The sequence below is a fragment of the Falco rusticolus genome, chromosome 6 (assembly GCF_015220075.1).
Source record: "Falco rusticolus isolate bFalRus1 chromosome 6, bFalRus1.pri, whole genome shotgun sequence".
In the NCBI taxonomy this organism is placed as follows: Eukaryota; Metazoa; Chordata; class Aves; order Falconiformes; family Falconidae; genus Falco; species Falco rusticolus.
In genome coordinates, this window is record NC_051192.1 from 56,759,328 (window position 1) to 56,902,821 (window position 143,494).

At 43.1% G+C, this 143,494-nt stretch overlaps 2 protein-coding genes and 1 long non-coding RNA gene across 15 annotated transcripts; 2 read left to right on the forward strand and 1 right to left on the reverse strand.

Moving 5' to 3' along the window:
• The first annotated feature begins 7,551 nt into the window (after nt 1-7,551).
• PUM2 (pumilio RNA binding family member 2) lies at nt 7,552-81,182 on the forward strand. Of its 13 annotated transcripts, XM_037392804.1 has the most exons (22): nt 7,552-7,744; nt 12,480-12,591; nt 34,836-34,904; nt 40,482-40,587; nt 40,883-41,070; nt 41,711-41,883; nt 45,183-45,453; nt 45,748-45,841; nt 47,772-47,897; nt 49,073-49,212; nt 50,819-50,957; nt 57,744-57,887; nt 58,935-59,216; nt 63,960-64,196; nt 70,695-70,962; nt 71,520-71,649; nt 73,646-73,780; nt 74,043-74,180; nt 75,850-75,975; nt 76,900-77,021; nt 78,303-78,495; nt 79,193-81,182. In XM_037392804.1, exons 3-22 carry the CDS (start codon nt 34,854-34,856, stop codon nt 79,322-79,324), a joined length of 3,195 nt encoding a protein of 1,064 aa, XP_037248701.1. In that variant the 5' UTR covers nt 7,552-7,744; nt 12,480-12,591; nt 34,836-34,853; the 3' UTR covers nt 79,325-81,182. The 13 variants fall into 13 exon arrangements, with proteins under 13 accessions (XP_037248701.1, XP_037248702.1, XP_037248713.1 ...); XM_037392805.1 differs by lacking the exon at nt 12,480-12,591; XM_037392808.1 differs by lacking the exons at nt 7,552-7,744; nt 12,480-12,591 and adding an exon at nt 13,380-13,668 and having other exon boundaries at nt 47,775-47,897.
• Nucleotides 81,183-96,438: 15,256 nt separating this feature from the next.
• Nucleotides 96,439-121,700, forward strand: SDC1 (syndecan 1). Its single transcript, XM_037391375.1, has 5 exons — nt 96,439-96,740; nt 116,896-116,977; nt 118,052-118,545; nt 118,768-118,897; nt 119,441-121,700. The coding sequence occupies exons 1-5, from the start codon at nt 96,684-96,686 to the stop codon at nt 119,605-119,607; spliced, it is 930 nt and encodes a 309-aa protein (XP_037247272.1). The 5' UTR covers nt 96,439-96,683; the 3' UTR covers nt 119,608-121,700.
• On the reverse strand, nt 105,725-127,550 carry LOC119149737. The gene is made up of 2 exons (XR_005104851.1): nt 126,892-127,550; nt 105,725-108,118 (listed from the first exon to the last, which is right to left on the reverse strand). It is a non-coding gene; the product is annotated as an uncharacterized LOC119149737 (long non-coding RNA).
• Between the last annotated feature and the right edge of the window lie 15,944 nt (nt 127,551-143,494).

A 143,494-nucleotide genomic window follows, 5' to 3' on the forward strand; every position in this document is an offset into this window, starting at 1 on the left:
CTTTCTTTACCTCAGTCTTCAATCGCAAGACCAGCTTCCCTCTGGGTACTCAGCCCCCTGAGCTGGAAGACAAGGATGAGGAGGAGCAGAATAAAGTCCCCACAGTCCAGGAGGAAATGGTCAGTGCCCTGCTGCTCCACTTAGATGTGCACAAGTCTATGGGGCTGGATGGCATCCACCCAAGGGTGCTGAGGGAGCTGGGGGAGAAGTTCACCAAAGTGCTCTCCATTATTTATCAACAGTCCTGGCAAAGTGGGAAGGTCCCAGCAGACTGGAGGTTAGCCAGTGTGATGCCCACCTACAAGAAGGGCAGGATGGAGGATCCAGGGAACTACAGGCCTGTCAGCCTGACCTTAGTGCTGGTGAAGGTTATGGAGCAGCTCATCCTGAGCACCATCAATGCAGCATGTGCAGGACAGCTAGGTGATCAGGCCCAGCCAGCCTGGGTTTGTGAGAGACAGGTCCTGCCTGATGAACCTGATCTCCTTCTATGACAAGATGACCCACTTAGTGGATGAGGGAAAGGCTGTGGATGTTGTCTTCCTGGACCTTAGTAAAGCCTTTGACACCATTTCCCACAGCATTCTCCTGGAGAAACTGGCTGCTCATGGCTTGGACAGGTGCACTTTACGCTGGGTTTAAAGCTGGCTGGACAGCTGAGCCCAAAGAACGGTGGGGAATGGAGCTATGTCTCGCTGGTGGCTGATCACACAAGGTGTTCCCCAGGGCTCAGTGTTGGGGCCAGTTCTGTCTAATATCTTTATTGACAATCTAGACAAAGGGATTGAGTGCCCCCTCAGTGAGTTTGCAGATGACACCAAGCTGCGGGGGGAATGTTGATCTGCTTGAGGGCAGGAAGGCTCTGCAGAGGGATCTGGACAGGGTGGGCTGATGGGCTGAGGCCAATGGTATGAAGTTCATCCAGGCTCAGTGCCGGGTCCTGCACTTGGATGACAGGACGCCCACGCTACAGGGCTGGGGAAGACTGGCTGGAAAGCTGCCTGGTGGAAAAGGACCTGGGGGTGCTGGTCAACAGCTGGCTGAGCATGATCCAGCAGTGTGCCCAGGTGGCCAAGAAGGCCAACAGCTTCCTGGCTTATATCAGAAACAGTGTGGCCAGCAGGACTAGGGAGGTGATCATTCCCCTGTACTTGGCACTGGTGAGGCCGCACCTTGAATCCTGTGTTCAGTTTTGGGCCCCTCACTGCAAGAGGGACACAGAGGTGCTGGAGCGTGTCCAGAGATGGGCAATGGGGCTGGAGAAGGGTATGGAGCACAAGTCTGATGAGGACCAGCTGAGGGAACTGGGGTTGTATAGTCTGGAGAAGAGAAGACTCAGGGGGGACCTTATTGCTCTCTACAACTACTTGAAAGGAGGTTGTAGGCAGGTGGGTGTAGGTCTCTTCTCCCAGGTAACTAGCAATAGGACAAGAGGAAATGGCCTCAAGTTACACTGGGGAGGTTTAGATTGGATATTAGGAAAAAAATATTGTGGTCAGGCATTGGAACAGGCTGCCCAGGGAGGTGGTGGAATGACCATCCCTGGAGGTGTTTAAAAAAAGCGCAGATGCAGTGCTTAAGGACAGTGTTTAGTGATGAACTTGGCAGTCCTTGGTTAATGGTTGGACTTCATGATCTCAAAGGTCTTTTCTAACTGAAATGGTTCTATGATACTATGATTCTATGAAAAGCAAAAGGTTACTTTATTTGCATCAAGTATTTTTCTAAGTCTTCCTAGCAAAGATGTGAGTTTGAGAGTAAACATATTCACCTTTCTACTGCAAGACTGCAAATTAATGCATTTCAAGTTAATGGTTTGTGAAGTACTTGAGAACTTGTATGGAGACATCCCAGTAATGCAGAGTACTTTGTTTTACTTCTACTAAATGACAGCGCTCTTCCTGTTAGCTGGTTTAGCTATTTGTAGCGTATTTCTTGTAAAATTGCTAATCACAGTGTTAAGCGATGCTGGAAACCTTCAGAGGTCTTAAGGTCTGGGGTTTTCTGCGGTATGGACACTCTACTTCTGTGTGCATCCATGCATGTATTATGTATACTGATCCTAATTGAAAATGTATTCACAAAATATGGTTTAATTAATGCTAAATTAAAACTTAATATGACTACAGGTAGTTAAGTATCCTTCTAGTAAGGTTACTGATGTATTTCTGTAACTGTTTTCCTGTTTTAATGATGGAGATTCTTTTCTGAAGGGTAAACGCAAGGTTCTTGGAGGGCTGAGAGGATCTTTTCAAACCTTTACAGTGCTTGCTTTTAAAAATTAAGAACTTTTAATCTTATGTTGTAGAAAGAATCAGAATTTCTTCAAACTTGACCATGTCAATTTGATATTTTCTGTAAGACCACTCAGATAGCCAGGAGAGATTAACTGCTATGTCAATAACCTCTGTCAGTTTCTAAAAGGAGGTCTATTTCCAATCCCAGGATCATAGTTATTCAGTTGTAACTGCTTCTTTTCTACCTATAATGAATCTAGTTAATCATGGTAAGAATTGAGGCTATTGCTGTGGAAGCTAGGACAGTCTGATTGCTTTGGATCTGTTTTTTGCCATTGACTTGTTCTTTTTTTGACTGATATTAGCAGTAAGGAGCAGCCATAAGATACTGCAGTTAAATGAATTTTCACAATTATAATTTCTCAAAACTGGATATGTAAAAGGGCATCTCACTTCTCTCCTTCAAAAGGCATGTATAAGGAGGAGTAAAAATAAAACTGATGCTTTCTCTTTATGTGGAGTAGCAGAGCTTTGTTGCTCAAGCTGTCACATAATAAATGCACTACCCAAACAGCTCACTTTTCATTTACCTTTGACATTGCAATGGGTGGTTGCCATCTACTGGTCTCTAAACAATAAGGCAATTTTGTCCAGTGAAACAGCTCAGTCTACATTTGGTTTTGATAGTTTGCATTAGTGATTAAATAGAAACCCTAAAACGTGTACTAGTTCTTCAATACTAAGGTAACTTGTATAGTTAACTTGTTATAGTAACTTGTATATATAAGCTTGAGTCATGAATGAAAATTCTCTTTGAATGTCCTTAGAGCTATTTTTATCTCCATAATAGGTATAAGGACTAGAGAAAGCTAATTTAAGGTAAAGGCCAATGTCAGTGGTAAGAACTAGACAAAACATGTGGGCAAATATTTTGCAATACTTAATGTTAGGTCCCAGGAGTAGTATTTGGAACAGAGTTACCGTTGACTTCCCTGTTCCGTGCTTATGAAAGAGTTACAAATCTCAGAATGGGGATTCAAAACAACCCACAGTCTGAGGATTAAGTGGCCAAAGCCATTGCCCATAATTTTCTTTGGAGGTAGGCACCAATATTAGAATTGTGCAGGGATCAAGACTCTTTTTTTTTTAATTTGAAAAAACCCCACCACTTTATATGAGAGGTACTAAAGGTTAGAAAACTCATCCAGGACATAAGATGTGGGTTTGATGGCTTCCTCTACTTGAAAACACAGAAACCCACAAATCTAAGTTGAGTACCCTCACCTCCAAAATGCAGGCTTTGAACTGCAATTGCAGGCAGACCTTGGTGGCTGCACTTGCAGTATAAGTAGAGATGGCTGCTTCAAAAGGGAGGAAATAAAGGCTAGGGAAGCAGAGCTCTGAAATTGGTCTTGAGCCCAGAAGAAATACTGGGGCAGAGAGAAAACAGCCCAGGTGCCCTGTGTGAAAACATGAGAAGGAAAGAGGACTCATTTAGAGGTATCTGCCTGGGGAAGGGGTGCCCTATAGTGTTTGGCTCCAAGACTACCTCCACAGTGCATCCTGGTTCTTCTCACATCTAAGCCCTGAAACAGAACAGCTTTGGGCCTCCACCCCACTGGAGGCAGCCTGGACCCACCAGCTCCATTTGTGGTTCTGGTGCTGTCAGCCTCTGCGCTCTGGGAGCCAGCAACGCTTGGTTGTCCCCAGGGGACCAGGGCTCCTGGTATGCCTTGCAGCAAAGAAGCTCTAGGTGGGATTGTAAAAATGCCAACACAGGCTACAGCTAGCAAGATACCCAGCTTGGGCTACTGGGAGTAGGATGTGGAGGAAAAAAGGCATTTCTGAGGGCACATGACAGTCCTAGGCTTTGCACCAAGAATAATCACTAAAACAGAGCTTGTTTAAGTTTGGACAGTAACTACCTTTCCCTCTCATGTTACAATAGCAGATCTGAGCCCAGGGGATTAAGAGAGGATCTAAAAAACCAGAATTTACCATAGGCTGAGTTAGTGCTTCCTGCCTGGGTCTGCAGGCAGCCTGCAGCGGGGCCGCAGGAAGGTGAGCCCCAGGCTCCCCGTGCTTGCTCACTGGGGGCTCAGCATATTCTAGTTCTGGAGCTATTAAAACTCTGAAAGACTTACTTTTGTTTTACAGATATTCTGCATGAAGATGCATTTGGTATCCTAAATGTTGCCAGATACCGGATATTTTGTTTAGCTATCTTACTGTATTCAGGAGGAAGCTATTCGTGTCATATTGCATGTTCTCTGGGCTGCTTTATTGAGCTGGGCATAGGGCAATTAACAGTGCCACTCTTATGTGTTGCATGAGTGTACTCTTAAATAAAAGAACTGTTTTAAAAGGCAGTGATGGAATAATACAAAATAAGAACCACAGATGAAAAGAAAATAATTACAATTTTTGTGAGTACTGACCCCACCACTGCTTAGAAAGTCAGGAGTTGTGACTTAAAGTTTGGTTCACAAATATTTTATGTTTATTGGAAATAACATTTTTAGAAAGGTTTATAATAAAACTAGAAAAGATAATGCTGCTTGTAATATTATTAGAATAGCATTCCAAAGCTAAACAAGCAAATAAGGATTAGATTTTTACCACCAGACACTGCAAACATAAGAAACCAATACAACCAGGGAAAATCCTAAGTGACCAGAGCAACAGAAGAGTATCTGTGTAAGGGTTCATTTCCCAGGCTGCTGGAGCAGTGACTTCATTTAAAAAAAAACAACCAACCAACCAACCTACAAAAACTCAATGGTCTTAGACTGATGCTGGCTCTAGGATTCCACGTTTTGGCACTGCAGGCAGTTACTGTATAAAGTGCCAGTGGCACATTTTCTTTCACCCACTGAGAGAATATTATACAAATGTGTTCCTTCATTCCTCTTCATATCTATATTTCCTGATTTTATAACTATATAAATACACAGTGTACATATACAGTGTTCCAAGCCTGTTCTGTTTTCATTTTCTTTTTCTAGCAGTACTTCAAATTAGCGTCAATTGTTTCTTTGCATTTGTTTGTACTCTTGAGAACTCCTTTCAAGTTTGGAAATTTGTTTTTCATTTATTTATTAAGTTGAATTCAAGATTAGATTATCTTGTCCTATATGAAGTCTGTTTTGCAGAATCATTATCAAATGAATGCTGTAATTTTAAATACCAGAATAAAAATAAACACTTTCATTAAAACTCTCTAGCAAGCAAGATTAAAAAAAGAATTAAAATATGGCTATATTTTCAACTCCAAAATTGTTAATTTAATTAGTTAAATGCATTCCTACATTTATGAGTAGGTGTATAGTAATGCTTTCACTAACACTAAACGTTATTTTTAAAATGAATTTTTACAACACAAGCTTAGAGCTTAGCCTATAACTTTACATTCACTGTGTTAGGTATCATTCTATAATAAAGTAGCATCCTCTGTACAATTTTTGTCAAAACCATCATAATAATATTGGCCAAAATCATTCCAGTTTTTCTCAGGTGAAAAGGGGACATAGTAGCTGAAGGTACTAAACTCAATGCCTTAAACATTTCACCAAAACTGATACCTGTTTTTTAATGAAACTCTGGACGAGAGTGACATTTAAGGCCCCCAGAAGCAGCTCCCTTCCCCAGCCTGCCTCACTGCTGCCACAGCAGCATCTTCCTCCCAATAATCCAAAAGACTAAAGAGCTGTTGGCCCACCTGCCTCTTTCATTCTTCTTAATTGCAAAAGCAGGGAGGATCCAGCTTTGGGAGCAGAGCACCTGCTCTACTACTAGGGGACTAGGAAAAGCACTCAGAGGACAACAGCCAGAAAGAAAAATAGGGTAACGCTGCTTGCAACAACTCATGAATGTTTTGTGGGCTGCCTCTGCCTGTTTTGCTTTCCCTGGGACACAGCATGAAGTGCAGGGTGGGGCTGGGTAGGCTTATCCCGGCATTGCGCAGACTGCTGTCAGCACATGTGGGGCAGATCACTCTTCCACTGCTGTTCCCCCACGCAGGGGTGCAATGTGCCTCAGTACACAGCCAGGGCCAGCATGAGGTCAGGCTTTGCCCCTGCGTGCCCAAAACATTTTGTTTGTGGAGGAGGTATGAGCTGTACGATAGGCTCTGGGCCATCCTTGGAGCACTGCGAAGTTGGTCTCCTGGGGTAAGCTAAGTCAGGGACAAGGGGGCTCAGCCTGTCGCCATGCCACTGCCCAGCTTCTCAAAAAGCTAGGGCAAGGGGTTAATTTTAACACTCTTTAATTATAATGTTGCTTTGGCTCTGCCAAACATCAAGGAAAAAGAACTTTTGCCTAGAAAAGTCACATAGGTTATGACATTTTATACCTTTAGCTGGTGCTTTATGAAGTTGTAACAAAGTATTCTGCAGCTAATGCTTCATTCTGTACAATTTTACCAATAGAAAAACTAAAGATGTTGCAAAGAGTGAAGTGTTGAGATTGAAACTACTTCCATCTGTATGCTTTGGTTAAAGTTACAAACCGGTATGAATAAAAGGAAGGATGAAATGGATTGCACATCTTTTCCTGGCCTTCCAGGGGAAGTATGTATGGGAGATGGGGAGCAGGTTTTAATTCCATTTGGTAAATTTTCATTTCAGTTTGTATGAAGAGAAGAACTGTGTTTAAAGGCTTGGAGGACTCTTCCTGGTCCCAGATCATAGCTTCCTAATTACCCTTGTCAGTGATGCAGTCCGCTGATAAATTCATGACATAATAAGGATGTCCAAGAATCACTCTGAAGTAGTACTGTTCTCTTGAATGCAAATTGGATGAATCTACAGCTGTTGTCTTCCAGTTCTTAGCCCTTAGCCAAAATGAGTGGAAAGGCACTCTTATTTACACATACAAACTTCCTGTTTTGCGGTCCACTAACAGGATGTATTACGAGGGAAGAAGTTTTCCAGCTGAACTGGATTTCTGCCTGGAGCCAGCTCAAGCCAGTAGGCAAAGCAAGCTGCAGGCTGCAGGGTGTGGTGTGGTGCCTACTTTTCCTGTGCCAGGGACATGGGAATCGATTACTCCCATTAGGACAGCTATTTTCAGCTTCCCACTTGCAAAGCTCCTTGCTCCCAGTGTTACAGGAACAGCAAAGGTATAGGTGGGTGGCTGGGTGGTGGGTTCCTGCCCCAGCAGCTCCCGCAGGAAAACAAAGTGCTGCTCTTCCTGCTCGCCCTGCCTTTTCCATTTTCTGCTATGGATGCAGACTTACCCCTGGGCCCGCACCCCAGCACTGGTGGGTGCAGATGCACAAATGGCTGTTGGGACCTGATAGGAGATTAGCTGAAGACAGGGGTCCTTTACTGTAAGAGCGGGAGAGCTGACTGAAAAAGAACTTGAATTTTCCAGTATTAAAAATACATTATTTCAGCTTGATGGATTTTTTTGTTTTATTCTGCTTGACTAACTGCCTAGGAAGAGGAATGCACTGGAAACAGAAAAGGTACTTTAGAAGTCTGTGAAGCCTACAGGTATAATTAAAGGTAAGCCCACATATGTATGAATACACTGTCGCTATTTATGTAATACTTTATGCAATACATGCATAACATTGACACCTACTTTTCAGTATTACAGTGCTCAACCATTTTGTTTATGCTCAGGAAGCAAGCTAGGATTTCCCTTCCTGACTGTATCTCCGGTGTTGTACATTTACTGCACTATGCCTTGTTGTTCTGAAGGCATGGTTGGCATAGAGTAAGGTTTGCATTCTCTTTGTGGAAATGGGGGCCAGTGCATATGTCTTCATGCCATAACGGTGAGTCAGAATGTGGGTCTTAACTAGCTCTGAGTAAATATGTCTGTGCTGCATTTTTGTATTCAAATGATGCGTCCAGTCATGTAGACGTATGTTATTGCTTGCGGTCAGCCCCCTTGCCACTGTGTAAGAAGAGAAAATTCTGGTGAGCTTCACGTATGGTTAAAATAGATGAAAAAATACATAGTCTAGTGGTTACACCACAAGAGCAAAGATGACCACAGATGTCCAGTATTACCCTAAGCAAAGTCCACTTGGTGTTGGGCTGCTCGTTCAGAACCTTATTAGAATAACCTACTGCAGCTAGGAGCACCAATATATGATACGGCAATAGGCAGAAGGTGTTGATGAACCTAAGATGAGATAAATTATATAAACCAAAGTACTGTTGCAGATGTTTATTCTAGCTTATCCTCTGTACTATGGCTTGTCATTTTTGAAGATACAGAGAATTTCTAGTTCACGCAAGTTAAGTTGGTGAGACTTTATGCCACAAAATTAAAACTTACGGATATGCTTTTAGGATTCTTAGAATGTTTTTCCTTAGGAGAGGGGGAAAAAACCCACATTCTGCCCACTCTTTGTGGTTCTGACCTGGCTGAACTATCTTATTCTAAGTGCACAAAAAACCCCCACTGTCTCCTAGTCAGAGCTCTTGTGATTGCCTCCATTGCCTGGGATATTTCTTTGAACTTTTTTTCCCCTTTTTAGAAACTGGAGCATTTACTATTTTCTGCTTAATATATAAAATAAGCAAGAGTCAATTTGATGCTCTTCTTTGAGGTTTCATTCTTTGTACTGAGTGAAATATGCAATCTCCAGTTCTAAGAGGCACAGTCTGCATTCAGCATGAAGTTCCTGGAACTTAATTCTCCACTGGAAAGAAAAATATACTTGTATTGAGACACCCAGGTTTTTTCTTAAGATAAACGTTGATAGCCACTCTGTTGTCAACCAAGTGAATGGGAATGTAAAAAAACAGCTGGCGTTATCTCTGCCTTTGCCACTCCAAAGCTATTCACATTCATGTACACGAAGTGATGCCATTAGTTACTCTTGTTGTGTAACAATGTCTGTCTGGCGGTTGTGACTCTGAGGTATGTTTATGAAGTTTGTTTATACCTCAGCCAATTATGAGGGGGTGAATGACCTGGGGACAAAAGCTGTCTTGCCGGTGAAACAAGTCTTCAGCTGACACCTTCTTGGCCATTCTAGCATAGACTTACTTAGCAAAGCACTCCCACAAGACACACTTCTTTCTCAAAGATCTGTGCTGCAGGGCTGCGCGCTCTGTTCGCTGACACCTCCCCTCATGCATTCCCTTTAAACCTCTTGCAGAACAGCTTCTTTAGAAAAGCTGATCATGTCTACAGGTATGATGACCATGTAACTGAATGTCAAGTCAGCATCTCTGCATTTTAGAACAGTAATATAGTAATGAGCACATTCAAAAAATGGGATTAGTGGCTAAATTATAATTCAGCTGTGAATTTTCTCCTAGTGCTAAACTGAAGTGTTCTAATTTACACTAGCTCAGTATGTTATGCCAGTTGCTAGCTAGTCTGAACACTCCTCCATGCCCCACCCCCACCCCCCGATGGTCTTCCTTGAAGAAACACAGTTGCACAGACAAATGGGGGAAACAAATGGAAATACTAGCACAAATTTGAGCAATGGAACTGACTGGGCTTTTAATTGCACTGAGATCCTGGCGGTTGTCAAATGGGTTTACAGGAATCGTACTGAAGGAAGGCCTTTTTGGGCCAGCTTTTGTGTTAAATGGGATATTTTTGTGTCAGAAGAGAGAGGGTTGAAACAGGAATAGGCCGTGAAGTTTGTAGGAATTAAGGCAACAGTATCAGTACAATGAGATGCAGCAGGAGCTGAGTTAATGAACAGGTTACATGGTAGCAATAGCAATAACACAGAAAAGTCAACCCTGAGTTAGCATGGTGGATGGTTATGGCAGGGGAAGGCTGGGGTTTTGAAGCAATGGTGGGGCAAAAGGATGCGTGGATTGGAAAGCCACTCAGTAAGAGTCGGTGGCTTGTAAGCACATTCCCCTGAGGCCCTGGGCAGGGGCTAGCTAAAGGGGATGCTTGGCCCACTGGGCCAGTTCTTATCTCGGTAAACTCTCCTACATATTGTGGTCACTGCCTAAAACATGAAATATTGACGGTTTCCTATAGTGATGCATTTAGCAGCAAGTCTTGTGAATGTAGTACTTCAGACTCATGGATCTTTTAATTAATTAATTGTGTGGCTGTTGACAAAGTGGAATCCAGGGTTGTGCACTGAGTGACTAGATTTGTGACACAGTATGTGGGAAAATTAGTAACTTCAGAACAGGATCTGCTTCTCCAAATGCTCAAAACATACATCCAGATCAGTGTGTCTTACCGAGATGTAGCTAACAAGGGACACACTAAGGATATAAACCACCATTCCAGGGCCCTACTCTGAAACATGGACAGACAGCTCTAACTGCTTCCGATTGGAGTGCTGTCCTTCTGTGAAGGTGGCAGGTAGTTAACAGCAGCTGTTATTTCAGAGAACTGAGAGAGGCTCACCCATTTATGACTGCTCCTCTTAAGCAGTAGGATAGTAGTTAGACTGGGGATTAGACTGGAGATAGACTTGGTGTTTGGACTAGAGGATCATTAAAGGTCCCTTCCAACCCAGATCATTCTATGATTCTATGACTGCAAGGCCAGCAAGGCCATTAAGTAGAAGATAGGAGACTAAGATCCTGAATTCTTCCCTGCAGAACAGCCCAGCTGCAGCAGAGGGCAGCCAAAGTAGCCTGCTGGTTTTGGGGACTCGCTCTAAGGAAGTCAGAGCTGTGAATCTTGAGCAGAGGAATAAAATCTGGGTGCTCCCCAGTCCTGCGCATGAAGGGTGTTGTACACTTTGTTTTAAAAGAGTGCAAGCTTTTGTAGGGACCCATGTATTTTCTGGACGTGCTCTGAGGTGTGCCACATCTAGTTGTTTCATTTTCACAGAGGAGTACCTTGGTTTTAATTAATATAGGTTAATTATTTGCTACTCTGCTAGATCTAACAGCACTGCCTGTCAAGACTGCTGGGAGACGTGGATGTCGTGGCACAACAGAACAAATTTTTGTTCATGTACAGAGTTTTAGGTCCTGAAGTTTGTGGCTTTAGAGAATGTAGACACCTTCAGGATTAGACACTAGCTGAGGTGGGAGTGGTTAGGACTGCAGCTTTCAGTTTCTGTGAGTGCTCTTCAGTTAAGTACCTTGCCCAAGGTCTCACAGGAAGACTGTGGAGGAAGGCAACAGCATCCAGGCTTTCCTTATCCTTGGCTACCATTCTAAACTGTAGACTGTACCATTTGTTTAGTATTTTTCACTGAGGATGCTTATTCATAGAAAAAAACAAAGCATAACTGTGTTAATGGAGTTTATCTGAAACATTTGGAGTGTAAGCAGAGCCCAGTCAGCTGTTAACACCTCCTTAAAAATAGGAATAGCTAGGAAAAGCATTTTGTAATGGAGTGATACTGAGTTAAACTATCTAAAGTATTAAGTACTTTTAAAGTTTCCACTCAGAACAAAGTTAAGAGAGACTTTTTTTGAACTGTTTTAGCATGAGACAAAAAAACTTCAGTGCCATCATTAAATTGGCGGTGGTGGTGGTGGAATATTTTTTGTCTTTCTTTTTTTAGAATATAACCAAGCCATTGCATTTCTCAGATCAAATCCCAAAGTGACTGCACTTAAACATTTTTGTTTTGTGATCAGGTTGGATTTTCCAGTACTGAAAAGCAAACCAATGTAGAGTTGTTCAAGCTTATGCTAATCAAATGCATGCTGTGTTCTTCCTGGACATTTAATGCTTTATACAAACACTGATCAGAATTATCCAGGACAAATATGGTCCCCAAAAGGGTCTGAGCAAGAGAGCTGGTGTAATGTAGACCAGCTGCTCCAAGTGTTCAGGATGCCAAGAGTGTAACAGGGTTTTCTCCAGTCCCAGCCAGTCTGCCTGAAGTGAAGGGCTAAGTTGGAGCCTGTGACTTGGAGGCCTTGTCTCCTCAAGTAAGCAAAGGAATTGGCTTTCCAGCCCTGCAGCCTCCCTGGAGACAGTCCAAAGGTGGCAGTGGGACAGGACACAGGATCACAGGGATTAGCCACACAAGCAGAGGCAGACTACAGACATCTGGGTACTTAGCTGACTAGTATTAAGCCAAAGAAATCATTTTCATTTCTTGGGAAAATGTTTCTATCTTTATCAGGAGCTGGGAACTTTCATGTTTTTAACCATGTCTATAAATACTGAAAACCGTGAGGGTTTTTTCCTTCGAGACATCTCTATTTTTAAGAACGCAGTTGGTAGTCCCAGACATCTCATCACCACAACTGCTGCTGCCAGCGGTAGCACCAGTACACGTGGTATTCCTGCACCCTAACTTGCCTGCTCTTCCCCTTCCATACCCAGAACAAGTCACCGGGACTGGCGGCGCCTGCCTCCCTTCTGCCTACGGAAAATACAGCCGGTAGCAGCATTCTGAACAGCTGCTGCAGGACAGACAACCGGGTTTCGTCTGAAGGTTTGATCTGTGGATAGCACCTGCGTGCTGCTTCCTGAAATGGAGCGCTCTCTAACCAGGCTCCTTTCAGAACGGTTAAAAAGGCAAACCTGTGCATTCACTTGTGAAATCCGCATTTCGAAATGTCACCGACAGGCAGAGCTCCCTCTCGTTTATCAGGGGCAACTAAATAGGTAGAATTTATGCTCGTATTGAGTGAGACGGCTTAAAACCATCACTAGCAAGGTTTTACTAGCATCCAGCACTGTATTTACCAAGAGCAACCACCCAGCTGTTATCACAGAGACAGCATTTAACTCTCTCGAGGGAAGGAAATAACTAGCTCTTTTCCCAAAATCATCTCGCAGCAACCACCGGCACAATAGTTAATTAATAACCAGGGTGATGCGTTTCTGTTTATTGTAAAACCACGGTAACCTCCCCCGCGGGCGGCGCTGAGCCTAAGGTCTCAGCCGCTACCGGGCGCCCCTGAAAACGGGCCTCGCCCTCCCCTTTGTCTCCTAACCCCGGGCCTCCGGCCGGGCACCGCCTCCACCGCCACTCCTCCCCGAAGGCGAAAAACGAAGGAAAAACCCCAGCGCAGAGCCCCCGCAGGAGCCCCGTCTGAGCGGCCCGTGCGGCGGGAGGGAACAGGGCTCGGAGCGGCCGCGCGGAGGGGCGGGGGCCCGGAGGCCGCGCTCGGGCTGGCCGGCGGCGCATGCGCGGCGCGCGGCGGAAGGGGCCGGGGGCCGCCACCTCCTTCTCCCTCGCCGCCTCCCTCCCGGGCTCGGGCGCGCATGCGCTGTGGCGGCGGCAGGGGCGAGCGGCGGCGGCGGCGGCGGCGGCGGCGGGGGGAGGTTTGCCGCGCTCTCGCTGTCCCTCTCCCTCTGTGCGCGCCGGGCTCGCCCTCCCGCCATGTTGTTGTGAGCCCCTCGCGGCTGAAGGGGGGGAGGGGAGGCAGGAAGGAGAGGCGCTGAGAGGGAGGAGGAGGAGGAGGAGGAGGAGGGCGGCGGTGGCGGCGGGGCGGCGGCGAGCGGGCAGGGGTGTCCCAGGGCCCGCTCCGGCTCCATCGCAGCGAGCAGCGCCGCCAGCCAGCCCGTGAGTACCCTCGGGGGCCGGGGCCGCGCCGGCTAGGCCGCGGGCGGGCGGAGCGGGCGGGCGGGCCCCCCCTTTTTCCAGCCCCCTTTTGTCTTCGGCCTCGGCTGCGCGCCGAGGGAGGGGAGGGGAGAGGGAGGGGAGGAGGAGAGCGGGAGGGGGCCATGTTGTGGCAGGTCACCGGGCGGCGCGGGGCCTGCTCGGCGGCCGCCCGCGCCTCGCCGCCTTTGTGTCCTCCCGGCTCGCCGGGGAGCGGCGCCGAGGTGGGGAGGGAGCGCCGTGAGGGGAGGCGGCGGCGGCGCCGTCGGTGTGAGGGGGGCGGGCGGAGGCGCCTCTGGCGGGGGCGGGAGCGGCATTGTGCTCAGGGCGAGCCGAGGGGAGCGGGAACCCAGCGCGCTGGAGGGGCGAGGTTGTGGCCGGGGGGAAGCGCGGGGGCCGGGCCCTCGGCGGCGGTGGGGGTCCAGGTGGGAGCGGTACCGGGGCGGGTGACGGGAGCTCGGGCAGGCCGGGGGGCGGACACGCGCCGCCGGGTGTTACAATGGGCTGCGGTGCGGAGCGCCGTGCGGCGCCGGGGGCACGGGGGCGGCGTTTCGGCGGCCCCGCGGACAATTGCGTGCGTGCAGGATTTGGGTAATATGGGCTTTGTTTAAACCTACCGAAAGCGTGAAAACTTGTGTTCTTTCTTTTTAGTGCTGTTAAGGATAATGACTGCTTTCTGAGGGTGGAGCGAGCAGACCAAATGCTTTCGGTAGTTGGTATCACACAATGAAGTGTTAGGTTTTAATTTTCCTTCAAACGTGTCTGTGCAGACTACAATAACAAAAAGTTGAGAAAAATGCCAGCTGCCCTGAGTGGATCTTGCTTACAACTAACAGTTCGGGTTTTAATCTCCTTGGCAGTCATTGTGCAAAGATTTTTTTTTTTTTTGGCATTGTTCTCTTTCGCGTATTTCATAACCTTACCCTCCTAATTCCTTGAGAGAAATTAATACACTCGGGATGCCTTATATTCTTCTGAGTTACTGTTCGAAGCAAGATGGCTTAACACCAAAATGTGTAGCGTGCTTTATATGTGATGTGATAAAGAGGTTATATCAGCTGATATTGGGATGCTTTTTTCTGGGTAATGGAGGCATGTATTAGCTATGTAGGTTGTTGCAAATGAGAATCGGTAAAACTATTGCCTAATTGTCATTTTGGTGCTACGTGTTAAGAAAATACTTTGAGATTTATTTTAGTTTCTCTTTTGCTGAAGTCTTTGCTGCATCTTGACTGAGAGATCAGGCCTTCTTAGTTACCACGAGTTGATGGTATAGCTGTTCGGGTATGTGGGATATGAATGCATTTGAAATATAATCACTATCCCATGCTTTTTTACATGAAAAACGTAGTATTTTGTTGTATTTAGTCACGTCTAGGTTTAAAACTGAATGTTGACAACAGTCGCAGTTTTGTTGAGAAGCTGAGAGAATTATTGTCTACCTTTCTCTAGTCTACAACTCAGTTTTGTGTCAGTGTGAATATAAATGTCTTTGGCAGGTGGGAGAAGGAAACTTAAAAAAGGGAAATGGTAATTTAGTGGCGCTATAGTTTGGGTTGTGTATGTAGAAATGGCACTAAATCACCTGACAGTTTTCTGAAGTGTTCAGAGAGTTGAAAATTTGGAATTTGTCCCAGTAGAATGGTTAGTAGGCAAATGCATGTGAGAAACTGCTTGATAATGCAGATTCTACAGTTTATTATGTGGATATTGCACGTAGGAAAGTCCATGTTATTTGAATAGTATTTTCTTGTGCATTAATAGGGAACGGTACTCCCCGCTCCCCCCCCCCGTATCACTCTGTAGAACTTAATATATTTTTCTTCTATGTTAGGGATATTGGCACGGTGCTAGGCAATTATAATTGTATCTGGTATCATGATTGAGATAATAGTGCAAGAAACAGTTGGCTGAAAAAGTTGGACTCGCCTGTCTTGAGAAGATTCTTCTTATTATGACAGTATATGTTAAATCTTACATAGGATTGTAGTGCACATTGAAAGCTTTATGTATGTGTTTTCCTCAAGATTTTCTCAAGTGTTTCTTTACTGTGTTCTCATTGGGCCAGATATTGCAGATGTATGGGGCAAGTATGCTAACAGGACATCATCTTGTTGAATACTGTGAACTAGATCAGATTTTCAGCAGTGCTTTCTAGTTCACTTTTAGATATTGCCCCCCACCTTGATTTAATGATATGTGAGTGTGCATTGAATAATCAGCATTATGGAGAGCTTTCTAAAAGCATTCTCCTTGAAAACTTAATCGTTTTTTCTTTGTACAGTGGTTTCTAAAAGCCCACAATTATTAGCCAAGTTTTTATACACAGAGGCGAGTAATCCAGTAGATGGTTTGAATTCCTGCCTGTATGTCTTCATGCTCCTTTTTGAATGGTGAATTACATAAAAATTTACTGTCTATTGCAGTAAAATTCTCTTGGATGTTAAATGCTTTCTGTGTTGGGCATCTCCTGTGAAATAATCATTAATACATTGTATTTTCTTTTTTAAAAGTTTCTAATAGAAACTCTGCAAAGGAAAGGACAAGCTGTAGAGTAGACATGCTTTATAAATACTTCTTATTGTTTGTATTATCTGCATTATATTGAAGAGTTACCATTTTTTTCTCCTCTCTTCAGTAAATTTAATTGAAAATACTTATTTAATGTGTATTTTCCCCACCCATAACATAACTGTTGTCTTGATTATTCCACACAATGCAACCCTTCCAATGTTGTCACAAAGCCAGTGCCTGGGCTCTTGTCTCAGAAGTGGGACAAGAAGTCTTTCGTTTAAAAGCTTGTTTTTCTCCTCCTTTAACAACAAATACCAGTTATGTAGTGCTTTTAATAATGAAGTTGGAGGCACTTCATAGTTACATAGTGGAAGAGAGTTTTAAATGACATCAGAACATGTAAACATATTCAGTTCTAGCTGCTTGGGTGTAATTTCAAACAAGTTGTATAAAATTTATTTTATAGTAACAGCTTGCATACCAAAAGTTTATAACAAGATTTAGTTTGAATCCCACCCGGAATACCTGCTGTGGCTTTTAGAATTGTAGGCAAGAGCTTTTCGGGCTGGTATGTGAAATGTTTAGCTTACAAATAAAGACCAGATGTCATCTCTAGCGGTATCTTTAAAGATTCTATTTCATTATTGGCTAATGGATTTTTTTTCTAAACATGGCTATTTAAGAACAGTTGTAGACATAGAAGAAATATTTCTGAAGACGTTATGACGACTGTCTTACAAGTTGAGAAAGAAATGTGGGACTCTGAAATGTAGCAAAACTATCTCTAATAATCTACATTTGACTTTTTTGCGAACTGTTTTGTATGTACATCTATTTCTAATAAACTTGAGAGTGGTGATATGGTCCTCTGTCCTCTACTGAGTGTGCTAAATATCACATCTGCAGACTTTCTAACAGGCAGATTTTTACAACATATATTTGTGTACATTGGACTGAGTAATCTGGTGTACATTTTGAAATTCTGATTATTTTCAGTTTTAATTTTTCACACTATTCTGGGATAGGTTACCCCTTGCTTCATCAGTGCTACTGAGGCATTGGCAAAGCCTAGTTATGGGTAATAGGTCTGGCTGTCTTTCTTGCCAGTAACAAGCTCTAGGCATGTAAATCCTAATGGAAATCAGGGTTGTGTCAGACCTATGTTCGTAACTTTGTTGTTAGATTTTGTACATGGTATTTTGAGGAAGAATTTGCAGTGATGTATTGAGCTAGTTGTATGCAGTTTTTCTTTGTGTGGCTGGTCTGAAGTTATGTACAGAATTTGTTCACAAATCTCTTCAAAGGGGAAGTGAATTTTTAAAAGCTGGGTCAGTGTGTTTAGCTCCTTAAGTCTTTACATGTATGTATTGATTAAATACGAAGTTAGATTCACTGGAGAAGATTTTGTGTAGTTGGGCTAAAAATGAGTCTATTTTGACTCATTTTTCAAGTATCTTGCTGTTTATCTCCATTATGATGTATTGCTGAAACTTTGGTTCCTGGCATACCAGTGCCCAGAATATATCAATGGTAGATAGTCACATAGTCTGAAGAAGTTGCAGAACTGATGTTAGTCAGGTATTTTGACAATAAGCAAATACCTACTGTACCTACTAATAAGACAGGTCACAATACCATCAAATCATTAGGTTTTAATTTATGCAAAATAATTCATTTAGTTTGAAAAGAGACTAGCTTCTGCTAGGCTTTGTGGGAAGTAATACAGATTTAGCACACAATCTTGTTATGTTTGCAAGTAAAAAAAAAATTCAGGTAAAGTAGTAGAATTAAAAGTGTAGATCAAAACAACTTTGTCCTTTTGCAGGTAGTAATCTAGAAGAAAAAAATCCAGTTCTAAGGTTTTACTCCAAATGTTTAACTGATACAGCTTCCTAATTTTTCTTTAAAAACTTCATTCTGAATTTCAGGTAAGAATGGGTTTCTTTCCCCAGGAATCTTGCAATGTGCCACACTTTTGTGCTTTCCTAAGCCCAAGGATTTATGGGATGTGTTCAAAAATGTAGTAAATATAGGTGCAAATGTGAATACACAAAATTTGCTGTCTTTAAAAGCAGGAATATCTGTTGTATCTGTGTTTTGCTTCATCTGTGTTTTTTTCTCATTCTTTAGTGGTTTTTTTGGTATTTTTTTCCTGATTTTACTCTCTTACTTTTTCCCCCCTTCCTCTTATATTGCAAAATAAAAAAAAAACCCTTGACATCCTGCTTCATGCTGTATCACAATCTGTATTACACTTATAAGGAAACTGTAAAGCAGTTCTGTAAATATAAAATTCTACAACATTCTGTTTGTCCACTTGGACACAGTTCCTGAGCATGAAAATACTGGGATTTTCCTTGGTGGTGTTCAGTCTGTTACACAGGTTAAGGGGCCAACTTTTGCTAGCCTTACCTGTGGCTGGTAGGTTACATAGATAAAATTGTTCACAGATAAGTAAATGCTGAGTAACAGTTGCATCTCTCTTCTGCCACCTGCTTTCTACTCCCAGTGGGATTCAGAGCCATGTCTTAATCAGCAGCTTTATTTAATTCAGTTAGGTCCATCAAAATATTTCTTCATTCCTTCAGCAGGTCAGTGTCATGAACCTCGTGTGTTTTCTGGTAACTTGAATGATGAATGCAGGGGAACTACTCTTGTCTTTTTTTAAAGTGCTTCAGTGGTTTTACATGTTACAGAAATTTAGTGAAGGGGAAGCCACTCTATGCATTGTTACCCATGTGAAAACAGTGCTTTCCGACTTAATACTGCCTTTACGTTGTGCCATTTTTCACTGCTCCCATTCTGCCTGAGCAATCTGAACTAACAGAAAGAAATGAAGTACAGATCAGCAAGTGTCTCCATTTCAGTTCTTTGTGTTCTCTGTGTACCAGTGTTTTGGGGGGATTTTGTTAAGACAGAAGTTACTGTTTAGTTTTTTAAAGAACAGACAACTCTTTGAGTTAGGAGTACTTAAGAAGGTTTTCTAAAATTAAATTTATGCAAACTGTATAAGGAGTTTAGTTGTGATTGTGTTCTGTGAGTATTGTGTAAACAGAATCTCTGTGTAGATTAATATATGAAAGATATTTTTTTATCTATTTGGAGAAAAAAATGGAAAGAAAATTAATAGAAGCAAGTATAGTAGATAAATAACACAGAATGGATGAGGTTGGAAGGGTCCTCTGGAGGTCATCTGGTGCAACCCCTCTGCTCAAGCAGGGCAACCTAAAGCCAGTTGCCAAGATTGTCTTATTTATACATATATATATGAGAAGTAGAAAAGATATAATACTGAAATTCTTGATTCAACATGTGTTACCTAAGCATATCTTAAACCTGTGGATTTTACATAAATTTGAGCATGTCATAGTGCAGTCAAAGAATGTAAGATAATGCCAAAGTAATAAAAAAGTATTTTAGATAAATACAGCAAGACTGCACCGTTTATTCTGTGAATACAGGAGCTGTAGCCCCACTGGTTCAGTAGGAACTCAGAATGCATGGAAAGTGAAATACAAAAATAGAAAATTTTAAATTCAGCAGGGATTGTTCAAGCAAAAATAATTACAAAAAGTAAGAAATTTTCATATATTGAAAGTAAGGATTACTTAAAGTATCTTGAGAAATTCTACTGGTCTTCTGGCAAGAAACTGTCATAAGTCTGAGGCCTTAACAGGTGAATTCAAGTAAATGCAGAATGTGGAAGAACCTTGTATTCACTCCCATCCCAGAAGGTACCTAATACTTTTGACTGAGTGGTATGTAGAAGTGAGTTGAAAGAGGAGTTGTGAGCAATTTGGTTTCTTAAGAGAAATCAGCTCAACTTGGCTGGAATTGGTGTTGGATTTTGAAGAATCTTCAAATTACTTGAAGTGCTAAAGAAAGACGTTAGTAAACATACCTGACTAATTCAAAGAAACTAATTCCTGGGAAGACTAGGGAAACATCTTGGTCTTTTGAAAGCCATCTGAAGTGTCTTGAAAAGAACTGAGCATCATCAAGTATAAGGCAAGACAACATCTTTAGTGAAGGTAATTATTTGCCCAGTAGGGTGCTTCATCTTTACTCTGGTTAAAAACCTGAAGAATGGCTTGTCAGTGTGCCTCATAAGGGATTATTGAGAAATCAACTATGGGAATTGCAAGTGAAGTGTCAATAGTTGGAAGGCAGTTCATGCCGTTAATAACATGCTTTAACTTTTGGTCAGACAGTTGGACTAGAAGGTCCTTCTAACTGAAATATTCTGTATTAATACACAGTAGTGTTAGAGGCTATTGATAGCACAGGGAAAGATCAATAAGGTTATCCTGGAGTTCCATGGTAGGACTGAGGCTTAATTATGCTAATTTGGAAACTACCAGGACTGTGATGGAAAAATTTCAGGTGCCACACATTTAAGAGCAGAGCAGGACATAGAAACACACCACAGTTGTTTGGAATTCAACACTTAGTTGAGATGGAAGAAATCTTTTTGATAAGTGTATGCTAGACACATTGCTGTCTAAATTAACTAGCCACTCTGACTCAAAACTATTATTGTTGGCTCGTAGAACATTTTGGAATAAGAGGCACAGAAATGTGTGACATTGTTAACATTCACATTCTGTGTTCTTCTATGGTTGCTTCAGCTGTAGCAACAGAAAATTGAAATGATGGACAACAGTTATCCAAATGGCAGAAACTTTGGAATGTTGAACTACTTTGCTGGCAGAGGGAGAGGCTGTACAGAATAATTGGCAGCATAAGGGAGGGCAGAGGCTAGAGGAACACTCATTTGCATGAGGGGGTGATATCCAAAGATCTTTGGACACTCAGCTGAAAGGTAATGCATACACAACTCCTTAATGCAAGATGTCAAAGCCACAAGTGTTGATTTGAGTCAAGAAACTGCCTTTGCCACCTTTCATATTAAAACAGCAGTGAGCTTCTAGTTACTGACTAACAGGATTAAGTATAAATTTCTTAATCTAGAAATAACAATCCCTGGCTCTCATTCATTTTCCTTTAAAATAGTTTTTTGTTTAGTTCATTATCCTTTATAACTTTTTGGTATAGACTACTCCTTTGGTTTTTTGACAGTTTCTTTCCCTTAAGACCAGAAAAGCACTTCAAGCTCTTAGATAGCACAGCATTTGAGGAAGACAGCCGTCCACTGTGGCATCATCCTCTTGCTAACATCCCTATGGGGCTGCAGATAGATTAGTGATCTGTTTGTTATTAATTCATATCACTTCTGTAATGAAGAATTGCCTAGGATACAAAGAGTTGGTGATCAGCAGTCACTGCAATATTTGGAGTTAAAGAGATGAGGTTTTTGAGAAGCTCTGGATTTTCTTAGATGTCAGAGTACTTGCAAATGTTCTTCCCATGTGCTGAAGTGAAGAGCTAAGAGTGTGGTACTGCCCAAGCTGTTTGTCCTGTTTTTTCCCTAGTACTTAAGCACTTCAGCAGTTTAAATACATCAGGTTATAAATTTTAACATGTTTGCTGCTTCTGCTCTCTCTGCCTCCAGCAGAGGAAAAAGTGGGAACTCATGGTGAAAACATTAGAGTCCTGCAGCTGGGTCTACTGAAGCCTTTGTCAGTTCCTGATGAAGAGTTGAAGAGAAGTAAGAATGTCAGAGAAATACTCTTGATTGTAGCAGCCTTTTCAAAGCGTTGGAAGGATAGTGGTGCTATAAACAAAAAATATGAAGTATGTCTTTGCACAGAGGTTTGGTTGAACTGCAGTTGCTGTAACTCATTTGTGTTAAAATTTACAAACTTCTCCAGAAGCTTTGTTAATAGCTGCTGTAAAAAAAACCAAACAACTTTTTCGTTGGAGGGATGGAGAGAAAAAAGGAGAGAGTTTGACTGAGCTCAGGAGCTTTTTGACACTTCCGTGATATGGAGGAGAAGCTCTGTGTGTTGGTTTTTGCAAGTATTTGGCATGGCTTTGATGGTGATCTATTAGAATTAATATAGCCATGAGAAAAATGTGTGGATGTTATTAAACTAATAAAACGTGCAAATGTTTAACATGCTTCCTCCAGGATAAAACGGATAACTTCTAGCAAAAATTTTTGCCTTGATTTTAAACAATAAGATTTTGTTTGTTGTTCAAATAAGATAAGTTAATATGTTTGTGCAATTGAAATGGGGAAATAATTTTCCCATATGAGACCTCACAGTCAGCCATCCCTTGGAACAGTGAACATAATCTCATCATTCAAACTGGGAACAACAAAATGTGTTTCCGACTTTACAGTGGGAGTTGCATTTCCTGAATCATTAGTTCTTCCTTTCATAGATTCTACTTAAAACTGTCTGTAGAAATCGAAGTGAGCTTGCAGTCCATATTTTATTTCCTAACTTTGTTTGGAACTTTTACTTAAGTTTAAAAATAAAGTATAATTGTGAATTTTAACTATGTTAAAGTGCTTTCAAAATAACTTTCTTAAACAGATACTTCTAAGACTTTTTCAAGTGCTAAGCAGCTATGTAGTAAATACTTCCCTTTTATTGTTAGTCTGTCTTAGCAAAAGCTTGATGGCTTCTTCTCCGTGTGAAGTTAACATCTGTCTGAAGCTGTTCTGAAGATCATTTATTTCTGTTTCTGCAATCAACAGGATCTGTAACAACTTTTTTAGTGTTGTCTTCCTGTGTTTTCAATGGTTTTAATTTTTTTTATTTTGCTATTTTCTTCAATTAATTATGGTAGTGTTTAGCTCCACTTAACTAGAAACCCAGATTATGAATTTGACATTCATTAAATCATGTATGATTTAAGCAGCTTCTCAAACTTGCAGTTTAGTAAAACTTTTCAAGGCTCGCAATCTAGGAAAAGAAATCTTAGGATTGGAAGGATTTTCCATTGTGGGTAGGGGAGAGCGTGTCGGGGGGGAGGGCATTTGATTCCTGTTTTGGAAAATGTTGTATGCCCTGTTAAAACAACCTTGTTTGATAAGTTCTTGGTGAGATTTTTTTATCATACTAGTGCTGTATAATTTGAAGCAAGTGTCAGAAGTTTTTCAGGTAAATTTAAGGTTGTGGCTTTGTGTGTGTTTTTAAAAAAATCTGAATGTCTTGCAGCCTGCATACCTGAGACACCCCCTTATTACCTGCTTGTGACTCTCATAGTTCTTTCTGACAGCCGACATAACTAGAAAGAGGTAACTTGTCTGTCTTTGCCCTCTGATTTGAAACAGCTACAAAGGAGTCTTTTATGACATACTGCAAGGTGTTTTCTTGTAATTCAGCTGAAAGAAAAACATTGAGAAATTTTCTGTGATATACTGTAAATCACTTCCCTAGCTAAAGAGAAGAAAATTACAGCACTGAATTTTGCAGATACTTGATTTGTATTTGTAGTACTTTCAAGCACATAGTGCATGGGATAGAGATCTTAATGTTAACTGTCATCAGGACAAGGAGAGTAATTGCAGTCACCTGATTTGTGCAAGTAAGTTTTTTTTCATGTAACTTCTGTTCTTCAGAGCCTTTTCCTTAATTACCCCTTCCAATCCCATTTCCTGTTTTGATGCATCTGCATAGTTTCTGACTTTTTCACCAGCATTTCAAACTGCAGCTGATAGTTTTAGCTCGTGAGATACTTGACCAGTTCCCACCCACTGCATATTGTACATTATCAAACTGTGAACTGCTACCCGCTCTTTGTGGATTGCACTAGTAGTTGTGTCTTTATTAAGTACATTCACAAGTGTGCTTGTGCTTCCTTCAGATTTTTCATGCCAATTTATTTATTGAGTTAATCTTCGCATTTTCACCTGCCTTGATGTCTCCATGTTTGGCACTCATGCATTCCTGAGTATCTTAATGTAAACGGCTACTTTATACTTACTTTACCAATTCAGTTTCTCATTGTATCAGTCTGTGTTATGCTTAGACTGAGAGCTCTCTTGAAGCAGTCTTTTGGACTTGTGCTTACTCAATAATTAGCATAGGGAGACTCTGCTGTGGTACTACAGCAAAACAAATACCATGTGGTCAACTGTGCATTCTTTGATTTACATAAAGATAAATTATCCTGTTTACTTGTGTAGCAGTAGCTCTGTGCAGGATTGGTTCAGGTCTGTGAGGAATTTTTGACAGTAGTGTAAATCTGAATGGTAGCACTGCTTCTGGAGGTAATGTGGGCTGGAAGCAGCCAACGCATTTATGCACCTTGGAGCTTGACATAATGGGAACCAAAGACCCGAGCTCACTGCTTATGGAGCCAGTGGAAGTTTCTTTGCGTTTTATTCCCATATGATCTGGATTCTAGGTGGGATTGTGAGGGAGGCCTTGTTTTAAATGTGATCATTACGTGGTTGTGGAGTTTTGTCCCAAAGCTAAAACTTGGTTTAGGCATTCTAGGAGAGTTTAGCATAGACATCCAGGATAAGGTGGTGGGAGCTAGTAAGCTTGGGAAAAAATGGCTGCATATAGTCATTCAGGCATTTTGCATTCGCAGTATATTTCTCCATATTTTCTTACTCCCTTCTGTTATGAAAGGTGGCAAGAAAATAAAAACATTTAAAATTTGGGTCAGTGTTACTTACTTTGCTTAATCTAAGTTCTTACCTGCAGGTTTAGAATGTAGTTTGCTATTTTTTTTCTCATGTGACTAAAATTGGGTCATGTGAAAGTGTATGACTGCTTTATTGCATGGAGGAGCTACATTTAGTTTTCTGAACCACCTCGGTTTGGTGCAGTTTACATTTCAAGTCAGGGTGGTTTAGAGCCCTTGTGTATCTTTGTGAAGGTAACAGAAGAGTTATATGAAAGCTTTTTTTCCTTTATTGAAGACAATGGAAGTTGGAATTCACAGGGAGCGAAGCAGTGGTAGGGAAATACGTGAAGGGAAGCAGGGGGCCAGCACATAGTCAGGTAAATGATTTAAGGGAATACTTTATTTTTATTAGTATTCCCTTAAATTTTAGAATTTAAGAGTTATTAGAATTAGAATCTAAAAATATTAGAATGAATAACCTGGAATTTAGAAATGTAATAAGAAATTTTGCCTGTAAGATCACCTCTTTGTATCAAAATATGGAAATGGCAATTACCATATTTTTTAGCTGGTAATTCAAACATGGGAATTTTTTGTCAAGTCACTGCTTCTGCCTTCCCGAAGTTCTGCTGTTTATGTGCTGGTAGCTGCTTTAAAATTTTTGTATTTTGTAAATTTTGTATTTCTGTAAGTGCTCTTAAATTTTTGGCTGCTTAAGTGAAAAGGTTGAAAAACTTGACTTTAAATCCATTGTAACACAGATGTTTTAATGCCAATCCTTGAACCAGGTTTTGTTGCAAAGCTTTTATCATTTCAATTTGAATTATAAATACCCTCCTTTGTTTCTAGTTGCTTAATTGTCATCAGTACAAATTCTTTGGTATTATTTTAGACTTCTGTTGAAGGACTATGCTGGCCAACATTTAATGAGATATTAATGTCCAAGGCTAAGCTGCTGCTTTTACTGAATTAGAAATGAGACTTATTGAATTAGAAGTAGTCTCTTTAGGTTTTTTACAGTTGGCTGGTTTTTTTCCCAGCTTTTAGGCAATTGTAGAAATCTGTGGTTAGTTTGAATACATACATTGTCCAAAGAGAACATACTTAGAAAACAGCTGAAAAAAGTGATAACAGCAATTTGTTTAAGTGTCCATTCCCCTGCTGTAGACAGATAAAGAAAAAAACACATATGCTTCCTTATTCTTTAAAATACATTAAAAGAAATATGCTTTGCTGCTCTCTGACTGTCCTTAAAATTATTCGGAGTTAAAAGGATGGAAGAGTCAAGGTAGATTTTGAAGGAGACTTTGATGTATTTGAAACCTGTGGGGTTTTTTCACTGGCATTTTACGCTGGTGTTACAGAGAAGTTGTGTGTTTTATCAGCAGCTTTCTTTAGAACAACTAGTTATTCATAGTGAATTGAAAAGTCTAAAAATTTTGGATTGTTTTTGTACAACCTGTGATACAATTAATTGTCTAAAGCAGGGGTCCTCAAACTTTTTAACCAGGGGGCCGGCGCGCAGATGAAGTGGCAGGCAGTCATCTGTGGCTGCTTGGTTTCCCCCCCAACCCCCGGCGGGGGAGGAGGGGGGGGCAGGGGGGTTCTGTAAATACTGGGGGCCAGATTGAGGACCCTGGGGGGCTGTATCTGGCCCGCAGGCTGTAGTTTGAGGACCCCTGGTCTAAAGACTACGTAGTTCCATTTCTTCAGCTCTGGCTTTAGTGCCCAGTTGGAGAAGATTAGACTGTATTGGTATTCCCGCATGTCCTCTTGCCAGCTGGAGGAGAAAAAAACCCAACCAAACATCAGAGCTTGTTGAAAGGTTACTGGGGCTTTGAGGGAGAAGTCATGATGCTAGAAATTTCTGGGCAGGAGAATTACTGGTGGAACTTCAGTTTTTCAATCTAGTGTTCTTGAAAACTGTATCCTTGAAAAATGAATGGTATGGGAAATATATCTGCCATACTCAGGAGTGAAGAAAATGAAAGTAAATGCTCCAAAGAAGGGGATTGCTGTATATCGACAATTGCTGGGGGTGGGAGAACTTTTCTGGTATCAGTGCTACAATAACATGAAAGAAAAGAGTTTCCTGGAAATTCTGTCAGTGACTTGTAATTTCCTCAGCCCTACTGTTAATGAGGGGGAGGTTTGTGTATATGTACAAAATCTTTTTCTTGGTATAAATTACATTGTTTATAAATCAGTTACATTCCATGTGATTCCTTAAAATCACATTCTTCTTAAGGTGGTTCTGAAAAAATAAGTAATTTTTGAAACAAAAATTAAAAGCTGTTTTTTTATTTCTCAGGGTGTGTGTGTGAAATGTTCTGCTTTGGATTCTCTGGCAGCAAATAGAGAAGTGGAAATAATTTACATATCTAAAGAAAACATATTAGCAAAGAAAGTCTTGATTGCAGTGTATAATGTTAACTTACAGAAATTTTTACTTGATTCTAGGCCTGTACGTTGTAATTGTTTTGATTCTTGTTAACATGTTTAAGAAAAGCCTGTTGACTTTCTGTTAGAATGGAAGTCATATCTCATTAATCATTACAACACACATAAATGGAGATAAATTGTCCGTAGTTCTTGGTTGTGTATAGGTAAGTATTGGGTTTGTACAGTTTTAATCTTCAGAAAAGGCAGTTTTAAGCCTTTTTTTATAACATATTGCCTACAGAGCCTCAAGTTTTTCATGGTTTTTTAACTTACTAAGTAAAGTTTTTGAATAAGAGCTAACTATGAACTAAGGAAGGCTGATGTCTTGAAACAGCGATGCAGCAAGTTAGTGTCAGGTTTCCTTACAGAAGTAGCCGTGAGTGTTGCTACTCAACTGATAAAGCCTGTTGGTGTAGAATGGAAAAATAATAGTTAGAAATTTGTCTGAATTCCTCTAAACTTTTGTTACATGACCAGTAGCACTTATTACTCTGTTATAGGAAGGTGATGCTGACTGACTAGCTTAACAAGAAAAGTAATTTTCTAAATTGGAAAAAAAGAAATTTGTCATGTACCTATATTAAGGAATTGGCACCAATTAAATAATAAGTTTAGACAAGAACTGAAATTCACCTTACATTTCACAGCGTTGTTTTCAAACTTCTGAGTTTATGTAATGTCTTCCTTTTTTTGTTTGTGGTATATTTATGCAGGAACATTGGTGTAAGAGATGCAGAATAATACACACATGTTGAAGTGCAGTAGTGGGTAGGTTAAGAGTCTCACCAAACTAAGTGGGATCACACCTAAACTTTCACACTGAAGATTAAACCTGTATACAGTTTCTTGTATGAAAGAGTTCTTCAGTTTGATTTACAAGCTGTAAAGGACCAGTGGACCCCCTTTAAGAATTACCTTTGTTTGTAGCTCATTTAAATAAAAAGTTTAAAAAACTGATAAACGTTATTTCAATCAGTTGTTTTAATTTGGTTTTTTTGTTTTTTTTTTTTTTTTAAATAATTTCCTGTTTATATAAACTAATTGGACAAGTTTTTCTGGGATTCTTTTCTTTAGTAAAATTATAGATAACTTTTAATCAACTCTCTCTTCTCTAGACTTTAATTTTACAATCTTCTGCAACATCTGTCACCCTGACTCCCTGTTCTGTACATTCTTAAACTCTTTTGAGTCGATAATTTCTTATACAATTAAGACTCTGGTGAGAAACCTGCTAAGTTTTTTAGTATAAACTATATTCCCTACTTGTGTTGGAATATATCACTTTAGCTCCTCAAATGGAGCAAACAGTGTAAATAGTTACAAAATCTGGTTTCAGCACAGACACATTGTTATTGATTTATGTGAGGCTGATAGTTCTGCCACTCTTTGACTGTAGGGTTTAAAATCCTGAGCTTGAGGACACCTGACAGTAGTTTAGAAAAACTTTTTTACCACTCTTGAGGCGAAACTTGGAACTTGTCATATGGGAAGACAGGCATGAAAGCCTGTGCAAGGAAGAGAGAAGTTTCTTATGTGATGGAAGAGTTCATGTTCAGGGGAAACAAGTGTGCTATTACCTACTTCTTGGAGCATGTTTTGTTCCACAGCTGGGAACAGAACCCAAGATTCCTGAATCTTGTTAGGCCAATAAACCATCACGTGGTTGTGAAGCAGGTGGCAAGATGTCCATCACTTTCCTCTGCTTCATGCTTGCTCTGTGTAGTCTGTCGGCAAGGGGACTATACAAGCAGATTTGTAATTTTCAGATCTGGCAGTGACTTTTGAGATGCTATCCAGCATAATTTTATATAAATTTTTATATATGTGCACTTGATAAAAACCTAGGAAATTACTTTCTCCTGTGTGCATGCATCCAGATTACTGATACAATTGAAAAGAAAGCAAGTAAAACATTGGTCAGTGTTGTGTATGCAAGTGTCAGGTCTTATGATCACCTTGCCCCTTTGACTTAGATTTTTTAGCAGACTGGGCAATGCTTTTGCCGAGTGTATTTTTTTTTCCCCTCCTCTTGCTATGTGCTGCAGAAACCTTCCCTTGAAATCCAGTAGTTACTTTTTTTTTTTTTCATTGTTGGGTGGCCTCAGCACTGGGAGGATGGCTTCTCAAACTACAATACGAAGTCACAAGGCAAAAAACCCAGGAGAACATTAAGATCCAGAGTGATTGCTGAGCCAAGCCAACTAAATTGACAAACTAAATTTGCTGTTGTTAAAGTGTTTCAGTGTATCAAGGGTCATATAGTGGAAAAGTATAGTTCAATCTGAGAATATGTTAAGAAGCTTAAAATACAGGGATTGAAGAATTACTGACTTACCTGCAAAAAGTTCAAGTTGGGTTTCAGAATACTGTATTTTAATGCAATGATAATTGTTAAATACTTAATGAGGGAAGATGTTCTGCTTTTGAGATTATAACCATGGAAATATGTGTCAGAATTTAAAATTGGTTGCCTAAACAATTTGTCAGAAATGCCTAACATCTTGTTTCTTTGGACTGCTTAAGGAGCTTGAACATTTTGGAGTATTTGGTTAAGTCTGCAGTTGTGTTGTTCCTTGTGGTCCTCAGAAAATGTTACCTCTTTTCAGAACATAGCATACCTGTAGAATTTGAATTACTTGGGAGCAGCAACTTTTATTAACCATTTTTGGTAGTAATCAAACCTTTGGTTCCTTGAGGCTTCAAAGAGGCATGAGAAGATGCATCTAGCCAAAGCCAGCCTTAATCAAACAAATGCCTTGTTTTCTTAAAACGTTACACAAAATATTTAGTATTATGTAACCATCTTGTGTACAAAACAGTTCAGTTGTGATTCTGGTAGCTGCCTGTTCAGCTGCTCAACAGCTTTTATCTGGATGCACTGTTGGCTGCCCTCTAAACCAAAATAATGACGGTTTAGGTAACTTGGCAAAATAGATTCTGGAGTAGAAATCTCTGTATACAGCCCTGAACTGCAGTATCTCATGATAGAAGTTTGGGCATTTGCAGTTTAGGCGTTTTGTCCTTTGTTATAAATACCTAATAGATTTCTGTCTCATGTTTAATCTGTATTAAATACTGGTTTTATTTCCTAATTTCAAGCTGGCTACCCATCTGAAATATTTTTGTTATGTTTTTTAATACCTAATCAAGTGTCTGACATGGCTTTACAAGTCAGTGTTTAATTTAATGGAGGGCTGGCAGAGTTTCTATGTATCATGTTTTAAAAATACCCATTTTTGTGTTCTTAAATTAGTTTAAATTGCTAATAATGCTAAGTCTCTGCTATAAACATATATCATATATAAGATAAATGCTGCAGAAGACCCGCCCCTGTAGAAACTATTAGGAAGATATTTTGCATTAGTCATACAGCAAAATAAAGAAAAAAAAGAGAAAAAAAAGTTGAAGCTTTTGCAATGTGAACAGCAGCTTCCCTTTCTTTCCAGCCAGTACTGTAATTATTGGGTGTTTTGTGTTGAATTTCTGGCCTAGTACTACAGCTTCAACAGCAAAATGTGTCTTCCTTTTCCTTGTCACAGTGGTTAGGGTAATCACCTGCAGGGAAGGGGTGAGATTTGGAATTTCTTAATGCAGAAAAAATAGTTTTCCTACTTTCTGGTCAGATGGTTTAACAGTTTTTGATATATAAGATTAATTCATATCTTTCTCTTTTATATTTTTGTTTTGCTATTATTTTTCTCCAACTCTTCCCCTCCCCCCAGAAGTGGCTGAGATTTGCTTTTGCAAGAAAATGGTTAGAAGCTTATTTCTGGCAGGATTCAGGGTTATTGGAGAGAGTACTTGTCCTTAGATCTGGATCTGGCTGTCTGGATTCCAGAAACTGGAATTATTTTAAGCAGTGTTTCTTGTCGTAATCCTAGATGACTATCCAGTCTGCCTCCTGAATTCTGTCCTATGTGAGGACACAGTTTCATGTTACTGGTTTATCATGTAGCTGCCGGTCAGCAGGTATTCCTACTTTACCTTGCTCCAGACCAGTTTCTTCTTGTTGCTTTCCCCGTGTGAAATATAGTGGTCTCATCGCTGTGGTGTTTTAGCCACTTCATCTGGCTCGTCTGGTGAAATTCTCATGCGTGGAAGAAGTAGTAGGAAAAAAACTTCTGAATCAAACATTTTACTTGATCACCAAGTTCATTGCAAGGGGGACGGTAAAAGCTGTTGGGGAAAGATGGAAGGACTGCCTCCATCAGTAGCTGGCTAGATGTGCTTAGCTGTGTCCTGAACTAGATCTATTGGTTAAATGTTGCAGCACTCAGGATTGAGGATTGTCCTGTGAACATAGTATGAGGTAGTAGCAAAATACAGGAGAAATGAGATAGCTACTCTTACTAGGATCTTTGCCAGAGTAAAGGAAGGTTTTTGCATAGGCCTTGAGAATTAAAATAAATTATTTTGTAAAATTCAGGGGGAGAGAAAAAGTGTAAACTTTAGGAAGAAAGTCTACCAAAAAATGTAATTTTTTTTTTTTACTATGTGTTAGAATTTCATTCCTAATGCTGTGATGAAAAATTGACTAATACGTGCTAGTATGTTGTATCCAGTTTGAGTGAAAGTGGAAAAAGATCAGAATTTGCTATTGATATGTCAGGGTAAAAGTTCATGGATATGCTTAAGCTGTTCTATCTGTTTAACAGCAGTATGTGAGAAATTGTTACACCTGAAAACTGTTTTGGTGTGTAGTACCCATTTATGCATAATTTGAGGGCCCTGTGGAATGATCTGATGTGATCCGAAGTTTGAAACCATTGCCAGCTTCTCATAGTTGGAAAGGCTTTTTGGTGTTCAATTCCTGAAAACTAAGATTAGATATAGCAACTAATCCTAAAAGCAGGTAGGTGGTGAATGGAGGGTGTGTGTGTCTTCAGAGTGATTGTGGGGGAGAAAAAAACAAGGGAAAAGATGTAATCGACCAAAAGCAGGAAAAAATTGTAGATGTTGAATAGTATGTTTCATAGGCCTTTATTTTTTTTAATTTAGGAGTTATTCTAGGTGACAGGGAATTAATAAAAGTAGAGGGTGTTTTTTTAATGATCTGAATTTGAGATTAAAAATGTATATTTACAATGTTTCTTTCTGGAGCATATGAATCAGGTGAATGTTGACATTGAAATAGAGAAAATAAAAATTCCTGGTAATACAGATGATCCAAACCAAAGTTTCTCCTCTGGATAAAGGGCATGCCTTTATATGTAGTAGATCTAGCTTGGCTGTCATGCTGTATGTTTTCTTTTGTTGTAGTGATAGGGCTAGCATTGAAGACAATAGAGCTTCTGAAGATGGTAGTGCTGCCTGTATTTTCTCCAGTCTGTAAACTGATCTGTGACACATGTATTCATGATACGGGACAGGATTTTGTAGGCTGCTAGTTTTGATGGAAACGGAAATGGAGACCCTCTTTGCTACAGTAAAAGGACCATATTATTTGTCTTGCTGCTGATAGCAATAGGTAACACTAACTTAAATTTCATGATTGTAAGAAAAGAGCCAGTAAGCAAAGTCACTGTTCAGTGTACGAAAACTTTGTTTCACAGACTTGACTCAGCAGTTCAGGGAAAAGGTGGTTAGCTGTGTTATTACCCTCATGCTTAGATTGTCTTATCTTAGAGACTTTGGAAGTATGTGTGGCCGTGTTACTGAACTTTGCTGTGTTGTGAAAAATAAGCGTTTGGTATTAAGCCTTGCACCACAAAAAAACCCCCACAAACAAAACCACCAGAAATTTAAAAAAAAAACCCAAACACCCAACAATGGAAAAAAAAAATCCTAAACCAAAAGAAACAAACAAATTAAAAAACCCCATGACACAAAACCCAACCAAACCCAGAAAAACCTCAGCTGAAAAACTTAAGCATCTTTCAAGCTTGGTTGTTTTCTGTCTAACAGTGGTTTGGGTAGTGTTTATGCTAAGTATAGTTTGGCAAGCTTTAGCTACAAATTTTGTTTATAGAGATATCATTAGACCAGAACCACCTTTTGAGACAGTAACAGTTAATTTACTATTTGATTGTAATTGAAACTGAAGTCCATGACTTGAGCATGTGCAGTGGCTTATGGTAAGATAATCAACTCTCTCAGCCATTTATAGAAGAAATGATGTTTTCAGAAACTGTAATATCCAAATTCAGAAGTCTTCGAAATTTTATTTTCTGATTTTTCTTTCTAAATAATTCCTCTTTTACAGTTATTTTTTTGTGTGCATGCACAAAGATTTGGTTATCCCTTGGAGCTAATAAAAAATAGTTTATTTGTAATTTATGTGGAAAAAACCTTAATTTGAAAAAAATGCCTTTAGCTTTTCTAAGGATACATGAAAATTTCCTTTCAGTTTCTATAAGAATAAAGTCAACTTCATTGACTCAAATGTTCGCATCACTGGAAAACCGGTCAAGGTGCTGATTTACGCGCACCCCCCCCCGTAATTCACTGTGAAACTAAATTTACTCTTCAGTAGATCACTGGAATTGTTGGGAATTAGTTTCAGAATGAGTTTCAGAATCCATCTTAACTAAAAATGTTCTTTCTGAGGGAATATTTCTTTAAGCTGTGAAATTTCTTCCTCAAAAACAGATAGACACTCAGCCTCAGAAGTTAATGGCTTATAATGATTATGGAGCAATAACAGTATTTTGAGACTAGACCATCTATTGACAGATAATGGACACTTTTTCAGTGCTAAGAACTGGAAAAGTTGTTTGCACCAGAATGTTAAAATTGTGTCTTTGCCTAGTATTTGAGTGTTTTTTGAAAAGTGATCTTAATGTGTTATCAGCTGTATGGAATAACTTAATTTTGTTTTATTTTTAAATGTTAATAGATGGGTTTACTAGGTGAAATTAACTCCTCAAGAGAATGGAATTGGGAGGGAAACTTTACTTTTATTCTGAATAAGCTTATCATTTTACCCTGCTGCTTCTTACTGTTGAGAAAGAAGGGAAGAGAAGAAACAAATCTGAATTTCCCTTTTTTAATTTATTTTTTAAGCTTGTCATGGCTTTAAAAATTCCTTGTGGAAACCATTTTCTAAGGAAAGAATGTACCGACTGCGTTGTGTCTGCATGCTGTGGAAAAGGAGGTGGTTTGTAGCAGTAGCGACTCTTGTTCTGGTGTAGTATACCTTTCATATTTACAACAAACGAAAAAGACAACACAGAGAAGGATGAATGCTGTTTTGTGGAAGAAGGCATGAGAAAGTGTGATAATGCAGTCAGTTACTAGATTTGAAAAGCAACATATTGACGTGTCTTGGAAGTTTTTCTTTGTTTGCTACTAAGTGTACTCAGTAACATTTTGTGCAATGGCTCATCTTCTTTCCCAAAGATACTGTATGTCCAATTCTTTAATTTCTTTTTGGTTGGTTGGTTTTGGTTTTTTTTACATTTATTGCAATTTGGTCATTGTTTCCATATTCAGTGATATCTATCCGTTTATGTGAAGATTAAAATTTTTAAATATCTGAATTTCTTAACGTGGTGTTATATTAGCGTGGTTCATTAAAGTGGTCACTAACTGTATCTGTTCATGAAATCTAAACTGATGTTTAGCCTAGATTGAGTAGCAAACTTTGTGTGTGCTTTTAATTATGAAAAATCTTGTGGAGTATTACAAGCTCAACTTTTCAAAAGACACTTGATGAATGGATCATTCTTTTGTTTTTCCCCCTACAGGTTCGATCTGTGGATGAAATGAATCATGAGTTTCAAGCTCTTGCCCTAGAATCTCGGGGAATGGGAGAGGTAATGATTGAGGGTTGAAAATCCAGTTGATAGTTTGGAAATGTTGATACAACTTAAGAAGTCTTAAATAAGGTAACATGAAGCAAAGAGCCTCTTTTAAGACAGAATTGTTTTTTCAGGCAACTGAAGATTTTTGTTCTGAGATGAAGGTAAACTTGAGTACTTTTCAAGAACACTGGGATGGTTGTTGAATGCATCTGCAGTGTTACTGTGTCAGTATTAACTAGATGCCTAATGCTCTTGGGACAGTGACAGGGTACTTTGAAAGTTTGTGCAGCTCTATGAAATGAGGTATGTTTTCAGTGTCACCACATACAAGCTAGTGAAACAATTGCTTACTGCTCTTTAAGAAGCCAAGGAGACTGAGATCTGAAAAAGGGTTGGCTCCAGAAAAAGTGAAACTGGCATATATCCTAGCAGAAATGTGTGGCAATTAACTATATTTTGACTGGTAATTACTCCTTAAAAGAAGATTTTAACAAGGGTGAAGACTGCATTTATATAATTTAGCTAGAGGGAAGAAGGAATTTGATTGGTCTGTTTTGTTTTTTTTTTAAGTTGATGTACTTTTGAGGGGCTGGGGTAGAATTTAAGATCATGGAGGATGAGTGAGCTCCTTCAAAAGCAGTTCCCTAAACTGTTTTGAAAGTAATCAACATGCATTAGGGTTACTTGCCCTGACAGGACATGGTAATAAGATAAGTTCACATTGAATTAAGATTTCAAATATTGATCCTTTTGTCTTGCTGGATATTTATGTAAATCAGTTGATAATCAAACCAGTGACAATATTTCAGCTTAACTTTCTTAAAATGATGATACAACTGTGATCTCTATGGAAACCATAACATTGATGAAAAACAAATACTGTGTTCTAGTTGCTGAATGCTTCTGGACTGAACACATGGCTGTTTTACCAATCAGTTGGGTTTTCAGCAATTTTTGCTTCATCCAGGTTTCCATGTTGACTTTGTTAAACCATCTCCCCTTTGAAAAATCAATAATAAATTAAGGCCTGTTCTTTAGAAAGTTAAGTAGCCACATCAGATATGCTTGCTTCCCCCTGCCCCCCAGCTCTTAAATCCTTTGAAAGGTAAAGGTGTTAGTAAGATACCTGTGATAGTACCAACAGCGGTAGAGTGGATAGGTAACATTCATATTGATGATTATTCTTGTGCCACCCACAAAGTACTCTGAAAGATTGAAAGCAGTGAAAATCAAGGATGGCATAAATGCCTGGGTATTAAAACCGAGGTATATATGACTGCTCATGCAGATCTTCATTTTAGGGTATCTCAGATTGAGGGAGGTATTTCTGCATGATTATGGTTTTGTTTACATGGCATTCTGTGGATCTGTGAAGATGTTTTAAACAAACAAAACCACATCAGAAAAACCCAGACACACAGAAAGCCAAAGTAGTTCTGGAATAGATTCCAAGGCTGGTTTAATCTTCTTTTTGATTATAACCATCTAAACTATTAAAGAAAATGTTCTCAAATACCCTTGTAAGCTAGAGTTGGTAGTTATATGTTCCTCCCTGCTGCCCTCTGTCTGCTTTGAAAATTGTGAAAGGGAGGTGATGTCAAGCATTTGCTTCTAGCTATTGGGAAGTTGTTCTCTTCCTTATCTTCTCTGCCTGGATAGATTTTTCTCTGAACTGAAATTACTTCGTTTATAATTCTAATCCTTCTTGGTCTTTTTTTCCCCTGACGGGGAATCAGTACTTGGCATTAGAGGGCTGTTAAGTCTTACTTTTCACATCATTACTAAAATCAAGACTGTCTGTGAGTCCTCAAGCAAGTATCTTTTCCATGTGCTGAAGTAAAGGAATATGGTATGAAATCTGTTCTCATTGTACCATAACACATTTTGGAAACAATAGGTGCTGGAAATCCTTCTGTTAAGCTGTCTGAGCTGCATTTGGATGGAGCCTGGTATCAATCAGTATCAGGAATAGGACAGTATAACATGAGCCAGATGTATGCTTTCCTTGATCTGTTTGTCTTGCAATGCTTTGTTAATTTACTCTGTAAAGGAACAAACTAATATTTCAATAACAGATCTGCTGTATTGCAGGCTTCTTTCTCTGAATGTCTCCTAAAATTTCAGCTCTTAGATTGGTTATACACAGATGATGCTTCTGGCTCCAGCTTCTAAAAGCTATTGTGACCCTTAAGGTTGTGATAATATTCTGAAGAAATAATAACACATGGTGCTGTTTCTCTTCTCTAGGCATCTGTTGTTTGCTGTTTCAGAGCCAGCATAGTAGATTTCAGGACTTCTAGTGTGACCTGATACAGGCATATATACAATTTATTCCCAAACAGAATATAAAACTAAACTTTTTTATATATATAAAAATCTCTGTTGTTATAGTAACTTACTACAGGGTCAAAGCACACACAAATTTTGTTTTAGGGACAATATATCCATTTCTGGTGTCAAAATTTCATTCAGAGAAATTGTGGAAGCCCTGTAAGAATGATGCCTGAAACTTAATAAATAAATAAATAAATTTTTAAAGAATCCTTAATTCAAGAGCCACTAATGGAGACTGCGTAGTTACTTACCAGAGAGCTGGTTAAGAGGCAGCTTTAGCATAATTGGTTATTATCAATGTGTAGAAAAGGGCTTTGTTCATCTGGCAGAGACATAACAGGGATCAGTGCTGATACTGGAAAAGGATTCTTAGCATACTGTTGGAAAGAAATACAACAATCTTTAACATTATTTAGAATTAGGATTGGATGTATCTTTGTAACATTTTTTTCAAATTTGATTAAATGCAGGAAATAATGAGCAAGATACATGTTCTCAAACGGTAAAGCATGATGATTTTAGCTCCTTGTATTAATTTATGATGACTTCTTGATTAAGTCTTTTTCAGTAGGGCTAATTAAATAAGGTGTTTTGTCTGTTAGAGGAACATTTTGCTTTTCTGAAAAATACTTTTTTAAAAATATTTTTTTAAGTTCCACAATTGAATAGTTGCTAGCTGCTAGGGCTGCTCATTTATGTGGCAATGCAATAAATAAAACATCCCTTTTTTAGAAGTAGTATAATGTATGTCATGTCCATCATCTGTCAAAAGTAATAAATCTAAATCACTGGCCCTCAGGGACGCGCAAACTTGTTAACTTCAAAAAATTCCATTTGTTTAAATATTTGGGGTAGTTTTGTTGTGTAGAAATTTTAATGGTAATATTTTCTGTAAATGTTTAACCTTCAATAAGATACAGTTTAAAATTAATGTTCTGAGGTATAGATGATACATTATGTTTTGTGCTAAAGATAATCTATATTCTCTGTGTACTGGAGTACATGAAGGCTGCAAGCAGTTGAGTATATCCATTTGGAATTGAGAATATGTAGTTAAAAAAAACCCAAAACCCAAACAAACACAAAACCCAAAAAACTAAAGTAAACCTAAAAAAAAACCCACAAACACCAAAATCCCCCAAAACAACCTGTACTTTTGCAGTGAGGATTATTGCTGCTCTTTACCAGCGGATAGGGTTTTTTTGCTCTGATGGAAATTCTGTGAATGAATTTTGAAATCAAAAGTGGTATTGCAGTGTGTTCTGCTAAAAATTTGTATATTCATAATGTTGTGTTGTCTGAACATGTGTCTGATAGTAGAATTTGGTAATTTCAGGGTAAGCATATTTTAAATTGTTTTAGTTCACCCAAGATATTACTTGATCTGTTTTATTCTGATGAAGTTGTGTTAGGTTGTGACACCTTCACTTCTGTATTACTCATATCTCTGATCTCAGCTGGACACGAACTTGTCTTAGACCACATGTAAAATAAGATGATCTTTCTCAAAACCAAGGTTGCATAGAAAGCATGATACCTGTTCTACCACTGTCCTGCAAAATGAAAAATTAGTACTGCAAATCAATTACAATATAAAGCTGAAAAGGATGCATAGATTGCATAGTCTGATCTGAAATTGATAATCTTTTGATTTGAGTTGAATCACAGTTGCAAGATTCCATTCATCTATTTTTTTTGTCCTCTAATGGTTAACTTCAACCCTTAAAATTGGGGTAGGCTTAATCCTGGTGCTCCCAAAGCCTGTTGATGACTCTCCCATGCACTGAGAAAGCGGGCATCTTTGTCAGGGTCCTAACTGTAACACTCTTGCAAATACAATACAGTATTTTCGTTGAGCTTTAGCTGTTTATCATCCTCCACTTTAAGTCCTTCTCAGTTAATTTATGTGAGGAACCCATGAATTTCAGTAGGTTAGCTAGTCAAAATACTTTGCTTCTGGTAAGAGTTCCAGGCAGCACAAAAAACCAGCTATCGGCAATCCTTAAGTTACTCCAGAGGAATCTTTCATCTCTGTTTCAGTGTTAATATTGTGGCCTGTTCATGGAATCTTACCCTTTCCTTTAAGCTGTTTCCACAAGCTCTTCCAAAGCTGTACTAAGAAATACCTGAAAAAATACTTCTGTTAGTTTCATCAAGGGTCATACTAAGCTGTGAAGTTCAGAAGGGTGTTTCAGTTGCTTAAGTAACAGGAGAATGAAAGCTTCAGGACATACTTGTTTATTGTAAACAAAGCTCTATCAGATTACATCTGTTTGGGTTTTTTTTTTCAAAATTGACAAAATCTTAAATTTTAAATTGAACATTACATTTTGCTGAATTTGACAGATTAGGATGCTGTCTTCAGAGCTCTTCCCTACTTTTTTTGCAATCTGTTTTCATTGTAGTTTCAGGTGATCAGCCTTGTAAGGCATGTAAGATATAGTCAGAATACAGGCTTTTAATTACATATGAAAGAGAAAATGTGATATGCAGTGTTTGGCAGTTGTACTGCTACCAATGCAAAAAGTCAGAGGAATAAAGTAAAAGTAGTAAAACAAAAGTAAAAACAAGGTATTTTTGTTTGTGCATTGATTCTGTTGTGTGTACTGTCTTTTGTCCTCAAAGTCAGGACAAGATGTCATACTGATCTAACTTGAAACTTTCTCATTTAGAAGTAGTAATGAAAAAAAAATACCATACAGCTGAATGAAATCATTGGTGTGTGGAACTTTGAATTTGAATGTGTCATTTGTAACGGGCAGATCCCTGTGGTCTAAAGGAGCTGGTTTGCCACCATATATATGTTAGTAGCTTTCCGGAATTTGGAACATGATGCATTTGTAGTGAACAGAATGTTACAATGAACTGCTGTTGTTTCTGTACATCATGATAGTTACAGGCCAAGCTTTTGAGCCAGCACAGAAAGAAGGCAGCGTTAGTTTCTGAGGGGATTGACTTGGTTTAACACTGGGTTTAATTTGACTGTCTTTTCACATTTGCTTCTATATTCTGTTATCTCTCCCTCATAACTTCAGAATCTCAGCCTTTTTGGGGTCATTTGAGTGATTTCTTTATACAGTGTCAGCTTCAGTAACAGCACAACTTTTGAGTGTTGTTATTCCTTGGCAATGCATGCTTCCTTCTGTGAAGTTGACTTTGGTTTCTAAAATTAATTTCTTGCATATCCTCTTAATAATACTGCTGGTTTTGCCCGTAAGCATATCTTAAATAAAACCATTTTCTCTTTTGGAACAGCTTTTACCTGCCAAAAAGTTTTGGGAACCTGATGATTCAGCAAAAGATGGACAAAAAGGGATATTCCTTGGTGATGAGTGGAGAGAGACTGCATGGGGAACTCCTCGTAAGTGATTGATGTATATGTGTTGAAAAATAGTCATGTTTACTAAATAGTATTTCAAAGTAAATTAATATTATAAATTGTGTATTAAATTTTATTTTCCTTTGATTTTAGTTGTGAAAAAGTATAGCACACTGGTGGTTTTGTGCCAGTAACACTTTTTGAAACAGATTTGGAATTTTTTATATAACTTAATTTGGATCTTGTTTAATATTGCCTCTGAAATGCAAAACCATTATAAGTTGTATTTTTTTTTTTTTACATACAATAGATTCATTTATTTATTTGTTTTTAACAGACCATTCTATGTCCCAGCCTATTATGGTACAGAGAAAGCCTGGACAGGGTTTTCATGGAAACAGTGAAGTAAATGCTGTATTGTCTCCACGATCAGAAAGTGGTGGCCTTGGAGTGAGCATGGTAGAATATGTGTTAAGTTCCTCTCCAGCTGATAAATTGGATTCCCGGTTTAGGAAAGGAGCTTTTGTAAGTAATGCAGTGTGTTAAGCTTGCCTAGTTACCTGCTGTGGTCTTACTGTCTTACATGGTTATATTTTCTACTCTATTTGTCCATTTTTCTTTTTTAACTCTTCTCTTTAGAAGGAAGTGTATAGTGCTATCTGTCTGTCTTTCTTGCTTGGAGGGGGGCAGAAGAGGGAAGTGGCTTGGGAATCATGACTGAATAGCTGTCCAAAAAAAAAGTAGTTTCCTAACACCTTTAAATGAAGGTAGGAAAAATTGCAAATAGCTTAATATAAGATGTGTGATGGGCTTTATTCTAGATCTTCCTATTCTATGTTTCTGTGTGGGTTTGTTTTGTACTAGGATGTTTTAACTGTATAAAATAAATGATCAAATATGAAGTGTTCCTGCTTTAACAGCACCGCTATAGTTAAGGTTGAGTTAGCTCTTCCATTATAAATCTTGGCATTCCTTTTCACATTTTGGCAGTTATTAATTGCATGTGGTTGAAACTTGATGACCAAGTTGCCCACCAAATGCAATTTCATTGAAAACAAACTGTTTGTATTGTTTACGTGCACTGTAGTGTAGAATTAGGTCACCTTGTGGTGCTCCTATTGTGTTCTGTTCAATATTCAGAATCAAACAGATTCTTTTTCCTCAGGGCACTAGAGATGCTGAAACAGATGGACCTGAGAAAGGAGATCAGAAAGGCAAGGCTTCTCCATTTGAGGAGGACAAAAACAGAGATCTTAAACAAGGAGATGATGAGGATGTTACTAAAATAAATGGCAGAGGTTTGCCAAATGGAATGGATGCCGATTGCAAAGATTTTAAGTAAGCTTTTAACTGTTTCTTGAGAAGACAAGCATGTCTCTTAAGGGCATTATTATAGTTCTGGTTTGTGTGTCAGCTTTAAACATTACCCAGCTGCAGAATGATTCTTCCTACCTCACGTCCTCCCTTTCCCACTGTGCCACATGTTTCTTAGGATGTCATTAATGTGTGTGTCACTTCTCATGAGACAAATTCATCTTAATGTAGTAATTATTCAAAGTAAATGGGTACCTTCAAAATGTGGTGAATTAGAGGGATGAAAACTTTAATCCTTTTAATTTCAAACTAAATTCCTTTCTCTGCTTCTTCATAATATTCTAACTTTTGCATCTGATTGTTGTAGAGAATAAGTCCTACAGAATTTTAGTTTTCCTTCTAATTCCTAACAATTATTTCCCCATAAAATTGTTTATAGAAGCCATTTATTTGACTAAGGAGAAACAATGTATTTGCCTATTCTCACAGTTAAATGTCACCTATACACAATATAGAATGGTGTTGTGGTTTGGTTGTTTTCTTAGAGGAAGAAAAAACTGGACCAGGCTCAAGCTTCTGAAATGTGAACTCCTATATGACAGCACAGCCAGACTGTTCTTTCCTAATCTAAACTGCATTTTAAATTTGGTATTTTTAAAGGCCTGATCTTTGTTTTTAAATGACTGTGGTGCATTTGTAACTGTCATACAGAAGCATTAACAAGATCAGAAAAATAGACTGCTGCTCATAAATTTGTATTAATGTGATGAATGTGACCAAATAGTTGTGGTTTCATTAGTTCGTATTTGAACAAGTATATTAAAATGCATGTTTGAATCCCATACGTAAGTATTCCTACCCTTTCTACCTGAGGCTAAGGAGGGATTCTTCAAGTCTATTTTTCAAGAAGTATTATTGAAAAGAATAATACCAAGCATATTGGAGAGCTCAAATTAGCTCCTTTCGGATGCGTGCTGCAATACACACAATAAAGTTACCTTCAATAATATTTACAGAAAACGCAGAATGAATTTTGTCCTGCTTTTCTTTACCAGTATCTATTTCAATTTTGAAATAGTTGCAAAGGACCTTGTATTTTTAAATAATTTCTTTTAAATAATATAAATTAGTGCAAAAAAGCATCCAAAGCCAGTAAACCTCTCAAAAAAACCCCAAAAAAGGCCATCTAATTTAAATGGGCCGTATAAAGTGGTGGTATAAAGCCCTCCAAACAGAGGTTTATAATTGAAGTATTGACACAACTTTAACTATAGCAACAGAACGCACCAATGTAAGGAGCAACCTATATTAGGTAAACTTCAGTATTAACAAAGAAACTTTGTCCTTTCCTCCTCCTCGTATTTTTATTGTACTTACAGCTTTTTAAAACTAAAATATGTACTGAAATAACTGCCTTTTTTCCTTTTGGTCTTCATTTTGTTGATGCTATGTGTCACTTGGGAAGAATAAGGAATATTGAATGGCCTCACACTCAAGCTTTGTATATTGAGGAAGACATGGTTGCTAGCTAGGGTACTTAGAAGGTAGCCGGTATGTTACAGATGATCATCATGAAGCTGGTTGTTACATTAACAAATACTCTAGTGTAACTGTGTTACCTTTGAAGTATTTTGTCCAATGTAATAGATCAGACAGTATTGTTGAATAAACTCACTAAAAGACTGCTTTCTAGCTATACAGTCTTTGCGGTTGGTGTTAGCAAATACTTAAGTACTGGCAGATTTCTTTGCTTTAATCTTGTGCTTCACTGAGGAACAGATATTTCAACTTTGGAGCCCTGAAGAGGGAGGAGAACAGGTAGTATTAAGGCTGTGTCTCCATCCTAGAATTAAGAGTGTACCATACTGGTCTGGCAGTGTACTGCTGGAATAAATGTCATTTCATCGTGCAAGATGGTGTTTTGTATTTGAGCCTAGTTTTCACAAATCAAGCAAACTTAACTGGAAGTTGTTTCTTGAGAAAATAATTAGTGAGTTCTGCCAACACAATAATGCTATTAAGGGATCATAGATTCTCTCTCGTAATTCCTTCCTAGTAGTTGAGTTAAATTTTTGCCAGTAAAAATTGGTAGTCTAAACAATGTGCCCTGACACCAACGGTCGGGTACCACTCCAAATCAAAGTACCCTAAATCTAACCAAATATAGAGTTGGGAATCTGTTGACATCTCACTTCACATGTTTGCCTGTATGTGTTTATAGGTGCACAGAAATTCCCCTGTAGTCAGTGGGAATGTAGTCAATACAGCCAGTGGGAGATGAGAGAGCAATTCATCTTTTATCCTAAAATAAACACCTGATGACTGGTCAGTTGAGTTGCTGTTTAGGCTCTGTCAATGGTATTAACTAGATTTTCATCTCCTCTGATGAGAGTTTCAACGCTGGTGCACCTAGAGATGTGTAAGTGTAGCTATTTAGATCTCAGTTGCTGCCAGCCCTTCGTATTTGGAAACTGAACCTTCAGGTGTTTGGCACAGTAAACAGTTTCCAGCTCTGTATCTCTGTCTTACTGTCAGCAGAAATCAAACATCTGTGTTTTGGTCCATTCTAAAGATTTTCTTTTGGAACAACAGACTATATTTATTCTTAGGGAAACTGAGATGGAAACAGTGGGATTCTATTATGAACACGTTTTTTCCCCATACCAGTCATCAGTGTAGTGTAGTCAATTTTAAGTGAGTTGTGTAGGAAATGAAATGGTTTAGTCAGATGCTAAATGAGGTGGTTGTTGATCTGTTTTTCTTAAGGTAAAAAAAATTAAATATATATTGCTTGCTTTTGAGATGTGAAAGATACTTGCTATATCATATGTTTGTCTTCTCCATTTGAGTTTTATGGTGTCTTGCTCTCCTTTGGTGTGAGATGCACTTAGACATTTGCTCTTTTTCTTCTTTTTTTTTTTTTTTTTTTTTTTTTTAATTTTCTCTTCAATGTATTTTCTAACAATTCCTGTCACTCCCAAAATGCAATAAAGAGCTATCCCAAAAGTTACTGGTGACCACAGTTCACTCCATTTCACTCAAAATAGCCTCAAAGATTAGTTTATTTTTCTCACAGTGATTTGAACAGCTGTATAGTCTTTTAAGTTTTTTTTAAAGAATAAATAATATTATGTTTTGAAATTAAATGTGTCCTTTATCTTGAGCCATTAGTGCATGCTGGTTAAAGTTGTTAAAATCAGTCTGTTACTTCCCTTTGTAAAGTCTCTGAGTTCAGACATCCTTTTGAAATAAAATGATGTACTCTGTCCATGGACAGATTTATTTAAGGCTGAAGAGTCTTATCTTGAATTTCTTCTTAACAGTCGTACCCCTGGAAGTCGACAAGCCTCCCCAACAGAAGTAGCTGAACGCTTGGGCCCCAATCCCAGCACCACAGAAGGATTGGGTCCACTTCCCAATCCTACAGCCCACAAGCCTCTGGTAGAAGAATTTTCAAATCCGGAAAATCAGAACCTAGATGCCATGGAACAAGTTGGTCTTGATTCTCTACAGTTTGACTATCCTGGCAATCAGGTACAAATGGACTCTTCAGGAGCTACTGTAGGACTTTTTGACTACAGTTCTCAGCAACAGGTTAGTACTGGACTTGAAAACATGCTGGATTGGTCCTTTAAGTTGTGCATGATCCTGTTTGGTAGTCATTTAAGCGTATAATGCATTTAATTCAGTTTTGTCTGTGGCTTAGTCAAAGGCAAATAAATATATACTTAATCTAAAAGAATAGTGGTGCATAATTTTCTAGTTTAGTAACTTACTAGGATAGAAGCTTGGCTTAAAATACTTTTTGTAAGTAAATCCAAGTATATTATGGCCCTGACTTCTGAAAACTGAAATGCATATTTTTCTTTTTTTTTTCTTTTCCAATAGCTTTTCCAGAGGACTAATGCTCTGACTGTTCAACAGTTAACTGCAGCCCAGCAGCAGCAATACGCACTGGCTGCAGCTCAGCAGCCACACATAGGTGAGGTTTTTGTGAAGTACAGCAGGCATTCCTTGCAAAAGTGGGTGTGTTGCCTTGGTATAATCTTTTCAGCTTACCCACAGTATTCTGATTCAAATAGATACTGATCAGTTGGCCCATTTTAGTGTTCTTCTGAAAACAGCTCAGAATGACTGCTAAGACTATCCTGTCCTTAGAGAAAGTTTTGTTGTGTAAATTTGTCTACTTTGAACAGTTGTATAAAAAGAAAAATAATTTTTACTTGTATATCACAATAGTTAAACTTCGGAAGAAAAATTCAGAAAGCTTTCCTGCTATAAGTAGTGATAGAAACACACTAGCTTTATTTACTAAAATAAAAAATAATGCAGTTATTGCAGTTTAGTATTTTTGATAATCCAGTTAAAAACCCTTGTACAGTAGGATTTTGAAATCAAACTTCCGTGGTGCTTAATTCATTCTTCCTTATTATGGCACCTTTTAAACAGGTAACTCTTTATTCTTGTGGGTACCTTTATTTGTGATGGAATTAGTTCTTTAGGAAGTGTTTTTCTTCTGTCCTTTAAAAGTAATTCAGTGAATTAAATGCATGAAGTTCTTAGTGAGCTGGCAACTTGGCAAGGAGGCTGTATTTCAGTGACAACAGTTTTGTCTGTCTCTCTGGGGATGCTCTGTGTTTAGGGTGAGAGAGACTGGAACGCACATGAAGCAGTTCCTTATTAAAGAAAGGGAGCTCCTAAAATTCTGACACTGTAGAGCAAGTTAAAGGTCCTGCCCTTCCCGTTCTCTGCCACTGGGCTGCTGAGGTGTGTGCACCCATCTCCCTTTTCTGCGAGGGGAAAAAGGTTCTGAGGGTCAGAAGGCCAGATGGAAATACGAAGTAGCATCTCCAAAGGGATGTGTCCCATGTTCTCCTGCAATATGGTGACAGTTTTTTTTTCTCACCGGCTTGTTTAGCTAGCTTGTGAGGCCTGTTCAGACTGGAATCAGCAGTCTGTAGCTGGGGTTTATGTGGCAGCTCTTTAGTGTTAGTTGCTGACTAATGCAGTCTTAGAGCTGGGAACATGGCAGATTGAGATGTTTGTGTGACTCCAGGTCCTGTCTTCTGCCCGTCTTTGACTTCTAAACTGCAGAGGAGCCCCTACTTAGTATAGTGCTGTCTGACCGTCAGTTGTATCTTGCCCCTTTGAAACGCAGCCTCTTCTGATATGCATGTTAGTAGAAATTTAGTAAGAAGCCTCCTGTTTGGAAGGAGGAACATAGTTTGCGCTGTGCTTGCTGCACTGGTTGCTGCCCCAGTGTTGGAGAAAGTACAGGAACCTGACTGAGAGGGGAAAACTCTTGAGTCGTGATGCTTTGTTTGAGTTTCTTCAGTTGTCTCCTTCCATTACAATCCTTATATCAAATTTGGATTCTTGAAATAAGATTAGCATCTCATACCTGGCTGTTTAAAAGCCAGGTATCTGATCTAAACTACCTGGTTAGATATTCTTCCCCCCCCCCCCCCCCCCCCCCCTGTCAGTGAAGAGAGATCTGTATCTCTCCTAGGTGATTCATTCTATCTGGCTTATTCACTTAAGACACTAGATAATTTGTCTGATAAGGATTTAGTTGTAAGACTAGTGAAATTTTTAGATAATTAAAGTTGGGCAAGGTAAATTCCACTTTGAATAATCCCATCTATATAAGAGTAGGTAAATATGTATGAGATAAATCTCCTTGGAGTCTGTAGATCCAGCAAAACAAAGCTGTTAGGCTGTGGGATTAGTAAGAAAGGACTGGTGAGAAGACATAGAAGTGTTGATTTCAGTAACGGTGTACCTGCTCTTAGAAACTTCCAAAGTACAAGCAGTTCTGATTTTAACAGATATGCTTTGTGATTTGGTTGGTTTGATTATGATGATGCTTGCTAAGTATGTTAGCTATAATTAAACTCTGTTTATTACTGTAGCAGGCGTATTCTCAGCAGGCTTGGCTCCAGCTGCTTTTGTGCCAAACCCATACATTATCAGTGCTGCTCCTCCAGGTACTGACCCATACACTGCAGCTGGATTAGCTGCAGCAGCTACCCTAGCAGGTAACTGAACACTTTCTAGTGTCTATCTTGATAATTTTACTGAATGAAGTCAGAAAAAAACCTGAAATCCGTCCTGTTTATTCTCTTTAAATGTATTTCTAGGAAGGAGGGACTTGAAGGAAAATGAATACTGCAGTATTGAAAAATTTCACTAAAATGTAAAGGGATTAGGTTTCTGTTATATATCGATTCTCATTATTTCTTTCCACTGGACTTACATACACAACAATTTGGTGTTTTCTGTTCTAAAAACATATATCCTTAGTAAGGTTTCATCTGACATTAGTAGTTTATATTTTCAAAAGATGAATCAGCTAGCCTTTCCTTGTATGTTTTTACTTGGCACATTAATTTTCTCATTCCAGGTTTTCTCATTCCCATTGGGCATGAGAATAAAGATGGTCTCCAGCGTTTTAAGAGGCCCAGACAACAGATAAACCCCAAGCCCAGGAAAATATCTTAAAAAGTTAATAGATATTGCTGTGAAACAACACTATTGAGTATTCAAGGTCCAGCTAGTGCCCAGATCTGAGCATAACGCTTTGAAAAAAACCCCGGTATCTCCAGTTGATGGTTTCACAGGAAAGGCAGTAGAAAGAACTAAATACATGTATACATAATGCATTATGTGTACAATACAATGATACAGAGAGATTGTTCTTCTGCAGGTTCTTTATCAATAGACTGGAAGAGGTAAGTGTGCCCACTCTGAAGTGTGATGTAGTAGGCAGGGGAGGCAGAGGCAGGAGTTGTGTTTATAAGCAAAGGAAGCATATTGGAAAGAGGCATAGTAGATGATCAAAGTCTCAGTGTATCACTATGGAGGATGGATTTGGTTCGTTCTGTGATGCTCTGAAATATTTTTTTTTTTCAGCCATGGAAACTGATTTTAAAAGTTCTTTGCTATACAAGCTTTGATTACTCATAAGGTTTTTTTATTGTCACTTGACTCTCACAAGTGTATTTGTTTCTTTGTGGAGAAGGTATGGTTTGATGTAAATCCTTTAAATGAACCCACTTGTGTTCATGTATCCTTTTGGCTAATAGGGGAATTCGTTTCTTTTTAATACTAATTTCTGGTTTGACATTTAGATCAATGAGGGATGCTACAAACAATATAAACAGTTGTTTTAACTAGCTGCAATAGATGGAATAATGATGTTTTCTGGTTTTAGGTCCTGCTGTGGTTCCACCTCAGTATTATGGTGTTCCATGGGGGGTGTATCCAGCCAATTTATTTCAGCAGCAAGCTGCAGCAGCAAATACCACAGCAAATCAGCAAGCAGCTTCACAGGCACAACAGGGACAGCAACCGGTATGTCCTTCATAAAGATGTGCATTTAAAGCCTTTCCTTAACCTTGTATTTTCAGTATATAAGGATCAGGGTGTAGAAAACTGTACGTAATTCAGATGTTGTGTTGTATCAAATAACAAATGAATATTAAAAATTCTCAATTCCCTTACGTTACTGATTATCATTCCCTTACTGCATACTAAACAGCTTATTTTGAAGTCCTGGTTTTTTAAATAAAACCCATTAAAAACAGTTCCTTTTTTCCAGGGTAATATGTTGTTATGTTTATGTCTAGATAATGCTGCCTGTACTGTTGTTAAAAATTTAATGTAAACTTAAAAACTAATCTAGAAACCTAATATAAGGAGATTAAAAGAGATGTTTCAGTGATTTTAGGAGGATATTTTGTCTTTGAAGCTTGATGAAGAAAAATCTGCATTTTTATTAATTAGCTGGAAAAGAACGGTACACTTTTTTTGTCACTTTAAAAAGCAGGGGCATAAAGGTGCTGCAAATCTGTTGCCTTGTGTATTTTTATGTGACAGAGTAATTGTATTACAACATCTCCATGTGCTATGTTATTTTTGCCTCGGTAAATCAAGAGTAAGCAATTGTTACAAGAACTTGTTGAAATTTTAATTTCTTTAACTTTTTCTATTCCACAAAGGAAAAACTCAAATCTTACTTAGATCTTGTGGTTGAATTAATGTAAAAAATAGTTTTTTATGAGCTAGCAATATGGTTAATTTCAACGCCATTCTTACAAACTTAATATGAAAAGGGAATTTGAGTTACTGTAAAGTTCCAGAGTAGCTTCATCACTGTTTTAATATTCATGTGGATCTTTCCTCCTACTGCTTATTGTTATCAGTGAACTGCACTGAAAACTGAATGTGTGTCATCTCTCCAGTGTTTCTTGCTTCATCTATAAAATTAATATCCAATTTCTGCCAATCGCATCCAAGATACTTTATGGGGATATATTGTAAATTGTGTTTCCTTCTTATTTTGGACCTGAAAAAGGTTATTTTAACCAAGAGGAATAGAGTAGTGGCAAAACTTGAGATTGCTTTTCAATCAGATTTCGGGAGGTACACTGTCAGAACATCATAGTAAGCCTGTGCTGCACCATGATGGGAGTGTTGTGAATAAGTGAATTCTTAAAATTAGTGGATGCATTTTTTACAGCACTGTTGGTGGTAATTAATTAGACAAGTTACTACAAGCCCTGAAGTATTCAGACTTAAAAAATTCAGTTGTTTGAAAATAATGTAAACAAGTGTGTTTATCAGGGAAGGTGTTCAGTAATAAATAATGCCGGTCATAAATGTGCCACTCTTACAATTTTTTCTTCCTTTATACTCATAACTATTGATGGAACATACATGAGTTCTGCTGTCCAGAGCAGAGCAGGTATTTTATTGTCACATTTGTCAGCAAAATAGTTTATGCCTTTTGTTCTTTGTACGTGTATACCCTTGAAACCAATAACATGGAGTATTCCTGAAATGAAATTCAGAGCTAAGTGACATCAAATGGACAAAGCAACTGTTCTAGACCTTTTAGCACATAACAGGCTTGCTTTCTTACCTTTTAAGGAAAGGGTGTCATACTGGTCTCTTCCAGGTTCTGCGCACTGGAGCAACTCAGCGCCCACTTACTCCCAACCAGGGTCAGCAAGGGCAGCAGGCAGAGTCACTTGCAGCAGCTGCAGCAGCAAATCCAGCTTTGGCTTTTGGTCAGGGTCTTGCTACAGGCATGCCAGGTATGTATGTTCTCAGTGGATTAAAGAGAATCACTAAAAGTTAAAATACTTGTGTTATCTAAGAACAGATTAACTATCAAAGTCCTGTTACATTTATGCTAAGCTGCTTAGAATTGAGTTTATATAGTTTTATATTGTTCAGTTGGATTAAAATACTGGCACAGGATTCTCAGACCGTAAGAAATTCCTCTAGCACTTTTTATTTGGAGCATTTTCTCTGTCCTTACTACGAATGTATGCACAAGGAGTATTGTAGATTTTTGCAGGACAATTTCATACATAATGAAGCAACTACATGCTGTCCTAAAAGGTCATGAGCATCTGGTTACTCTGATGCAACAGGAAGTATTAATTTGTCTTTCTGCAGTAATTTTTTGCTTGTGTCATATAATAAAAAGAACAGTCTAAAATTGAATTCATAATTAGGAAATTTAAAACAAAAATACCGCTTAATCATCTCTGAAGACTGCAACATGCTTGAAGTGGAAGTACTCCAAAGCTTGAAGCCTCAGATTCTTTTAGTGTGCATGGCTTCCGATTTATCTGGGGAATGGTTGGTTGGAGTCTCACTGCACATGTCATAAATGCATAATGTTAGCTTTAAGTATCACATTTAGGTGTTTGATACAATTACTGAGCAAGAACAATTTAAGTATACTTAGCTGTTCTTCAATGTGAAGATTAAGATTTTACATAGTTAAGCTAGATAACGTCGATGATAGCTGCAGATGCATTTGACTTGTATGGGTTCTCTTCTGTCACCACTACTGTGAAATGCCTCACAACCTATAGAAGTCAGTTAGTTGCTGGATGCTTGGGGACTGCATTGTGCGCTTTACCTCACACAGTCATATTTTACACGTTTAGCTGTGGAACAGACTGGCTCCTGTGATTTCTTTTGTCTGTTGTGTTTTATAACTGCCATTTTTATTTATTTTCGTGCAGTAGTATCTTCAGCTTTTAGCATCTTTCTCTCACCTAAAATGAGGAGTCAACAAAGTGTGCTGTTACAGCACTTGTCAGGTATCTCGGTGCCTCACCAAAACGGTGGAGAAGGCCTGCAAACAGGAGTATCAAAGATGCTGTAAGCATCTTTGCAAAAGCCTCAAAGGTTTTGCTATACCTTTTTTTCTGTGTTTTGGGATGTGTGTGTGTGTTGATAGTTACTTATTAGTTCCTGTTTTGGACATGGAGCTGTAAAACCGTGGAGTGGTCCGTGCCTTGTAAAAAGGCTGTGAGATTTGACTTGAGTCAGATCAACATTTGAAACCTTGACCCAGCCCAAATTTGTGACTCCATTATAGGAAGATGTAAAAAGAGGTTATTTTCAAAAAGAAATAAATAAATAATTCAAGGGCTGTTCTTAAACCCACAGAAAGGCCCCTCTCCAAGTGGATGATTGGGAGTAATACCGTGTGGTAAACTACATAAACTCAGTAATGCAAGAGCCTGTCCTGCGAAGACTGGGCTGGGACTTGAAGATTTTTTTTCCTCTTCCACAAGCCCCAAGAGGTTTTGTGTGAGGGCAAGAGCCTTTTTGTTCAGTTTCCATTGTAGGTTGCTTCTTTGTCCCATCTGCCGCATGCTTGGATGGTCAGAGAAAAACTTTATTCACGTGATTGTATTTCAGACTGTTCTATAATAGGAATTGTTTGCAACTGGCTTTCAGCCTTACTGACCATGCTCTTAGAGGAAATAGGGCTCAAAATATAAACAAAAAGGACATTTATTTTCTCAGTCAGCACAAGATGGTTTCATAGTGAGTCATAGGGAGTGCTTGGTGATTCCTTTTTTTAGGTGGAGAAGGCTGAAGGATGATGAAATGAATACAAGCCATTTTAGTTTGGAATCATGATACTCTTTTAGATGTCTGTATTTGAGCTAGATACTTAAGGCTCCTTTTTTAGCTAGCGAAGAGAAATAGGAACTTTTAGTCTTGATTCATCTGCCTCTATTTTAGTTGCCTGATTTAGGATAAAGTAGGCATGGCTCCACGTGTGCCTCTTTCTAACCACATACTTTAAAATTGGGTCAAGATGACTAAATTACATCTATATACCAAAATGTGATTAAGTGGATCCCAGGTAGTAACCACGAACAACACATATAATGTAATAAACAAGCAGAAAATATGTGAAAATCTTATTTCAATGGACTTAGATGTTTAACAAGAAAGTGTAGGTCCAAACAGTTTTTCAAGTGTTTGAATATTCTTTACAGGGAGAATATTTGTACTTTGGTTTCACTGTGAGCTAATAGATGAGAGTATATTCTTCAGCTTGTCCATACTGCTGTTTTTAAATTTTCAGCTGCTTTCTCCGTGTCACAGCCTTCATGTTGCATAAAATTAATGAGCTATCCCAACTATAGGATTGTTTTATTTTTCAAATTTGATATTTCGGGTATTTCTGCATTAATTTAGGGAGGTATATTCAAGTAGCACTTCAGGCACATATCCTAAGTGCAAAGAGAGAGTGTCTGAAATCCAGGTTACTTTTCATGTAATATTTTTAAGTCTCTTTCCAGAAGAATTCAGGTTCTTTTTTAAAACTATCAAAAATTAAATGCATTTTGCACTGGAGTTGTACAATTACATTTTAAATTCTAGTCCTAATTTAACAAGTCTTTCAGTAACAAGGATTTTTTAAAAAACAAAAGTTTCTGATTGAATAAATACGCAAGACAGAGCGTGCTCCCAGTTTCATCATAATATGATCAGTATGTTCTTTTCTACGAATAAAACCAGTCCTCATCACAGGCAGTGGCTGGGCTCGGCTTAGTCATCCAAATTCAGGAATCTACATGTGACCTCAGTTGTCTAAGGAGTCATTGTGCTCAGTGAAGATCTTCCTAGTGCAGTTTCTGTACAGAGGCTGCAGAGCTGCTCAGCGTACCCTAAAAGAGATGTCTAGTGGCAGGTCAGCTTAATCCCTCTAGAGGCTTCATTGATTGCATTGGCTAGATCATATGCAACTTAAAATTTTATTGAATTCATGCAAGAGAAGCTGTTAGTGTTGCCTGTAGTGGTGCATCTAGCATACAGGTGGGCATGTAAATTGATTTGTCTGAATGTGCTGGTTTTGTATAAAGCATTAAAACTCAACAATTTCTATTGGCATTGCATTTTTTTATTACCCAGAGGAATTTGGAGTGTGACATTACGATGGGTCATGCATTCTCTGCTTCCAGATGAACCAGAAGTCAGATTTAGTTGTGGTGGGCATACAGGGAATTACAGTATTGGCAAAGTTATAGAAAGTATAAATCACTGGTAAGATAGTAAGTTAGGAATTTGATTTGCGAGAGGGCAAGTGCGGGAATAAGGCATTGCATGCCTGTCAGAACAAATGAAAGGTTACAGTGGTTCGGGTTTTGGTAAGCTTGGGAGACTGAAGACTGCAGCACTTAAGGAAAGATGGAAGACTAAGAGCTGAATAAATCTTCAAATCCATATGTGGAGGAAAATAACTGGATCTTGGGAATGTTGAGAAGGGAGAAGCTGTAAATTTTCTACACAGGGGGAGATGACTACAGTGAATTGCAGGTTATGCTTCTGAGGGGAGAAAGGGAAAGGTGTCAGGATGGTAGTGTTAAAAGGGGCAGATAATGGAGTTGGCAGTAAGAAGTGTCACATCTGTTAACTTAAATGGAGTAGAGAGAAGTGACAAAGTTTGACATACGTTTGGGTGTCATCAGCAAGGAAAGTTGCATAGAGGGAAGGGAGTAGGAGATCTGGGCAGAGCTTTGTGGTATTACATGCAAAAATGTGAGAACAGAGTGTGAAGTATCCAGAAAGACACTAAAGAAATTGCTGGATGGATAAAAACAATGCTAAGAATGGGCTGCAGGAGCCAAGAGAACAGACTTCCGTGCGTTCTTTAAGAACATTTAAGGTTTGTGTGAAAAGAATCCAAAAAGTTTTCGGTCTGTTTTTGAAGACATTTAGAAATCATTTCAAGAAAGCACACTACTGGTAAATCAGATTGTTTACTTTTATATTCCCTGCTGATCAGGAGGCAGTAAGTGTAGATAGAGAGTTGAATTTTAAAATAAAAGGTGCGATTAGGAAATCGATTAGGAAGCAAAGAGTATGTTTAAGGTTTTTGGTTGAAGTGGAAGACCATGGTAAGCTTGAATGTGAATGCACTGAATGAGTTTTATAGTTAATTTGGAGGGGGAATTGCACAGCTGCAGGGAGATGAGGATGTGATGGAGAGGTAATAAAAACTGAAAGGGGAAGAGAAAAGGAAATTAGAGGATCTGGGAAGTTGTCATTTGATCTTTGGTAAGAGTGAAGGCTGGGAAATAGTTTTATCTTTGTGCAAAGTTTGTAGAACACTGAAGGAGGGAAAAGCAGAAGACTTAAGTTTTGCTATGGAAGCTGTTCAGTTATTTAATCTGAGATGGTCTCTCTGAAATCATTTTTGATGTCAAAGCTAATAATTTTATACCTTTGAGGCTGGAAATGCACTTGGCAAGGTCTCAGCAATTTCATAAATAGTTTTACGTTGCTTTGTTTTAGTAGATTAGAAAGCGGAGAGGCCTTGTATTCTAGGTCAGAATGCATTCATTTCAGAGATTAGGAACATAGATGCACCCATCAGTTCTCGTACACAGCTTGAACTTTCTGTGGTGGATGTTATCTTGATGCTAATGACCTAGCTTATTACTAATTTTAAATGACCTGTTTGTGGGTGGCATTACAGATAAGATAGTGGTAAGGAAGTATCGAGAGAAACTGGGCATTTTGTAATGCAAAGAGCAAGTGCAAGTTGTTTCCATTTAATTCGGCAGTCATACTAGTCAATTGCTTTAGAAGATCTAAAATGAATGTATTAAACTGCATTAGTGTTAATCCCAGTAGTTTTAATTTATGCAATACTGTGTAAGTGACCTTCTTGGGTTTTTCTTTTCCCCAAGTATTTTGTATTGGAAAATAGACTGCTTTACGTTGTGGACCTAAAGTCATTTAAAATGCTGTGTATTAGTTTCAGATGAGCACAAGGGTGTAAATATATGATTAGTCCTTTTTGTATACAGCTATAGCATTATCTGTGGGTTTGAACATTAGAAGAGGGTAGGTGGACATGACAGAGTAAATACCTGTAAGCATTAGCTAATTGTGAGTTCTGAAAAAGCAGGTTTTTATGATACAGCAGTAACAAATGGCGGGACCAACATGGTATTATAAATTGAATGTGCTATCAGTAAAAGTAGAAACGATGTAGGTACTAGTAATTAAATATTGCAAATATATGCAGGAACGTATGTGGTATTATAAAGACCTTTCCTGCTGTGTCACTAATCTGATATTCTATGCTGTATTCTGTACAGAAATACAGTAAAACAAACAGCGGCCACTGTCGCCTTTCCATACCCTGGGAATGTAGCAGCCTTTCATAGTGGGGAAGGTGGTAGAGCAGTACAGCACAATTTTGTAGGTGGAAGAGGGGTGGCACCTAGAATTTGGACCTGCGTCTCCAGCTTCCCTGCCGAGGACCATAACCGCTAGGCCAGTAGGCAGGTGGTGGTTATACCTCTGTTTTTGAAGCAAGTCATCTAGGTAGAAGAGATAACACAGTTGTTTTAGAAATTGAGGAGCAGAAAATACGACATGGAAGCCTGGTGATGGAAGTACTGTCCTGGAATTAGAGGCCCAGGTCTTTATGTTCAGATCCATATATATTTCAGAGAACTCTGCCAGACCTATTTCTGAACATACATGGAAACTGACTGAAAAGAATATGCAAAGTCTTGGTTCTTACATGTACAAAAATAGATGTGTGATTTTTGCAATCTTGACTTTTTTCTTAATAGCATTAGTATATATTTGAACATGGGAGGAATATCAAAATTCTCTTGGGTCTTGTTTTATTGCTTTATAAGACTAGTCAACCTAAAAATTACATGGTGTTATCTTTGTCAGCACCCTTTCTTAGATTATCCTAGCTCTTGTCCTCCATTTTTTTAAGGGATCTTATTCCAGTTCTTCTAGTTGATTATAAAGTGTCAGACCTATAAAATTAATTCTTCTCTTGCTCTTGTCCTAAATAAAGGGGGGGGTGGGGGGGGTGTGTTCGCTCCTTTTTGTCTCTTGCCTTCATTCATAGCTTGTATCCTGTTTTCCTTCCTACTACTTGCTTTTTTCCTTTTTCTCTCCTAGTTCCAACTCTTAACTGTCAACTGAATGAACTTAAACTTGGATTACAGTCTTTTTTTCTGTAAAATTGACTGATCCAAGGTATTCCTGCACTTACTAGCATTCTTTTCCTACTGTTTTTGTAGATACAGTTTTAAGTGTGGCTAAGTCATGTATGGAATTGCCAAAGCTGCATTTAGTTCAGCCCTTCAATTGTACAGATTTCTGTACCTTTTCCACGTACAAAGGAGTACAAGAGAAATGTAGACTATCTTAAAATACTGAAAGAAACTGATTCAGTTACGATCCAAATATGACCAATTGTGTTGTTCCTCTACCTTTTCCCTGTGGCATTAGAAACTTCCTTTGTTAACCTTGAAAATAAAATTCAGATTTAGACTACTAAATTTAGCTGTTACTCTGTTTTTTTAAAAGCTATGTAGAGCATTCCTAAATAAGATTTTTGTCACACTGTTTTACAATATTCACTGCTTTTTCTTCTGATGTCCAGTTGACGTTCTAAGGTAATACGGCAGAAATGCTGTTTTCCCCCTTGTAGTTTGTTTTCAGAATATTTCAAGGTGAGAAGAAACACAGACTATATGAGACTATCTGTACTACTAATTCTTGTATTCTATGTTGTGTAGGCTATCAAGTACTAGCTCCCACTGCCTATTACGATCAGACTGGTGCCTTAGTAGTAGGCCCTGGAGCAAGGACTGGCCTTGGAGCACCAGTCAGATTGGTGGCCTCAGCTCCTGTTATAATCAGCTCTGCAGCAGCACAAGCAGGTGAGTACTTAATCCTGCATGGAGGCTTCTTCCACTTTTATACTGAATCTTAACAGTAATGTTGCTTGATTAGTATTTGATATTGTTGATGTGTTTTGTATGCATCCGTGAAATTTTCTAGTTGTGAAGGATATACCATACATACTCTTTTTCTTATTCTGTCACGTCCCGTTCTCTGAGACTGCTGTTTCTCAGAGATGTAGTTTTCCTTTTTTTAAATTCAAATTTACAGTCCTCTCCCCATACATATACAGGCATGTTTCTGCAAATGTTGTTGCTTGTCAGATGTGAACGTTTTTCAGTTTCCTCTCCCCACACATATAACGCGCACTTCTCATCAATCTCCTAAGTAGTGTCCTCTGGGCAGCATCACTTCATTGCTTCAGCCTGGCAGAAGATGATGGAGTGCTGTGGGGCCTTGCTATGCTTTTCTCTTGAAAGTATTTTCTCCTGAAAAGTGTGGCAACAAAGAAATAACTAGAGGGGACAGCAGAAGAGAATTAGTTATATCAAAAGTACCTGGTTTTCTTCTTCTCTTTTTATCAGTGATGAGGTCTGGTACTACTTTACTGAACCATGTATTTATTGTATTTGTTAAATTAAAATCCAAAATGCTAACACCAGATGAATTAATCTGTTCAGAAAATTAGGTTTTAAGTTTATCTATAAGCTTCTTTATGGAGAACTCACTTCTGACATAAATAGCTGAAGATGTCTTTCAGTGACTCTTAGCTGCAATTCTGCTATTGCAACCTTGGGTGTAAAAGTACGGTTCAGTAAACAGTAATGTCTTACATGTTTACACTGAAAATTCCCTAAATTACATTAACAATTCTACAGCCTTGATTAGCCTACAACATACACTGTCTGTTTTTTTCCTTGGGGTAATTAAGACTGGGTAATACTATAGAGTCTTTTTTAGTTCTTCAGTATGTGGATTTCTGCTTGTTTAAGGGGGCTTCAAGAAAATGTGATTTAGATCTCAATATTCCATTTCCAGTCAGAAATGTCTGAGAGAGTAATCATGATTGAAAACATGTTTTACAGCTGCAGCTGCTTCAGCTGGAGGAACAGGAAACAATCTCACTGGAGCCACGAATGGTCTATTTCGGCCACTTGGTGCCCAGCCACAGCAACAGCAACAGCAAACAAACAGTAGCCTACAATCCAATTCATTTTATGGCAGTAACTCTTTGACCGGTAACTCCCAGAGCAGTTCCCTTTTTTCACATGGTCCTGGCCAACCAGGAAGCACATCTCTTGGCTTTGGAAGTAGCAGCTCTTTAGGAGCAGCTATCGGCTCTGCACTTGGTGGATTTGGCTCATCAGGTAAGTTGTTTAATATAGTGAGGAAATTCTGTGAGACTTTCGTGTTAATAAAAAAAACCTGTATCTATATCCAGGCATATTAGATACACGTACATTTCTATAAAGAATGTGCAAAAATAGGTTATTCAAGTTTAAAGCAAATTATAGAGGTAGAAAAAGGGGGTTTTAAATTCACTTGGGCTCTGTATACAAGATGCATTTTTGAAGAATATTCTGTAGTCATAGGTATGTCCAAAATATTTTCCATTTTGAGCACTGTACTCTGCTGCAGAAGATTGTTGCTGTTTTTACTGAGCTGCTTTTTATTTTCAAGGAAATCTTCATTCTGCGCTTAAAATAACAATTGATGATGTTTGAGAGATGCATTCTTTTGTTCTAGTTTTCATTGCAGGAAAATTCCAATTTTTTTACAAAATTAAAGAGCATATGACTTTCTGAATTTGAAAAGTGTTTGTTTCCATAAGATTCTTAATAGGATATATAGAATGGAAAGACTTAATACTGAAGAACAGTCATTGTTAACTCTAGTAGGTTTAATCTTAGACATAGTTAAGCCTAAATAGTTCTTTGCAAGTTGAGGCCTTAAATTATTCAACAGATGCTCCTAAATGTTGTCGACCTGTTTGTATTAAAAAGAAAAAAAAAAAAAAGTTGCCTTCATGTTTCTGTTCTTATAGCAGAAATTTCTTACACAGTTTTTAAAACATGCAAGGTAGGTTTTCTTATATTTCAGATGCAGTATTAGTAAGGCAAGCGAAGTATCTTTTCTAAAGAATATTTCCTTTGGCTATTACTGTCTAAGTTACAGCACCGAATTGTTTATTATTTAGAAGTATTTTAATGAAATCAGCAGAGCATGTTTATAACCTTACATATCTTGAAGATGGGTAGAAATTGGGGGGAAGTAATCTAACTCTAAATTCAAATCTAATTCAAAACTAAACGCCCTAAGGGAATTTAAAACAAAAAGTTGAAAAAAAATTTAAAAAGTGAAGATTATTACAAGATATCTTAATATATGTAAACATTGAAGGAAAAACACATCCTTCAGTGTTAAAACATGATACCTGCTATTTGGTAACTAAGTGGAGGTGAATAGTGATATCAAATACGCTGTGTACCAATACAGAGATTTTTCTCAGTCTTGTTTTTCATCAGTCAATCTGAAAAATTACGTATTTTAACAAAATTAATGTGAAAAAATCCAGAATAAAGTTTTGATAATTTTTAAAAAAAGTAGAGGCTACTCAGTTATGTACAGTTTCTTAGTTTTCCATAACGCCCGAGCAGGTAGATCTTATTTACAAAGTAATTGTGCTATCCCAGTGCTATATTTTGTAATATAACTTGTCCTGAGTTACTTGTAGGATTTCAGTGAGTTCTCAGCAGCTGTGTTTTGCGCTAATACAGTTTCATTACATTGATAGTGATGATAAGTATACCTGCATATTTAATGCAGTGCACCCGTTTTAAGTCATAAAAGTCTTTATCCAGCATTATCAGAAGGACCTCCATAGAATACATATTTTAGTTGTGGATCTACTTAAGAATAATCAGCATAGTTCTTTCTGCCACAGGAGAGTAAGCCTTTTTCTTGTAGCAAGGATCAGTTCCAGGGCTTTGCCCAAAGCCTTCAGCATAGACAGCATGTGCTGGAACCTTGCAGCAGTATCCTAGGTGATTTAATTAGCATGGTAGTTTCCACAGGGAAGCAGAAAGCCTATGCTTTTGCAGTTTGAGAAGTGCTGATGAAAGGTGCTGTCTAAACCTTAAATATTTTTAGTTGTATTATTGGAATAAAAGTATATTGAAAGTGCCCCTCTGCCAAGTATAAATTGTACTTGCCATAATAGCCACTTAAAAAATGCTTTCTGATTTATTTTTTTTTAAAAGAGCTCATGAGCTGTATGTATGTATGCATTGAATTACACAGGCAAGTACTTAAACAAATGGTGTTAATGCATGTTGAGGCAAATGAAAAACAAGTTTAACTTTTTACCTGCCAAAGTTTCAGCTTCTTTGTAACTCAATGTGTTGTAAAGGTTGAATTTCAGTTAAAAAATAGCTGTGAAGACTGATAGATGGCAATATAGGTCTTGCCCTTACGTTTTCAGTTGTTACGTGGGGGAAAAAAAAAACTGCAAAAAATGTAAAGGTGAGCGTATTCTAGCTGAATGACTGAACAACAAAATATAAACTGAAGAGGCAAGCATACCATATAAATGGCTGTATGTACTTTACAGTTACAGTCTATTTACATTATTTATATCTCTTTACATTACATCTATTATCTTATTACAAAGTTAGTCATACCACGTACCTAAACCTAAAATGGAGTAAGTTACTGCAGCTTAACAGGTAGCTAAGAATTAGATCAACTACAGCAGCTTTCCAGGTGCCTACTTCTGCCTTGTAACATGTGTAAAGTAATTACATTAGCTTAGTGGTGAAGAGGGGTGAGCCAATTTAAATTATCTTCTGGTTTTTGTGAGCGTTGCCTCTGTGTGTGTGAAAATGCCGTTCAGCTGGTTCACAGTAACTTGTTAAGCTGCAGTAATTTAGCCGAGTAAGAAACCCTGAAAGAAAGCTAAAGTTTGCTTAGATTTTTTCATAGTTGGAAAAATAACAATCCATCATGTAGCTTTATATTAACATTCACATGGTTCACTAGCTGAGCCAGAACTTGTAGACCTAGTCTCAAATCTTGAGATTTCTTTCTAATTGTTGCCTTAATTTGCTCTTCTGATTTCTTATTCTCAATCTCCTTGCCTAGTTAGTCCAGTATCTTTTCCTTCTGGCTTCTCCTGTAGTATGTCTTCCCAGTTTACAGGCAGTATTTATCTCCTGCTTCCCCTACCCCTCCCAAATGTTTCTGTTTCTGCTTGTACTGTGTGATGTTCCCATCATCAGCTTACTATTCCAGTCTTTTTGCCCCACAGTCACATATACCTTCTACAGCCTGACTTTTCTTCAGATCTGCTTTCTTTTCATCCTCAGTCCCACTGGCTTTGAAAAGTGCTTGCCAGTTTTTCTTGCAGTCTCCTTGTTGGCTCCTTTGTCTGACCTCTCTCTCCTCCTGGTTCTGGTTTCTTTGTTTTTCTTTTTCTTTTATTTTTCCCTGGTCTATTTCTTGTGTTTGGCTTTTGTCTCCTCTGCATTTGAATTGGAAAACTTCCTTTCCACACTGCCTGATGGGCCTTCCAAACATAAGGTGGGATCTTGGACAGCAGTCTCAGTCCATTTTTGGCATGGCACACAGAAGCCTAGAAGCTCAATTGCAGGGAAAAGTTTATTAGCTATCTCAGATGTGCCATGTATGGACAGGAGTTCTAAGTTTTCAGCTATAAGTCTGTGCTGAACTTGTATGAACTGTGATTTTGCTAAGATTTTTAGCTCAATTGAAGAGCATGAAAATAAAGGTCTCCTGTTGCTAGCGTATTGGTCTGAGTACCTGAAAGCATTAGCTTTTCAAATAATAGGTAGCTGGATTATTTTGCTAAGGATAAAGCATCTTTCCTTGCCTGTTTTTCTGAAATGGCAGCGTTTGGGCACAGCCTCTTTGAAAAACTTCATTCAAGCGGATACTTGCCATGAAAAGTATTAGCCAAGTTGCTAATGTTACGAGAAAATAAATTAGTGTCTTAAAATGGAAAGTATCAGGAGACCTTTATATTGGGCCATGCTGCCAGCTTTAGTAGGAAAAGGTGCCTGACAAGGGTGAAGATTGTGGAAGTATAAATTCTGACCTTTTTAAGTTGAAGTAGAAATCCATTTTCCAAATTTAGCTTATAAAGTATCTTTGTTAATATCCATAATCTTGGTTTTGTTCATGAGTATAATAAAGTTCCAGTGTTTATTACAGGCACGGTAGTTGAGTATTTCACTAGTATGTAACAATACTAGAATTTAACATTTCTAAAAGCTTTTTATTGTTCTCCTAATTTATCCTAGACTGTTCATCGCCCTGCTGAATGATGCTGTGCAGGATAACCAATCCTTCACTAATACACTGTTATCCAAAGCTTCTAATCTGATTTGACTTTGAGAAATACTGGTAGCAGTAAAATCACATTTTCAGTTTCTCTCCTTAATTTTCCTATCTCTGCTCTGCTGCTCATCTTTTCCTTAGCCTATTCCCTCTTTATAATATCTTTTCAAAACACTTCTTTGAGAACCATAATTCTCGTAGGGAATTTTAAGCAGTCATTTTTTTCCTACAGGTGAGGGGTTCACAAAGGAGGAAGTTCAGGAACGGCTGAACAGCAACGTAGATTTTCTGAGCCCTTAAACAGCAGTCAATTTTCTTTAGCCTTCTTCCTGAAATCAAGTATCACTGTCTCATAATTTACAGTAGAAAAAAATTTATCAAAGACTTTAGTGGAAATATTTTTAGAATCATTTATTCTATAAAGTGAATAAAGTGACAGTGTAATCTAATCTCATAAATTCCCTATTTGTCCCAAAGCCTGAAGCCAGGTGGTTAAAACAGAGTACTACAATATTGCTGTGAGAAATCTAGAATGAAATGTTGAAAGACATGGGCATTGGTGAAATTACTTACCAGTGGTATGTTTATACCCACTTAGATTTACTTAAAAGCATGTGTGGTTATCACAGTAATTGTCTTTGTCATAACGATTGCTGTAATTATTGTGATCGCATCTGTTATTGCCCAGCTGTAGTTGGGGATAGGTTTTATTCAGTTGACACTGTGTAATTAGGGTCTTTTTATTTCTTCTTCAGTTGGCAGTTCTGCAAGTAGTAGTGCCACAAGGAGAGATTCTCTATCTACTAGCTCTGACTTGTACAAAAGATCTAGTAGCAGCCTAGCACCCATAGGGCAGCCATTTTACAATAGTCTGGGATTTTCCTCCTCTCCAAGTCCAATAGGCATGCCTCTGCCAAGCCAAACGCCAGGACATTCACTTACGCCACCGCCATCACTTTCATCACATGGATCCTCATCCAGTTTGCATTTAGGTAAAAAAAACAAAAACAAAAAACCAAAAAAACACTTTTTGTTTGTATGTGTGTATGTATTTCTATGTGTAAAATATATGTTGCATAAGAGATGTCACATTACCTTTGCTGTTAAACAGTTTTGTAATGAAGAGGGGCCATTCCTGAAAGGTGAAGAGCATGCTCAAATGCTCGTTGATTTGACAGTGGAGGGCACTCAGCTTTTTTGCAATATCAGGCCAACAACTGATTTCTCTTCCCTTGCAGAAGCCTGATAGAGAGTCCAGTAAGACTTACTGGTCCTTTTTGTATTATGTTTCTACAGTATGGAGGAGCAAAGGTGCATTATTTTGTTTCTACTACAGTGTATTACCACTTAAAGGATGTTTTAAGATTATACTGTGTTTAACAGTGAAGCGGCTTTCACTACTGCCCCTTACCATGATAAAGTAGAAAGTCAGCAAAGCTGTCACTGTAAAATGTATTGAAAGGTTATTTTTGAGTGAGTGAGCCTTCTGCCTCATGGCCTAGATGCTTTGCCAGGAAGACAATAGTTTATTACCAGGCTGGTGGAAAAAACCAAAATATTTTGTGAAAGAAGTAGCAAAGGCTTTGTCAGTGGTGGCTCTCTGTTACCAGATACACTTTTTTTAAGGAATGATGATAGTAATCTTTGTAGAAAATTTTTGAGCTAGTTAGGTGACATGGGAGCTCAACCTTGTTTTTATAAAAAATTAAAAATGCAATAAAAATTAAAAATCTACAGAAACCCCACCACAGCCTACAGTATATTTAGAAGATAATGCCTCTAACCTGAGGTTACTTGATAAGCTTTCTCGATAAGCTTTCTCTTTTCTTTTCACTGCAAGTCTTTGTGGTCATTTAATTTGGATGCTAAAATCATATATTTCAAGATTGAGTTGCCAGTTGCTCCAGTAACTATTCAGTGCACACTTTCGTGCGTGTAATAGGCAACCTAATCCCCTGTACTTCTCTTAGCACAAATAAAACAGGAAAAAACTCAAGTGCCTACCAAAATACACTTAGAGAGAAATATGTGAATGATTTGTATAACAAGGTTAAAAGTAATTTAAATATATTACATTTACAGTTCAGTATCCCCTTCACGGTTAAGTGCTGAATACCCGAAGTAAAACTGGGCAAGGGGATGTTTCAGCACATTTTATTTTTTTTTACTTACCTTTTTTCCTTTTTCAGGTCTACAAAGTGCACCTTTGGGCTGAGACCAAGCATGGAAAGTTTCAGCCCAAATGGAGGCTTTTGAGAAAGTTCTGAACATCTGACAATGGGGTTATCATGGAAATCTTTTTCTTTCTTTCTTTTCAAAGTACTCTCACTATAGTTTTCATATTGCTGAAAACTATACTTAAACAAATTTTGGAAGGCATTATCTAAAATTCAAAACACTTGATGTTTTTATATTGCTTCACATTTGATAAATGTTAAAATACTTTTTTCAATTCTGAGAAAATAAGCTGCAATCAGTATAGAGGATTACCTCTGTTAGCAGAAATTGTTAAATACTGATTTTAATCCACTTCAGACTGTTTGGCAGTGTGAACTAAGCATAAGAGTTTGTTAAAATCATGTACTAGATCATTCTGACTTTTACACGCTGTACAGTTGTACTCTGAAAATTGACACAAGCTTGTTGGCTTCCATGTGTACTGCCTCTTCATCTTGCAAATGAAGTGGACCTTGGTTACGGGTAAACATTTCGCTACCTTACCAAATCAATCTGAAATTTGAAAATTGAGGTCTTTTGGATTTTTGCTTTCACAAAAATGCAGTCTTTTTTTAGCACTTCCTGCGCTCTGCCCTGTGTCGTTTATTTGAGCAGTTATGTCCGAGGTGCACCACTGCTAAAAGTTGAAGACTATTTCTGCAGTTAATGGTCTGTCCTGTTAAATTTATTCTGGTGTGTTCATCAGCTACTCTTGGAAGCATTTATTTTGTTCACACATAAAAAACAAGAAGGCAAAGCTTCCTCGCCAAGTGAGAAGTTATACCTGAAATCAAACAGGGAGTATATTTTAAGAAGGGTATGATTAAACACGTAGTCACTTTTCAGAGTAGAACAACACTGTAAGTTCATGTATGCATGCAGTTTCCATTGGTATTCTGATAATGCCTGTCAAATGCAGCTCTCCCTCCACCTTCAAAACTTGTTGTCCCGCCTGCTTTTATCAACAGGTTCAGCTAAGTTTAACTCCTATTTTAAAATCAAACTCGATTGCTCCTGTTATAGCCACCAGAATACTAGAGCACAATACTGGGAAAGGGTGCATGGTTTTATAACCCCTTTGTCAGACACTGCTGCAATTTGTAGCTTAAAAGACCAATTTCCCTTTTACAAGAAACTTGTGATATTTTACTGGGTTTATCTCTTCTCACCAATTCTTATCCAACATCCTAAAATAGGAATATGCTAATTGCTTTGTTCCAGTGTCAGTTTTCCTGTATTTGAAGGGATTTGTCAGTTGTCTGTAACTGCTGCTTTGCTGTAATCAGTTGGAGCAGTAAGGTCATGAATTTGAACTACCCTTTCACTCCCAGGGACAAAAAACAGCAAGAGGGAAGGATTTTTCCTACATTATTAAAAATCCTTTTAGATTGATAGTGCATACTCTGATGGTATATTGCAGCATTTGAAGGGTTTGGTGTAGACGAGGATTTTTAAAATCTGGACTTTCGGAGGTAATTATTTTCTGTGTGTTGCAAGCCAAGTTTGTTAGTAGGTCAGGTTGATGTTTTTATCTTCAGAAGTGGTCATTCTAGGAAAGAGTGAAGGCCTCTTGGCTAGACAGGATGGGGAACTTTGCATTGCCTCTGCTGTGTACCTACTCTGTAGGGCTTCAGTAAACCAGGCATAATAAGCACTTGCATTGATTGGTAAAATATGTACATATATATGCATATATGTGTACGTGCATATGTGTAATTCTGTTTTCTATATGAAGATGAAATTTTTTAGCTGAGGATGAGATGAAGCTATGTTTTTTTACAGGTCAACAAATACTTTGTAGAAATCAAGTTTAAAGTGTGTATATATTCATGCATGATTTTACTAGAAAATAATACTGCTGACTGATTTAAACAGTTACTGTGCAGTAAATCTGGTTTATGTCTTAGTTAATTTTTAAAATACTTTGATAGTAAGTACTAACAGACTAATGCTATCTAATGTGCTTAGATCTAGTTTTTAGTATTTTTTTCACGTTCTCCTTTACATTAAATACGCTATCCACATTAAGGAGTTAGTACTTTTAACATGCTTTGTGTCCTTGAAGCTTAGTAAGGTTCTGTTTTAGATGGTCTATATCCCCTTTATACCTCTGTGCCTCCTCTTCCCTATGGACTAGCCACAGGGTTTTATGTTCAATTAAGCTGTAAAACAAACATAATATTAATCATTGCATCGGAGAACTCTGTTTTACAAGATCAGAAGTGATACCTAAGTGATTATCTGAAGAATGAACTGTATGCTTTATTCCCCAGCGGTTTGTAATTGTGTGGCTGTACTGATGCCTGATAAGTCTTTTAAAATGTCAGCGTTTGCAGAAATGTTTAGACTAGGTGCTTTACTCAGTAGCGTATGTTCCCCAAATAATTCATAAGACCTAGGCTGTTAACTTTGTAGTTTGGAATCAGAATCTGTAGAACAAGTGTCCTTAGTTCTTGAAGAGCCTGGGGAGGTGATAGGGTAACTAGAATTCAGATTTCAGTTTTCCTTTTCTAAGCTGTGCACACCCGAAGTTTTCAGAAAAGAGGCCAGGTGTCCTTAAAGTCCACACTAATGCTTTGGTGATTTTGGACTGAGAAAGTAATAAAAAAAAAAATAATTTTAAGAGTTGTATACAAGAATTGTATACGTTGTATACAAGAGTATATCTGCATATAATAAGTACCTATGATAATATGCTTTTATTTTGGGGGGTTTACAGTTTTGCAAATCTGCAGAGTTGCCACTGAGCTATAATACTGCTGCTGTAGTAGAAGCTTATGAGAAGAAAATCTAGTTACTTTATAAATTACTGGGTTTTATGGTAGTGCCCAGGGTTTTAAAAGGTTAACCTTTCTGTGTGCTTTTGAAGTATGACAGGTTCTTCTAGGCACAGTGGATATGTTTTCAGCCTTCCTGAATTATGATCCTGCTTAACATGATTTTCTGAAGTAGTTTCACCAGCTAGACAAGAGCCTCCCAGTTGCAGCATAGTCATCTAGTTGTCTTAGAAGACTTAAAAAGGAATCATTCCCAAATCAGACTGAAGAAAGGCTTGATAATCTTGAGTGTGAAATGTATATGTGCAGTTCTACTACACATATATAGCATGTTAAAAACTACAAAGTTTCTTAATTTCTGGTTTAAGTGCTGGATAAATTTAATTTATACTTGCATGAAAACTCAGTTAAAGAAAAAAAAAAGCAAAGCTGAAACTATTCCTGATACAGTCATGGAACTGCACATGTGAATGCTAATTAAAGCCATGCAGTTTGTGAACATATAATCAAAACTATTAGTTTCTGGCACAGAATTGAACATGTGATCAGTGGAGTAATAGAGATGCTACGACAGGAAAGTAGCCTGTAACACTTCCTTTTGAACGGACTTTGCTGCCCTCTCGTGGTATTAAATAGTGTTACTACACAGCATTTACGGGGAAGCTAAGACTTCATTCATATATTTAAGAAATCTAGCTGAGAAATACCATAATTTCAGGTGCATAACTTTTTGTTCTTTAGAAGGCTGTTCCTAGAAGAGAAGTGACCATAGAACATCACTGTCCATACTGCTTCACCTGCAGAATATTGGGATTCTTTTTTCTTTTTGTATTTTAGTGTCATGTTGCTGTCAGGTCTTTTCTGGAAATAGTGATTGTCAGTGGAAACTAAAAATGATAGTTTAAAAAAAACCTTGATTTTTATGGCTGTAAAGAATTAAATGACTTTAATTTCAAGGAAAATGTAGCAGTTTTTAAAAGGTATTGCGGGGCATAAAGTATTTACTGATTTTTACACTGAATTTTGAAAACTAATTGTAAAATAAATACTAATTATTTCTATTTTAGGGCATAATCCTACACAATGCATAAACGTGATGCTTGATATGTCTTGCAGAGCACTAACATCTTAGATTCTGGTATAGTAATTTTGACCTTTCAAAATAGATACTTTACTATTAATACATTACCAGCCCACTGTAACACTGTTGTTGCCTGGCCTTATAAATACTTGGAACCAAAAGAAGGCTTGGCTGGGGCACTGTCAGCTGATTTTTATTTTTTTTTTAATTAATTTTGTAATAGAGCACCATTCAAACAGCACATACTGCAATTTGTTTTAAATTCAAATGTAGATACTTCCTCTGTTGACTTTGAAAGGGCTTTCAGTTACTGTGTCACTTTCTAGATAGGGAAACTGAAAATGCTTTCCTTCTCTAATTCATACTTGATAATTTTAGGGGTTTTGTTTAAGTAGTAGAGTTGAGGTTTCTAGGTGGGAATTGTCTTTGAGGATTTCTGCTTGTAATATAGTTAGCAGTATCCCTTTTAAAATCATTCTGTAGTTGGGAAAGATGCTTTGTTTGCATGCTGTTTGTGATAATTGTTGCCTGTTGTAAAATAGAGGGGAGAGAGGGCTGTTGGAGGAGATGAGTGACATAAACTGATTAGAGAGCAATATATGAGGAGAAATTCACAGGACTGAGATGATGATAGCTGTAGATGGAATCCTAGCAAAAAGGAGTAGAACCTAAACATAGGAAGGCAATTTAGTTCTTAGAAAGTAAGGGAAGACAGAGTGTAGTGACAGTGAATGTTTTCACAGCAAGGAAAAGACTTATGTTCCTAAAAGTAACTTTATATCTTTGGGTGGTTTAGAATTAAGTAGAGCATTCTTAGTTACCTGGTTTGAAATTTGACATATTTAGTGCTTACAAGAGGTACCAGATTAAAGCCTGGGATGCTGAAGTCATCAAATATCCTGCAGAACAGGTACAGCACGGCAAGAGGCACCATGTGTGTCTCCCCAAAAATGCCCTTTCACCCTGTAAGTTGGAAAGGTACCTCAGTAGGGACTGAAGGGTAGTTCAGATTTCATGGTCTATTTTGAAACAATTGGCTAACTTTGAGACTACTAACAAAGGTGTGAGTATTACTTATGAAGTGGAAATCTGCCCACTAAGCTAAGGCCCACCCAGTTCTAAGGTTTCTGTAACTCTGAGTGGGTGCTCACTTTACCTGCTTTGTTATATTATTCTAATGGCGTTTCTTTCCCTGGTGCCCTTCACATAAAATAAAAATGAGGAGGAGAATGGTTTTATTATATTGGAAGATAAAGCTATCTAACTTTTCCAACCATAATGAGGTAAATATAAACAACAAGACAACACCGTTGTTTTCTTTGGCTCCAGGGTGTATCCGTAGTTCTAGTACACTTACTGTTTTGCTGTTGCTTACTTTCCTTATGGCTTTTACTGACAGAACTGCTTCCTTGTAGGAGGACTGACAAATGGTAGTGGTCGCTATATTTCTGCAGCACCTGGAGCCGAAGCAAAGTATCGCAGTGCAGCAAGTACCTCCAGTCTTTTTAGCTCCACCAGTCAGCTCTTCCCTCCTTCACGCCTTCGTTACAGTAGGTCTGATATTATGCCTTCTGGACGTAGTCGATTGCTGGAAGATTTCAGAAACAATCGTTTCCCTAATCTTCAATTAAGAGACCTTGTTGGACATATTGTTGAATTTTCCCAAGACCAGCATGGTTCTAGGTAATTATAGTGAAGTTAATAACTTAATAATGTTTTACTGTTTTGATATTGTTATATTAACATCAGACATTTGAATGAGCTGATAGTCATCTTAATACAAAGCATGCCATTAATTGGCACACATGCTCTTACACTGACCTTTTCCTTCTCTAGGAAATTTCATTATAAAACTAGTATAAATTTAGCTGCTTGTGGAAGTTTTCAGTGTTGAAGCAGCCTTATAACTAGACTTGTAAACTAGTATTTAGGTATGAAAAAGAGGTTGATTAAGAAAACAAAATATCTGGCATCTGGAATGTAAAACTTTTTTCAGCAATACATCATCAGGTACTTAGCTATTGTTATTCTTTTCATCTTTAATCCTTTTCAAATGAAAGTTTTTAAGTATAATTTTACTAAAATGTATAGTTTTATACGCAAAGGCACTACTTTCATTTTAATAAGTTTTATAAGGGTTGAATACTTGCTTTAGAATTTTGAGGTGTCTCATTGAAATAGTGTTTGAGAGGTTTTCCTGTTGTTTATGTAAAGCATAATGTACCTTTTTTTGCACTTAGATTTATACAGCAAAAGCTGGAGCGAGCTACTCCAGCTGAGCGCCAGATGGTATTTAATGAGATCCTGCAAGCAGCGTATCAGTTGATGACTGATGTGTTTGGAAACTATGTAATACAGAAGTTCTTTGAGGTAAGCGTAACACTAAGTGTATGAACAGAAATGCAAATGAAATGCTGTAAAATCTGATTAAATGTAACTTTTTTCTTAACATCATAGTAGAATTCTACTGGACTTTCACCACCAAACCCAGGCGTGTAAGACTGCACACATGTTTTCTGTTCTGTATCCTCTTGGTTTTTTTATTTGTAACAGGCAAACAGGCACAGTTGCTCTTTACATTGGTGGTACATACATTGGTGAACATTGATGAATGTACAGGCTGCACACTCAGGCTTTGCAAGCCTTTTAGAGTAATTTACAGAGTCTTTTAGCAGATGATAGTGAACATAAAGATTTGAAGGATGATACTTATTGTTTCCTGCATCCTGGTAAAAAGTGGGTCTCTAAGAAGCGCTTGCACCCAAAATAAATAGCGGTGTGAACTTTGTCGAGTGCTGTATATGAAGAAACACATGTATTGGGGTGGAAAAACTTTGAGGAAGGGATGTCATAACATACATCCAATATTACGGGAACTAGTATTTAAAACAGCTTTGGATTTTGTTAAGAACTATGGGGTGGAAAAAAAAAAAGGCCTTATCAAAGAGTTACAAGATTTGATTTGCTGAGAGGAGAATAAGCAATACCTGTGTCCTAGAAAAAGTTACATGTAGGAAAGATATCTGGCTTAGTGTACTTTAAATCAGGGAGCTTGTCGAAGTATCAGGGTGGATAGAAGGTGAAGCTGGAAAACATTCATTAAGAAATAAGATGGTTGCTGTAAACAAAAATGTAGTTTTTAAGGAATAATCTATGAAACAATGTGATTACTTTTTTTTTTTTTTTTTTTGCTTGATGCTCTTTTTTTACAAATCAGAATACCTTCTGAAAAGCCTGGCTGACATATGGTAAGATCTTGATCTTGTTCAAGGGTCATCAGGTGCTGGTTTTTTCCATAATGTTAGGTTGGATGGTTACATAGATAATCATTCAGTTGAGTGTTTTCATCTTAATTCTGCGGAAGAGTTCTCAAGAAAAAGTGCAGTAGGCCTTAGGTGTAGTAAAGGACTTGGCTCATTATTTAAGTAGGAAGGCAAAGTTGTTTGAGTTTTCTTCAGAGTCTTGGATGACTACAGATGTCGGATTTGGGAGTTCTCAGCAGTGCTGTGTGAATATTGCTGGTGCTACCCAGTTGGTTGTCCAGCTGATTGCTTCTGTGTTGTCTCTTGTACTGTGCCAACTCAGGATCTTACATGGGGATCTGGGAACAGGATTATGTGTATTATTATGAAGCTCAACTGGCTTTACTCTGCTCAACAGGGAGCAGCACAGGAGGCTGTAGTAGCACTGTGGAAGGAATAACATGGGCAGGAACTAGCTACTGCTGAAGGACATTGGTTGGGTTACACTAATGCAGCCAGTGTTCAAAAACATTTTGACTTTGGTCTGCAGAGCCCAAGCATTTCTAAATTTCTTGAAGTGCCCATGGTCAGAATCATCATTCAAGCCATGTAAAGTTTGAAGTAGCTTCTTGGTAAATTCAGGGGTTGAAATCTGCTTCCCCCGCCCCCTCCTGTTACAGCTTGCTTACTGTATACAAGATGTAATATACACTGACCAGTACGAATTTGAGATAATCAGAGAAAAACAGATTTGAATTAGTATTTTATAGTAATCTGCAATTAATTTGCCTGGTATAATTTGTCTAAATAAGTGGGTTATTGCACTTAAATATTCCTACAAACAGAGAAGTATAAACTACTTCAGTTTCTTCTGTTGTCTTTCAAGGTCATGCATTTGATAGCACGTATGCGACTGGAATGTGGAATATTACAAAATGTTGCATTTAGAAAATAAAAGCTTCTGGTAAATGCACCTACCAGAAGTACAAAGGGAAAAATCATTCAAGGCACACAGTAAACATGAAATATATCATGAAAGTACTTACTCTGACATGTAAACTCCAGCATGCTGCACTATGTCTTCACTTGTTAACAGCATTTTATTTTATTTTATTTTTTTTCAGTTTGGAAGCCTGGATCAAAAGTTAGCCCTGGCAACACGCATACGTGGTCATGTTCTGCCATTAGCCCTACAGATGTATGGTTGTCGTGTTATTCAGAAAGCACTTGAGTCAATCTCGCCTGACCAGCAGGTAATTGTAAGTTAGAGCAATACTTTTTTTATTTTATTTCTTTTTATTACATCAGTCTTTTTACTTGTTTAAGTTGTTGATCCTTTCCTTCATTATGAAATGCCCTAGGGACTAAAATAGTTGTTTAAATTAAAATTAAAATGTTGACGTACAGAAGTAAACCACCAGTGTATATGAAGATTGGATAGTTAGGATGAAATGGAATATTCTTTTGAGGGTGAGGAAGAATCATTGTAAAGACAAGGATAATTTTTTTTTTTGTCTTCAGAATGAAATGGTGAAGGAGTTGGATGGCCATGTTCTGAAATGTGTGAAAGATCAAAATGGAAACCATGTTGTACAAAAATGTATTGAGTGTGTTCAACCCCAGTCGCTCCAGTTCATCATTGACGCGTTCAAAGGACAGGTAATGTCAGCAGTTCATTTCCTTTCCTCTTCTGTAGGGTTGCTTTGATTTGCAGATCTTTTTCCATCATTTGCCTGTACAATATAGTGTTTGGCACATTGTCAGCTTGTTTTAAGTAGGATAAAAAAGGGATGATAAAATGGAAAAGCGGTTGAAGAGACAGTTAACATGCTGTAAAAAGATGAATCTGTTGGAGATGGGGCTCTAGAAAGACCTGTTTGGATGTATTATAAATACGTACGAGGTATTTGGCTTAAGGCCAGGCTTTCTGTTTGAGTTTTGTGATACACCATTTCAGATTTCCTTTATAACTTTTAACATTGCCGTTTTTGACATAACAATAAAGTATCTGCTCTCTAGCATATACTTTTTCATTAAAATTTCCATTTTCCATTGGTTATGTTGCAAGTCTCTTTCAGCGTTTCCCAATCAGTGTCTGTCATTAAGGAAATACTTTGAAGAAATCTACTAATCTGTTTCCTACATATGAGCTAGTGTTAAGTGAAGGGTGGTGGTGGTATTTGTTTGTTTAAGGTTGGGGTTTTTGTTCTGTTTCCAAAAAAATTATTAATAAAAGGTTGATACTGTGCTGCAGGCTAAAGAATATGCTGCAGCTAAATAAGATTTTAATATTCTGAGACAAACGTATACTTTTATAGTCTTAAGAATTGTAAAAATCTCACTAACTTGGCTGTGTTAACTAAATTTTACTTTAATGGATGGCCAAACGTATTTCTGAACAAAATCTACAATACCCTTCTCTCACATTTTACACAACAGCAATACCTGAATTATTGTTATACATAGTAATAAATGGCATGCCAAGGTTTCTAGCATCAGGTCTTTCTAGATCAAAGGGTATAGGGGTAGATGAGATGCAGTTTCTAAACTGTAAATACAGCCTTTTGACTAAAATGTGACTCTCTTTACTAGACATCCACCCTCAGCTCCAAGTAATTATATATAAAAAAATACCAGCTAATCTGAAGTGGCAAATGAAAAATAATAGGCTTTAGTCACGTCATATAATAATATGTATCTTTTTCACCTGCCTGCCTGCATAGTTTGGATCACTGTCTAGTCAGACAAGATTGTGTGTTCAGTTCTGACCAACACTGCCTCTTAAACCTTCTGAATTAATCCCCAAAACACAAACCTGGCTTCTGGAGAAGCAAACAAAAGGAATAAGCAAGATTTTGACTGTATGTTTTGAATACTTATTTACAAACTCTGTATCTGTAACAGGAAGACTGTCGTATATGCTAGAATGTGAAATTAGTGACAAATCAGCCGTAATAATTGAACTTTTTTTTAAATGAATTTCAAAATCTTAACATTTGAAGATGAAGTACTAAGTACAAAGAAAAGCTTGAAAGGTGAACAGTGCTTAACTAAGGGTCATACTTCCAGGCTTTCCTTTACAGATAAATAGGCTAGAAATACTCTAATGAAAACCTGAGTTCTTAGTTATATAATTACTGGAATCCTTGACACACAAAAACCTGCATTTTCATTGTTTCTCAGCTTCTCCTGGAGGTGGAATTCTGATACTGGAAGGCAAATTTTTTTTTATAGTAGTTGACATGTTCAGTTCCATTTCAGACATTTGAATATTACTATCTCTGTAAACTTCAGTTGGTTTAACTTCAGTTTGCAATCCTATTTTAAGGTATTTGTACTTTCAACTCATCCATATGGTTGTAGAGTAATTCAGCGCATTCTGGAACACTGTACTGCTGAGCAGACTTTGCCAATCTTAGAGGAACTGCATCAACACACAGAACAACTGGTGCAGGTTAGTGTGTGTATTAATTTTTTAATGTGTTGCAGAGCTTTTTTTGTTGTCATAATTTATTCCTGTTTCTTAGTTTAAGAAATAGTTTAAATGCGTTTGCCTCTTTAGTTTTTTAGACATTGATTTTTTGTTTTTCTTTCCTTCCATAGTTTTAATGAAAATGAATTTGGAAGTTGGGAGGCAAAGAAGATATAAAAAGCCTTTTTCTTACACTTTTGACTGTAGCTTCGGATACACATTGTAAATGCACATAATTAGTGTAGTTATTGCAAAGATTGCCTTTCTGTAGTTAATTTACTCAGATGTCCTTTAGATAACGTCTGATGTCTAAATACAAATACATTGTCAGAAATACAAATGTTGCATATTCTTACGCAGAAAGGGCATCTTTTCTAAAAGAAGGTAAAAGACCTTACACAACATGATTTCCTGTCATGGTCTCAGACAAACAAAATGTGTGCCACAAATGGCTTTGAAGTAGAACCAGTTTTAAAATACTGGAAGGGACTTGGTGTTCGTAGGAATTTCTACAAACAAAAAGCCTTTTGCTGCATATTTACAGTCTAGTTTATTTCTCAGTGGTTTCTTGTATATGCAAGTCTACTTAAAACATACTGTCTTGAGGAACTGAAGTTCAGGGAGATATTAGGGCTGTTAAAGAATGATCTTAATTTTGAGGACTTCTTTCTTTAAGAAAAAAGGTAGTCTACAAAAATGCTGGGTTTATAGCTTATTTGCATGTAAATTTTGTGGCCCATTAATTCTTGATGCAATATTTCTTGCATCAATTTGTTTCTATAATGTTGACGTTATTATTGTATTTTTCCTTAAATCTGTGCGAAGAGTAATTTGAAAGTTTATACAAAAGCTATATGGATTACTTGGTGTGAACACAAAAGAAAATTGAAGTCATCTTATTTTCAGGATCAATATGGAAATTACGTTATTCAACATGTACTGGAGCATGGTCGTCCTGAAGACAAGAGTAAAATAGTTTCAGAAATAAGAGGAAAAGTTCTAGCTCTGAGTCAGCACAAATTTGCCAGGTATTGCACAGCTGTCATATATTAAAGATCACTAACCTTTTAAAGTTGTAGTATTGTATTTTTTTGTGTTACAAAAAGGATAATGGTAGGTTTTTTTCTGTTGTGTAACTTGCCTCCTGAAATGTTGTGTTTTTATAAAGATGTACAGTAGTGGTATTTTTATACTAGATTTGGGAAAGGGAAGGGGGAAGTGCTGTTCTGTGGCAAACCAGAGAAGATTCCGTGGGTTAATGGGATGTTTTTTGTTCACCCTGTACAAGCACAGAGAATGAATTCCCAGTCTCCATGTGAGGATCCCCAGAGCCAGGTGAAAAGCTCTCCGACTTGCTTGATATGCTGATGGTTGTAAGCTGGGACTTCCTGACAGTCCTATCAATCAGTCCAGCCAAGCAATTTACAGATATAAAAAGGCTATCCTTAATAAGCCGTGATTCAGCCAGGCAAGGATTTTATGCATTAGGAAGTCTCAAAGGAGTTGCAGGAGTCTGTTGCCCCTGAACTGCTCTAAATTTAGAACCTAAAACTTATCCTTCAGCTTTTTGCTGAAATATAAGTTATGTGCCTTTTGCTAAAGCAAGCACACCTCGAAATGAATTCATCCTGGATGATCTAGTGAGACTAACCTTGTCGTCAACATTAAGTAGAAATGCGCTGCGATGTTATGGGGATATTTGTTTTAAAAATGGATTGTACGCAAACTAGCAAGTTTATCTGGACTTTTGTCTGTCCTGTTCGTAATCCTTTCCTTGGATCTTGCTTAATTTCTAAAGCGCAAATTTAGGACAAGAATCACTTTGTCTTATAAGCATTTATGGCCCTTCCAGCTTCTGAGATTTCTGGAAGGTCAGACTTCCTCTACAAAAAGAAATGCTTGACAGTATTTCTGATCTAGGCATGCTCCTGAAAAGCATCTTTATTCAAAAAGCAGAAAGCCTTGTTTCTGGCTTTCTCTGTTGTGTCTTAAAAAGGGCCCACAACAGAAATAGATGTACTAGAATACATCTGTAACCTGAGGTCCAGTATCTCCACTGTAGGTCCAGTGGAAAATCCCTCCTACAAGATAATAATTATCAGAAAATATATATATTTTTTTACATGAGGAGGAGTGTATAGTACTTCTTAATTCATCACGGACTAAAGATTTGGAAATCGGGACTTGATGCATTTACGGTGTTCTCTTTAGTGATGTTAAGACACTTGAACTATTCAGTGAAATTTTAAAATGCTACTTAAAAGAACATTACATCTTAAGTCACAGAATGCGTTTGTCTTATTTTTCAGCAATGTGGTAGAAAAATGTGTAACTCATGCTTCTCGTTCTGAAAGAGCTTTACTTATTGATGAGGTCTGTTGCCAGAATGATGGTCCTCATAGTGCCTTATACACCATGATGAAGGACCAGTATGCCAACTATGTTGTTCAGAAGATGATTGATATGGCTGAACCTGCTCAGCGGAAGATAATAATGCACAAGGTATATTTGTATATGGTTTTATTGGGTCAGAAAATATTATCTATACTAATATTTCTGCTAGAATACCTTTCCCTCTAGCTGTAAAACTCACTGGTTCTGTAATCTAGAACTTGATGTGTAAACACTGAATTCAGTGGAGCTTAATAAAGCACAATATATTCAGGTCATGGAGCAGTGAGCTAAAAATGTAAATCTACAGAAAAGTTTCAAAAGTTGGATTTCATATCCTCTCTTTATGCCAGGTTTTCTGTGAAGATACTACATTTTCATATAATAGAAGAAATACAGGTTTCTCTCTATTTGCTGGTTGCTGATACAAACCCATTCTGTATTTCCCCAAAAGAGAATCCCACACTTCCTAACATACAGGCACATTTTCTACTTAAGAATATCCAGGCATGGACAAAAGTGCTGTTGCCATAATTGCCCTGGGCTGTTTAATGCAGCATATTCCTGCAGGAGCTCTGCTTCCGCAGTCGCCAGGAAGGCGCTCCCACAAAATGGCGATCTCCCAGTTCCCGTGACTGGTATGTGAGTTGAGTCCAAATTGCCAGTTTTACATCTTTCCAGTAACTTAGAACGTTTTGAAATACAGGCTTCTGACATTTTTTTTTTTACATGGTGTTTTTACAGTGTAGTAACCGCTGCTTAAAATTTTTGAAGGGGGGGAGGTAAAATAACATGTTTCTTCTCACAGATTCGACCCCACATCACAACTCTGCGTAAATATACCTATGGCAAACACATTCTGGCCAAGCTGGAAAAGTATTACCTGAAGAACAGTGCTGATCTGGGGCCAATTGGTGGACCACCAAATGGGATGCTGTAAAAGACAAAAAGAAATGGAAGAAAAATTGAATTGTGAATGATCAAAACATACAACTTAACTATAAACGTTCTGATTTTTTTAAATCTATTTATTGACTTTGTTCATCCATTTGTAAAATTTTTATTCTTGTGTATATTTTTGGGAGTGAATTATTAAAAAAAAAAAGAAAAAAATATCTCCAGCCCTGATCCGGAGACCTATCAGATTGGATGGCTGGCAAAGCACAGAATGCCTGTATATGATGTAATTGTATCAAAATAGCTGTCACATATTTTGTAAATTTTTACCTTGTAAAGTCACTGAAATAGTTTTTAAAGGGAAAAAGTACAGTATTCTTTTAATACACTGGCTTGCAATCTGGTAGGTCTACCCAGCACCATAGCACAACAGGTTTATAGAGTTGTATATAGAATTAATCCTTATTTTTTCCCTTTTGTGTGAAGTCTTTTATACCAGATTAAAACTGATCAGATGCATAAACATTATTTAACATGTTGAAAAGTTAAGTTGTATTTTGGTGGTTCACAACATACTATCCAAATAATAAACTGGGCACAGCAATTTAAAGTAGGGAGTAACAAAACAATGGGAACTTCAAAATTAGCTTTCATGACTTGCTGTGGGTAAAGTTGTTTTTGGTTTTGGTTTTTTTTTTTAATGGTGCCCTAAGGTTTTCTCGATCAATGTATTAAAAATAAGTGCTGTATATACCTATATATTTAATTGTTGTACAAGGTAGAGGGATTAAAATGATGGTGGTGCTTCCATTCAGTACAATACACTGTTGGAAAAGGAGTGAACCCTGTATTAACTTTACAGTCAGTTTTACAATGCAGGAAGAGTAGAGATTTGTATTTTTTTATTTCGCATATAGAATTGTAAGGATTTGAAAGTGTTGAGCATTTATTTTGCTTTCTCACTGTAGATGCAAAAAAATAGGTATCGATGAAGAGAAAAGGGGCCACTGAAAAGTAAACTTGATAGCTCAACATTTAAGCATGATTGATTAAATATTCAGATAGCTTTTTTGCTTCCTATAAATATATGCATTGTATACGTGTAGTTAATAGGTGTAAGTTTACAGTTGGAAAACAAATCTCTTGTTTCGATGTTTATTACAAGCCTTGCTAATTTAGTAGTGATGCTTACCTTGGTTGTACAGATGTACATTTGTAAACCTCATGCTGTAAATGTAATTTGTTTTACCCCTTTTTGGGACAAAAATTTGCATTTTAGTGTATATTCATATCCCCATTCCCTTTTCTCCCCCTGGCATATAGTGTTGTATAATATAAATTTATTTCAGCAAATCAAGAGTGATTTTTTTAAATTCTATCTTTATATGGTTTCAGAAATATGAACCGGCTTTCTTTTTATCTATTGTGAGAAACATTATGTTTTGTTTATAACATAGCTGTTGATTCTGTTAATATGGACACTTTGGGAAATCAGTCTGTTCAAATTTGAAGTTGGGACAATAAGCATAGTAAGAAATGGACTGAAATACTCGGTTATCACAGAAACCAGTGCTTCTTCCATCTTAATAAATGTGGCATGATTTTTTTGTACAGAAGAGTACTGTATTTTTGAATAACCTTCTCCCAGCATAAAGCAAATATGTATGATACTGTCAATTTTTTTCTCTGGACATATGACATTGTAACAGTAACATAAAGATGATGTACATTTACAAGCGGCCTTATGTACATTTCCCAATGATCTTTTTAAGGCAGAATTGTGACCATATGTGTATAATTAAAATCCTTTTTAATCCTTTGCCTATGGAAATATTTTGGAAAAAGCTTACTTTGTATATTCAGTTTCTGAAAGATAAAGAAAGTGCTTTGTATGTGTTGAAGTAAGTATTTTGTGTAGAACATTCATTTTGGATGGCTTAACCTAAAAGTTTTGATCAACAAGATAGTTTGAAAACAAATGTCTCAAGCATTGATCAAATAAAGGCTGTTACGATAGGGGTCCGATCATGAGGAAAGAAAATGGTAGTGGCATAAACTTGTATAAGGAATTCTGTTGTTTTACTGTTTATAGCAGGTTTACTTAAATCTTATTAAAGCATACAACTGAGGCGCTACGTTTTCAAGGGTAGCGTTGAATCATTAATAGGCAAATGGGAAAGTTTGTTCTGGCCTACTTCCAGTTTTTGAATCTGTCATTTAGTGCCTGCATTAAGTGATATAGTAGGCCTAATTATTTTTAGTAGTAAGCACAATTCTAATCGCAGAGTAGTTTTTGCATACAGTTCACAAAATTCCTCTCAAGGTACAAGCCCTGTCGTTGGACCCAGAGCTTTCCCATAGTCACATAAAGGGTGACTTTCAAGCCCCTTCCTTGGACACGTTAGTTCTCAGTGACCATCTTCACCCTGTGTACAGATGCTGCATGTCGTAATGCGCAGAGCCAACATTCTCTTCAGCATGTAAGACGGTAAGTTAGGCTTTCAGGGATGTCCAGGCAGAAGCTGATGATGTCCCAGTACTTCGTCCCTGTAGCATTCGTGCCATGGTTGAATTTAAACAGTCCTATAACCATCATCCTCAGTGCTTTCAGTATCTTGAACATAATTTTCCACTTGCTTTCCAAAAATCATTTTGCACAAATTCTATCCAGGAACATGAAAATCACTGGGTTTCCTTTCAACTGTTTGATGCTTTGGGTAGAACCACTAGACTTTTTGCTCAAGTATTGCTTTTTGATATAGATTGTTTATGGACCAGTTCGATTAGGTTTGACTCCAGGTGGCTCGTATTGAATAATGTAATGTTCACATGTATATACTGTAAAAATCAAAATGTGTGAATAACATTGTGTGAAATATATCTGGTCTTGTGTTTTTCCTGTAGGAAACCAGCCGTTCTTTCTGTTCTTAGTTACGTGACTTGTCTGCTAGCCGTGGAGCTGCTCTTTGACCAGGTACTGATTTCTAGTGACCTGATGGTAATCAGTCAATGATCGAAGAACCCTGTATTGGATCGTTTAGTTTCCAGAGGCCAGTTCTGAGCAGTTAAACCTTTATCTTGTCTTACAAAAACATCTTCACCGATACGTAGCTAAGGCTACAGCTGATGGCAGTACGCCCCTGGATCCAGGATGAGTTTTGACCGTTTGAGAGGGCTAAGATTGTTACCTGTCTGTGGTGGTGGTGCATCCACACTTGCTTCTGTTACTGTCCAGGATTTTTTCAAAGGAACATTTTTAGCTTAAGATGTGGAGCGAAGTGGTCTGTCTGACTGCAGGGGAAGAGACTGCTTTTGGTGGTGGTAAAGTAACTCGCCGAAGTGGCTCCTTATGGACAGTACAGCCGTAATACTATTGCCTCTATCACTGACTACCAGATCCACTGATATTTTTTCATCAGAGTATGGGGAAGATTGAGGTTCCTGGGGTCATAATGTCTAGATGGTTTAGAGTTCTGATGGAGATTCAGAAACGGTTTTAATCATGCTTCTTCCCTCTGCTCTAAGGAACAGGCTTAGGATGCGCTGCGTAGTAGCACGGTAATGGGGTTGATCTGTTGGTCAGTTTTGGCCCATGAGAAAATTTGTTCAACATCCTAGTAACTGGGAAAACAGGTAAACAGTGAGGTTACAAAAACTCCCACCATGTTAGGAACAATTGCAAAAACATTTTAAGATGTAGTGACTGGTCATTAAAATTGCAGGTTGCACATATGTCATGGACCTGTGGAGGAAGCGCAGTGCTAGCTCCACAGAAAAGCTATCCGCTACTGAGCGGTTGCAGTCAGGGCAGCTGCAGTGCTCTAATGCTGGGTTTTACACAGAGAATGGTCGCTGGTCATGGTGTATCCTGGGAGTGGGCAGTTTGGGGGCTTTGTTCAGTGATGATGTAGTTCTGTGTTGCTGCTTGAGGAAGGAAATGGAAAAAACAGATGCTGTAGCTGATCTCAGCTGTCCCAGCCCTTGTCCCCAGCCCACAGCAAGGCAGGAGCATCTGTCCGTTAACACAGTGGTTCACATAGTACCAAGCTACTACTGGTAGCGCTTGAAGCAAGCCTAAGATCTCATCAGTCTTGTGGGCAACACTGATATTTCAATGAATGTGTGCTACAGGCACTGCCTGAAGAATTTCCTGCGATTGTAGACCGTGCCAGGAACACTCGGGAGATGCTATATGTGCCCAGAGACAGATGGTTCAGGCACCTCTTGGCTTGGGGCTGAGGAAGTGTGGTTCCTGTCAAGGACAGCATATCCCTCTCGGGGCCTTGCTTGGTTCCTCGAGCGTTAGCACACAGAATTGGGCTGAGGAGGTTTGGGAGAATGTAACAAATGCAGATCCTGCTGTCCAGGAAGGAACAATTTGATGCTGCAGAATGAGCCTGGGGTGTCGGCGCTCCTGTGTGACCCTGCAGCCCAGGCCCCCGCCGCTCCATCGTTGGAAGCGGTTGGAAACCAGCACCATTATCAGCGAAAGGCCAGTCACAGGTCACCTCCTCCCATATGGAAAGCATGAAAGGATGTCCATCAAGTGTTGATAGCACTCCAGAGCCAATACATTTGTATATACGATTATATATGTAATTATATATATACACAATACAATTTTCCCTGCTAGTACAGTGCCTGTGTTAAGGAAGCAACTGCCTCATCCAAGGGAGTGAACCAGAACCCAGCGTTACGTGTTCCTGCATGAAGGAAGCAAGGTGGTAAGTAGGATTGCAGCCCTGAACTCTAGGAGAGCTAACTTTGGCCTTTTAAGGACCTCCTTGGAGGATCCTATGGTTAAGGCTCTAGAAGGTATGTGCACCCAAGACAGCTGGCTAATATTCAAGCATCACTTCCTCCAGGCTCAAGACAGGTGCATTCCTATGAATAAAATATCAAGCAAAGGGAGCAGGAGACCTGCATGGATGAGCAAGGAGCTTCTGGCAAACATCAAACAAGAATGAAGTTTATGGGATGTGGAAAAAGGGACAAGCCACTTAAGAGGAATGTAGGGATGTTGTCTGAACATGCAGGGAGGTGACTGGGAAGGCTAAGTTCTGTATGGAATTAAATCTGGGTAGGGATGTCAAGGACAACAAGAAGGGCTTCAAATACATGACCAGGAAAAGGATGGCTCGGGAAAGCGGGGGGGCCACTGCTGAACGAGGTGGGTGCCCTGTGACGAAGGATGCAGAGGAGGCGGTTTCTGACTGCCGCCTTGCTTCAGTCTTTGCTGCTAAGGCCAGCCTTCAGGAATGCCAGACCCTGGAGACAAGAGAGAAAGGCTGGGGAAAGGAAAACTTTATCTTGCTCGAGGAGGATCACGTTAGAGGTTATTTAGGCAAACCTGACACCCTGATGTGATGCACCTGAGTGCTGAGGGAGCTGGCAGGTGTTATTGCCAAGCCACTCTCCATCATCTTTGAAAGGTCATGGAGGACAGGAGGAAAGCCACTGTCACTCCAGTCTTCAATAAGGGCAAGAAGGAGGACCCAGGAAACTACAGGCTGGTCAGCCTCACCTCCATCCCTGAAAAGGTGATGGAACAGCTCATCCTGGAGGTCATCTCCGAGCATGTGGAGGAAAAGGAGGTTATCAGGAGTAGTCAGCACGGATTCACCGAGGGGAAATGATGCCTGACCAAGCTAATAGCCTTCTATGATGGAATGACTGTCTGGGTAGACAAGGGGAGAGTGGTAGATGGTGTCTACCTTGACCTTATCAAGGCTTCTGACACTGTCTCCCATAACATCCCCATAGGTAAGCTCAGGCAGGGTGGGTTAGATGGGTGGACAGTGAGGTGGGTTGGGAACTGGCTGAATGGCAGAGCTCAGCGGGCTGTGATCAGTGGTGCAGGGTCTGGCTGGAGGCCTGTAGCTGGTGGTGCCCCCAGGGGGTCAGTGCTGAGTTGGCTCTTGTTCACCTTGGTCATCAGTGACCTGGGTGAAGGCACAGAGCGTACCCTCAGCGAGTTTGCTGATGATACCAAACTGGGACCAGTGGCTGATTCCCCAGAGGCTGCGCTGCCATTCAGCGAGACCTGGGCAGGCTGGAGAGCTGGGTGTGGAGGAACCTAATAAAGTTCAACAAAGGCAAGTGCAGGGTCCTGCACCTGGGGAAGAACAGCCCCATGCACCAGCACAGGCTGGGGCTGACCTGCTGGGAGGCAGCTCTGCGGGGAAGGACCTGGGAGCCCTTGTGCACAGCAAGTTGCCCATCAGCCAGCGGTGTGCCCTGGGGGCCAGCAAGCCCATGGGGTCCTGGGGGGCATGAGGAGGAGCGTGGCCAGCAGGTCCAGGGAGGTGATCCTCCCCCTCTGCTCTGCCCTGGTGAGGCTGCATCTGGAGTGCTGTGTCCAGTGCTGGGCTCCCAGTTCAAGAGAGACAGGGAACTGCTGGAGAGGGTCCAGCGGAGGGCTACAAAGTTGATGAGGGGACTGGAGCATGTCCCTGATGAGGAAAGGCTGAGAGAGCTGGGCCTCTCTAGCCTGGACAAGGCTGAGCGGGGACCTTACCAATGTCTACCAATATCTTAAGGGTGGGTGTCAAGAGGATGGGGCCAGGCTCTTTTCAGTGGTGCCCAGTGACAGGACAAGGGGCAACGGGCACAGACTGCAGCACAGGCAGCTCCACCTGAATGTGAGGAAGAACTTCTTTCCTCTGAGGGTGACAGAGCTCTGGGACAGGCTGCCCAGAGAGGCTGTGCAGTCTCCTTCCCTGGAGACATTCAAAACCCGCCTGGACATGATCCTGCACAGCCTGCTGTAGGTGAACCTGCTTTAGCAGGGGGTGGGACTAGGTGATCTCCAGAGGTCCCTTCCAACGACAACTATGCTGTGATTCTGGGAGTCTGTATTAAGTTTCAGAACACAAAGGCTATTAGGAAGCTACCACCCTGCATCAGGGGCAGAGAGCCAGTAGGGAAGCCCAAGCTCACAGGTTTACCCGAACTGCTGGTGTTCCTCAGTGAGGTGGTGCAGGACTGTTTCCTCCACGAGCCCTTCGGACAGAGCCTGCTCCTTTTGCATGCTAGCTCTGTGGTTAGGGAACTTGCCCAGCAAATGAGATGCTTGAATTAGTTTCCTTTTTCAGCCTCAGGGTTTTGAACCCGCCTCCCTTACTTCACAGGAATATGTCCTAACCGCAAGGAGCTGGGCGGGTTTACTTTCTACTCCTGAATTTGGGCTGGGCTTTTAGCACAGCTTGAACTATTCGTTGCGTCACGAACAGCACAAGATGGAGCATGACTCCTAAAGCGCGCAGGTGGGAGTGGGTAGGTTCCGCTCTTGAGATCCTTGTCTCCACCTTGATTCTCCCAGACTCACTTAATGCAAAATACATCTCGGGAGCAGCATTCCCCCATCATTAACAAATTGGAAAGACTCCAGAGGCTTTTTATACAGCAGCTGAAATGTAGGAAGACCTAAAGACCCTCATCATTTCATTAGTAAGAACGAGCATAGCAATAAAACGCTCACCCTCTCACCAGCCTTGGGGCACAAGTGGCCTTCTGCCTCTTCCTCCTCTCCTTGCACAGTCCCTACCCAACCCTGAAGTATCTAGATCTGCAAACAAGAGTCAGGGGCACAGTGCAGATGACAGCTGATGTACTAGACCATAGGACAGGGAGAAACCCCTCACTAAGCTGAGCTGGGCAGCACTAATGAGCTTCATTTGAGCTTAAGACCTGCCTGGAGGGTTCAGATTTCCTGGCAGCCTCGAAGCACCACAGCCCTTCCCCAGCTCGGCTGCTGGATCTTTTCCCGGCGGAGCCTAAGGCGGGCAGGGAGGGAGACAACCCTTCCCCGGCACAGCAGTGCCCGGTGGTGGAGGCTGTTTACGGCACACAGCCCGGCTGTCAGCTGGTCGCAAGGCAGGTTCATACGCTATGGTTTCACAAACACTTGCTTTGGTTGCTACCTACAGATCGTATCCACAGCAGCACAGAGCTGCCGTGGCATTCCACCACTGCAGAGGAATGTCACTGGTGGGGACTGGTGAGGAATTTTGGCCAAGCCTGCTGAAGTCCCTCTCCTTACAGGTCACGTTTGCCGTGCCCTCTCAGGCTGCAAGATCACATTCTGGTCTTGTCAAAGGGCTTTTCACAGTGTTATGGCAGCAGAGCTGTTTCAGGTGTCACATGAAGTAGGTCCCAAGATAAAGTAAGGTTCCCCAAAGATAAACAACTGCTTACTGAGGGCCAGTAGAAACTGCAGGAAAGGGGAATGTTATGGCAAGGGCAACACACAGGAAGGTGGTGGCAGAAAGCACCGGCCTGGCCAGTGACGGAGGTGACACCAGAAAGCACATTCACAACTATATTCTCTTCTCCCATGAGTGCAAATATAGGCACCCTATTCCTTGACTGCCTCAGGAGAAAAAGAAGTTAGAGATTCCCTGGTGGACACGAAGACCTCTCTTTCCTTGCCTGTGTAATCCTTATCTCCCTTTCTCTAAGAGCTGCAATACAGCATCAGAAAGTATTTGCAGTTCTCCCCTGCCAGGATCCATCCAGGAGGAGAGGTTTCAGGAGACCATCTTCTCATACAAGCTAGGATCTCAAGGAAGGGTTCAGCCCAGCTGCTTCTCTGTTGGGCTCAGGTCTGGTGAGCCTGCCTCAGTGCTGTTCCCAGCTCCACACCTTTGTATATGAACTGGCTTCCAGAGGCTGGTACAACAATCAGAGCAATTGCTCGTTAAGCAAGAATTACAGAGGGCTGAAGCTAGGCTTGAAGAACTGAGAATGGGCAAACTCAGTGCAAGCCACAGAACCAATTCCAATGCCCTGCATGGAGGGATGGGATGAATGGAGCAGAGTTTACTCCTGTCAGAGTGCCAGGCTATACACTGGTCTCATTCAACCGGGCCATTTGGCTCTTAAAAAGCCTTTTTGTTTGAAAACTGATGATCTTAAGTACTCCAAAATTCACATGATGTCTCCTATTTCCTTGAAATGTTATTGCGTCTCATGAGAACCAAGAGTCTGGTTATTCATCCCAGTTTGGGAATTGTACAAGCTCGCATCCTGCTGGGAAAGGGCCTCTCATCCACCCTGTCCTGCATGCCACCCCTTCCACACGTGGGGAACCAGAAGCCCAAAGATGTGACCAGGGTGTTAAAAGTCACCTGCTCTAAACTTCTGTGAAGTGCTGCACGGCTCCTGCTACCCGTTTCAAGAAGGGATACTCCCACCAGGGTCACGCAGCTACACTCCATCAGCAAGGCTACGGGGGAGACACCATCCCAGTTTAAACCCACTTCAGTTTAGGTGTAGACACTTCCATGCAGACACACTGGGAACAGATCCTGTTGCCTACGTGGGTATCTGGTGCCATTTGAGAGACTCCTGAGCATCCAAGACACCTTGACGGGGCAGGTGAACATCCCCTATGAGCTTGCCTCCGCCTGGCCTCTACCTTCTGCTCCAGAAGGGTATATAAGGTGGCACTGGACACCTTCATATAGACAATGGGTCTCTTCACCTAGAAGGTACCAGAAACCGATTTTTGTAAATCAGTGGTTAAAATGCAGGGGGGGAGGGAATAGGAGGCAGGAACAGGCCCAAAGGTTTGGTTGGGGTGGGAGTGAGAACAGCTCTATATTGCAGAATAGGATGGGACAAGAGGTGGAGAAACAAAGCATACACATCCACACACACATGCTCAAAGCTACTATAACCACCAAGTAATAATCATAATGACTCCTTGGATTATAAATACTGGGAGAAGGGGAAAGGGAAGAGAGAAGGAGCACCTTTGAAACCCAATGGTATCTTTAAAAAATAATAATAATAAAAAGACAACCTCTATGCACAGCAAAACCTTCATTCCAGGCCTTCCTGTGAAGGACAGCTGATTTCACAATCACCTAAAAAGAAATCAAACTTCAGAAAGGAAACAAAAAAGCGGAAAATATTAAGCAATTAAAATACCTGTATTCACCCTGCCAGCGTTAGTGCGGCTCAGAGTGGGGCAGGCAGCATGCACACAAAGCTTAAACCCAAGGTAAACCCCCAAGTCTCTCTTCCCCATAGACACGTAAGTCAGTGCTGCAGAAACCCACCCCACAGCCCAAATGAGGTTTCAGCCCGTGATCCCCTCGTCTCTTCCAGTTCCTCACCCATGTGTGTGTCCCCCTGTGCCCCCCTGCTCTCCTCCCTCTGGCCATGCACCCTGCCTCGCACCCCCAGGCAGATGTTCCTACGGTGATGGTTAATCACCAGTAAGGTGTGGGGATGGGCAGACAGCTCAAGCACAGCTTGCTCTGTCGCTGCTCCAGCCTTGCACCGGCTCCATTTCTGTGGCACAGGAGCACAAACCTACCTGGGGCGGGGGTTACACCAACCCCACTCCCAGGTGGGGTGACAGCAGGAGCTGGGCAAAGTTGTTCTCCTAATGAAGTCGTGAGAAGGTCCAGGATGAAGGATGAGACAGGATGGGTGGGGAATCAGTGGGTGAATCAACACTATGACAGCAAGGGCTGAAAGACGCTTGTACTGCCTGGAGGGATAGGGCAGTGGAGTGACTGCACACAGCCCTGAGACAGCTGATATCTGTGGAAATGGGTAACTGGCCTCGAAATGCTAAATGAGGGATGCTAATTACAGCAAGATGCTTCCTCTTGGTTAATCAGGAAGAAAACCTGTTTGTTATATCATATCAAATTCACAGCATAGTCTTGATTGGTAGCAAGAGTAAATGATAAAACCTTAAGTCATCCCCAGAGCAGCATTCCTCAAAGACCCTCAGTGAGTCTGGGTCCAGATCACATCAGCTTGATGAAAACAAAAAAAACCAATGGCATTTTTCACAATGTTGCACATGTCTGTTGTAGCCGGCAGTTACTGAAATTGAACCAAAGCCTCTGATGCAGCCTAACCCCGCTCTCACAACTGCTCTGCTACAGCATCTGCTTCTTCCAAGACCACATTTTTTTTGCATACATAGGAGTATTAAACCTGCTTTGACAGAATTCCTGGAGCTGTACATGCTTACTCAAAATCTCCACGTAGCAGAGACACCTAACCAAAGTCACTTGGCTATTTAAAAGTGATGGTGTTGAAGCCTACAGTTAACACGTTCCATGTGGACTGAATACTTCTATATGTTGGTTAAAACTCTTTAGTTTTCTTCTTCATTTGGAACTTTCAAACCAGCAGTATAGCACTAGTTTATGCAAAAACTGATAGCTAACTTCAAGAGTACATTGTATATTTGGTACAGTCAGAGAGAAACAGGCGCCACATCCCACAAGGAAAACTTTTATTAAAGTTTTCTGTGAGTTATTTGAGCATCCAGGAGCCTCTATAATAAACCAGGACAGTAAAGGAATACAGAGAGAAAATACAGGAGTTCTTTGATAAGAGATTATACCTCATTTGACCTGGAGTCTCCACCTCTCCCAAACAAATAATGGGTCTCTGTGGCACTGCCAGAGCCAGCTGTAGGATTAAAACTATACATACTTTTAGTCTCACAGCAGTCACTGAGGCACTAAAAAGGCTAAGTATCACAGCCCCTGCTTTGCTGGATGGCAGGCAGCTACAAAGGGTCCAACTTCTTGTCCACAGTTAGAGTATGTGCAGCTCAGGCATCCGACCTGTGAGTCTTGGTCTCAGCATTTCCTCAGTGGATGCACTGAGGAAAGTTCCCATCCCTCATGGCACCACAGGACTGATGGACCCCCCCCCCCCCCCTGCAAGAGCCAGGCTGGCTGTGAGAAAGTCAGCAGGTACCAAGCAGGGGATGCTGTGGAAATAGGGGGGCTCTGTCCTCCCTATGCTTCTTCCATTTTCTCCGAAGCTCTCGGAAGCAGCAGCTGCCCCTCTGTATGATCCTGGGAATCACGATACCCTTCTCCACACAGTCATTTTCATGCCAGGGCAAACCCCATTCTGTGCTCAAATTATTTAGGGTCACAGAGGTTGAGGGATCCTGCACTGCAAACCGGCGTTAGTCACTGCAAGCAGGTTGGCCTGAGCTAACCACATGGGTAAGTGAGTCATAGAAATGCAGGAGATTCTCTCCCTGGGCAAGGAAAAAAACCCCAAAAATAAGCGGTTCTTCAGGTGAGTGCTTTGAGAAAAACCTGCTTAGTCCACAAGTCCTGAGACTGATGGGCCAAAATTTTTGAATACTGAAAGCACAAGCTAGTATTACAGCAAAAGACCTCATTAGGAGAGACTTAGTCAGTCTTTTCTTGTGGGCAACATCCATGTAACTTTGGCCAAACCCCATGGAGGCTAATGGGAAACCCCTCCATAGATCTTGATGCACCAGGCCCCAAAATCCAGTTCTGAGGCTCTCTGTAATGAGCGTGCAGGATCCTACAAGGCCCTCACACGCAGCATCAAAGAAATGCAGCTGGGTTTATTACAGCTGTTTATGAAAACTATCACAAAAGTGGCATGCCACTGCCAGCTGGGCTTTTGCCAGAGGAAGCTCTGCTAAATTAGGTTGAGAAATATTCGGTTAGTGGCACAGATACATTTATATATAGTTTTCGGTGTTCACCCAGAAGTTCTCATTAGCAGGACACAGGCAAAGGGGATGGAGGAAAGGAAAAAAGCCACCAAATTCTTGGGAGAGGCAGCCAAGTTGTTTCAGTTGGTATCTGTAAAGCCAACACTGCTGCTACACTGACACTTGGACCATTAAACATTGCATTGTTTAAGCTGAAAAAAAACACCCTTGGAGTTTTTGCAGGAAGACTTATTCTTGTCCAAATAAGCAAGGTCATCTCTTCCATCAGAGCATTACATGGGGGAGAAGAAAGGAGATCAGAGCAGACAGCCCCTCAGGCTAACTTCACACTCCACACCTTGGGGTGGGCCCGGGGGGAGCCTCCTTCAGTCTCTCACTTCCTGGGAGTGAAAGCCAGGAGGCAGATGGTGTTGCTCAGAGATGTCTGACTCACTGCAAAGGCAGCTGGACAGAACAAGCAAAATCAGATACCACTGTGCAAGCATACTGGGTGGGTTCAGGTGATCCTGCTATAAATCACAGTCAGCATTTGAAAGGGTCAGAATCAATTATTTCTACATCAGTGCAAAAGGACATCCAAAACAAACTGCACAGGATTCACCAGGGCAAGGGAGGAGGCAGGAGGAGGGTTAATGTATTCTGTGCCACCCCCCTGAACAAAGAGTGACGGTCTGGGGACTCGACTCGGGGAGGGGACTGCAGTGTCTGGGCTCCCAGAAGATGAGCCAGCACAATGACTGGATGCCAAATGTTGCACGCTGGCAGACAAGCCTTTGGTAACTCAAGGCTGAAGGTCCAGGCTGCTTCCTCTGCAAACTTGTTCTTACACTTGGTATTGATTTAAGGAATGGGTGGATTGCTCTTTTGTTACTTCATGGAATTAGAAAGAGGAGGATGTGGTGTAAACCATGGGCAGTAGAGACACTGGCCAGAGGGACTTTAAAGGGAAAAGAGTAGAAAAGCTCTGGGCTAGCAGCAAATGAAACTTCGCAAACCTTCCTGGTCTCCACAGTCTCCAAACAGACCACCAGCCATATTGTCATAACCTCCTCCTGGCCCTTTCAAGAAACCAACCCTTCCTCTTCCACCCCCATGTTTTAGGCCACTGATCAAGACCTGTTGTTGCCAGCTCACCATTCTGAGGCACCATCCGTGGGAAAAACCCGGACACCAAAGGGAACATTGGTGACAGTACTTCAAGGCCTTACCAGACACCATCATTGTTGCGGGTGCATCTCCCACCTCGCTCCAACCACTTTCTGGGGCAGACTCGATCTGAATGCATTTAACTAAACCCTGTCACTGCCCCACGTGTCTGAGGGCACACTCTTTCTTCTCCATCCTGTTCAGTAACCACCACACAGATTCAGGTCTTTTACTCAAAGCCTTGCCTACACGTTGTAGCTGAGAAGTGAAACACATGAGGAGTTGTGGAGTTCTTATAAGCCCCCTTTAGTTAACTGAGCTACCAATTAGGGCGGGGAAAAAAAGAGTTTTCTCTCAGGCACAAAAGCAACAACAGAGAAAATGGCAATCATCAGCAGGGAAGCCAACTATCTGAAGTCAACCAGAGACCACATCCATTAGCAGTGAGCTGTCAACTCCCCGACCCAGCAGGCAGGCAACTGCCTGTACACTTAAAGCAATCTCAATATTTGCATATACTCTAACCTCCCACCGCGTGTTAGGGAACATACTCCCCTTCTGCATCCCAAGGTGTCAGGCTGTAACATTCTCAAACAAGTTTGTCCACAGGTGAAGTCACTGAGACGCAATGTGTGAACGTATCCAGCTTGATGCCACAGGTACGATCCAGCCTTTGTTAAGGAACAGGGAACAGGATCAGCTTTTTCTAACCCCACCCCATCTGGTCACAGCCCATTAATAAACCACCTAAGGACACATGGCACCAGACTTCAGGAGAAGAGGCAATCCTCTGCTCTACAGGCTCCACCGCAGCTGGTGGGCAAATGCAGGGTGAGGACACACGGTGATGATGGCCACATCCTCACACACTACTCTGGGTAGGTCCGACACCTGGAGAGCCAGGCAGGCACCTCCTGCCCCTGCACGATGCTCACATTCATTAGGGGATAAGGAACGATGGCTTCTGCTGCAGAACGCAGTGAAGAATGGTGGCGGTTGCCCAAAATCAACAGTTGCCATCCCTGCTCCCCCCTTGCCTCTGGTGGTGGCGGAAGCAGCCGGCTGGATTCCTCCCCAAGCTGTGTTTCCCCTCATCCCATGGCAGGACACAGTTCAAACCAGCCCCTTATCCCCAGGGAGGCTGAGTTCAATTGGGCTACACTGCTGGAAGCCCTTGATCCAGTTCTGGGAAATCCCCACAGCTCCACTGTACTGGGCAGAGGCAACCAACTCCTATCATCCCCTGAGCTCAGGGCTGCCAAGAAACTCCTTTCCATACAAGTCTCATCTGGCTTTTCAGCATGGAGCTCTTTTGACTAAAACCACAATACTTAGCATGCTTCAATGATCAAGCAGAGGGCACGGGAATGTCACTGAAAACACTTGGCTTCCAAATGCAGCATTGTTCTTCCCTTACCCCATTCACAGATCCTGACCAGAACATCCCGATCAAGCTCTAGCAAAGTTTTCCAGCAAATCCAGCAAGGAGTACCACAGCACTATTTGATCCATCATCTCCCTGAACACACACGAGCCCACACTTTACAGGAAACCCACACGTCGCACAAGCCCACCAGTGTCTCACCACTGCTCCCAGGAGCAGCCCTTGTGGAAGCATCTCCCCCCGCCTTCGTGGCTGCAGAGGTCCATCAGCCGCAGCCTTGGCCAAACCATCCTCCGTGACGCCACCATCAGCCGGGAAGGCTGGCCATGCCCGGCGCACGTTTCCCGATGCCCACTGATGCCACGGCAGCTGGATGTCACAACCTGCCCACCAAGCTCGGGTGACATTTTCAGCCTCACACCCTGCAGGCTGCAGCACCAAGCACCTCTGTCCCAAGTCCCGTCCCAAAAGTCTCATCTCCAGTGTTCTGGTTGCATCAGGTTCCAGACGTGGCTCGGAAAGGCCACTCTGCCGCCATCCCTCAGTGGCAGCCTGCTTTCCCACCCTGGAGCCGCTTTGCCTGCACAGTCATCTGCCAGGCACCCACATCCCCCCACGGCTTTTATTTTGCATCCTTTCCCCAGCCCACCTCGCTGCTTTGCCCAGCTGCCCCACACACCAGTGGCTGGCTTGACTGTGGGGCCCCACGTTGCCATCTTCTCCCCGTCAGCCCCACCGTGGGGAGCAGAGCATGGTGGCCATGGCTCATCTGAGAGAAAGGCGGCCTGGTAGGAATCGTTCCTAGGAAGGCTGCATGAGTAATTTAAGAGAGGGGGGAAGAAAGCGAGCTAATTAAAGACATGTGATAACATCACAACAGTTTTAGCCACATTGAATATCCAATTAGGTCTAGTAAGCCTTTGGGCCACAGCTGTGGGAAGGGATCCTGGGCCTGGCAGAGATGGGCCGGCACCCACCGAGAGCCTCCCGAGCGACCAGGGAGCACCGGTTATGGCTCCTTTTTTGGGTAACCCCCCCCAGGAGCAGTCCCGGGGCAGCACAGCCCCATGCCTGCAGCCCTGGCCACATCCCTTGTCCATCCAGCCGCTCTGTGGGCACGTGGCACACATTGGCTGTGCAGCCAGCGTGCGCTCCTGCAGCTCCCAGCAATATTAATTCTGAAAAAGTGCCTTTTTTTTTTTAATATATTTTTTTTAAATACCGTTTGCACACACATGCAGTTGCATTGCTTACAGCAAACACTTCAACATGCGCTGGCATACACACACGAGGGGGGGGAAAAAAAAAAAAGACGAGACAACTGAATTGACTGGAAGCAAACAGGAACTCCAGCCCTGGGTCTGGAAGCAAGGTAATAAAATTCAGCCCGTGGTGTATTTTTCGTGGGATACTCGCCTGCCTGCCTGGGTTTTTGCCGTCTTACGGTGGGATGTGCAAAGACCCACCCGCAGCAGCGCTGGAGAGCACCTAAGTTGCTGCTAACTCCAGCAGCGGGGGTAACGCGCGGCAGGGCGCTTCTTTTGAAGCAGCATTTTTTCCCGCAAAACCTCTCGCAGCATTTTGACTCCGCTGGAAAAGCCGCTCCGAAAATCCGCTGCAATGAAGGGCAGGGGCAGAGGGCGCGGGGCCAGCCCCGGGGAGCCGCGGGCAGGAGGCAGGACAACCCCCTCGCTGCAAAAAAGGAAAACATCGTTATTTTTTTCAGGGAGAAAGCCCCGCTGGAGGTGACCGGGAGCCTCGGCGCACCCCCGGGAGCAGGGCCGGCGGCGGGGGAAGGGGGGACGGCAGCGTCCCCCCGTGATTTTCCCACAGTGGAAAGGCAAGGGAGGGCTTTTGACACGATTGTTATTAATTATTATTATTATTTGTAGCGAGAAGGAAGGAAGCTCTACGGGAGCAATGCCGCTGCCGCAAAGGAAATGTGGGAAGGCCAGGAGGGAAGCGGCGGGGCGGGGGCCGGCGGCGCAGGTAGCGCGGCGGCAGGAAGCGGGGGCGGGCGGCGGGGCGGGCTGGGGCCGGGGCCGGGGCCGGGGCCGGGGCCGGCGCGGGGAGCCGCGCCGAGGGGAGGGGAGGGGAGGCGGAGCCGGCCGGGGGGTGGCCGTAAGGTGAAGGTTGTTGCAGTGGGTTCATTAAAAGACAGAGTTCAACTCCTCGCCGTGGCAGAGCGCTGCTGGGAGGCCGGTTCAGCGGCGTGCGGAGTGCGGGGGGAAGCAAAAGGAAAGGGGGACAGAGAAAGAGAAAGAATCCGGGAGGGGAGGAAACCCGCAGCGACTTCAGAGAACGCGAAGAGGCGCGGGGCAGGAGCGGCGGAGACCGCGGGAAGAAGGGGCAAGGCTGTGCGCTCCCGAGGCCCGACGAGGAGGAAGGATGATAAACGTGGTGACCGTGTGGCTGGTGGCCCTTTGCTTCCAGGCTGCTGTCCCGGTGAGCCCGCCGCGAGCGGAGCGGAGCGGAACGGGGCGCGGCGCACGTGGGGCGGCGGGCCCGGGCGGCGGTGCGGGGCCGGGCCGGGAGCAGCCGGGCTGGGGGCTGGTTTCCCCCTTCCGACAGGTTTTTGCCGGGGAGCGCCGGTGGCCTTTTGTGCTGGCGGCGGGCTGCAGCCCGGGCTGCCCCGGCAGCCTTAATTCAAACCAGACGCGCTGCGGCTGCCCCTGACCCGCCGGCGGCTCCGCCCCGGGGCGCTGCTGGGCGGGTGGCGCTGCCCGGTGCCCCCCGTCGGGGCGCGGGAGCCCCTCGGGCCGCCCGCGAAAGGCCGGCGGGGTGGTGGGGGGGGATGCTTACGCCTTCCCTCCGGCGCGGTGCGCCCCGAGGGGGGTGAGCGGTAAGTTTGGGTGAACGCTCGCATGTGGCTCTTTGTGGCTCGACTGTGGCCGGGCAGCCTTCCCCCGCGCCTCGCGGGCAGGGGTGACACGGGGAACGGGGGCGCTCCCGCCGTGCCCCCGGTACGGCCCGGCTCCGACGGCAGCTGGGGGCTAGCTGCTCCCCGACCGCCTTTGTGCCCCCGGAGCCAGCGGGCGGCACAGGGGTGCCTCGTACCTCTGCCTGCTAGAGCTGTAACGCGCTGGTGTCGGCTCGGCACGTGACCCCCCGTGCCCCTGCTCGGCAGCAGCCCCGGGGACACCGGCCCCGCTTCCTCCCCGGGGTGGGCGGGCGTCCCGGCTCCGTCCCTCGCCGCTGCCTCCAGCCCTGCGGAGCCGCCTGGGCTGGGCGTGGGGCCGCCGCGCCGTCCCTCCTCAACGCCGGAGCGCTGCGGCCGTGGGGCTCGCGCTTCCCCAGGACGCGGGTGTTGCGGGAGCGGCGCTGCCGGGGGCGTGCGGAGCGGGGCTGCGGGCAGCCGTTCGGCCTGGGCAGGCGCCGCGCCCGTCAGCCGCTAGATGTCACCCGCGAACCGGGGATGGCCCCGCCGCCCCCTGCCCTGCCCTCCCGCTGGGGCCCGGTAACAGCGCCCTGCTCGGGCCCGGGGCCGCCGTGTGGGGATGCCGAGTGCGGGGCAGGAGCCTTGCGGCCGCCCCTCGAGAAGGCACGAAGCCCAGGTCGCCATCCCCTTCCCCAGTGGCGAGGGACACCCGCTCCCCGTGTGCCCGTTGCTCGTGGAGTCTTCTCCTTTGCATGAATTAGAGGAAAAAAGTGGAACGTGAGGCTTTGTCTGAGCGGGCGGGATCACCACAGGCAGAACTGGTGGGGTTTTTTCTTTCTGAAAGGGAATAATTGATTTGGAACTTGTCTGGAGATGAGTAGCCGCGGCGGTTGGATAAGGAGTGGCAGAACAAAGCGTGTGGCACGATCTAAGCTGCTCAAAATACCTCCAGTTGTCGCTGTACCATTCTGTCTGTGAGCTCGTACCTTAGGTCTGGACACATACCCTGCTAGCCTACATGGCAGCAAGTAGTTACGAGATGGCTAAACCCGAGAAGTGTGTGAGCTAATCAGCCCAGTTTCGTGGGGAGAAGGCTCTGCTCATAGCTTCTGAATAAAATGGAAAAACTGCAGTTAATTTGTAGCCTCTGAGGTGCATGTGGATGAGGTTCCCGTGTGGTAAATACTCCCTACTAGAAATGAGAAAGATGTGAATTAAATGCTTGTCTGGAGTTTTCCTGTGCGTGAGAGACGCAGGCCTGGATGCAGCTTCAGGCGGAGGGGTTTCCTGGGTGAACACATGAAGCAACAGAAGTCCTTGGGGCTCCCTGGTGACTCAGTGCTGAGGCTGTTTCTCTTTTGGTGATCACGTGGCCTTTTTCCCTGTGTCAAAATGTCAGTGACACAGATTAAGCTGCCTTTCCCACCCATCTGGAATAATCATGCTTTTGCATCAAGTGGCAGGAAACCTTTTGTGTTGGGCACAGAAAGCAAAGTGACCTTACCGCAGTCCTTTGTGTATACCAGATCACGGCGCTGTGGGCGCTGGCATGGCTGTGTTGGGTTCTTGGTGGTCTGACCGTTGGAAAGCGTGCCGCTGCTGCTGGTGCATTGCTTGACTGCTGTTGCTGCCTGACTTTACTTGTCCGTGCTCCCATGTCGTAGAAGTAGTAAGCAGGAACTAGAAAGCGGCCAAACGATGGCTGTTTTCTTTCTGAGTACTCTTACCTGCAGGAATGGCTGGGGAGGTTCCTATTCTTCAAGGTGACGCGCTCTTGCTCAAAATGCCTTGCAGGAGAGAAATTGCCCTCTGTTGTTATGATGCGGGGGGGGCATGGACTTCCTTGAAATAAGAAGGCTGATGCATCATAATGGATTAACCTGGTTATTCTCTCAAATGGAAGCTTTGACATGGTATAACCCTGCTGTCAAACTAACTGAGCCGAGATGTGTAGCCTGCTGCAGGACAGCAGTGGACAATCCAGCCTGTACAATGAGGGAAAACAAAGTTTGGATTGTTTCATCTGGTGTAGATGCATGCTGGCGATTAACACAAGCCTAGCAGAGCAGCCAGAGTGTTTTTCCAAGGGTGATGTCATTCCTATCTGCATGTAAACTAATTAGAAGAAATTGGGTAGCTCAGCTCGCTTATTAAACTTGCAGGCAGTAGATAAGGAGGAAACACTTTCTTCTATAGTCTGTGTAGTGCAGTGTCACATTATTTATCAAGCATTATGAACAGCGCTTCTTCATCTGAACCCTCACTTGCTGGTGGCTACCTCCCAGTAAAATGTTAACTGTTGTACCTGGTTAACTGATTAGAGCAGAGACAAATAACTGGTGTGTGTTGTGTAAGGGGGCTCAGGTGTGAGCTTGTATTCTTTTGTTCCAGGTTTCTCTCTGTTTCAAGTGGCTAGAAGAGCTAAAATTTTTAATGGCAGCACTCTGAAACTTCTGGAAACCAAACAATCCTCTCTAACAACCTGAGACAAGTTACAGCAAGTGCAAGAAACCTGTAAGCCTTCTAAAATTAAGCTAGTGTACTAACCTGAAATGTAGGCTGCTGTTTTAGCAGCAAAATTGGTCCATTATAAGTATGTGTTTTGCATTGCTAGTGCTTAGATGTCTCCAGGTGGCCTGTGTAGTAGCACTTCATCCTGACCATGTCTAAAGAGCCTCTGAGGGGGACATTCCACACTTGTGTCATCTGGCATCTAGGGAGCTGGGATTTTAGTCGGGCTTGCTACAGGGAGGAGGGAGCCTCTTACAAGAGAGAAGATAGGACCCCTTTCCTGAGGAGGTGCTGTCAATGATAAAATTGCAGTGCTTCAGCATTGTGGCGTTAGTATTTTTGTCTTAGATGTCTCCTGCTCTTCGTTAACGCAGAGCTATTAATACGGCGCTCTGGGATAGCTGGAGATTGATGTACTTGGTGAGACATAGGGCACTTCAAATGGCACTGGCCCCTCAGGGCAATGTTCACTTGGTGTTAAGGCACCTAAATGTAGGTGTCTGTATGTGTTCTAGGTGCCTAAGCTCTCATTATAGTCATGATGATGTAATTAGTGGAGCCAAAGAGAGCGATTATCTGACCAGCCACTGCACACCTACTTCAAGGTGAGTTGCTTTGTCAGGGTTTTGACTGGATCTCATTTTGCCTATAAGGGAAGCATAGACACATTTACTATAGTGTTTTTTTCATCTGAGAGCAATTTAGCTCAAGGCTTTTTATTTGTTAAACTTTTATGATAACTCTGTCCAGAAACAGACTGGACAGATGCTGTTTCTGTGCCAAGAGAACTAGCAAAGCAGTGGGAAACATCAGCTTTCAGCTAGAACAACAGCTCTCTGCTGTTCGAGTGCAACTGGATTGGTGCCCCCAAACAATACCATAACCTTGCTCTGCTAAAGGCTGTGGAAGACATTAGGGAGTATAGTTGGGTCCTGCATCAGCGTTCTGAAGTGAGGAGTGTGAGCAGATTTTTTTTTTGGGGCGGGGGGGAAACAACAGCTTGTGAGCTGTTGAGGAGGCAATGGAGCACTTCAGTAGAAGGCACTGTTTGTGGATTAGAAGTAAGGAACCCTTGTTACTCCCTAAACTTTGCTACAGGCAATAAACTTGCAAGGTGTGGAAGTTGTTTTGGACTTCTGGTGCTTCTCATTGGTTCTCTTCTGAGCTGAGAATATACTCTGAAATGCAGAGAGAGTGTGGTGTCTCCTTAGAAGCATGGAGTGTCCGTTCTGTTAACAGGTCTCTTAAGTTAGAGTTGGCTAGTGTACTTCATTTTAACTCTGTTAGGCTACTGGTGTACCGCAGAGATAAGCTTTATCTGGCCTGGCTAGAAACCTGGGATAGTGCACTTTCTGCTATGGAGATGCTAGTGGAAAAGTTACTGCACTATGAACCCTTACCTCAAGGTGAGATAACGTTTGGACCTCCTACAAGCAACTCCTGTGCAGCAACATCTGCTAATGTGGTAGTTTCCCAACCTCTCAGTTTCTCAAGCAGTGCTTGGCTGTAGTTGATGTTCTGGGTCTTGTGGAACCGGCATGGGTCCAACAGAGTCTGTTAGCTTGGGCTCCTTGCCATGCCTGACTGTAATGTTTGTATCTCACTGCTGAGACCAGTCTCACCAGTGAAGCTTGCTTTGCTGGATGGGAACCAGTGTGTTAGTGGGATTTGGATGGAGCTGGTAATAAACTTCCCGTTGAGTCACTGGAGCTGCAGCTACAACTGAGTCATGGAGGTGTTGTAAGTCATGGCTTTTCCTGCAAGGCTTCTTGTTTGAAACTCCTTTGAGTATTGATCAGCTGAAGAGTTCTGTCCGCTTCACTTACACATCTTGCTGCTGTGCTCTCTGGCAGAACTCTCTTCTCTGTAGCCCTTGTTTTTGAAATACGGTTCTCTTTAATGTCCACTCATTTTGCCACTTACTGTTTTGGGCTTTTTTAATAACTGGAAGGTCTTCAGGATTGCTATTGCAGAATGACTCCTGACTAAATCGAAGGCACTGAAAAAAGAGGGAACTGCCTGCCAGCCAGCTTAAAATACAGGTGTTTTGCCTTTCATGGAGGCTCTTGTGTTCTTGTCATACTCCACTCCGTAACTTTTCTGCACTGCTTGTGCAGTAATGACAATGTCTTGTATGCCAATCATGGAAGCAAAGGCTGACAGTCTGGATTTCTGGCTGCAGGCAGTCCCAGGTACACACTCCTGTCGACCACCTTTCTGCAAAGTGCAGATGGTTCGTGCAACAACTTCTCCGAGTGCCTTGGCTCCATCACCTGAGCGTACACAAGCCGTAGCTAGAGAACGGGGGGATACCCTTTGTCTGCCTGTGCCATGCAATAAGGAGCTTACTGCCTCTCAAATGGAAGGAAACTTGAACTCTGTTCCAGTTGTGAGGGGAGCACGCTGAGTTCTTTCTGGGCAGCATTATAGACCATGACTGTCCTTGAGCTGTAAGCAGGAAAGCTCTTCTAATTAGTTTCTAATGGTGGTGGCAGTACACATCCTGGTCAGTCAGTAGTTCCAGTCCAGCACCTTGCATCTAGGGGATTGCTAGACAATTAGACTCCATGCTGAAGCCAGAGGTGGGCAGGGGAGCGTGGAGCCAGTCTACCATCTGGAGAGTGAGCAGTGATTAATATAATGATTTCCAGATGAGAGCTGTGGTGAGGCTCCATGTCATAGCAGTGGTACTGCTGTGGCTGTGTTGGTAGGGAGCCTTTGTATGTTCCCCGGGGGATCAGAGCTGGCAGCTACAGTGCTGTAGGAAGAGACTACCTGGCTCTTCCCTGTCCCACAACAGGACCCTATTGCTGCCTCATTGTTTGCTTTGAGATCACTAGAGTGGAGAAATACAAATGTAGGCATCTATATATTTATATGGACAGATATCTATCCCTGTAATGTGCTGTTGGTTGACCAGCTCACAGCAGGATTTGGAAGCTGTGTGCCCTGACTTCAGGATGGCGTTCTGGGAGATTTAGTGCCTGTGCTCTGCACGACCACAGGAGCTCAGAGCAGCACGTCTTTCTACCAAAACATCAGTCTTGGGTAAAAGCGTCTCTGCAGAAGAGAGAACCTGTTATCCCATTAGCCAGCTAATAGGTGTCCTCTTTAGGGACAGAGCTCAGGCTTTCTTTAGTCAAGAGGTGGAGGGCTAGGAGGAATAAAAGCCCAAACTAGAGAAACCACAAAGCTTGAATTCATATCTAACATGAACACTAATATATGTGCTATTTTTCACTCCCCTGCTGTGCTCTCTGTGCTTATGAAACTGCAATAGAGACTCTTGCACTGGCAGATTTGATGGCCAAATGAGATTTGTCCACCTCATTGGCTCTAACAGGGTATAAATGGCACCTACGTGCAGTGGAAAAGTGGTAGTGAGGCTTGCATCGAAACTTGCCTAACAGCCTGCAGCTAGACAGCTTTGACTTCTAAATCTCTTTCTGTCCTAATGGAGGAATCATCTGGATTGTGACTACTTTCCCATCAGTGAACAAAGCACCTAACAAAAGAGACTGACTCTGGCATGTCTGGGCAGTGGCAAAGGAGTGCTCCGCTATCATGTGCTTACATCAACTGACTCATGGCCTCAAAGAGGAAAGCTGCTAGCTTAATCCTCCAGCAGCATCGGCTCTGCTCTGAAGCATGTTTAACTTGCAAAAAGTTCCTCTGTCTGCACCTGTAGTCACACAGAGCTGTGAAACAGTGGTGAGCTTCTTCCTACAGCAGCTGGAAGATGCGATTATGAATAATTAGAAGTTCTTCCTGTAGTAGCTGAAAAGTGCTAAATGCTCAGCGTGCTCCCACCTCCCCAGCATGCAGCCAAAAGGGGTAAAAAAACCCCCTCTTTACACTGATTCTAGTAAGTGAAACAGGCTAAGCACTAGTCATCCTGTGGCCAAATTAAGTGCTAGAGTCCCAATCATTTAGCAGATCTTATTTTTTGACCTGTTCTTTTAACACTCCCCCTACCACCAAATTGCCTGCTGGGGAACCTTCCCATGCGTTATTTGGGGACATACCAGTTGGCAAGGCTGGAAACTATGCCAGAGATTGTTCTAATAATTTGATGGTGTAGATTGGGATCCAGTGCCTGGGGATGTTCCCTGATATTGTTTAATATATGAGTATGGATGTAGCCAGTGGGTCTCTGGCAGCAGGCCCAGAATATTATGAAATGGCGAAAACTGCAGTATCCAGTGAAAGAAAGTGAAAGTTTGTAATAGGAGATCACAACATTCTCATTGAAAACTGAACTTTTTTGGAGGCTTCTGAAGGATGAGCAGCTGCAGTTGCCTGAGAAATCCTGTGTAATCAATCAGCTGAGGTTTGCAAAGTGAACGCTACAAACCTGCCAACAGCAAAGCATCCGGTGTAGCGGTGATGGTGCTGGTACGTGCCAGTGATGCAGCCGGTGCTTTTAGAAATGGCCCTTAGAAGTGGTCCTTCAGCATTTTATACTCTCTTAAGAAATACATCATGCTGATTAGGGTCAGTAGTCAGTGAGTAGACCCAGAGTTTATCTGAATATGAAGTATCTTTAACTTAGTGATGTTTGAACAGTGTCCTTCAAGTTTGATCTGCTGTTACGTAGCATCTAGCTATCCCAAAGGTATTCCTTGCCAGAAACTTGCCTCAACTAAGGGACATGTTGTGCAAGGAGTAACTTGGTACTAAAGCGCTTCACCTTGCCTTGCAATTTTTTAGTACTGTTTTATTGACTTGTCTTGATGCCTGATAGTCCATTAGAGGTGGCATTAGTGATGTGTCTTGTCTCTTCACAGCATAGATGTGTAAAACATGGGGATGTCCAAACCACAACTTAAGTCTTACAGTTGCCCGTATGAAGCAGGAGAGCGTTTAGACTCCACAAAAGTGATAGCATGTCCCTCTAAACTCTAACCTCCTTAGCTGGTTTAGTGGCTGCTCTGAAGCAAGGCCATGGGGAAGAGAGGTGAACAAGCTGTATACCCAAAAATGAAGGCACGAGGTTAGCTGAAGCTAGTATCTGTTACTACAGCGAGACTTGGCCAACAGCTTGGATCAAAGGGAAGCTCTCTGATTTATCCTGCCTTTGTAACAGTCCGTTGTGTGGGGCTCCGTTGTGCAGATGTGATACTGAACTGTGTAACTGAGTGACTCTAGGTTAAATTAGTTTAATCCACAAGGTGTTTGGTCAAGAAATGCCTAATGTTAATTAATGAAATGAGTAGAAATGTAGGTGACCAGAGCACAATTGCAGCAGCAGTTTTTTTAAGTTGTTTCTGATGGGAGGATTTCATTTGATGCTTCAGCTTTGAAATGATACTTCAACACCCTCATAACACCCTCCTGACTCAGCTTGGAAGTACACCAGCGAGCTTCCATAATCTCACTGAAGTGTTGCATAATTTAACTGTAAATGGGGCAGTAGTAAGCAACTGCTGTCAGAACTTGGTCTTACATGCAGGATTACCAATGCTTTTGTAAACCTGAACATGGAGACCATTAGTGTCCTAGGAAGAGGCACCACTGCAAGCTTGATCTCTGCGCCATTTTATATGGGTAGATCACTTGCTGTATGCTCCAGTGGTTGTGAGTGTGCACATTTCTTAAAGGGAGTTTATGGAGTCCGAACTGTGTTATGCGTTAATTTGGTGAAATGTGGTCCAGCCTGTGCCCAAGGACTATCTGGCCTATTGCTGTTTATTCCAAGGAGACTAGCAGTACCCAAAACATACCCATACTGCTTTTTCTTCAGCACCTGCACTCGGGAGCTGCTAAGGTTATGTGGAAGGAAGGGGTGATGCTGAAAGAGCTTCTTTGAGAAGACTTTTGGGATGGGGGGAACAGGGTATTACTGATCTGAGACGTAGCTCCTGCATCTGGTGGAGATGTTTCAGTCCTCTTGTGCATGGCTTAGTCATGCTGGTGTAACTGCATCTGTTTGGCAGGGATGACTTCTGCATTCTAAACAGTCTAGGCTTAGTCAACACTGTGAGATCCTGTGGATAAAAGAGACCTGATAGTATGCCTCATAATGTAGGGAGAGACCCGATTTCTTCATAGCCGTGCTAGTTTACTTGAAACTGGAAATAACGAGACATAGAAGCAAATGGGAAAAGTACACTTAACCATGCGCGTTTAGTGTGAGACCTGCTGAAGCACAGGAACTGCCCTGCATCGGATCAAACCCAAAACCTAAAGCTGCTTGCATGGTCTGTGTGAGTCCAGCAACCGGCTGCTGATTGAAACTTGCAAGTTCCTTCTTTACAGACTGGCGGCTGACTGGTATAAATCCAGCTGTTCAAGAGCACAGTTTCTTGGAACTGGTTAGAGCTCGGCTGTAGGGAGCATGAACAAATCACAAGGGAGCCGCCGAATGCCAACTGGTGGCTCATTTTGCTGCCCAAGTCTAACTTCTTCTGTAGCAGACTGACAGATCACAGCACCAGGGGATCAGGTTGTGGGGTGTGACTGGTCCTGCCATCTGGTGAGCACATGTGAGATGGAGACTGGGACAGAGCCAAGCTGCTCTTTCTGGATGCTTCCAGTTCTCTGATCAATCAGCTCTTCGGTGAGGGGTGTGACTGAAAGGGCTTGGTGGTGATGCTATAATAAAGAAGCTGGGCATGAGATTTGAATGCAGTATTTCATTGTAAAGGTAACAGATGTCTGGAATGTGTGTATGGAAAATACAGATTGTTGGCAAAAACCATTTCACAAGCATTGGAAACTTCCATCATGCCTCCTTCTGGAGAAATAGTGGAGTTTACAGAAACTATCAAGGAGGCCTTGTCTTGGGTTGTTGAGTCTCAGACTGGCTGTCATGATACAAAGAACTTGATGTATGTCCTGTAGGGTAAACTACGAGCAGATCAGCTGGGAAGCTAAAGCAGAGTTCAATAGCAGCATGTGTTACAGCTGGCAGGTGTTTCTGCCACTGAAGTGTCAGAAAATAAAGTAATTTTTGTTTTCTTGTGCATAGGCTGTTGCTATAGGATATCTCCTCCTATAAAGTCTGGTGATTCCACTGTAATTTCATTAACTCCTCAGAATACCTTGTCAGCTTTTTTGTTGTTGTAAGGCTAACTATTTGTAGGTTTAAGTAGTCTCATTAAGTTTACCAACTAACATGCTTTAGTACTCCAGAGTTGTGAGTTCATCTTTCTGTTGAAGTTTCAGTAACTTCATACTGCTAGGAATCAGAAGTACCGCCAGTAAGCCCTTAGTTTGATGACATACAAAGGATTTTTATCCGAAACTTGATTTCACTAACCTAGTGTGGCACTGCAAGCAGTTTGCTCAAATTAGAAACAGATCTATGTATCGCTAATAGAGTGAAAATGCTTCTGTCATCCTTCCAGAAGATCTTAGAGCTTTGTCTCCTGGCTGCTTAGTATATCTCGCACCAAGTAATTGCAGGAGTTCAAGGAGCAGAAAAGGGAAACTCCTAGGGCTGAGATAAGAACCTGGGTCTTTTCCTAGCCATGTGCCTGGATGCCGAAGGCTGTTGCACTTCCTCTTGCCTGATAATTCCTGGAGGCAGGAAGTATTCCTGGCTGCGTGTTTGCTTCCTTTTCTCAGGTGAAGTAGAACAGCTTCTTCCCACCCAGAATACTGTGTAGCATGGTGATGAGGTCACTTCTGACTTCTGGGATCACTACAGCTGCATGAGTGCTCTGACCTGACCAGGTGTGATGGTTGTGGTAGTTTGCTGATCACACAAAAGCTGGCATGGAGCTCATTTGAAATGGGTAGTAGTTCCACCAGCCAACTGTATGGCATTTGTCTCCAAGGAACCGGCTTCCCTAGGATCAGAGGCACACAAATGTTATTCTGATGCTGTTGAGAGGCATCGGTGTTCTGTAGTGTGCCACCAGCCTAACTTGAAGACCTGAGATGCCATAGAACACGTCGCACTCTCCTGTAAATACATCTCTGATTTCTGAGCTGAATGACTGAAGATGAGAAAACCAAGTTGTGCTCCTGTGGGACCGAAGTCCTCCAACAACCTCTCTTGTGTCCTAACATTGGCATGCTGCAGACTTGCACTGCAGTGATGGCCACAGCAGGAGGGGAGTGCAGGGTTGAGCCTCTTGGCATCCAGGCACATGGCCTACAGCTGCGTGCTGACCAGTTTGAGCTAATGGGCCTGCTGGGAGAAGACAGTCTCAAATGAGACGAGTGGAGACACTAGCTGCTTTGCAGCTCTTCGCTCAGACCCAGTCCTGGACTACATTCATCAGTCTTGGTGCTGTAATACTAACTGGTCTGCTTTACTGGGAGCTGGATTGTTTCTTGGCTTTATGGGGAGGGAAGACTGGCTTCTCCAACCAATGCGTGCTGTCAAGGAGCAACCGGGCGGTCTGAAGCTCAGTATTGCACTTGCCAGGAAGTCTCAGTGGTTCTGGAGCAAGTTTCATTCTAGTGACAGTGCTCAGTGCTGATCCTGTAAGACAGGGTGAGCGTGAGGCAAGAGATGAGGCAAAGGAAGGAATTTACACCCAGATGCAAGCAAGGCTGTTTGTTCATGCAACAGAGGTCAATGCATGGATGGGAATAATTGGCTAAGGGTAGGGACTGGTTTTGCTGGGTCTGCTGTTGAAGACATAGGGTCAATGTGTTTGTATGTGTTGGAGGGCAACGCTACAAAGTCCAGTCTCCATTTAAGGGGCTATAACTGCTGATGGCTTGTCTGAGGTGAGTTGCTTAACCTCACCTGCCTGAACTCCACAGCAGGGGCTACATGTATGTGGGAGGAAAAAGCACCAGGGACCTTAGATCCTGTCACTTGACAGAAGAAGAAATTTAAAGAGGGTCATATTTATCTGTGTGGCAGTTACTAGTATGCATGGGTACTGGGGTTTGGGTCTTTTGCTGGATGGGTTTCCATTTTGTAAAGATTTTCTGACCTGTGGCATACTCCCCTCTTTCAGCCTTACCTTGTCAGGGTTCCTGGGGTGGCAGCCCGCCACTGCCTTTGACTGAAACCAAGCAATTCTTGGTCTGTACTTTTCTAAACAAGCAGTTGTAGTGGCTGTCGCTGTAAGACTGAACATTCTCTGCTGGTTTTACTACACTAGAAAGTAAGAAGTGCTGGTGACTTTAAGTCAGAGGGATTTAAGACAAGTTAGTTGGTCTGGTCTCTGTTACGCAGCTCACTGCTCATCTCTCAGGACAGCTGAAATACACTGAAATGAATTCCCCAGAATGAACTGGAGCTCGTAGCTGTATGGCCTCACTGAGCTGCACCTACTGTGTACCATTCCTTGGGGTTATATATTGACTGTGGCTTTCTTGTGCTATCTGAAGAAATGAATGCCTGAACTCTGTCAAGAATGTTAAAGAGCTGCAGGGAAAGTGCTTAAAAAAAAAAAAAAAAAGGCAGTTATAGCACAGAACTGAACTGGCTGCTGCTCATGAGGTTAGCTGCAGGGAAAAGAGCTTTCTCATTAGACCACATCTTCAAAACACAGGCAGCATTGAATGTGGGCAACAAAAGGTATCCCACTTCTAGCCATGTTGTGACAACCCACACCTGCCACTGATACAGAGTTGAGTGCTTGTTGTGTGCCATGTCTGTGTATGTGTTGACCTCTCTGTGAGATTTAGTCCTTGGCCTCTGCTGTATTCCTTGGTAGGAAGGCACAGCTTGGCATGAGTAAAAGCAGTGTGTAGTAACTTGTTTGATACATCTTCAGGTGAAAAAGCAGAGGCACAGACCCCTTAGCTCACTTCTGTAGTGCTGAAGGAATGACCGGACTTCTGGTGGAGCTGGCTGGGAGACAGCTGGGAAGCAGGGTCAGCTTTTCTGTATCAGAGCTGACATGGTGCTCGGTAACGCTCCTAGCAGCATGCACAAGTGATGTGTTGTCACTGGTGCTGTGCATGTTGCACGGCCACAGGCCTCCCTGGCTGTGGAGTCCATGGCCTGGCTGGACTCCAGCTACTGCTGGCTTTGCTCAGCCCTCTCTGCTGAAGGATGTGCAATGTGCTTTTTGTCCAGTACTAAGCAGCAATTGCACTGGGCCTCCTGTAAAGGTCAAGTGGCCAAAGACAAAAGTAGAACTACCACCTTTCTGAATAAAACATCTATCTAGCCTTTGCTACTGTTTTTAGGAGGTCAGGGAGGACTTAAAAGCACTGTTGTCAGACTTTAGAACAAACCTTATCCATATGAACAAATACTTTGCAGAAGAGAGAACTCCATACAACTCCTCTCCTTGCTCCTTTTTGTATAAACGTTTGTGGTCCTTTGAGTCAGCCTCTGCTTTGCATGTTGCCTGCAATCTGAGGGTGCTGGTGTGCGTTTCCATAATGCATGGTGGTGGCAGGGTATTTTACTGCCCCTCTGCCTCAGGGTAGGTGGATGTGTGTCACCATCCCAGGAACCCAGGCTGTGATTCTGTATGAATTGCTTAAGCAGCTCTGGCTGCCATGGTCTGCAGTGTGCCAATACAAACACTTGTGCATTCATGCACCGAGCAGGATTGGGGAACTGGTCCTGCTGGAAAATTCTTTGCATGATTTTTTTGTTTGTTTGTTGTTTAACCAGACCTGTTCCCTGATCTGGTTCACCATGAGACTGCACAAACAGCTATGTAGGGGATGGTGTAAGCATGAAGTGACACGCTGTTGTGGGAGGTGGTAGTTTAAAGGGCCCTGATGCAGAATGTGAAACCCAACCTGATGGTGACAGGCTGATTCATTTTCACTCGTGGCATGTTGATTGCTGTGTTTCAGCCCTACTTAATTTTAAAAGTTGCCCTGTCACAGTAAGGAGAAAATAATGCTGATTGGGCAATAGTGTGCTTACCAAGTGAGCCTCTCAGAGTATTGGGACTGTAGCTGCTTGTGTATGGAGTAGCAGGATGCACTTTTTGCTTGGCCACTGCATCTTGTTCAAAGGATTGGGGTATGCTTCTACGGCTGTGGCCACAAAACTTGACAGAAAAGGAGGATCAAAGCTGAGTGGACAGTGGGCAGAGATTACAGTCTGGTTTGTTCTGCCCGTAGTGGAGTAGATCCTGAAAGCTCTCATCCTGTTTTGAGTAGGTGTTGGAAGGTGTTTTACTGCCTTGAGAGCTGAGTGCCAAGAGGTAGCTACTATGTGATGATCAGGTGGTTCATGCTTCAAACAAAAGCAACTGCTGTTGTGCCTAGGTCCTCTCCCTCAAAGATAGTTCCCTTCTCAAGTTGCCAGCCAAAAGTACCAGAGGAGGCCTGTAAGAACTCAATTAACCAAGATTTTCCAGATTTCTGTATTCTATCACTGATCTGATAAGAGAAGCAGCCACATTAACTGGCATACTTACCTCTTGCTGCTAAGATGGTGCTTGCCTTGCTGAGCAAAAGAGCATCCTTTACTTCCCTTTGGAAGGAGCACACTGTTAAGCCATTAACCAGCCTTACTCCAGTTAAGAAACTGATGGATGGAAGGATGGGGATGCTGAAGCTTGTTGGTATGCAGCAAAAGCTCATTGAGGATGGGGGAAACACCACCATCTGAAACAGGGAGGGCTGGTAGTTGTAATGCTTTGAACAGCCTTGATTGGAACACTAGACAGGGACGAAAGTACTGTTCAAGTCTAGGCTATCGGGCTGGTTGTGGGATGGTTTATAGCTGTCTTTTTGCTCTTTGGCCTGTGCTGTTAAGTCTGCATCTTTGGCTCTTCTAGGAAGATGATTACCTCGTTAATCTGCAGGGTCACCAAGCAGCACTGGTGCTTATTTTGAGCAGTGCAGTAACAGGAGAAACAACTGGAAGAGCATTTAGCTGAGATGGTAACACACTTGAGATGGTGCTACTGACTTCTGATGTGGCAGACTTGCACGCAAGCTTCTCTTCTAAATTGCCATAGAAAAGCGTGGGTTCTGCTTCAGCTGCTCCAGAATTTATGGCTGACTTAAAACTGAAGGCTAGCAGTCTCTATGCCTGCATAAGAAGGGGGATAGGTGAGAATGCTGGTGGGGGTGGTGGTTTGGTTTTGGTTTTCTTTTTTTCCCTTAACTGTTTAAGCTATCTGCAGACCATGGACATCTGGAATTGGAGTTAATAATGCATGGGATATTAACTGCAGAATATCAAGGTTTAACAAAGATAAAATTTCTTTCAGGAGGTGGTTTTGTCTTCCCACACACTAATATCAATATTTTGAGGTTAGAAGCTCTTGGGGCTGCTCTGCCTCAGATAGCATTTCTGTTAGCGGGACTAGCTCTGCTCTTCAATTTGTAGAAAAAAAGTTCAAGGCAAACCTTTCTGTTTGTTTTAGAGCTATTCAGATCCTTCTGAAAGTCTTTTTCTAGATGGCTCCAGTGTCATATTTGGTAGCCAAGCTAGAGATCAAATGCTTATCTTGTTTTTATGTGTCTCAAACAATAGCAAACCATTGGTTTTGCTTCCCACAAAGTTGGAAGAATATTGCAGGATGCTTAGGAAGGTGTTTGAGGTGGGGAAGCTCATTGCAGCTAATTCCTTTTCAGCTGTATAAGAAGGAATTATTAGGAGAAACATGCAAACTTAACAGCATTATTCAGATAATGGAGGATTTCAAGCGTTTTTGACACTGTTGTAATAGGCTGATCACTAACTAGGATTAGCAAGAGTGGGATACAAGTCATGCTTATAATCTAGTTTAGGGCTTGTAGCAGCTTGTGGCAAAGCCAGTGTTTTTGCTTACCTCAAAAAGCAATTGGAAAAAAGCTGCTTCTTTTTACATATACCATGGCTCCAAATTAAAGAGATGTGGTTCCCAGTTTGGGTGGGGTGAAATCAACTAGTACACTACAAATCTCCCCTTCATCATAGGACAGTACCTCAGATCTGTGCTGTAGCAGGAGGGAACTCTGAGGCAGCTGACAGGGTGAGCACAGAAAAATTCATGTACTGAGAGTGCGACCAAGATGAGGACTGAAGAATAGTTAGAAATGATGAAAAAAAAATATAAAATTGGAGTATGTCAGACTTCTGGAGCCAATAATATTGCTAATGAGTTGTGAAAGCCTGGCCCATTCTTGAGTAAATTGAAGACACCACTAGGCAGCTTTCTTGTTGTCCCAGCAGAACTGAATAACTATTGTTCCACAACAATACAGTGCTCAGCAAGAGCAGAGGCTAACAGTCTCCCCAGGGTTTCCTCTAAACAGGCTGCTTTGATACTTGGGGAAAGGGGTCTTCCACTGGTTAAAGGGAACTGGTTAATGCATTTCAAAAATGCTGTTAAAAATTTTACCCCTCATGCAACCAAATTCAGTGACACCAAATTAAAAGGGCTGGGCAAGTATTTCTAATCAGTTGTCTGAGCTGCCAAAAAAAAAAACCAACCACAAACCAAAAAAAACCCCCAAACAACAAACCCAACTAAAAAAATAAGAGCTTGTTAAATGGCATAAAAGCAACATGTTGTAGATGCAGTATAAAAATTGAATGTTTTTTTACTAGAATTCATGAGATACCATCAGAGATCCTTCAAAGGATCTACCACCTGAACTCAAATGTGTTCATCCGGCATCTCTGGTGTCAATTACAGTGTGAATGGTCCACAAATATTCTCAGTTGAATGAGAAATAAAGTGGAAGATTATGGAAGTAATTTCTAAAAGCATGTCGACATTAGCTGATCATATTGAACAGTCTGATAATAAAATTTTGAGCTAAAGTAGTACAGAGTTGTTGGTAATCTTGCTTTAAGCTGTAATTTACTTTCGGCTCTTTTGTATGATAGCACAACCTGGCGATTCGGTCTGTTCTGTGCCCCTGATCCTCTTGACTAATCAAAACCTTTCTCAGTGGTGTAACTCAGCTACAGTAAAATGTCATGGAAAAGCCTTGACCGTGAGATGTTTGTTGTCTGAACGGCACGGTCTGTCTTCCTGATGTAAACCCAAATTAGTTCGATCCCTTCTGATGCTCTCCTGAGTCAGTGTTTTACGTTAACCTTGCTGTGTCTGAAATCCTCCAGCAGCAGATGATTATAGAAGCATGACCTTTCTGCAAAGCTTGTATTTTGTGGTGCCACAAGGACAGGTTACTGTTTTTCAAGCCTACTGAAGCTGTGGTCTATGGAGCAAGTGTAGTCTTTATGTAACCATACAGTTACATAACTTAGACTAGTGTTCCGTAATGCTCGTGTGTCATGAAACTGGATGATATTGTGGAGTTACATCACTTTGTGGATATTCTGACCGGTATCCACATGTGCATAATTCTGTACTGTCCCTTGAGTACGTGGGGCAAAGTAAGCCCCTCTCAGATCCCAGGCCTTATACTACCTGGTCAAAGGGAGATGCTGCAGCTCCCAGAGGAGCAGCTTAGGACCAAAAGCCTTCAGGACAGCTAAGTAGAAGGGTGCATTTAGTGCAACTTCACCAAGTTCTCATATAAAGCTGTGGAAAGCAGACTTCATTAATCCTGAATCATGTCTTCTAGTATTCTCTTGAATTGCAGTAGCTAACCTCAGGAGACAGGAACCAGTCTGAATCTGCCTTCGTGTCTGCATGGTGGCTGCTGAGCAGCAGCTGGACAACTGTACAGTGGAACAGCATGGGTCTCTATTGGTTTAGACTGGGCTGCACTGGACTTTCCTCTCCTGAGAAGGACTTAGCTATCCCTGCTAAGATAAAGAACTCAAACAAGTACACAACAAAGGCTATGGAGAAGCAGAGCCTACAGTAGCCTGGGAAGAACCTAAAAACTCAGGTGTGAGGGGAAATGGAAGGGTAGGCTGGCTGAACATGCTGGGTAACAAGAAAGGAAGCGTGGCATGACTGAACAAGCCTTATCTGTTAAGACGACCAGGAGAAGGGGTGCCAGCTTGGTAGTCAAGACTGAGTTGCTATTTCATCTCCTGACAGTCTGTGATCCTTTCAGGAGTGTTGCTTACCATCAGATCTGTCCAGGTATTCTTGGAAATCCTGTATGAGCTACCCCTGAAGATTCCAACTGGGGGGAGAGTTAGTCCTGATCCTAGATAAAGGTGTATAGTCACATGTCTTAAACTGTATCAGCAATCCCTCTCTTCAATAAAAAGCTAGAGATTGCTTTATAACTGCTTCAAGGTAGAGTCTTCCCACTGGGAGGAGAATGCACCCCTGCCTTTTGCAATGCATCCCCCTTTTGTACTCAAACCCAAGCAGATCGGGAGAACAAAGGATTGTGCTTGCCACTGCTAGTGCAAGAAAGGAGGGCGAAAAGTGGTCCCCAACCCCCATCAACCAAATGGTGCAGTTTCTGAAGTCTAACTTCAGTTCTGAACGTACTGGAAAGAATGCTCAAAGGAGCAGAGTTTGGGAAGCCTGGCAGTTCTTTCTGTATTGGTTATGCACCAACAGTTAGTACTCTTGAATATTTGAAGTGTAGTGAGATCAGTTTGTGAGAGTCACCAACCCTTGACACAAGAAGGAAGAATGTACAGGAAGTATGTACCTGACCTACTTTCCATGGATAAGTGCAGAAGCAGAGTGCAAACAAGCAGGGACAAATCTAAAAATCCAAATTACCTCATGACATGCAGCTAAACAAAAGATGGAAGGGCAATTTCTTCTGAGAAATTTCTGTAAGCATATTTCTAGAGTAGCTTGAGGAAAAGTGGTTTGCTTTGTGGTTTTTTTTTTTCCCCAGTAGAAAAGGAAAGTGCTAAAAAGTTTAATGTGTATTTTTTTTTTTTGTTCTTACTTTCTTGTTATTTAAAAAAACCCAAACACATCTAACTACAACGATTGCCTAGAAGGAGCAAGATCTTGGGCCTGATTAGGTTGTTGGCAGCTTGCATACTTGTCTTCCAAGAGGTCAAATCTAATGGGCTAGTGAAGCACCTTGGAAACTAGTTCTATGGAAATGTGGGGAATGGATAACGTATTAAGAGACAAAAGAGAACTGGATAAACCCAGTATCTTTACTGGCCCTATCTCCTTTTCATTTTTTAAATACAGCTATGTAGGTAATAAAGTGATAACGAGAGAGCTCAATTGCTTTGTTTGACAGATCATACTAGTGCTAGCTAACTTCTTCCTAGAAAGAAAATGAGTGTTACATGAATTTTTAAGTGATGCTGTGTTAATGCAAGCTAGAGAAATACAATGGGCCTGGTTACAAAGCTGGCCAGAATGTATTTTCCTCTTTTTACATAATAAAATGAGATTTAACACCCGCTAAAACCATAATCAGCTTGGCTGATGCAGTGCAGTATCTCCTAAACTTGCAGATGGGGCAGTGCTGGAAAAGGATGATTAGGGCATCCTGAGGATGGGACAGAATTAAAAATTCTGGAAAATGGGGAATGTAGTTGGATGGGGAACAATGCATTTCATTAAGAAGTGTCTTCCAGGACTTAGGTTTGAAATCTGAGAGGGGAGATTGACTGGTTGGGTAATAGTAGCCCTGCGGAAATAAACCTGAGGCTAGTTGCAAACTGAGAGTCAAGCATGTTGTACCAATAGGAACAGTAAGTGGCCAGAGGCCTACAGCAGAGGCCAACAAGATGCATGAAGTAATCATGCAGCTTTATTTAGTGTTGTCGTCTTTGGATATCCTGAACAGCTTTGAACATTGTGTGTTGTGACAAAGAGGGATTTGGCCTCTTGTTTCAGCACCTGAATGTCTGTGCCGGTTGGTGTACTCCTTGAAGCATAAATGGAAAAAGCTAAGGACTGTATTCTCCTGCATGGAAGGCTGGCTTCTCTCTCAGGACTTAGTCCAAGTGCCTACACTTATAAAAAGACGATCTCATTCTACTTCTAGTAGATGCTGTAGTTTCAGATATGTGAACAGTGCTGGAAGGACTCAAAAAGGCAGAGAAGCCAAACTACTTTATCTCCTTTTCTGCTCCTTAGAAGTAATGCAGTAAATCACAGATTAAGTGGTTGGTAGATAGTGAAGACATGAGCATTCAGGACCTGAAGCAGGATGGTTATGTTGTGTAAGGACTGAGCATGATCTGCTACCAGGATGCAGCTCTGAACAGATTCCTTGCTTGCTTCTTCCCAAAGCAAGTGCAGCCTAGGAGCAGTGTAGAGAAGGGAGACAGCAGGATTGGCCTCTCCAACACCAAATAGACTGACCAGAACTACTCTTTTGGGGAGGGGAATGGAATGAAGAAAGATGAGAAAATGCAGTCTGAACAAAGAAATTTTGTGTAACCTTCTGGAGCCCTTAGACGACTCGGCACAAGTAACATGATAACTTGAAGTAATCTCATCACTGACACACCTTTTCCCCTTCTCTTTAAAGCAAACTACAAATCTGAACCTTCCTCCTGAAGATCTTGATTCATCTGGTGATGACGATGATGCGTTCTCAGGTTCAGGTGCAGGTAAGTTACTAGCACTTGTACTGTTAGTGCTTGATCCTTCCAGAATGTGGCAATCAAGATCCAGATGGGTGTCCAAGCTAAAAGGGGGCGGGAGGGAGGAATCTCACACACACATACACACATGCATCCCACAGCCCAGAACATGAGAGTTGGAAACAGAGAAAGAGCCTAATCTATTCGCATTGTATCGCTTCAGATAGTAACAATTAGCAGAAAATGAGCTGCAGAAGAAAGGGAGCAGAAGCAGGTATATTCCATGTGCTGCTAATATGAAATATTATGTGAAGAATGTTATGAAACTGGTGTGATTCCTTACTCATGGGGAAGAGAAAGACCATAAAAAAAGGCCCTTGTCCTCTCTTACGAGCTGTCAGGAGATACCATTTGAGGGTGTGTAAACCCCAACCTGCCAACACACATCAAGTGCAAATTGTATCTGTCATCACACATGCAAGCTCCCATGGGCCATAATTTTTTTAAAAGAGAATAAAGGGATTTTAGGGTTTGGGAAAGTCTATTGGAATGATGAGTAAATTGTGTGAGAGAGACCTTTGGTGTTTGGTGCTAAAGTTGAGGAGATGCTACTGAGGAAAGAGCAAGCTATTGAAAGCTAAAGCATGGTATCCTTCTGCTCCTTCCAGCCACATGCTTGTATTTTAGATTGAATTCTGCAGGAATAAGACCCTGAAATCGGTGGCTAATGTGCCAGTGACTAAAGGTGTTGAGTGTATGGGCGACTGCTCTGAAACAAATGAAAAAATATTTATGGTAAAAGAGTCAGATAACCAACCTGAGCAACCAGTGTACTGAAAGCAGACATCCTGGTGACCTGTCTGCAAACAGACTAGTGCTTGTGCCTTGAGGAGGAGCAAATGACTAACAGAGTATTGCTGAATAGCTCACTGGTCTGTCCCTTCCTTATTTCACTGAAAAGGATAAGAAATTACAAACTGAACTGGTGTTACTACAAAAATTGGCTATGCAGGTTAGGCATCCTCCTTAGACCAATGTCTGTCACTCACTATTCACATTCTCTATAACTAGCCGAGGATAATATATTTTTTTGTTTTGCAGGTCCCCTGACTGACCAGTCTCGCACCTGGAGATTCCCAGGAGAACCAACTAATTCCTCGTTACTGGCAACACCAGTGGATTTTAACGAACAACCATTTCCTGGGATTGAGGGCAGAACTGAAAAGGAAGTAATATCTCCTTCTGCAACTAGTAATGTAGTGACAGAGGAGCCAGTTGTAGCTGTCAAGGATGAAGTATCCATCCTGGGCTCACCTGATGAGAAACCAGCAAATGATGTTGTTACAACAACAGTGAGAAGCCCCACTACTCATCTTCCTTCAGTGGTTCATGTAACTCCTTCAGAAGCCTCAGGCATGGTCCATGAGCCCGAACCTAAAATCCCTAGCTCTTTCATACCAGACACTAAAGACATGCCTGAGCCCTACTCTACCATCCATCACGAGGGAGGCATCATTGCCACCCCCACGATGACAACTCCAAAGGATGTGGTTCCTACACATGAAGAAGTTTCTGAAGATGGCTCTGGAGACCCGGTGAGGATTAATAGCTTGGATACCCTTTCCAGGGAAATGGCTTTAATAGTATGTAGTAAGTTTGTTTTGCAGGAAAGGGTGGTAATTTGTCAAAAGCAATGATTGATTTGATTTAATAGGATATATTGGTGGAGGGTTTTAGAGAAGAAAAAACAGAGCTGTGGAAAGTCTCCAAGATAGATGTGATGAAACATGAATAACCTGCCTTGTATGTCCCAACAGGGAGACTTCATCTTGACCAAAGATGAGGATTTGGTCCCCACCCAGAACTCAGAAGTACCGTCTGACTCTGGGAGGAATGCCAAAGCAGCAGGAGCCTCAGGAATTATGGACAGAAAAGAAGTTCTTGGAGGTACCTGATATTCTGGATTTCTAGTTGGTAAAAGCAGCTTCTTGTAGGAGTCTTCCAGGCAGCAGAAGCTGCGGTTCTGCAAATACATCTCTTGAGCATGAAAGCCAACCTTTTATGTCAGACCCCTGAAATGGGAGTGGTGATTTATGATGTCCTAACAGGAACAGTAACAACCTGCTAATACCAAAGCAGCCACTGGTAGTTATCTGGACTTTTATGTTTAAATCTATTACTTTTCTCCTCTCCAAAAATTACAGTAAAACTGCTGTAATGCTGCCGGAGTCAAATCCCTAGAGTTGAACAACATAGCCTTGTGTGCTTTGCAGCATGGCCCAACAGGAGGTCTGTTTCTCTAGGCTTACCTCGTGTAGATGAGCAGGCTCTTGATAATGACAGAATTTGGGAGGGGGCAAAAGGACAAATTAATTTCTGGAAGTCCTAAAGTCAGGGACTGCATAGTAAAGAACAATCTGGATCTTAAAATCCAAGTAGCATTATCTGGTGTGGTGTCTAGACTAATTTGTGGCTTTTCCCCCTTTCTAGGTGTAATTGCTGGAGGACTAGTAGGCTTGGTGTTTGCAGTGTTTCTAGTTGCATTTATGCTGTACAGAATGAAGAAAAAAGACGAAGGCAGCTATTCACTGGATGAACCAAAACAGTCTAATGGAGGATACCAAAAACCACACAAACAGGAAGAATTCTATGCATAAACACTGATCTTTGGGACACTTCTTATTCCATCTTTCTTGGACTCTTCTCTCCCTGCACGTGGACCTCCTAGTGTGCTTTGCATTAAACTTAAGCCATATGATCATTGGATTATTTGCCCTTACCACTTTGCCATTGGAAATTTTATAACTACAAAGTAGATCTGGATTCATTGAACATTCCCTGCTGTCTTGCACAACTTTTTTTAATTTTTTTTTTTATATAAAGAGAAGTGGGACTGAAGTTCCTAAATTCACTTTGGTTTATCTAAAGACTGCTGGGGCAGACGGTGGGGAGAAGATAAGGGAGCACTGTATGTATAAACCTTGATATTTAGTGAAAGGTCTAGCAAGAATAAGCAATTATCCGTGCTCAAATTCTGTATAGCAGGGATCCTTCCTATTTAACTTGTAGATGTGTTTTGAGTGTAACAAATGGCTGCGCTGGGTAGACGTTTGGTACACTGCAATCATCTAGCTCTTTCTAACTGCCATATTTGAAGCACTTAATGCCTATGAAACATAAAGCTAAGCATGATTTCCAGAGAAAGGAGATGTGAGGGGCAGGGTAAGCAAATGACTGTCACATGGTTTAAAGTAACTTACATTTTGGAAGCATTATCCCATACTCGGAACCAGCTCCTAAGCAGTTGGTGCATACACTAATACAAAACAAACCCCAAAACTAAGTGGAGAGTTCATTCTACCAATAGCAGTGGACTGTCCCACAACCCTCTTGCTCTTTCTAGGCTTAGGTAAGAAGTAGATTTTTCTAAGCAGTGTCATCTCGGATATTCCCTCCTAGGTGCCGGATCTAGGCTGGGCTGTCATGCTGCCCATACTCTTATCCCATGCTACTGTGTAGTCACCAGGTGACTGATTGTGTGTTGTAGCACCTACCTCTCTGTGCACTGTTTACAGTGGTTGTCTCAGAACGTGGTTTGCAGTCTGCCACAGAATACCATGGCACACAGGGGTGGAAGGTAGAAAGCAGCATATCATGACTTTGCAGCTAAGGAGTAGAGAAGCACTGCAGCTGGAACAAGCCTGATGAAGGCTTAGTGTAGATGGCCTTAAATATATTCAACAGTTGGCATGCTTGGCTCTCACAACTCCAGAATGGCTCTTCCGAAGCTGTTCCTGCACTTTGGAGAGAAGCAACTTCAGGGATGTCAGACTAGCAAGGGCCAAAAAGCACCTTCTGAGGAAAGTTTGGATGCCTGAAGCTGTTGGTGGTCAATGTGCTGTTAGATGCAAGGCACTGAGGCCTCATTAAGGGTCTGGAGTTCTCCAGAATATCTCAAACTGAGTGAGAAGAAAAGTGTGGTGTTCTGCACAAGCCTTACTTCTGCTCTGCCTTTGGTTAGCTTCTTGCAAGTTTGGTTTCTCATCATTCAGTGCAGAAGGTATGGGGTGGGTGGAGGAATGTTTACAGCGGATGTAAATATTTGTACTGTTGAGGCAGAGGGAATGATTGGAGAATATTGCAACAGTTGGTACAAATGTTGCACATTAACAGTAAAACTTAAAAACCTGTGTAACTTAAATGAAGTATAAAACACTCCTGAGCTGCTATGCAGCTAAAATTGGTGCCTTCTCAGCAAACCCAAGGGAAAAAAACCCAAACACTTCTTGATTCCAAACCCTTCTTTATGCACAAAGAAAACTTGTGCATATGTGTAGCTGGTTGTTTGCAAGTAACGCTGCAAAGTCTATTACATAGTCTCTTTTTTTTTTTTAACTGAATGAATTTTTATAGGTTAATGCAATGACCAGATGGTGTTAATTTCAGCTGTAATTCTTTGCTCTGTATAGGAATGTAGAAATACTGTTTGATAGGTTTATCTATGAAAAGTCTTGTAAAGCAAAGTCAGATAAAGTGGTAAACTTCAGTTGTACCTCACAACCTTGCTAGGGGGAAAGGAAAAAAAAACTGTATATTTTGGTAGTCTAAACTGACGGTTTGTGAAACAAACATGACATTCTGTGTTATTTAAGTGGTACAAATGAAATATGAGTTCTAACCGAAGATGCAGCGTTCAGTTATCTGCATGCCATGTAAAGGTATACTGCAATAAATGGCATTTTGGCAGGAATGCGTCTGATCTGTGAACATTGCTCTATATAATACTTCACAAAGTAGATGCGTGTTTTTAAGATTGCCCAGGTCTTTAAGGAAGTTGGATTTCAAGTATGGAAATGTGAATTTTGATGCTAAACATACAGAGGTTCAGCTTGGAATTTGAAGGGTATGAGTGTGACCTGCTTTCCTCCTACCCTGTCCTGGGTGTCTGGCTTGCCATGAGTTGCTCTGCCCTGAGGTAGTATAGGATATGAACAGGGTGAGGGGAGACTTGTATGAAATCTCTTTGTTAGAGCCCTGCAACATTTCATGCTGGCTCTGATTTTGGGAGCTGGTACAGTATGCCACTATCCCCCAAAAGGTAAAAAAGAAGTTGTAAATATTCTACAGGGCTGCTCCTTGCTACCTGTCTTCTGCCTCCAGGACTTTGAGAGCAGGAGAGCAGGGATGGCTGCAGGAGGGGTAGCTCCAAGTCATCCTATTAAGAAATGCTTCCAAAGACAAACTGGGAGATTAAACCTCCAAGGAGGGAGAATAGACCAGGCCTGTTCTAAGGATTCAACTGTACAGCATCAATTACTTTGAGCTGCTACAGCTTGTGTGGGAGTAGATGGAGCAAAACAGAAGTAGAGGAAAATGTCCTTCACAAAATAGGGAAGTCAAAAGTTGCTGCCTGTCTGCGTGGGTCTCACTGCAGATTATACAATTTTCTTTTACAAGGCTTTGAGCTCTAAGAAACTTACTTTTTTTTGTTCTGTAAGCTAGCCACCATACTTTTAGTTTATAATCTCCTCTTGCTTAATTGGAACCCTGTGGACTCTGTTTCCTATCAGAAAATGTTTGGATGAATCTTGGTAATCAGAAGGTTTTGAGATCAGGCAAAAGGATGGAAGGACTTGAGTTTAGAAGACTTTCTTCCATAGCTAAACAAAGCTGAAAGTGCTTTCTAACCGCATGCCAACTTTGCTATCCCTTGAACTAGGTAAAACTCCTGTAAGGACAGAGTTGACTGTTTCGCATAGCAGTGTCTTGCCCGCTATGAATTCTCTTCCTTGGGGGTTCCCAACACTTTTGGTTCTGCTTTTCTAGTTAGTGATAATGTGGGAGGTTAAGGTGGCAGGGAGAGGAAAAAAAGAATTGCTGAGGGAAGTAGGAAGTTTCTGGGTAAAAACCCTTAGAAGTGAAACACAATGCATGATCCTCAGTGCGCACTTGAGAAAAAAGTTTGTTGGACTAAGAATAATCTACAGAAGGGATAGTGTGCCTCTGTATTCTGGCACAGGTTAGCCTGGGTTTTCCTGAGTCATGTTTATGTTCACTGTGCTTCCTGACTTTCTTCTTCATCCATGCTGGAGCAATTAGCACATTTGCTGTTGTTCACAAGTGAGATGCAAAGAATGTGGCTGGCAGAAAATCTGACCCCTTCTTTCTTCTGGAAAAATAAGCTGGAGGGTGTAAATGCACTGAATGTCACAAGGAAGGCAAACTATGAGAGGAGGCAGACTTTTTTCACAATTCTCGCTTTGCCAGGTTGCATTAGACCCTATAACGGAAACTAAAGCAAATCTAAAAGGCTGTATAATCTTATAAGTGAAATAGAGAATATGGGGGGGAAAAAAAAAAAAAGGGTCGCTCTACAGGGGTCCTGAGAAGAAAAGCTATTTCAGACATTTCATAAATGCCTTATCTGTCTTCATCAGGACTAGTATGTATATTGTTGAAAATGAATAGTGGAATAAAGGTGCAGGGTGAAATTTGCTCCATTTGAGGCAGCAGCAAAACTCAGACTTTAAATATGCAGGAGATGAGATGGAGGCTCAAAACGAAATAGTTACTTGGCGTTCTGGAGTGGTGTTTAGCTCATGAAACCACAAGCCTGATGGACAGCAGTTTTAATAAGCTTGTCAAATTAGAGGACAGCAATTTTACTGCAGAAAATGAAGTGTCTGCACTAAGGAAAGAGGGGAGAAAAGGTACGGCGTCAGCAGTACACAGGATCTTACAAAAGGACCTGACAGATTGAAAAATTAAAAGATGGGATGCTGATACATGGAATAAAATACAAAACAGATTCATCAAAAGTAGATTGTGCCAGTCTAATCCGATCTCTTGCTCTTTGATAACAGTTTTTTCTGTCAAAGGCAATCTAATCTAATTGAACTTCAGTAAAGCAATTTACCAGTGCCACACAGAAAATGAATAATCAAAAGGAGGAAGCTGGGGATTAGTTGGAAGAGTTGTAAAGTGGTGAGGAATGGGCTAAGGAGGAGCCTGCAGCAGGCTCTGCAAGAGAGGGTTAGTAGGAAGAAGAAAAGACCTTATTATGGGAACACCTTTCTAAATATTGTCTGAAATGGATACGTGGAATTACATTTGCTGTTGGGAATTCGGGCAGCCTCAACAGTATGGAATATTAAGAGATGAACATTTTAATGTTTTCACAGGTAACAAATGGGATCAACTTCAACAGGACAAGGCTGAAGGGAGTAACACCAGGAATTTCTGCTCTGACCTGGGAATAGGAGAAAGGAAGAAAGGATTAGGTGAATCAGTGAATTTTAGAATAATTATCTGTGTGATGCAGCTGTAAGAAAGGAAAAAATAAATACAGTATATAGTAGCCAAGGCATTTCCAGCAAATAAGAGGGAATTTTCAGCATTGTGGGTATCTTTATACAAAGAACTAGTGACTCGTTTGCTTACCTACATCTTAAATCTAGGATTAATTCATGGTGGGAAGGAACAGAAAAAAACACTAAAACAATGTGGGAGCACAGTCTCTTCCCACAGTAAACTAACGGTGTTTGTTTTGTTTGGCTTGGGAAGACACTGACTGATGGGTCCTACAGTTGCTGTCTGCATGCTCATTGTGGTGCAGGACAGCACAGAAGATGGAGATGAGCAATTTAGGCTAAATAATAATATGGGAGCAAGAAAAAGAAGAAACTGCCAAGTATGAACACTGAAATAATTAAAAACCTTGAGAGTCCTTCCATTAATGGTGGGGGCAAAAGACCAAAATGGATTGAATACAAAGTTTGATGTTCAGAAAGATTATGGTATGAAATGTTCCTGAGCCATTAGGATGTCTTTCAGCCAACTGTCTGTGCAAAGAATACAGAGACCACTTAAAAACCCTTCCTCTTATCCTGTTTTTCCTCCTAACAATCTCTAGATCAAGGTTGGGGTTTTTCAGGCCACTTCACTATAAGCTGAGAAGAAAGTTCTTTGTCTAATACAGACATGAGCCACATTTCCAGGTGGAGGTTTCTGGAAAGCCACCTTTTTTAACAGGCTAGACTAAATACACAAGTCAGTGTCACTTCTGTTAGGAGAAAATGTGGAAGTCTTCTTCAGTCTTTTTCCTCAAAACACTTTATCATGAAACTTTCCGAACTACACCTCTCTGCAAACCCTTCCCCCCAAAAAATCCTAACTCAAACTTAAAACCATCACATTTCTACACTTAAAAACCATCGCTTATACTATAGTGCAGGCAAGTCAGGCTGGGATTCTAACAAGTTTTAGCCCCACTAGCATGAAAGTAGCAAGTGCAAGAGACAAGTGTGAGGACAGAGGATGATGCAACATAGCCATCTGGGGCAACGTACTTTTTCAGGTATCAACACTGCTGGGTTTACAAAGTGCCCTTTAGTCTGCTCTGTTGTTCCACACATAGACAATGTCATCTTACCCTAGTGCCAATGGCCTGCTTTTATTTATCACATACTTTATTTACTCTTGTTTGTTACTGTCCTTCCTCTACTGTGCTTTACCATGGGAAAAACAGATGGGCAGCCTCTGGACCATTCTTTGAGATGTTAACAAAACATAATTGGGACCAATGTATTCCACTTTGTGCGTGTCCGAACACACGTGTATATATGTGCATGTGCTTATGTGTATGCATGCACATGCACACACAAGTATGTGCTAACTAGAAATCAAAACAGGAACAAAGTGAGGGCAATCACTAAATTTAAAAAAGTCAGAAAATATGAAGTGCTTTTAGAAGTAGAAAATCCTGCTTCAAAATGGCATAAAGCAAAGAACAAATAGGCATGATTTAAAAATAAAGATTAGCATTTGGCTACATAGTGGATCTTAGAACACAGCTGTTCCAGTTTAACTAAAGCCATGTGACTGTTGTATAAAAAGGTCCTCAGCATGAACCCCTACTTGGCTGCACCAACCATCAAAGCATTTCTGACCCCCAAGAACCCGTAGGGGGGAGAGCTATATGCTTAAGACATGCCACCAGTCCAGGGGTCCCCAAATTGTGGTACATCTACCACTGTGGTATGCAATATATTGCCAAATGGTATGCAGAAAAAAAACAGAAACCAAACCTCCAAAAATCCACCACCAAAACCTGTTACACCTGCCTTATCTCTGGAAGCGATAGGCAGGAGCCAGCTAGATCACTTTTGCTGTACACAGAGCTAGGAGCTGCTGTAGATGATTAAGGTGTGTGCGGAACATTGAGGGAAGGACTGGGGCAGCCCAGAAGAAACTTCTGCTGATGCCACCAGTGCATTTTCTCCCTCTAAACAAAGCCTGGGAACTCATGTCTTACATGACTGGCTAGCTGTTTTCCTAGGGTGGTACACCAGGTCACATTTCTTTCTGAAAGGAAAGCAGGGTTTGAGTGCCAGCAGAAACTCAGCAGTAGCTGAGAAATGCAGTTTCCAAACAAACTTTCTTTTCTGCAAGGCAGTGGCTCCTGACTCCCATCACATTCAGAATTAGTAGGTGCTGTGAGCAAGGGGCTGCTTCTCTGGGAGATGCTCCAGGCTGCTGTGGCTCCCTAAGCCTGAGTACACACTTCATAAACCTGCTGTTGCCATGCTTAGGCAGTGCCCTGGATGCCATTCCCTGCTGCACGAGACCAGCTAACGTGTGACCTAAAGGAATTGCAGTCTTTTTGTTATTCTAGCAAACATACACAGACTTCTTCATGCAAAGTTTTACCTGATGAAAGCTTAAAAGTGTTAAAAATTAGGATATTCTCTGTGCAGAACAAAAATCAAACCAACTAGTATTAAGGCTGAAATAATTTCAAAAGGATATAATAGAACATTATTGTAATTAAAAAAAAACCCCAACAACCCTCAGGTTAGAAGCCCTCAAAATAAAGCAGACATTGTGTAAAAAGAAAGTTTACATGTATCACAAGCGAGTGAGCTGATGGCCCATTTACTTACCAGCTGCACCTGGAGGGTATCTGAAAAGCCACTTTTGCTGGCTGTCAGAAATCATTTTAATCATCCATCCTCTATGGTCAGAGGCCTTCAGAGCTCAGCTGTGTATGGACACCAGGGTTTGGCCAGCCCTTCAGGACCATCACATGAATGAAGCGAGTCGGCCTGTACATGCAGCTACATGCAGCACACAGCCCTCCTGATGGAGGAATCAGGTCCTTTCTCATTCAGTACATCCAGGCCTGAAGTTACTTTATCAATAATTTAAAATAGCAGTTGAGTGTTCAATCTTCATGACCCAGAGCAATGAGTCAATAAGGTCTTCCTGGTGTTTTATTGTTCTCAGGGAGGCACAGGGGAAAAAATGGTTGATTTAGAGCTAATTACCTGCCTTTTAGGCAGACTGAAAATGTGGCTTTACTATTATTGGTATTAATGTTCTACTGAAGCAAAAGACAGTTTGCATATGCTCTTGAAAATGTTGGTTGAGTCTGCTCTTCCTGCTCAAATACTGCTGTTAATGTTTGATAGCAGCCGCCTGAAAACTGAAGCCTTTGAACTGTTTATTGCTCTTGGGAGGTGGTTTGTCTTTTTTGTTATATATGTATACTGGAGCCTAGCTGCAAGTTTCTTGGGCACGGCATCAATGATTAGAGCCCTGTTCAAAAGTGATGTTGGTTTTAAGTATTCTTTTTGGATGTTACCATTTCTACTTTCAAATGAAGTACTTTCAAAAAACCTCTACTGCTGAAGCACAGCTATGTGTGCTTGCACAGCTCCAAGGAGTGGTTGTGTGGTTACTCCACAGTAAGGATTAGTCACACATTAACCACAGCTGTAAAAACATGTCTATGGGAAAATCACATCCAAACACTGATGGTCTTTGAGTCTGCTGCTTATTACTGAGGAGGTGGGTTTCTGTACCATTTTTCTTCAGCATTGTGCAACATACATCTGGCCTGTTTGCTATCATGATGCATCATAGCTTTTTCTCTGGCAGTCTTCTACCTCCCCCACTTCCATGAACCAATGTCTACTGAGGTAGAGCTGACTCAGCCAATGTTCCCAAACCAGCAGGTCTTAGCAGCAAGGGGGCACTCACACTGTTAGAGTGTTTAGCCACACTATTTCATTGTCACCTGAGGCAAAGCAGGTGATGCCAAATGATGACTTAGGGCTCTGTGATTATAACAACTTTAGGCCCGTGAGGAGCAAGGACACCCTTGCTCATTGCCAAGATGACACTAAAGACTGTAGCAAGTGCTCTTGCTTTTTACTCAACAGAAAGCCGTCATCCATTACTGTCATTCTCTTCTCTACATGTTACTACACCTCATTCTTACACAGGCCTTCAGCAACGTATGCTGCACTTGATTTCCAAGTCCTTCTCTCCAGATCTTCTCAGAGGTGATAAAGCTGAAGAACTCAGAGGGGAAGGAGAAAGAGGACAGCACCCCCTCTAGGAATGTGTGACTTGGTAGGGCCACTCTGCATCGAGCTTTGGCCTCTGATAATTGTTGGTGCTGCAGTACACACTTCAGGGCTTCCAGGAGAGGGTCCCAGATCATAATTAGACAACCATGGATTCTGTTCTCCTCCCACTGCTGTTGAATTCCCTTGAAAGAATGACAAGCCTTCTTAATGTGAATATGTCTTGGTGGGGGGGAAAGGTAGTGCAAATGAGAGATACACAAATAGGAATGCTTTCTCCAAAGCTGCTTTTGGCAAAGGAAGAAAAGCAGCGCTCATGAGGAGCATGTAATTACCATGTCCTCTGCCCCACCCTCACCGTCTCAAGAGAAAATTCTCTTTATACATTAATCTGGCTTCTGAATTTACTGATTTGCTCCAGGCCTGTGTCACATGGCCCATTGCAAGTCAGCAACAAACAAAGTCTCTTTCATACAAATAAATGAGGCTCCTTTAGACTCAAGCTGCCTGTTGAGTACATCTAGGAGAACTGAGAATTGGGAACAAGGCAGTGCAGCTTTCTGGTATTGCTGGAAGTGATGTCCCTGTATTTGGGGACTGAAAGGGGGAATCCTCAGCAAGCTTCTGTGGTGCCATTCCTCACCGTGGCTCCTGCCCGGCAAAGGCCGTTTAGGCTGGGATAAGAACTTACATATTACCGTAATGTGAGAAGCTGAATTGCTCTGAGAAAGTGCATGTTTTCTGTACGTTGAGCTCATTTCCCTTGTTACCAAGCTCCACTGCCTCTAATGCCTGCTCCAGCTTGTTTTCCTGTTACCCCAGTAGCACGTGATTCAGACCATCCTTCCCCTTCCCTACCTGCAATGAGTAATAGAAGTTTGCCTCAGGCTCCTCATGTTTTCTTTACATGGGGCAACATAAACTCCAACTTTGCCTTGAGCAAGGAGCCATTACTATTTATCTAGAAAACCCCTCAGAGAAAAAGGAGATCTGAAATTATCACAGTGGGTTCCTACGCTGATCGTCATGTGTAGGAGGATCCTGCACAACAGAATTCCTCTGGCCAGTTAGGACACTTTGCATGTTATTTTGTAAGTGCCTCTTGAGAAGTTTGCTTCTGTTCCAATCAATCCTCCAGCACCTTTCCATTCCATTCATTGATGTGAAATGAGGTAAGACCAGTAAGAAACACCATGGTACAATCTTCATAGAGCACTGCTACCTCTTCCCCTCCAAAGGCCAGTTACACAGCTTTCTGTGCTGTAGCTAGTGCCTAGCCTGCTACTTCTTCAGGCACGCAAGGCCTGTATCACAGCCAGGAGCCGGAAAGTACACTGAAGCTTCGGGAATGAGTGTTTAACCTCCCCCCGCCCCCTCCCCCCCTTAACATTACTGATGTTCTTGAAGCCAAATACTCCCTTGTTTATTCCAGAAAGCAAACATGTTTTGTTGTACAAACATAAGTCCTTGCACTATATGTACACGGGCTTATGGGCCCAGCTCCAGCAGGGAGTGCCACAGCCCCACTCCAGGGCAGGCCTGACCCCGGCCCTGCCCAGAGAGCTGCTTCAGGACAGCGTTGGCTTGGGGCAGGGGGAGGCACTGGGCCACTCCCAGTTCGGGCCCGGCGGAAGGGGGAGGTATCCAGCTAGGAGCTGGCTGGGGTGGACAGTGCCCAGCAGCCAGCATGGAGGCCACAAGGGACCTCCCTTCGGGACACCCCAGGCCACCCTCCTGGAACTAGCATTGCCACTCAGCCCCATTCCATGCACGGGGGAAGTCCCAGGTCACAGTGGAAATGCTTTTCTGCTGCTCTCCTCAGCGTTCACACCCAGCATCGCTCAGCCACCGCCACAGTGCCTTAGGCATGTGGACAGCCATCATGGTCCTCTGCACCGTGGAAGGGGGGGCCGAAAGAGAACAGGGGATGAAAGTAGGCATGCAAAATCATTCTGGCAGAAAAATGGTTTAGGTAGTGAGAAACAAAGATGAAAAACATTTAAACACCGAGGACAAACCTTCTCCACGCTAAGCCCAGCCTACACTTCCCTCCGTACACCTCAGCCCTGCTTGCTGCTCCCCCCCGGCCCCAGGCTCTGGTGGGCTGCGCCATCCCGCCGCGGCACGCCCCCTGCTGCTCCTCCCTCCTATTGCAGGCCGCTCTACCTCAGGCAACTTCTCTAGGGCGTGAACGGGCCCCTCTCATTGGCCCAGAGCTGCCATCAACTCCCCTGATTGGCCGAGCTCCGGCAGCCGTTAGGTTCGTTACGGAGCCTTTTGGAAACGACCAGAACCAGCTGCGGCCGGTACAGGCGGCCCCGCCGCCTCTCACAGAGGCCTCGCCTGCAGCACCCTGCACCCAAACGCTGTTGTTGGTGCTCCGCAGAGGCCCCCCTCACCCCTGCAGAGCCGAGACTGAAGAGCTGCCACCGGAGCAGCCGTTGGTGACAGACTCTGCCCTCAGCACCATCACCACCTCCACAGACTCACACTGCAAGCGTGGCCTGTCTTGTGGGGAACAGGGGTGGTCGCAGGGACAAGGCCTCCCTGCCCCCAGCAACCCTTGCCCTCTGCCCCTGCAAGGCACCAGAAGACAGACATGCAGCAGCGCCTGATCATTGCCAGCTGACCTCGTCTTGCTATGACACACACCTCCAAGAACACCTCCAGCCATTTGAATGGTCCAATATCACAGCTTCCAGGCTTCGTCCCTCCTGGGGTGCAGCTGCTGGCAGTAACTGCAGGATCGGTGTGTGGCTCTGCACAGCCCTCTATTAGCAGATCGATGCCAAAGCCTCGCTCCCTCTGCAGGGCAGCATTGACATGTGGCCGTAGCCCCCAGGTTCTCAAAGCGAGGGTCTCTCCAGGCATCAGCTGCACCCCTGTGGCTCCGGCTTCCCTGCACCTCCACAGGCACTGCGAGGGGATCTCCCTGGGCAGTGACTGTGGGCAACCCTGAGGAGCTTTGCTCCGCTTTGCACAGCAGGCAGAGAAGGGCCTTTGGGAGCTGCTCTGTGGCTCATGGCACAGGAACAAAGTAATTTTCAAGAGAACTGGAAGGTGTTAATTCAAAGTTGTTAATTCAAAGCCAGTAAAAGAAAAGGCTGCATTTTACCAGTACGGGGCAGCCCCTCACCCTCTCTCACATAGGACATCCCTGCAGCATCCCCGCTACAAAACACTGTCAAGGAAAACCCTATGCACACAGAAACGAGATGCACCCATGGAAGCAGGGAGGGAGAACAGGAAGAACAGCAGTGAGAAAACTCATGTGTGGAAATAAAGGCAGAAGAATCACTCTCGCAACTATTGTCATTAGCAAAGGACACTTGGGGAATTTACCTTAATTTTGAACATAGAATTACTGGTATAGCTATTGGGAAGCAAAGATGATAAACATTTGGGTTGTTGGGAACCTCATGAAGTTCAGCAAGGGGAAGTGTAAAGACCTACACCTGGGAAAGAACAACCCCAAGCACCAGTATATGCTGGGGGCCAGCCAGCTGGAAGGCAGCTTGGCAGAAAAGGACTGAGGGATCCTGGTGGACACCAGGTGAACATGAGCCAGCAATGTTCCCTTGCAACAAAAGCAGCTATCCTGGTCTGCATGAGGCAAAGTATTGCCAGCAGGCTGAGGGAGGTAACCATTCTCCTTTATTCAGCACTGGTGAGGTCACACCTGGCTCCTATGTCCAGTTTTGGGCTCATCAGTACAAGAGAGACATGGACGTACTGGAGAGAGCCTAACAAAGGGCCACTAAGGTGATGAAGGTACTGGAGCATCTCACATATGAGGAAAGGCTGAGAGAGCTAGGACGGTTCAGCCTAGAGACAAGAAAGCTCAGGGAAGATCTTACTAATTTATGTAAATACCTGAAGGGAGGATGCAAAGAATATGTGGCCAGATTCTTTTTGGTGGTGCCCAGTGACAGGACAAGAGGCAAGGGGCACAAACTGAAACATGGGAGGTTCTCTCTGAACATCAGGAAACCCTTTTTCACTGTGAGGGTGACCAAGCACTGTCACAGGGTTATCCAGGGACGTGGTGGAGTTTCCATCCTTGGAGATGTTCAGAAGCTGCCTGGACACAGTCCTGGGCAACTGGATCGAGGTGGCACTGGCTGAGCAGGGGGCTTGGATCAGGTGACCTCCAAGGTCCCTACCAACCTCAATCATTCTGCAATTTAAACACTTAAGGAAATGCAGGGGAACCTGCAAGAGCTCTTCCATCGCACTCCATTCTGACAATCCTCACTGCTCTTTTCTTCTTGTTGGGGGATGCTGCTCACGTCCTGCACCTAAGACTTTCTCTTGCTCCAGTATGTACATGAGAATGTAGAGCTCCTAGTAAGCCCCAGAGCTCAGGGCTGTGATCCTTCCAGTCTCCCAGGGCTTTCAGTCACCTCTGTGCCACAGCCAGAGATCAGCTGCCCTGAAAGGGAGAGGCAGGGATTTTGCAGATGAACCCACCCCATACCACAGCAAGGAGGAGAGTGGTGCCCACAGAGGCATTTACCTGCTATTCCCAGGGTCACTACTTATTATCATACAGCCAGAACAGGTGCTGGGGCCTCCATCTTCTTGGTCCCATGGTGGACACCAAACTTCATTCCTCTCTGCAACTTGCTGCCTTGAGGGACCTGCACAGCTCCCAGCACTGAAGTGCACTGAAGCAGCTGTGGTGTGCAGGGGACTTGCAGGAAACCAAGTAGATCCACACTACCTCTGGAAGCCTGAGGCATAAGGCAAGCCCCAGGTCCCCATCCTCAGGAACCTTATTGATGGCCACTGTGGTCTTCTCCCCAGAAGCCGGCACCAGAGCTGTTGCCTATATTACCAGTTCAATGAGGTGGAAGAAGTGAGTAGGGCATGAAGCCACTGCTCCTCCACACGCAAAAAAGAATCCCACAGGCATATTGCAGAAGAAATACATTTATTGTGAAAATGCCTGATCCTGGTAGAGGGATTTGCTACTCCCTGGGTACACAGGCCACAGGGACCTGCTTCCCCTGGCCACCGGCAATGGGAAGAGCATGGTCATATTAACAGGGAATGCACAGGGAGAGATACATTTGGCCAGTGGCGGGTCTGTTTTGGACATGACTGGTGCAACGGCTCTGCCCAAATGGGAGCAGCTCCTGACCTCTTCTCACAGAAGCCACTCCTGCAAACCCCGCGCTACCAAAGCCTTGCCACGTCAGCGCAAGGTGGTCACAGGCTTTCTCGTCCCCCAGGGAGCCCAGGGAAACTTCCAGCCCCACAACAACCTGTGACCAGCCCCACCCAGCCAAAGAGCATGGTGCCCTCGGCCTGGCACCTGGTGGGCACTAAGGCTCTGCTTCCCGTCCCCTTTGTCATCTTCCCTTGGGTCTCCTCACCTCTCTGCTCCTCCCCTTCCTGCTCCCAAAGTGGGCCTGGCCTGTGCTTAGGAGCTTTTGTCTAGTGCAAGGGCACTCTGAACAGCAAATGAGAATGAGCCGCAGCTGCCAGCTCCCGACTCCCAACTTTCAACTTGCAATTCGTTACTTGCAGCTCCCGACTCACAGCTCCCTACTCCCAACTCCCAGCTCCTGACACCTGACTGCTAATTTGGAACTTGTAACTTCAGCTCACAACTCCTGGGCCTAAGAGCAACATAACAACATAACCTACTGTGAGAGAGCTCGTCCTTCCTCCTCCATCGCAGAGAGGGCATCCTCTGTGTCACAGCAGGAAGCACAACAGCCTCAGGAGTCCAGCTGCCCTTGGATCCACTTTCTGCGTAACCTGATTGTGTTTATACCTTCCAGTGTGGAAGCATGGACAATAGCATCCCTGTGGCCTTGTACATTCTGAAGCAACTACCAGACAATATGTCAGCATGATGGCTGCCGGAGACAGCAAGCTGCAGGTGGTAACGGCTGCATAAGGACATTTAGCCCTTCCTGAGCACCGTGTCCTGCTCCCGTGTTGCTCTCACTTTGACGCAATGGTGCTATGGCCAACATATGTCAGGCCTCAGCATGATCTCCACATGACCCAAAACTGGACAAGGATTTCAGTGAACAATCACATGCCCTCACTGGAGATGCTGGGGCTCTCAGGCACCTGGCCTGGTTGCTCCTGGGGAGCTCCCTCGCTCTCTGACCGTTCTGCCCGGCCAGAAGGGGAAAGGCCATGCACACCCCCTTGAGTCCAAGGGCCCTGCTCCTTGTCCTCGGTGCCCGGCAGGGTGTCCCCGCTGGCCGTGCTGCTGCCAGCTGTTTCCCCGTGTTCCCTTTTGCATGGGGGTGTCTCCTCATCCTCGCGAGGCATTTCTCGCTGCGCTCTCAAGAACGCTGCTGGCCCGCAGCGGGCTGGAGCCTGCATCCCTCGCGGGCAGGTGCCCACAGGGTCTGTGGTCTCTTTGTGTGGGCCAGGGAGCTGCTGCTCCCCAGGCAAAGAAAGACTCCCATGGGCTCACTTCAGAGGAGACACATTTATTGGGAGGGCTGTTGCTCCTGGTAGGGCCTGGAGGGGACCTGCTGCTCCCTGGGTCCATACGCCGCTGAGCCCTGCTTCCTCTGGCCACTTGCAAGGGGAAGAGCACGGTCACATTCCCGGGGTCAGGCTGCTCTTTGCACTCCCGACTTGCAGCGTGTGGACAGGCTCCCCCTGAGCAAGAGGAGCTGCTGTCCCCAGGGCTGCTGCCACCTTGCTGTCCCCTGGCCTCACTGGCACCGTGTCCGGATGGCACCTGTCTCTCCCACTGAGCAAGCCTCACCCTGAGAGCCCACCAAGTCCTTCCCCATCGCCACCTAAGGTGGTCACAGGCTTTCTGCTTCCCCCAGGAGCCCCGGCAATCCTCCAGCCATACAACAACCCGCGACCGGCCTCACGCACCCAAAGAGCATGGTGCCCTCGGCCTGGCACCTGGTGGGCACTAAGGCTCTGCTTCCCGTCCCCTTTGTCATCTTCCCGTGGGCCTCCTCTCCTGTCCTCTCGTCTCCTCCTCTTCCTGCTCCCAGATCGGGCCGTGTCTGTGCCTAGGAGCTTGGTGCACGGGCGCCCTAACAGCAAAGCAGGGTGAGGGCGAGCACACAGCAGCTGCTGCCTGGCAGAGGTGGTGTCTCTGCCCCAGGACTCCTGGGTCTGGCTGCTCTCAGCGGGGCACGAGCCTGGTGTGGTCCCACCGCACTAGAAGCCTCCCATGCCGATAGAGAGGGATCCGTAGGGTGGACCCGCACACGTGGAAGTGCCGAGAAGGCTGGGCGGCAGCCCTCTTCTGGCTCTGCTGCCTCTTGGGCCTGTCCTATGGAAGAGGCCTTTCTTCCACCATCCCTCCCCTTCCTGCTCCCAGGCCTGCTGCAGCAGATGGAGCTGAAGTCTGGGAGCCTTCACTGCCAGGCAGGCTGTGGCGTGGGGCTTCGCTGCGCTCGGGGCAGAGCCTGCTGGAGCCAGCCGTGTGCAGATCCAGAGGGTCGGCAGGCTCATCCTGCGGACCAGGGAGCTGTTCTGCCGGCTTCGTGGTCTCGACGTGCCTGTCCCCACGCCAGAAGGGAGAGCGGTCGGGCAGCTCAGTGCACCCCTGCAGAGGGGGAGGCTGAGCGGCATTTTGCCCCAGGGCGATGTCTTCAGAGCTCTCCTTGTCTTCCAGGACCCTGGTTAGCAGTGGGTAGTTCTGTTGGATCTTCAGGTTTGCAATGCGATACTCCGGTGTCCATTGCATAGCCTCATAGTCCAGGAAGGGTGGGTCGTTGTCCATGGGAACCACCACCCCGTTGTGCTCTTGTGCTCGCTGAGGTGGTGGAGGAGTTGAGGCTGGGACAGTCTGCGGAGTCTCGTCCACATTGGCTGGTGGGCCCAGTTCCTTCAGCAGTTGCGCTTCTGGGATGAGGCCCTCCAAGGCGTCCTGGCCTCTGTGGTCTTTGATAGGTGTCTCTGTTTCCCTGGAGCAAACATCAGGTGCCTCTGGAGGTGGAGTGGGAGCACCCAGCTGGATCGCAAGATCTTGCTGGTGCTGGTGCACGGTGCCGGCCTCAAGGCATCTGTCCACTTCCTCCCTGCAGGGTGGGCGAGTTGCTGGGCCAGAGCGATCCTCCAGGTCAGCCCTGGGGTGGCCCAGGCCAGGGTGTATGCTGGAGGCATGAGCCATGTCTGCTCCGTGCACAAGAGAAGCCAGAGACGCCCGTGAAGAGCAGCCAAAGTCACTGGCCGTGGTGTAACGCCAGGAGTCGTCACTTGAAGGTGTCAAAGAGACACTTGAAGAGGGCCCATCTTCACTGGTCATGAGGGAAGTCGAGGCAGTGTTGCTGTTCTCAGATGTCTCCAGGCTGAACCTGTATGAAGAGGAGGAGGAGGAGGAGGCAGGAGAAGAAGAAGCTTAAGCCCAGCACTCCGGAGCATCCTGGGGCCATCCTTCCAGCCCCCAAGGAGGCAGCAGGCTGTGTCACTGCCCACTGCCGTGGGATCCCACCCAGCATGTGCCCGCGGCCCCCTCCGTGCCTGCTGGGCACAGCGGTTCCCTCTGCCCCAGGAGAAAGGGGAGACACTGGCAGCTCTGCGTCATGGAGATCGTTGCCTCCAGAAGGGCATCTGCCCTTACATTTTTGGCCCATAGATTTCCCCTTGCCCTCCCCAGCCAGCAGCCCCAAGCCATGCCCCCCATTGCTGTCCCCATTCCCTCCTCGGTGGCCTCACATGTCCAAATCTCTCTTTACGTCCTCCATGCTCTTCTGTATCTCATGGACGATTGTTTCATACATGCCATCCATCTCCAGGTGTACGGGAGAGCTGCAGAGGGGCAGAGGGCAGCGTTAGCGGGACCTTTCTTGGTGGGGGTATCCCGGAGGGGTACCAGCGGGGACGGCTCCACCTACCACGTCCTTGAGGGCTGTGGGGACCGCAGGGGGTCAAAGGCCGCAGGCAGAGGATACGGAATGAGCTGATGGGGCCCCCTCACACGGGTCAGTAGGCACGTGGAGCCAGCGCGGGTCTTTGCAGGACACCTGCCCGTGCCCAGGGCTCGCTTACTTCTGTCGTCCTCGTTGTTGCCTCTGCATGGGCGCTCCTTTGGTCTCCTTTCCTACCCAGGCAGGGCAAACAGTGCGTTAGAGGGGAGCGTTCCCTGCGCCTGCTGGGCACCGGCAAAACCCCAGAGCCCGGCCAGGGCATGGCTGGGAAACGGCCTCCCCTGCCAGGCAAGGGCCCCCCAGCCCGCCCCTGGGGCTGCTCCCGGGCCCCTGCTGACCCTCCACCCTGCCGGCCAGGGCACAGCTCTGCACCAGCACCGACTCCTACCTGGGCCTTGGCCGTGGGCACTGTGAGGCGGCGGTAGGCAAGCACCACCAGCACCAGCAGCAGCCCCAGGAAAGCAGAGAAGGCGACGAAGGCCGCTGGCCCGGGGAACCAGCTCATTGCCCAGGGCGTGACGGGCATGCCTGTAACACGTGCCAGAGAGAGCCAAGGAGAGCTTGAGGAGGCGCAGCCGCACCCAGCTCGCAGTGCGCTTGCTCTCCCTTCCCAGCTCAAGAGCCTCTGTCTTCGCCCGGCAGCTCGCAGGCAAAGTGCCGCCTGGCCTTGCTTCAGGCCCACGTTCCTATTGGCCCCGCGTTTGTGACGTGTCACCCTTCCGCCAGCTGTGATGTCACCAGCGCTCCGCTACGACAACGTTTGTGATGCAGGGGCGACGGGGGCAAGTGACCCTCCCCGAGCTGAGCCGAACCGAGGGAGGCGACAGTGCCCTGAACACGCCCGGTCCCGAGAGCTGGCCCTGTGTAGGGCCACACAAAGCCTCTGGCCTCTCACTAGGAAGGGCCAAAGCCCGGGTCCCGGCCTGCGCCGCCCCTCCCGAGAGCCTGTGAACTGCCTGTTGGCTCTCTCGAGTCCCAGCCACCCCGTCCCCATCCTCCGTGCCGTGCCCAGTGTCCATAGCTGGGGCTGTCCCCACCCGCTCTGCTCCTGGCAGGGGCGCTGGGACGGGCCCTGGCTCTGCCAGACCTCGCTGCTGTCTTGCCGGAGACAGCAAGCTGCAGGTGGTAACGGCTGCATAAGGACATTTAGCCCTTCCTGAGCACCGTGTCCTGCTCCTGTGTTGCTCTCACTTTGACGCAATGGTGCTATGGCCAACATATGTCAGGCCTCAGCATGATCTCCACGTGACACAAAACTGGACAAGGATTTCAGTGAACAATCACATGCCCTCACTGGAGATGCTGGGGCTCTCAGGCACCTGGCCTGGTTGCTCCTGGGGAGCTCCCTCGCTCTCTGACCGTTCTGCCCGGCCAGAAGGGGAAGGGCCATGCACACCCCCTTGAGTCCAAGGGCCCTGCTCCTTGTCCTCGGTGCCCGGCAGGGTGTCCCCGCTGGCCGTGCTGCTGCCAGCTGTTTCCCCGTGTTCCCTTTTGCATGGGGCTGTCTCCTCATCCTCGCGAGGCATTTCTCACTGCTCTCTCAAGAACGCTGCTGGCCCGCAGCGGGCTGGAGCCTGCATCCCTCGCGGGCAGGTGCCCACAGGGTCTGTGGTCTCTTTGTGTGGGCCAGGGAGCTGCTGCTCCCCAGGCAAAGAAAGACTCCCATGGGCTCACTTCAGAGGAGACACATTTTTTGGGAGGGCTGTTGCTCCTGGTAGGGCCTGGAGGGGACCTGCTGCTCCCTGGGTCCATACGCCGCTGAGCCCTGCTTCCTCTGGCCACTTGCAAGGGGAAGAGCACGGTCACATTCCCGGGGTCAGGCTGCTCTTTGCACTCCCGACTTGCAGCGTGTGGACAGGCTCCCCCTGAGCAAGAGGAGCTGCTGTCCCCAGGGCTGCTGCCACCTTGCTGTCCCCTGGCCTCACTGGCACCGTGTCCGGATGGCACCTGTCTCTCCCACTGAGCAAGCCTCACCCTGAGAGCCCACCAAGTCCTTCCCCATCGCCACCTAAGGTGGTCACAGGCTTTCTGCTTCCCCCAGGAGCCCCGGCAATCCTCCAGCCATACAACAACCCGCGACCGGCCTCACGCACCCAAAGAGCATGGTGCCCTCGGCCTGGCACCGGGTGGGCACTAAGGCTCTGCTTCCCGTCCCCTTTGTCATCTTCCCGTGGGCCTCCTCTCCTGTCCTCTCGTCTCCTCCTCTTCCTGCTCCCAGATCGGGCCATGTCTGTGCCTAGGAGCTTGGTGCACGGGCGCCCTAACAGCAAAGCAGGGTGAGGGTGAGCACACAGCAGCTGCTGCCTGGCAGAGGTGGTGTCTCTGCCCCAGGACTCCTGGGTCTGGCTGCTCTCAGCGGGGCACGAGCCTGGTGTGGTCCCACCGCACTAGAAGCCTCCCATGCCGATAGAGAGGGATCCGTAGGGTGGACCCGCACACGTGGAACTGCAGAGAATTCTGGGCAGCAGCCCTCTTCTGGCTCTGCTGCCTCTTGGGCCTGTCCTATGGAAGAGGCCTTTCTTCCACCATCCCTCCCCTTCCTGCTCCCAGGCCTGCTGCAGCAGATGGAGCTGAAGTCTGGGAGCCTTCACTGCCAGGCAGGCTGTGGCGTGGGGCTTCGCTGCGCTCGGGGCAGAGCCTGCTGGAGCCAGCCGTGTGCAGATCCAGAGGGTCGGCAGGCTCATCCTGCGGACCAGGGAGCTGTTCTGCCGGCTTCGTGGTCTCGACGTGCCTGTCCCCACGCCAGAAGGGAGAGCGGTCGGGCAGCTCAGTGCACCCCTGCAGAGGGGGAGGCTGAGTGGCATTTTGCCCCAGGGCGATGTCTTCAGAGCTCTCCTTGTCTTCCAGGACCCTGGTTAGCAGTGGGTAGTTCTGTTGTATCTTCAGGTTTGCAATGCGATACTCCGGTGTCCATTGCATAGCCTCGTAGTCCAGGAAGGGTGGGTCGTCGTCCATGGGAACCACCACCCCGTTGTGCTCTTGTGCTCGCTGAGGTGGTGGAGGAGTTGAGGCTGGGACAGTCTGCGGAGTCTCGTCCACATTGTCTGGCGGGCCCAGTTCCTTCAGCAGTTGCGCTTCTGGGATGAGGCCCTCCAAGGCGTCCTGGCCTCTGTGGTCTTTGATAGGCGTCTCTGTTTCCCTGGAGCAAACATCAGGTGCCTCTGGAGGTGGAGTGGGAGCACCCAGCTGGATCGCAAGATCTTGCTGGTGCTGGTGCACGGTGCCGGCCTCAAGGCATCTGTCCACTTCCTCCCTGCAGGGTGGGCGAGTTGCTGGGCCAGAGCGATCCTCCAGGTCAGCCCTGGGGTGGCCCAGGCCAGGGTGTATGCTGGAGGCATGAGCCATGTCTGCTCCGTGCACAAGAGAAGCCAGAGACGCCCGTGAAGAGCAGCCAAAGTCACTGGCCCTGGTGTAAGGCCAGGAGTCATCACTTGAAGGTGTCAAAGAGACACTTGATGAGGACCCATCTTCACTGGCCGTGAGGGAAATCTCGGAAGTGTCGCTGTCCTCAGATGTCTCCAGGCTGAACCTTTATGAAGAGGAGCAGGAGGAGGAGGCAAAAGAAGAGGAAGCTTAAGCCCAGCACTCCGGAGCATCCTGGGGCCATCCTTCCAGCCCCCAAGGAGGCAGCAGGCTGTGTCACTGCCCACTGCTGTGGGATCCCACCCAGCATGTGCCCGCGGCCCCCTCCGTGCCTGCTGGGCACAGCGGTTCCCTCTGCCCCAGGAGAAAGGGGAGACACTGGCAGCTCTGCGTCATGGAGATCGTTGCCTCCAGAAGGGCATCTGCCCTTACATTTTTGGCCCATAGATTTCCCCTTGCCCTCCCAAGCCAGCAGCCCCAAGCCATGCCCCCCATTGCTGTCCCCATTCCCTCCTCGGTGGCCTCACATGTCCAAATCTCTCTTTAGGTTCTCCATGCTCCTCTGTATCTCATGGACGATTGTTTCATACATGCCATCCATCTCCAGGTGTACGGGAGAGCTGCAGAGGGGCAGAGGGCAGCGTTAGCGGGACCTTTCTTGGTGGGGGTATCCCGGAGGGGTACCAGCGGGGACGGCTCCACCTACCACGTCCTTGAGGGCTGTGGGGACCGCAGGGGGTCAAAGGCCACAGGCAGAGGATACAGAATGAGCTGATGGGGCCCCCTCACACGGGTCAGTAGGCACATGGAGCCAGCGAGGGTCTTTGCAGGACACCTGCCCTTGCACAGGGCTCGCTTACTTCTGTCGTCCTCCTTGTTGCCTCTGCATGGGCGCTCCTTTGGTCTCCTTTCCTACCCAGGCAGGGCAAACAGTGCGTTAGAGGGGAGCGTTCCCTGCGCCTGCTGGGCACCGGCAAAACCCCAGAGCCCGGCCAGGGCATGGCTGGGAAACGGCCTCCCCTGCCAGGCAAGGGCCCCCCAGCCCACCCCTGGGGCTGCTCCCGGGCCCCTGCTGACCCCCCACCCTGCCGGCCAGGGCACAGCTCTGCACCAGCACCGACTCCTACCTGGGCCTTGGCCGTGGGCACTGTGAGGCGGCGGTAGGCAAGCACCACCAGCACCAGCAGCAGCCCCAGGAAAGCAGAGAAGGCGACGAAGGCCGCTGGCCCGGGGAACCAGCTCATTGCCCAGGGCGTGACGGGCATGCCTGTAACACGTGCCAGAGAGAGCCAAGGAGAGCTTGAGGAGGCGCAGCCGCACCCAGCTCGCAGTGCGCTTGCTCTCCCTTCCCAGCTCAAGAGCCTCTGTCTTCGCCCGGCAGCTCGCAGGCAAAGTGCCGCCTGGCCTTGCTTCAGGCCCACGTTCCTATTGGCCCCGCGTTTGTGACGTGTCACCCTTCCGCCAGCTGTGATGTCACCAGCGCTCCGCTACGACAACGTTTGTGATGCAGGGGCGACGGGGGCAAGTGACCCTCCCCGAGCTGAGCCGAACCGAGGGAGGCGACAGTGCCCTGAACACGCCCGGTCCCGAGAGCTGGCCCTGTGTAGGGCCACACAAAGCCTCTGGCCTCTCACTAGGAAGGGCCAAAGCCCGGGTCCCGGCCTGCGCCGCCCCTCCCGAGAGCCTGTGAACTGCCTGTTGGCTCTCTCGAGTCCCAGCCACCCCGTCCCCACCATCCTCCGTGCCGTGCCCAGTGTCCATAGCTGGGGCTGTCCCCACCCGCTCTGCTCCTGGCAGGGGCGCTGGGACGGGCCCTGGCTCTGCCAGACCTCGCTGCTGTCTTGCCGGAGACAGCAAGCTGCAGGTGGTAACGGCTGCATAAGGACATTTAGCCCTTCCTGAGCACCGTGTCCTGCTCCCGTGTTGCTCTCACTTTGACGCAATGGTGCTATGGCCAACATATGTCAGGCCTCAGCATGATCTCCACGTGACACAAAACTGGACAAGGATTTCAGTGAACAATCACATGCCCTCACTGGAGATGCTGGGGCTCTCAGGCACCTGGCCTGGTTGCTCCTGGGGAGCTCCCTCGCTCTCTGACCGTTCTGCCCGGCCAGAAGGGGAAGGGCCATGCACACCCCCTTGAGTCCAAGGGCCCTGCTCCTTGTCCTCGGTGCCCGGCAGGGTGTCCCCGCTGGCCGTGCTGCTGCCAGCTGTTTCCCCGTGTTCCCTTTTGCATGGGGGTGTCTCCTCATCCTCGCGAGGCATTTCTCGCTGCTCTCTCAAGAACGCTGCTGGCCCGCAGCGGGCTGGAGCCTGCATCCCTCGCGGGCAGGTGCCCACAGGGTCTGTGGTCTCTTTGTGTGGGCCAGGGAGCTGCTGCTCCCCAGGCAAAGAAAGACTCCCATGGGCTCACTTCAGAGGAGACACATTTATTGGGAGGGCTGTTGCTCCTGGTAGGGCCTGGAGGGGACCTGCTGCTCCCTGGGTCCATACGCCGCTGAGCCCTGCTTCCTCTGGCCACTTGCAAGGGGAAGAGCACGGTCACATTCCCGGGGTCGGGCTGCTCTTTGCACTCCCGACTTGCAGCGTGTGGACAGGCTCCCCCTGAGCAAGAGGAGCTGCTGTCCCCAGGGCTGCTGCCACCTTGCTGTCCCCTGGCCTCACTGGCACCGTGTCCGGATGGCACCTGTCTCTCCCACTGAGCAAGCCTCACCCTGAGAGCCCACCAAGTCCTTCCCCATCGCCACCTAAGGTGGTCACAGGCTTTCTGCTTCCCCCAGGAGCCCCGGCAATCCTCCAGCCATACAACAACCCGCGACCGGCCTCACGCACCCAAAGAGCATGGTGCCCTCGGCCTGGCACCTGGTGGGCACTAAGGCTCTGCTTCCCGTCCCCTTTGTCATCTTCCCGTGGGCCTCCTCTCCTGTCCTCTCGTCTCC

Coding starts and splice junctions, on each gene's coding strand:
- SDC1 (XM_037391375.1), top strand. CDS start 96,684: ATGATAAACGTGGTGACCGTGTGGCTGGTGGCCCTTTGCTTCCAGGCT. Junction 96,741..116,895: donor GCTTCCAGGCTGCTGTCCCG/GTGAGCCCGCCG, acceptor TTCTCTTTAAAG/CAAACTACAAATCTGAACCT. Junction 116,978..118,051: donor GTTCTCAGGTTCAGGTGCAG/GTAAGTTACTAG, acceptor TTTGTTTTGCAG/GTCCCCTGACTGACCAGTCT.
- PUM2 (XM_037392804.1), top strand. CDS start 34,854: ATGAATCATGAGTTTCAAGCTCTTGCCCTAGAATCTCGGGGAATGGGA. Junction 34,905..40,481: donor AATCTCGGGGAATGGGAGAG/GTAATGATTGAG, acceptor CTTTTGGAACAG/CTTTTACCTGCCAAAAAGTT. Junction 73,781..74,042: donor CGCCTGACCAGCAGGTAATT/GTAAGTTAGAGC, acceptor TTTTGTCTTCAG/AATGAAATGGTGAAGGAGTT.